This window comes from Anabrus simplex, chromosome 5 (assembly GCF_040414725.1).
Source record: "Anabrus simplex isolate iqAnaSimp1 chromosome 5, ASM4041472v1, whole genome shotgun sequence".
Taxonomy (NCBI): Eukaryota; Metazoa; Arthropoda; class Insecta; order Orthoptera; family Tettigoniidae; genus Anabrus; species Anabrus simplex.
The window spans coordinates 388,885,491-389,029,669 of record NC_090269.1 but is presented as its reverse complement, the minus strand read 5'-3'; the positions used below and the strand labels follow the sequence as shown (position 1 = coordinate 389,029,669).

General features: G+C 41.4%; 1 protein-coding gene across 1 annotated transcript; it reads right to left on the bottom strand.

Annotated features, from left to right (window-relative positions):
• Positions 1-27,194: 27,194 nt before the first annotated feature.
• On the bottom strand, positions 27,195-135,605 carry LOC136874964 (allatotropins). The gene is made up of 3 exons (XM_067148677.2): positions 135,506-135,605; positions 83,593-83,836; positions 27,195-27,831 (listed from the first exon to the last, which is right to left on the bottom strand). The coding sequence occupies exons 2-3, from the start codon at positions 83,814-83,816 to the stop codon at positions 27,699-27,701; spliced, it is 357 nt and encodes a 118-aa protein (XP_067004778.1). The 5' UTR covers positions 83,817-83,836; positions 135,506-135,605; the 3' UTR covers positions 27,195-27,698.
• Positions 135,606-144,179: the final 8,574 nt, after the last annotated feature.

Genomic DNA, 144,179 nt, shown 5'->3' with positions numbered 1-144,179 from the left:
CCGCAGTTATCATGTGGAATGAGGGCATATGGGGCTGTTGATGGTGATTCGCTCATCGGAAGGTGACGTAAAGTCTTGAGTAGACCGCTTGATCCTATTCGACAGAAGCAGGCTATGTGCCGGCACCGATTTCACTCTCCTCCCCTACTATAATATCACGTCATTCATTTCTGCCCATTAACACCTCTGACGAGGCTGACGTCAAGAAGGGCATCCGGTCGTAAAAACTCGCTACAAAGATGCATCTCACTTCATACACGACGCCACACAGAAGTACGACAACGGTTGGGAATAGCGTGTATTTACACATACATACTAGGGTGTGGCAAAGTGTAATTTCCTGTCGATGTTTTATATTTATAGTTCTTGAGCAGGCATCCACGAAACCACCGATCGCACACAGTTGGGGGGGATTGCCAAGTATAAAAAATGAAAAGAGTTTAAAAGCCAAAATAAGACTTTCATACATGTAAATGGTACTTATAATCCTGTGTGGCCATTTCTAGCCAGGTACAGCCGTTGTAAGTACCAGGTGTGTTGGAAACTGCATGTTATTGTAGTGGAGGATAGTACTGTGTACGTTGTAGCACACCGGGAATCGAACCCGGGACGCTCTGAACCGAAGAACTCGACGCTGACCATTCAGCCAAGGAACCGGACTAAATGGAAATGAAGAACACTTTCGGCACCTTCTTGTGGAGTTTCAGATTTATCATAAAACTCCTGCAAACTAGAAAAGTAATTACCGAGTGAGTTGGCCGTGCGGTTAGGGGCACGCAGCTGTGATTGGGAGTTAGTGGGTTCGAACACCACTTTCGGCAGCTCTGAAGATGTTTCTCAATGGTTTCCCGCTTTCACATCAGGGGCTGTACCTTCATTAAGGTCACGGCCACTTCCTTCTTACTCCTAGCCTCTTCCTATCCCATCCTCGCCACAAGACCTATTTGTGTCGGTGCAATTTGTAAGAAAAAGGAAAATTAATTTATCTACTTTTTAGCCTGGTATTGCTCTGTAGTTCTGCGAGATCCAAATACAGGGTATGCCCCACTTCCTCATCTGACACTGACAAAGGCTCAACTAATGAAAGACATCTGAAGTGGGACTGAGCTTTGTAAAGTCAATAAACGTGAGGAAAATTCCTCTTTTAATCTTCAAATACCTTCCCTGTGATTTCGATTATAATGGCTTCCGAGGAACGTTCGTTCAAATTTAAAATGAGAAGCTTGCACAATACATTAATCGTTTCTGCTATGAGGAATGAATAATAAATCGCTCTCCACTCCTGTTTCAAGACTCTTTGCTTCTCCATCTCTTTTCAACACTCGCCATAACTTCATTGCTTCCATCCGGGATACATCGTACAACCTATCGTAAACGCTGAACAACTATGAGGCAATAAGGTAGTTCATCATGAGGTCCAGTAATAGATCTTTAATCAATGTTTACTAAGTAAACAAGGCGTATAGAGACGTCACAAGTAATCGCTGATAAAATCATCCACATAACACGCGTGAGGATACGGGGTTCGGTTGTCATATGTAAACATGGGACAAATTTCAAAAGGCGTTTTTACTAATATTTCAGACTACGTTCAAGAAGTAAGGCGGTTCATACCACTTAAATCTACCGAGCAGGTTATCTTAGTCCATTGCGGCTCAGCTAGTCTCAGTTGCTGGCTCTGCACTCGGGAGACTGGGAGATACGAATACCCGTTGGCCTTCCTTGATTTTTTTTACATGGTTTCCCATTTAAAGTACAGATAAATGGCGTGACGGTAACTTTCTCAAGGCTACAGCGACTTCCTTCCCATTCCTAGTCAGTACATTACACGTACACCGACAAACAACACACTCACACAGTGATATTGCAATGTTGCAATGTATTCAGAACTTTGGCAAACATTACGGAGTGTACAGTAAACAACAGCTAGGCTCAGCCCGGAAAATGAAACTAAATGATATTTACAAATCTTACAAAATATCCCATTTATGCCCAGGTGGGTCGTTTCCGACTCATCAAATTATGCTGTCTTTCTTTAAGCTATCACATTCTTGACACTTGTAAGATAGATTAAGTTAAACATTACATATTTCGTCATACGTTTGGGCGGGAATTTGGTTCATTGTTGACGTTATTCTTCATCTGGAGTCAATAGAAGAAAGATGGATTGTCAGCCCTCTGCACGCGGGTGAAGAATGTAAGTAGAATTGACAACTATTCTCATTGACAGGTTATTCATTGCAGTATTTACTATTTAAAACTTCAATAATATACATACATAATTTGATATCCGCATAAGTTGCTTAGAATTTCTGGTATTTTGAATAGAACCTAGTGTGGGTCGCTAACGACCCGCTGGACAGTTACCCGAGAGCTATCAGCGACTTCCACATTCGCTCAATAACGACCATATATTTAGCTTAAACCTTACGTAATTAGTCTTAGGATCCCTAATTGCTCTGTAATATATTGCAGAGTATAGCAACTAACAGTTGAAGAAATTCAGGATGAGCACGAAGTGGCCGATCCTTCAGATATCCCCGACTCAGGTGTTGATATCTTTAATGGGTTGCATGAAGACGGAGAAGGAGAAACAGATGCTGACTCTGGTGATGAAGATTTTTCAGATCCTGACAGACTAAATCGTGCTCAGCTTCAAGCTCCAGCAGAGTTAATGATGCAGGTACCAATAAACAGTAACTTCAATTCATAACTTCCTTCCGAATTCAGTGATGAACCTGAACCGCTTCCGGAAAATGAACAAGATGAACTCTAAGAACTGCATCCGATTCCAGCCTCAATATATGTAATATTTGAAAATAACACCCTTAACCCCAAAACTGTACCATATGTATATGTGTTAACATTAAGTAATTTTAGAATAGTGGTATCATGTTTATTTAATGGCATTCTTGTTTAATTTTAATTTTAGTAGTGTTTATTCTGTACAGTCGCCATTAAGTAAGGTCTCTAGCAGCTGAAGATCGAAACAGGTCGAAACCGGTACCGTTTTTATGTAAATAATTGACACTATGTAAAATAAAGTATTGATTAGGTGGATCACTCATCCTTCATACTTGTACTTGAACTATCAATACGGACCATGAAACTAATATACACTGACTGACAGTGACGATGCAACACCAAGGAGGAGTGGTTCGAAAGGGATGAAAGTTGGGGAAAAAACAGAGACGGCACGGACGAATAATTGATGTTTATTGCAAACCGATATGCAGGTTACACAATGCGCACAGCATCGACTCAGTAGGATGTAGGACCACCGCGAGCGGCGATGCACGCAGAAACACGTCGAGGCACAGAGTCAATAAGAGTGCGGATGGTGTCCTGAGGGATGGTTCTCCATTCTCTGTCAACCATTTGCCACAGTTGGTCGTCCGTACGAGGCTGGGGCAGAGTTTGCAAACGGCGTCCAATGAGATCCCACACGTGTTCGATTGGTGAGAGATCCGGAGAGTACGCTGGCCACGGAAGCATCTGTACACCTCGTAGAGCCTGTTGGGAGATGCGAGCAGTGTGTGGGCGGGCATTATCCTGCTGAAACAGAGCATTGGGCAGCCCCTGAAGGTACGGGAGTGCCACCGGCCGAGCGGTGGGCATTTAACGTGCCTTGAATACGCACTAGAGGTGACGTGGAATCATACGCAATAGCGCCCCAAACCATGATGCCGCGTTATCTAGCGGTAGGGCGCTCCACAGTTACTGCCGGATTTGACCTTTCTCCACGCCGACGCCACACTCGTCTGCGGTGACTACCACTGACAGAACAGAAGCGTGACTCATCGGAGAACACGACGTTCCGCCATTCCAGCGTGCACGTCTATGCTGTGGAGTCAATGGTAGTCTTCTGAGCGGACGCCGGGAGTGCAGGCCTCCTTCAACCAATCGACGGGAAATTGTTCTGGTCGATATTGGAACAGCCAGGGTGTCTTGCACATGCTGAAGAATGGCGGTTGACGTGGCGTGCGGGGCTGCCACCGCTTGGAGGCGGATGCGCCCATCCTCGCGTGCTGACGTCACTCGGGCTGCGCCTGGACCCCTCGCACGTGCCACATGTCCCTGCGCCAACCATCTTCGCCACAGGCGCTGCACCGTGGACACATCCCTATGGGTATCGGCTGCGATTTGACGAAGCGACCAACCTGCCCTTCTCAGCCCGATCACCATACCCCTCGTAAAGTCGTCTGTCTGCTGGAAATGCCTCCGTTGACGGCGGCCTGGCATTCTTAGCTATACACGTGTCCTGTGGCACACGACAATACGTTCTACAATGACTGTCGGCTGAGAAATCACGGTACGAAGTGGGCCATTCGCCAACGCCGTGTCCCATTTATCGTTCGCTACGTGCGCAGCACAGCGGCGCATTTCACATCATGAGCATACCTCAGTGACGTCAGTCTACCCTGCAATTGGCATAAAGTTCTGACCACTCCTTCTTGGTGTTGCATTTGCTCTGTCAGTCAGTGTATTATAGTATCTAGGTAAAAGAAATTTTACGATCCGATCATACCCTATAGAATTTTTGGGTGCATTTATCGAAGCAGATACAGTTCTTCAAATATTGAAATAGACCGTTGGTTTTGCCTCTTTCCTCATCATACTTTTTCTGAGTGGATATGTACCCTTACCACGAAGAAGAATGTCTCCGTTCCACTGTCAGTTATGGAATCTGAAGTTACGTGTTTTGTGTACTAAATATTATTATAACTAAACAGAACGATGACAATTATTGCTTTTGTGACATTATAAAACTCATTTCTAAAGGTACGTAAACTGTAAGTCTGTAGAAATAAATTGTTGCTAAGGTTGATGTTCAGAATATCGTCTCTCTCTTTTTCCTGAACAAGTGCTTAGGGGGTCGTTAACGACCTATGTGTTTATATGGGTTCTAAACAAGTAAATATGGTTTTGTTAATTTCTGCATGAATAATGGGTCATTCTAAGTGTTTATATATACAAGTTATCAACATCGCAAGAAAAAATAATTTGGGCATAAATGGGTTAAATCGTACTCTGCAAAATAAACATATTGTACCCGATAGCCTTTTAAAAGGGTGCAATAAAACTTATACTTAAGGGCACCCGGAAGGGGCTATGTCTGCCATGTTAAAATGGGCGTTTTTAAGGAACATTTTCTCATAAAGTTATGAACCAAGGAAAATCCTTTTTTGTATACATATTTATTAGACCATCGCACGTAGATAGACGACATCATTTTTAATATATTCTGTTTTCTTGAAAATATACATTTTTAAGTGAACATCAAAATTTTAGGTTCTAAAAGGAGACATTTTGTTCCATAATTCAGAAATTGTACCTTTGATTTTTAAAATCTCGTGTTAAAATACGTAGAATGATTAGTTACATACCACCTACAAGTTTGGTTAATGTGCGTTCAGTGGTATCCGAATAAATGTTCCTTAGATACACAAAAAACTACTTTTTAGGAAACGAGCCTCAAAGTTCCTTATGCATTCCACATTCGTACAGAGGATCATCTGGGTTCTCTTCCATCTCATCTTGTAATCTTCTATTTACACTTCCTTTCTTCTGTCTTCCAAGCTTCACCATATCCCTTTCTGCTGCATCTGCTTTCCTTTTTCTTTATCTATAATTGACATTCGTTTCAGTGTTGTGCTCTAGAGGTACAGGCATACGAAGTCTTTGTAGAACTTCGCTCTTCGAGATATTGCCCCCATTGTATATTGCCACGGCATCATAAACACCAAAGTGGAGTGTTTTTATACTCACAATTTCTCTCTTGGGTACCCGAGTCCAGATCAAATGATTTAAGCATTCGTTAGGGTTTTGGGTTTTACCGAGAAGGCATTTCCGCAGGAGTTTTTCATAGGATAAGTCTTTGAAGACTGGCCTTATGGGTTCCGCGACTGCATATGGGATACTGTGCTTGTGGTTGTGGTCGCAGTTTCCTTCATTTTTGTGGTATTTGCACCACGTGTCCCCCCTTTTGGTAACAAACCATGCTGTGGTTGTTCATTCTGCATCTTTTTTGTAGTCAATTGGGGAACACACATTTGCACACTCACTTGTATCGTTCGGAATAACAACAGTGATTTTCCTCTTTCCCACATTCTTGCGCGCCTTGAAAATCCTATTACTATGTCTACGCATCTTATTCAATGTATAAAACCAAACGAAAAAAAAAACCAGCTGAATACTGTTGTAAAAGAAGCCGCCAAAACAAACAATAAACACATGCAGTTATGTTCTCAATCATTCTGCCGTCCAGGTTGGCCAACAATTGAAAGTTGCACTTTCCTGCAGCTGGGATATCCTCTCGCAGAAAATGACCACGTTCTGAAACATAAAAACCTTCAACAGAGTCTTTGTCACCGCTTACAAATGGAAAGTAATGTTATGTCACATCAGTTCGAGGACATGTCACGCCCGACATCTGGAGCACTCCAGGTAATATAAAAATTAACACCCTTTCAAACGTCGCAGAGGTCTGAAACAAAAAGTATTCGAAAGAAGAAAGTCACAGGTATATAAAACTGCAAAAAAAAATGAAATTTTTTCGATTTCACCCCTTCCGGGTGCCCTTAATTTCTTTCTTCTCGTTCATTCTGTCTATCGATAGCTAATCATTCATTCATTTGATCACTCCTCTGCTCGCACCCTTCCTTTCACTCTACCAGTCTTTCGTTCACTCAGACTTTTCTCACGTACTTCCTTTCACTCTATCAATCATTCGCTCATTCACCCATTCACCCACACACTCATAGACACATGAAGAAATCCATTACATTACATTTTTCTTTATGTGCATTTGAAATTTATGAAGAGGCAAGTTCTTAATATCCCCTGACAGCAAGTTCCATAGCTTTAAGGAAGGTCCATAGAAACCCTTCTGAAAGTCAGGGGTACGGGTGTAAGGCGGACGAAGGGTATCTCCTTTACTTGCCTGAGCTGAGCGATAAACAAGCGATAGACGTTGGAAGGGATCACTGTCTATAAAAGAGGCAAGAGGTATTTCCGGAGAAACCTTATTGGATGAGAGGGGGAGTGACGGTTATTTAGCCTTTCGACGTGGCGCTGTACTCTCTGCAGCCCACTAATGCTCTCCACCGTTGTGGGATGCCAAGCAAGTATACCATACTTCACTACGGGCCAAACCTTGCAAAAGCAAACTGACCTTATTGCTCAAGGACTGAACCCTCTTACATTCCTATATAGAAACTATAACATTTTTGTGGCCTTGCATCTTGCCTCTTCACACTGTATATTCCACTTTAAATTGACACCGATACGCACAATTGGTAGCGTTTACTCCAAGATTTATTAACTAACTCTAATAATTACTTACACAACTACACAGCCACTGTTCAGTCACCGTATGCTAATTGTTCACTCTAGGCTAATTGTTTGCTCTATTGCTTTTAAACTAAAACAATCACACTACTCACTCTTCCACAAATAACATTTTGCAGTCTATATCAGTTCGATATAATTATATTCTTGCTGTAACTATCATAGACACTCAGTTCACAGGCCGCACACAACAGTATCACAATCCTGTACTCTCCGTTCACTCCCAGCAGTCTACTTTCACTGCCCATTCTGATCACAAGATGAACTCTCCCACGCTGCACCAACGCTCACTTCACGGCAGCTGTACTGAGAGCTTCAAAACCTCGACGGCAGACTGAAGGAACATTCAGTACAAGTGCAGAACACTCACGGGGACTTACACACAGAATGCCCCTCAATTCAGGCTGAATTTCAACTCGAACTGTCAATGGCACAGCACTCACTCTCAGTCAGACGAAACTGATTGCACTGCACTCCAGACTCGTCTGGCCCACCTTAAATAGGGAGAACAGTAGTTCCAGAACAGTCCGGGAGCTTGATACGTCCAGAAATATCTCGTCCCCTAATGTTTCGAGGTTTCTGGTGATCTCCAGATGTTTGAAGGGAGACACCAGATGAACGCTGGCACGTCCCATTAAAAGCCCCTCCTTCCCGAAGTGGACACGCCAGCACCGGCCAATTGCTCAACTCTGACGTCGCTCGCTTGTGGGCGGGGGCATATCAACTCACTCCTCTCAGCTCGGAATCAACATGGCGCACATCGTCACAGTATTTTAAAGTGCATATTGTTTCAGTGAATAAATGATGACCACTCAAAAAGAACTAAATATACAACAATACATTACATAACCAGTCAAGCTGATTCTTAGTAATATAGTCAAGAATTACACCAGTGCACAAATATAATCTACAATACAAATCAGTATTTAGATATAACGAAGCACCCATCACATCGAAAGCTAAGCTGAATAGGCGATCACGTATTCAGAATAAAGATCGCTCTACCGTACGTTTAAAGCACGGTGGGCTTTAAATAATATCGCGGTCACAATTTATTCCTGTCACGACATGGTACCAGATAAATTGATTTCGCTATGCATAGTGTGTAATAATGATGTGTAGGAGATGAAGATTTACGATAAAGGAGTAGTGTTACGAAAATGTTACAAATTTTGGTCTGGGAAGACTTGGGAGTAAACAGACGAGGTGCTCGGCTATGTGGTATGTTTCGAGCTGTCACTGGAGAGATGGCGTGGAAAGACATTATCAGAAGGAAAAGCTTGAGCGGTGCTTTTAAAAGTACGAAAGATTATCTTACGAAGGTAAAGTTGGAATTCGAGAGGAAAAATGGAGCAAATATCCATTTATAGGACGAGGAGTAAGGGATTGGAGTACATTATGAAGGGAAATGTTCGATGAAATAATGAAGAATTTACTTTACATATTGCAGATGTTGGAACATTGTTGAGTTCCTCTTCGTGGATCATTACGGTAAGGAACAATTGGAGTTTAATACTTTTCATACAATACATGTGGTCTATTCAGTCATCAAAGAACATGTCTACATAATGGTATACAAAGTGATCAGTTAATCTTTACTCTGGCGCACACGGCGAGTTGTAAGCTCTTTCACCAACGTGATTTTGTACATGAAGTGTACCTCTATGGTACAAAAATCGGATATAATGTGCCATCAGTTTGGAAAGAATGGTAGGACGATATTTTTTGAGAATGTGATTGATTCCGCTGCTTATGACCAAGAAAAAAAAGGCAAAGATCCTAAGTGAACCGAAAATACCTAAATCATTCTATGACCTACAAACTGAAGAAATTTCTGGGCTTAGTGGAAAAAGGAACTTCGAAATAGATATTACAAACTACTACAGTTCTATGCAGTTTGATATGCTGTACTTTATTTTTGTTGTGTTTCAAACTAACAGAAAAGGTAATTAAGATCTAGATTCCTTTAAGTTTAACCATGTTCAGCTTCTAAATATTTACGTGAAAAATGGAAGAAACGAAATATTTACAGAAGAAATGTGGAATGTAAGTCCTCCTAATACTTATCTCAAAGCCTATAAGGAATTTTCAGATTTTAAGCGCGTAACTGATTTAAAGTTGGTTCCTTCTGTTAATCCTCAGGAGTTCATTAATTATTGCCCCATTTATGTTATCTATATGATTAGGGGAAGCAATGTGATAACGGCTCAGAAAACTATTATGAAGCTTTGTGCGACATTTAATGCCAATATTCCTGATAACACACTTGCTTATATAATTGTGTGTGGTGAAAAGTATTTAACCTATAATGTTAAACATGTAACAGTAACAGAAATTTTTAATAATAAATGAATAAAAAGTTGAAATAATTTCTTGAGTTAATTACTGTTTGTTTCCATTTTAAAAATATATTTTGGGTGTAATAATAATAATAATAATAATAATAATAATAATAATAATAATAATAATAATAATAATAATAATAATAATAATAATAATAACTTTGAATATTTCTTTAATATAATGCGCTTATTAATATAAATTTCAATAAACATTGTTTCGTATAGGTAAAAAAAGCACTTCGCTTTGATTTCGGCTACCTCATATAGGTACGAAAAGCACTGCACTATGCTATCAAATACCTAGCTTTCAACTATCTCAGATAGATTAGAAAAGTACTGCACTATTCTATCAAATACAAAGGTTTAAACTACCTCAGATAGGTAAGAAAAGCACTACACTATACTATCAAATACCAAGGTTTAAACTACCTCAGATAGGTTAGAAAAGCACTGCACTGCGCGCCAGAATCCGCGTTTTTTGTACTTACTATGCCCTACGCATCATCCCACCATGTCCGGCTCCATGGCTAAATGGTTAACGTGCTGGCCGTTGGCCACAGGGGTCCCAGGTTCGATTCCCGGCAGGGTCGGGAATTTTAACCTTAATTGGTTGGGTGTATGTGTCGTCTTCATCATCATTTCATTCTCATCACGACGCGCAGGTCGCCTACAGCGGTCAATTCAAAAGACCTGCACCTGGCGAGCCGAACATGTCCTCGAACACTCCCGGCACTGAAAGCCATACGCCATTTCATTTCATCCCACCATGTCTTCAACGTTTATAATGTTTGCGTCACGTGTGAAAACGAGCACACGTCACTATTGCTTTTCTTTAATGCTACATGCCTGACCCTGTAAGTAGTTATCATCCCTGACTGTGCCGGTCTACAATCAACTATGAATGAGGCGCAGTAGGATATAGTTCCACTTAAGAAAATAATTTTGTTTCATTGCCTCGCTAAATATGAAAACCGGGACACATGTTACGTGATCTTTCACGAACCTCTAATTCTGGACGTCACAGGTAAACTATAGAAAATTTAAAAACGACGATTTTGAGGTTTTATCTAATGTGATACTTTTGGTAGCGTATGTTTCACAGAAATGAAGATAAGCTATGTGATACTATCGCAAATGTAAGTAGAAACTAGCGATAAACAATGGTGAGTGGTCATACAAAGGTTCAGCCTTATGCCGTCCAACACACTCTTTATCGTATTGGCTCTAACGATAGTTTACGAAGGTGAGAACAGTGATTTGACCTGCCTTAAAGATAACAACATATGGGCCTTGGCAGCTACTTTCTGCTCTCCTGTAAACTTAGTTAAATATCACTTACGTTAGTTTACCTCTGACGTCCAGAGTTGTTAGCTACCTAGGTCAAATCTCTCTGTCACAATCTACAACTGCATAGGAGGTATCTGAGGTAAAATACTCTGGATATGGTTTGTTAAGAAGGAAGTCATACTTTCCATTGTCGACTCAGTAAGAAAAAAAAAATGTCGTATGGCTTTTAGTGCCGGAATATCCCAGGACGGGTTCGGCTCGCCAGGTGCAGGTCTTTCTATTTGACACCCGTAGGTGACCTGCGCGTCGTGATGACGATGAAATTATGATGAAGACAACACATACACCCAGCCCCCGTGCCATTGAAATTAACCAATTAAGGTTAAAATCCCCGACCCGGCCGGGAATCAAACCCGGGACCCTCTGAACCGAAGGCCAGTACGCTGACCGTTCAGCCAACGAGTCGGACGTCGACTCAGTGAAATGTAATGCAAAAGCTTTTCCGTCTGTCGAAAGCACAAATTCAATATAAATAAAACAATGATGTTGTGTTGTACACGTCAAAACATTTTTTGTTGCTATTTGTTCGGGGCGTCGACCCATGTGCATCTTTTGTCCCTAATGGCACCATATTGTATGAACCTGCGTATAATTGGAATGGCGGTAGTGTGGAATGTTGGGTGTGAAGAAAGGTAAGGACGTCACGAACACCCAGTCCCCAGGCCAGGGATATTAATCATAACAATTAAAAAAATCCTGACCCGGCCGGGAATCGAACCCGGGACAGCTGAGTGACAGGCGGACGCGTTGCCCCCTACACCGCGAGGCCGGACTGCAAACACGTACTATTAAACAAAGAATTTCGTGTTTCGTTCTTGAAAGAATATTATGTCCGCCTCTGTGGTGTAGTGGTAAGTGTGATTAGCTGCCACCCCCGGAGGCCCGGGTTCGATTCCCGGCTCTGCCACGAAATTTGAAAAGGGGTACGAGGGCTGGAACGGGGTCCACTCAGCCTCGGGAGGTCAACTGAGTAGAGGTGTGTTCGATTCCCCCCTCAGCCATCCTGGAAGTGGTTTTCCGTGGCTTCCCACTTCTCCTCCAGGCAAATGCCGGGATGGTACCTAACTTAAGGCCACGGTCGCTTCCTTCCCTCTTCCCTGTCTATCCCTTCTAATCATCCCATCCCCTCACAAGGTCCCTGTTCAGCATAGCAGATGAGGCCGCCTGGGCGAGGTACTGATCATTCTCCCCAGTTGTATCCCCCAACCCAATGTTTCACGCTCCAGTACACTGCCCTTGAGGCGGTAGAGGTGGGATCCCTCGCTGAGTCCGAGGGAAGAACCGACCCTGGATTAAGAAGAAGAAGAAGAAGAATATGATGATGTTCTTTTAGATCGAAACATGTCATTGTTTAATTGCGTGTATTTTTATTCATTGTTTCATATTATGATTTTTACAGGTAAGTTGTATTTATACTGAACTTGTGGATTCAGCAGACTTAAATGCTGTTAAGTTTCAATGGATATGGATTGCATCAACAAATCAATGGGTGATGTTAAAAGTTGAAGGGAATTTTAGACCTAGAGGTAAACGCTTTCTATCGAATAGCAAACGGTCGGATGTGCGAGAACACAAACACTTCACTGTGTACTAACAAAGCTCGTGTATCACCCGCTTTTGATGGCTGGTGCCGCTCTCACCTTGTATAGCCTGGAGCTGAGGGAAAATTTATAATGTATTTGTAACTGGAGACGACGGGAGTAAAGTCTTCGAGGCATTCATGGAACAGAAAAAACTCGTGTTGATGAAAGTGACGCCGTTTTTGTTTCAAGATCTCTTGCCTCGTGACTTCGTTAAGGTTTTGAGCAAGTGTGACAAGTAGACCAGGGATACACACAAAATGAGTCCTCGTAGCCACGGGGTGGTACGGTTTTCAATACGGAGCTACCTCATTTAGCAAGCAGGGTTGCTGAGTGTTGTCATATCAAACTATTGTACAACGGCTCATGACGCTTGTAATGGACGGATGCACGGATGCGGATATCCGCGAAGTTTGTGTCCTGAAGGATGCATTCTGTATGGCAGTGCGAATCATTTTGCTAATCATCATCATCATCATCTGTTTACCCTCCAGGTTCGGTTTTTCCCTCGGACTTAGCGAGGGATCCCACCTCTACCGCCTCAAGGGCAGTGTCCTGGAGCTTCAGACTCTTGGTCGGGGGATACAACTGGGGAGTATGACCAGTACCTCGCCCAGGCGGCCTCACCTGCTATGCTAAACAGGGGCCTTGTGGAGGGATGGGAAGATTGGAAGGGATAGGCAAGGAAGAGGGAAGGAAGCGGCCGTGGCCTTAAGTTAGGTACCATCCCGGCATTCGCCTGGAGGAGAAGTGGGAAACCACGGAAAACCACTTCCAGGATGGCTGAGGTGGGAATCGAACCCACCGCTACTCAGTTGACCTCCCGAGGCTGAGTGGACCCCGTTCCAGCCCTCGTACCACTTTTCAAATTTCGTGGCAGAGCCGGGAATCGAACCCGGACCTCCGGGGGTGGCAGCTAATCACGCTAACCACTACACCACAGAGGCGGACTGGAAATAATTATGTTGAATGATTTTCACTCAGGTTAGCCTTTCATATATTTCATGGTTATTTTTTCCTATAATGAGTCGACCATTGGTATTGGTGCGGGAGAATGGTGATGTATAAAGAGCCTTGAGTCATAAAGCCGTAAATCTGATCCAAGCCTAAATGGCTCCTCCACGCAATTACTGGGAGGAAGGAACATATATTCGCTCGTTGTGTCGCTACTTGTCGCAAGAGGAAATCACTCATAACCCTGTTACTGTAGGGGTGCTGGTGCCAGGTATCAGGTCCATTGTGTTACCTTAACACATCTATCCGTTTCAATACCTTGGGTTTTACCATATCCGCTCATAACGATTCGTGGTGGCGGATGCGGGTGCAGACGAAGCAAGTGCGGATGCAGATAATATCCTGTATACTGTATAGTGTCGACCCCAAGTAGCCTAATTTGGAAAACGCCAAGAAGAATAGGAACAAGTAATGCCAAACTCCTCTGAGGGTCCCCAATCCCAAGTTGGCAGACAACTTCCTCTTTTCATCCAGTTACTAGCTCATTTCCCACTGACGGCTGCATGCGTGTTTAAGGGACCTCGTGTTCCTCTTACAGCCATAAACTAAAGCCAAACCCAATGACGCAACAGCTGCGGTCACGGAAAAATGACGGACATTTGCGATCACTGAGATATACTTGTGGCCACTCGCAGAAATTCCCCAACACTCACAGGAGATTTGCGGTCAAAGCAGCAGGGGGTGGACCTTATTCGTTTAATCTCGGGTCGGTAGATGCAGAGTGACTCTCGGCCCTTAAGTGGCCACGGCTGGTCCGTGGTCCAACAGCTCTGTACTCTGACCGGCCAACCGATCAGAGGAGAGGTGGCCACGGCTCTACCATGGCTCTAAGCCTCAGCATTCGGGAGACGGGACAGGGCTGGACCTCACCACTGGCCCCAACCATCAGCTGTCCCGAGAATGGTTTCCCGTAGTTTTCCATTCTCCTGCACTAAGGTGAATGCAGGGACAGTTCATAGTATAGGCCACGGCCGCCAACCCCCTCACCTTCTCCGCACATCTCCTTCACCGTAACAAATCTCCCGGCCTGAAAGACGGCGTCACCGCCTAAGAGGCTCGCGTCCCCCTTCAGGGGAGGAATGAAAATATTTTAGTAGTAGTAGCAGTCTAATCTCGGGGTATCACCGCTAACCTAGCTGGGATCCTATTCGCTCGCTTCGAAAACATTTTTTTATCTCTCGCAAATTATTTAGAAACACATACCTTTAGCTATCACTCTGCACATTACAATGATTATATGCTACAGGTAGTATAGGGAAGGTCAACATGGAATCGTCACCTGGGTGTGTCTGAAGGATAAGGACAAGTCACATCATGTTTATGGTAACATACAACTCTGCAACTTATAAACAAGGTATACAACATCCCAATGTACAGTATATTGTGTGAAAAGTTGGGATTATATCAGATGACGAGTTTTTGAGTAACAATATCTTAAAATTGACGCATGGTTGTAACACATTTAAAAACAGCTAATTTTTGCATTCCACCTGCGTTAAAAAATATTAATATAATTACAAATACAAAATATAGCGTAAAATGAAACTTAAAATGTAGCGAGGAAACTGATGACGTCATTGTATTTTCTGTATGTCTGTTGGTTATTTAATGAATGACCTCCAAACTCAAGTACATACTTTGGTCGACGGTAAATTATATGTTTTAAAATGCTGATTCCCACCAAACGTTATCCAGAATTTTAATCTGGAACGAGCGAGCAGGAGCTCAGGCAGGTTAGCGGGGATATCCTGAGATTAAGCTAACGTAGCCCACCCCCTGCTGCAGTCACCGCAATTCTCCTGAGACTGCCGGAGAATTTCTGTGAGCGTGTACAAGTTTATCTCAGTAACTGCAAATGTCCGATGACCACGAATATCGGGCAACACCTTGAGGCCTACCTCCTTGTAACCCCCCCCCCCCTCTTCTACCACCATCTTTTACATGACTTCCTTCGTTCCTTCTGAACCCTTAACTACCCAGATCCGGTTTAAAGTGCTTACAATTTTTAAGAACGAATTGTATAATTCAAATATTAATTTTTATTTCAGCTTTTCATTTCATCTGTCAGTCATTAATCATTGCCCCAGGCGACTGCGACAGGCTTGGGCAGCCGGCACCATTCCTATCCTCGCTGCCAGATGGTGGCTCCATTAATTCCATTCCTGACCCTGTCGAATGACTGGAAACATGCTGTGGATTTTCATAATTTCATTTCTAATAGTAATGAACTGACATTTCACTTAGTCATAAAAGAAATTAATAATGTAATGCAAATGCAGACTATATAACGAAGTACACACGTCTATACATTGTGTAATTGAGTGTTACGAAAATATTTCAGACTTTGCGCAGGGAATATTTGGGATTAACGGGGACAAGATTCTCGACTAAGCAGTATATTCTATGCTATCAGTGGAGAGAGAGCTTGGAATGAGATTAGTAAATGAATAAACTAGAGTGGAATTTTCAAAAGAAGGAAATATTGTAATACGGGGATAAAAGTTGGAATTCAAATGGAGTAACTGGTGTGAGTATTCATTCACTGGAAAAGGAATTAGGGATTGGAATAATTTGCCGTCCAGATGTTCCATAAATTCCCAATTTGCTTGGAATTATATAGTCTACCCTTCCAGCCTTTGAAATGTGGCACCGGAAAAAATAAATCCCAGGGTAACTGAATGGGTACTACCCACAGATATATCTTCGAATAATATAACTAACCTTAAATTATTGAGCAGGAAGGATAAGAGAGAATATAAATTTAATAAAAAGATCTGAATGAGAAACTTTTGGCAAAAAACACAAATTCATTAAAATAAAAGAATACACTTTGGCTAAGTAAAAATCCCTACACAAGATTTAAAAAATTTGGACTTACATGGATACGTCACTCATAACCTCCGATCAACTATAACCATGTTGGAATTTAATTCATATGTAAAATTTGTTTAATTCACTCAATTGTTCACTTCAAGTCACTCACTGATATCTTTATTTATTAAAATATTTGTCAGCCTAAGTTATCAAATCAATTTTACTTCCATCGTCAATTATTACCATGAAAAACCAACAATCTTATTAATGAATTCCAAATTCATCCAAACACATCTCACTTGAGTTCTTATTGCATCTCATTATCATTTGACGACATTAATTTAATCAACTAGTTCCTTTTACTAATACATCTCGGTTTTTATTATATTTGATTAACACCATACTTCAAAAAATAATATAATTGACCATTATTACATTAATCACTTTCATCAGTGACCTTTGAAATCAAAAATAAATTCGAAATACATTCCTCTATACATTAACTCATTACTCCGTATCCACTCTCCCTTCTATCCATGAACCATTGAAAAATATAAAGTTCTTTCTGAAAATAAATATTTGAACTAGATAATGAATCCATAAATCATTATACTTTCCAAATTATTAAATTGTTATTTTTTCAAAACATATTTAATTTTTACAATAAGTTCGATCATTGAATCATGAAGCTGTTAGAAATTATAAAATCATCCGAAATGTTTCCTCTGTTAGAAATACTAAATGTTAAAATTATTAACTCATTACATTTGTTAAATCATTCATTAAATCCAAAATTTATTAAATTTAACATCACAAAATCATTCTTTTATATCGGCTTCCTCCTCTCATCTATATACACTTAACACGGAACGCTACCGGGTCGATAACTACCCCTGACACAAATAAATTTAATTTACTATTCTGATTCATCAATTAAAAATATATTTCACACATGCATAATCTATTTTTACTATTTGCTTTACGTCGCACCGACACAGATAGGTCTTATGGCGACGATGGGACAGGAAAGGGCTAGGAATGGGAAGGAAGTATCCGTGGCCTTAATTAAGGCTTGGCATGAAAATGGGAAACCACGGAATACCATCTTCAGGGCTGCCGACAGTGGGGTTCGAACCCACTATCTCCCGAATACTGGATACTAGCCGCACTTAAGCCACTGCAGCTATCGAGCTCGCTAGTTGCAAATCAAAATTTGCGTTGTCAAATGCACAGTAACACAAATCATATGTGCAACAAAACAAAATCAGTCATATTATCAGGAAAATCATGTTCATTGACCTTTTCGGGAATCGAACTTCGACCACCCGGATCGCAACATTACAGTGACCTATAATTTCCTCTCATGTATCTCCACTCCATTATTCCCGTAACTTTCTACCATTTTTAATATTCCATGCCAATGATATAAGCCATTTGGGTTCAATAGGAAAAGATGAGGTAATATCAAGATAGCCGCCTCTGTAGTGTAGTGGTTAGTGCGATTAGCTGCAAACCCCGGAGGCCCGGGATCGATTCCGGGCTCTGCCACGAAATTTGAAAGGTGGAACGAGGGCTGTAACGAGGTACACTCAGCCTCGGGAGGTCAAATGAGTAGAGGGGGGTTCAATTCCTGCCTCATGCAACCTCGATGTGGTTTTCCGTGGTTTCCCAATCCCCCTCCAGGCAAATGCCAGAATGTTACCTAAGATAAGGCCACTGCAGCTCTCTACCTCTTACTTGCCTGTCTCTTCCGACATTCGCATTCCCCACAAGTCCCCTGTTCAGCATAACAGATCAGGCCACCTGGTCGAGGTACTGGTTCTCCATCCCATTTTTATACACAATCCAAAGTTTCACGCTCCAGAGCACTCTCCTTGAGACGGTAAACGGATTAATAAATGAGAAGGAGAAGAAGAAGAATATACTCACAGGGAATCTGGCACCTGAGCGACAGCCCTAAATGCCTGTCAGTGTTAAATGATAAAGAAACCACTTTTTCCTTTGCGAAAATCAAGTGATCATGATATGTTTCCCGGTCATGGCCATGTATTGACAGCTACTAATTTCAGATGGCAACTAGCCATAAGACATAGCGTGCACGGTTGCTAGATAACATTGTCTGACCATCCATCCATCCATACCTTTCATCACAGCTTGTACGGTTGCTATGGTTACACATCTGTCATACATTTTGTCGCGTCATGTTACACAAATGTTCGGATTAACCCCAGCCATAAGTCATATTTGTGTCAAAACGATTAAATAGCGCTTCGAGTTCACAGGAGTAGTGTTTGGTTTATGGGCACTTGCTTGAGCAGATAACGCCCTTTCTATTACCTCTCACGTACAATTATTACTGGTCGTTAGAAGCGCTCCAGAATGCTCGGGTGATTCACTGGATGCTAGGCAATTTTAACGAGCCACCTCCTTAAATACTCGACGTTCCCTGGCGATCAACAACGTGCCCTGCTCAGCCGTAGGTTGTGCTTACGCGTTTCCAGTCAACTATCATGTCACAAACAGTCAACATTTAGACTGTACATATTACTTATCAGGCAATCAATAACTTTCAGGAAAATAAAATATGTCTGTGTGTTAGTTGTAGAGTACCGGCCTCCGGATTCAAATATCGTAAAATCAAGTCCAGTGAATGCAGTCAGATTTTGAAATGAAATAATACGTTCAGCACTCCATGTTCAAGTAAAGTTTCTCATCATCATCATATTCTAAAGGCCAAGCCTTGGTGCCGCAGTCATAGATATCTATCTTGAACCAGTCTTTTCTACTCAGCGTAGGTCTTCCAGTTCATCCTCAGAACCATTTTGTTCCAATAAGAAACTCTGGGTCATCTCTCTTCCTCTTTTCCCAGCAATTATTATTTAAATTATGTTACAAAGGAACTATGCCTTTGCAGGTGAAATGTAGTATTTACAGTGCACTATGTCTTCTGGTATGGGCTAGAATAAATTTGTTACTTTCATTGACTTGTCTCAGTTTCATCCTTGGCTTTGACAATATGAAAGTGACTGAAGTATGAGCAATGCTAGTAATACCATTCCTTATGCAGCCAGTCCCTGTTACGAATGGTATGAAAATATCACTCATAGGCTCGGCTGGTGCGTGCATTTCAGTGGGCTTGGCAGACTGATATGTGAGCAACTTCTGGCTCGGTGAGGAAAGCAACTGGAAACTGCCTCACTCCTCATTTCCCTAGTACGCCCCTTCAGTGATGCCTAGGCCATCTATGACAGCTGTTGGCATAGCTGTGGAGGATCAAACCAGCCTTCGGGCTGAATACCCAACATACATACAAAGGAACTACTCATGCCGCAGAATGTGACCTATAAATTTTATTTTCCGTTTCTCAATTTCAGTTACCGGATTCTGTTTTTCTCCTATCTCTCTAAGGACTTTGGTATTGCTCTTCATTTCAGTCGAACTTATCTTCTGTATTCTTCTCCAGATCGACATTTCAATTGCCCATAGTTTTTCCTTTTCTTGCATACCTAATATCTCGGTTTCGCAACCATAAAGAAGCACGCTCCATAAAGGGACTTTGCAAAGGTCTTGCGAGTTTGAATATCCACATGTTAGTTGGCCAGCAGATGCTTTTTTATTTTGGAAGCCTCTCTTTGCCATTGCTACCCTTTTCGTGGCTTTTCTCTGGTGACACATTTTGTGTTCATGTACCAAAATTAATTAATATTCAGCCATAGATCGTCCAAGAGGGATCCGTTCCTCTGCCGTGTGCCAGACTAAAACGTCACCTAGGTATCCTCTATTTCACTTTGTCTCTATGGCCGAGTACATTCTTCCTCTTCTTCTTCTTCTTCTTCTACTTCTAGCAAACCAACCCTCTTCTATTCAGCTCACATGACCCCATCACTGAAAATGGTTCATACACACAGCTTCATCTACGAAGTTCCTTCCTAACTTAGCTTTCATCTCCTAATTTTAAGTGTCCTTCTACCACTATTCACACTTGTTTGTACTAGCAATCACTCTTACTACCTTCACGTTTATTATTTCCAATTTAATAATAATATATCCTGAGTTCCATCCAGCCTTCACTCGGTCTAGAAACAGACCGACATAAAGAGTGTTCCATCTGAGAGCCCACGTAATATGTGTTACAGAATATAGTAGACTGCAACTACCAACTTACTGCATTAGTTTTTCTGCACCTCGATTCAGTTCCACTTAGTATTCTACCACCCTGGAAGAATACAAATCACCGAGCGAGTTGGCCGTGCGGTTAGGATCACGCAGGTATGAGCTTGCATTTGTGAGATAGTTGCTTCGAACCCCACTGTCTGCAGCGCTGAAGATGGTTTTCTGTGGTTTCCCATTTTCACACCAGGCTGTAACTTAATTATGGCCGCGGCCAATTTCTTCGCACTTCTATCCCTTTCTTATCCCATCGTCACCGTAAGATTTATGTGTGTTGGAGGGACGTAAAAAAAGGAAGAAATAAACCGTTCCAGTTTCATATTTCCTACCTTGCATTAAAACCTCTTAGGTTTCTGATCTTGCTGACATCACTTAATTTTGGATAAACTAATTTTCATATCATATTCGTAGCATATCTTTTCAAGTTCCTAGATATCACATCTTTACACAGTCTTCCCTTCAGACCAAGGAGTCAGTTTGGACTAAACTGCTTACTACATATCCAATCTACTATGACCCCCCTATCATTTTATACCTCTCAGTAAATGATCCTTGATAATATGAACAACAATAGTTAAAAGTTGCCCCTGTAACTACTTTGAAACAAAAGAACCTCATTCCATCACCAGTGGTCTCTGTGGCCTGGTTGTCAGCATAAATGCTACTGATTGCCTGTGGTAGCGTACCCCTGACGCCCGTGTAGCAGCACTTACTCCCTGAACGGTGCGTTCTATTGCATTCAGAACTTTGGGATCAGAGGCTCTTTCTGGATATCAAATAAACATCAGAGGACCTTAATCGGGGAGGTTTGGGGGATCATAGTTCCACCGCCGAGCGCACAAATAAGCCACCTGAAAAAGAAATCACGTTTCCCTTTGCGAAAATCAAATTCTCACAACTATGTCTCCCGTCATGGCCATCTATGAATGGCTGCTGATTTCAGATGGCAACCAGCCATAAGACATAGGCTGCACGGTTGCTATGGTTACACTTCCGTCACACATTTTGTCGCGTTACGTTACACTAATTTTCGGATTAGACATATTTGTATCAATATAAAGGGAGGCCTCTGCAGAAAGTGTCTTGCTTCTTGCACAACACGGGTGGCAGGTGATGTTCCAAAAATGAACAGAAATACTACGCATCCGCGATCTCTTCTTGGGGTACAGTATGCATTAAGATAATGCCATCACAATCGTACACCAGAATCCCTATCATCTTCACATTGCTGGAGTTCTCACGCATTTCTCACTTCAATAGGAACTAACAGTTCAAGCGGTTTCTTATAGTGGACGTTATTCTTCGTAGCACGGCGCGTTGGACGTATGAGTCAATGTTGCTGTGAGATAGGCTGGGTACCACCCTAACGCGTGTATACGTGAGGAGCACTGGCTCCTTTCCTGATGTACATACAACATGATTGCAACTAATAAAGAAACAACCCTCGATCTACACTGGAACAACATTGTAACGTTTCATGCATTTAGTGCTCCATACAACAATGTAATTTGCTTTCTCAGTGAATTTTATTAATATTGTTATTGTTTTTATATCTTTTATCACAAGTTGCTTTACGTCACACCGACACAGATAGGTCTTATGACGACGATGGGATAGGAAAGCGCTAGAATTCGGAAGGGTGCGTCCGTGGCCGTAATTAAGTTACAGACCTAGCATTTACCTGGTGTGAAGATAGAAAACAACGGAAAACCATCTTTAGGGCTGCCGACAGTGGGATTCGAACCCACTATCTCCCGAATGCAAGCTCAGAGCAGCGCACCCCTAACCGCACGGCCACCTGGCTCGGTATACTGAAATTGTAATATTTTGGCTAAATCTGCTGCAGTTAAGTTAATTACACAGCATGGTATGGCTATCTCCGAAAGGATAGGTGGATTGTGTGTAGTCGATACCGGTGCGCCTTTCGTGTTCCTCTGTCGGCCCGTACAAGTGTGGGTTTACACGATTTTCGTGAATTTTAATAGTATTAGGAATTTTGTAAGTTTTGGTTTGTTTTGTTTGGCGTGTTTAGCGTGTACGTGATTAATTGATGTAGCACTCGACCTTATTGTCAGCTGACCAGTAGTCTGAGAGTCCACTGCCAATAACATTGTTACTTCTTGAAAGAAGTAAGTCCTAATAATAATTTTATTATGTATACGTCCCGCTAACTACTTTTCAACGGATTTCGGAGACGCCGAAGTGCCGGAATTTTATTCCGCAGGAGTTCTTTTACGCCCCAGTAAATCTACAGACATGAGGCTGACGTGTTTGAGCACCTTCAAATACCACCGAAATGAGCAGGATAGAACCTGCCATATTGAGTCAGAAGGCAAGTGCCTTAAGCGTCTGAGCCACTCAGCCCATCTTGAAGGAAGTAATAAGGATCCTAGAAATACTCACCTTTAGGAAGCCAGTCTTCCAAACGCAGCACACAGGATAAGTACTGAAGCTTCCTGATGCTACAATCAAAGGTATCCACTGCACAATTGTACCATCAGAGCAGAAGATGATTAGAGGACACAGTAAGTCGATACCGTACAGCGGACTGAATATATTTGATTTTCATATTGTCCTGTTTGATACCAATAACCTTTAGTATTCGTATTTTTAATTTACTTTAATTTCTCTTAATTTCTCTGTTTGTATTTTGTATTTTTGCTTTAAAACTTTTCTCCTTATCAAATACTGGGCATAGTGATGTGTCAAAGTTAGTTCCTTAGTGTGATTTAAACTACTTGTTGTCTCTTAGGGGGTATGTGCAGGGTTTCATAATTTGTAAACTGTCGCGTTACCATCATACCCTAAATAGGCTCTTTCCGATCATCCAATGTTTATTTACAATCATATTTCATTATTTGAGGCTAATAAAAGATTTGAGAAAAGATTTTATGAGGGTGAGAGATTAAGGGAATTCAAGTGTTCTGAAAGATGTGATATACTTACTTTGATGAAGTCCTCACTTCACAGAAAAACAGATATAAATGTTTGATAAAACATTAATTTCATATTTGAGTATGATTCACTGTGTAAACAAGAACAGCTAGTTATATCTATTGAACTCTCTGAGTTTCATCTTTGATTTTAACAACGTGAGACTAGGAAAAGTATGAGTGGATATCGTTGTTGAAGAAACGAAACCTCGTATGTCACAATGCTCTTCTTATCCATTATCTTGCTTAAGACTGGTCACGCCTATCTTCCACATATGCATATGCAGTCCATCAGAACAATTTTGGTTCTGTTCATTTTTCTATGCATTCGTGTAAAGGAATATGAACCTTACCGTATCGTACTGTAGGAATTATGTTTGTTTGACGTATTTGCGCACTGCTACGCTACACTGTGTTTAAAGTTCATTTTTCTTCCCAGTGCGGCATGGGAAAATGAACACACGTTGTTCTAATGGACTTCTTACCGATGAATATATGGGAGGCGTGGCAAGTCTTGAGAAAAATGATGTATAAGAAGAACATTGTGACATGCGAGGTATTGTAATAAAAACTGGAAAATATGGCTTCTTTCTTAACAAAATACGAGGTGTTGTTTGTTCACCGAGGATATGTAGTCAGTTCCGGTGAGTGTGGATGTGAAGTTGTCACCTTATTGAGTCAGATGGTATATGTATTTGCCTATAAATGGCAAAACTGATATCTAAGCTGGTTGAGAAGTATACATCACTCTTCACTATTAATTCTATGATAAATGATTGTGGAATTCTTTAGAATAGGACCAGCACTTGACCTGAACCACTTCGCAGAGTATTCGTAGCTTAATATAGATCATTTTAGGGTCAATGTTGATTTCTACATCTATTTCATACAACATGCTTTTAATAAATTTTCTTAGTTTACGATATAGTGAAACCCTTGAGTTAGGAACTTTACACAATGATTTCTGTAATACGGTAGGTATGAATTTGACAGTATTAATTACACAACACATGAAGATTATCAGTTCTTCACTGAATAGAAATATGGGATGCCTGGCCGAGGCGGTAAAGGTGTGCTCGGTCCACCCTGAAGAACATGGGTTTGATTTCCCGTCAGAAATCGAAAATTTTAAGAAATAAGACTTCTCCTTCCGGAGGTGCACACGGCTCTGGGGTTCACTCAGCCTACACCAAAAATAAGTAGCAAGTTAATTGCCGGGGCTAAAGGCTGCCGGGCCTATAGCTAACCTCTCTATCCCGAGATTACGGATAGTGGAAGCCTCTCCCAGAGCCTTAATGGCCTGTACGGAGATGGCTTTGCTTTGCTTTTACTGAATAGGAATGAGAAAAATGAACTTGTTTTCACAAGTATTGTTACAACAAGAGTAAAAAAGAGAAAAAGAGAGGAAAGAAGAAATCCATAAGAGATCAGTGTGATCAGCATAATTTTCCTACGCTTTGTGCAGATTTTTTACGAAATGTTCTCCTTGAGGTTTCAAAACCATATGAGCCCTAAGCAGCAGTGAAAATATGCCGGCCGCAATGTACCGGTGCTCTTCAGCAGCAATAAATCTGTTCAATAATTGCACCCCAATTATTCCAGTTCCTTGGGTGAATGGTCAGCGCACTTGCCTTCGGTTCAGAGGGTGCCACGTTCTATTCCCGTCTGGGTCGGATATTCTAACTGTGTATGATTAATTCATGCGGGTTAGGGACTGGGCATTTGTGTTTTTATCAACACATTTTCTCTGCATATTCATACATCACACTACTAACCACCGCAGAAACACATTGTAGTGAACACATCCCTCCAAATAGCGTTGTGTCAGGAAGGGCATCCAGCAGTAAAACTGTGTCGGATCTATATTTGAGACATAGTTCGCACCAATGACCCCACTAGTGTAGGAAAAATATTTGAAGAAGAATTGAGGATCACTTACTACGCGGGTCACAAAAAGCATACGTTTCATGTGATCACACAAATAGTAATTAATGGCAGATACGGAGACCTCGGGGATCAGCCCTGGTCAGTTTGGATGGTGTTGGTTCATCGTAGTCTTGTACTTTATCATTATTCTATTCTAACATTTCTTATCATGTAAAATTCCCAACTTCACGACTATCTGGCACGTGGGCCTAATCTATAAGGATTTAATCGATAGAGAATTTAACAAGGAATATGCCCTTAAGAAGATGCTTATTTTTTGCAATAAGTCTGTATATAACTCGTTATTATGGAAGACATACTGGGATTAGAATACTCGTTTCTCTCTTAAAGGTCTTCTCTTGGGTTCTTAACTTCCCTCTGGACTCTTATTTAGAAGGCAATGACAATGTATTTAAGTTGTGCGATTACCTTCTAACTATTATTGTAACATACAACTTGTAATGGAAATATGGGAAAATTTTGGCCGAATTTCTATGTGTCTCTGTAGTAATTATATAACGCCAAATGTATGTCGAGTGCTCAGCTGGAAGCTGGTCTGAACCTCAATAGCTTTGCAATCAGCCTCCATAGGTGGTCCAGGCGTCACTGAAGAAGCATACTAGGGAAGTGAGGAGTGAGGTGGTTTCCCGTTGCTTTCCTCACAGAGCCAGAAGTATGCCAAACCCACTGAAATGCTCGCACCTACCGAGGCCTATGAGCGACATTTTCACACCATTCATAACAGGGATTGGCTGCATAAGGAATTGCATTATTAACATCATTCATACCTCGGTCACTTACAGATCATGAGAGCTAAGGGTGAGAATGAGACAGATCAATGAAAAGAACAAATTTATTGTATCCCACACCAGAAGACACAGTGCTCTGTAAATACTAGGTCTTGCCAGTAAAAAGCAAACTGTAAATGTAAAGGAATAATTTTTAAGTTCCGCAAATTTCGTATTTTTTATGCAATAGTTATTAATTGTCATTTTGGCACTAGCCGTATATAATTTCTATTAGTCAGGTATTTTTTGTCTAGTTTTTATGCACTTCCTTTTAATTCTGTTGTTATCGTGATATTTATTGTTCCAATATAATTAATTTCAATATTTCTATTTCTTGTCTTTGTTCGGTGTGTTTCTGATTTTGTTGTTGTTATTAGGGTGACTTATGTGGAAAGTTAACTTCACTGTCATAGTAATGCAAATAATCTTTGCCACCACGATTCTATCAATTGTAATGTATTTGATAATTTTTTTTTTGCTTGACTTCAAATTCTTCCTCCTTGTCTTTTCTACTATTTATTGGTGATTGGCATTTGATGCGGGTTTCGACCAGTTTGAAGATGGCTGTGGAAGAGTGTCTCACTATTGAGGTGTTTCTGAATTTGTTGTTAGTGCGGTGTGTTGCATGTACTGAAGATAAAGACAAGTGTATTAAGGAGATCAAAAATATCCCGTCCCCGAAACAAAGAAATTAATCATAAGCAGTAAAATCTCCCCGCCCCGTTCGGGCATCAAACCGTGGGTATCTCTAAGTAAAATATCATTCAGCCAAGTAGCTGAAGTAATGAATCACTCCCTAGTTTATCAAAAGAAGTATAATCTGAATTTGGAGAATTCGATGGTATTTGGCATTACAGGGCGTAGTATGAAATGATGTGTAGGAGAAAGGAAAGACACAAAAATAGAACAATTAATGCTTCTATAACATTACATACATTCCACAGTTTATTGTTTCTTTTTGTACAGAACACATAATAAGACAACGTATATCATATGAAGGATAACGGTCGGGCCAGGTCAGGCGGCAGCACGGGGCTGCAGCAGTGACGCGAACTGACCGGGTGGGGCTCTCTCGTAGCTTATGTACAGAAAACAGAGAACAGTCAACACACAAGAAAAATAAGAAAAATATGATCTTATAATAAATAGTGCCATAGATATATCAAGTTTTCCGAACATCAAGTAGACCTACACCAAAGTACGAGATAATTTAGTTAATTAATTTTGTTTTGTTATGTGAACAATGAACGTTACTTTCCCGTAAGAACACCTTATAGCCGGAAACACTTGTTGGAGCGTTATAATGGGTTGTAATAATTGTGACCAGCCTTCTAATTATTCAACCCATTAAATAGAGACAGGTAGGTTTCATTTTGTCCGTTGTCACGTTTTTCTCTCAATAGATCTATGGCGTATTGACGAGAATTCACGTCTTCAATAGAGCGGTCTCAGGAGTTCTTCAGGTGAAAGTTCGCCATCTTGATTCGCATCCACGAACTTGTGTACGATGATCCGGGCCAAGTCAGGGTTGTTCTGCAATTCCTCAACGAACCAGTCCACGGGAAAACTGGAACAGAAACCAAGATCATTGTTAATACCAAATTTCGTTATACATAAATACAAATAAAGACGTAAATATTTCTTCTTTTATTATTCTATTATGTAGATTATGGTGTGGTGGTAGGTAGTTGTGTGGCGGTGAAGCTCCCTCAAACTGTGTAATTTCAGTGTGTTATACCTTGTGTATGCAGCTAGAAAAGTATGTACTTTTAACAATTAGCATTTTACTATCAGACTGATAAATACGTGTGCATCGAAATTCTGAAAGAACAGTAAAATTCCAAATAAAGTGAGTACGGATTGTGTAGGTTAGATGTAAACAAAGAGTAGTGAATGCACTGTTACCAACAGACAATATCAAACTAAGGGAGTACTATCGCCGTTGAACTATCGATTCGCCGTTTCGCAAGTTCTCCGCTATGAATTCATGTGTAAAATGTGGTAAAACTATTGGCAAACGGAATAGCTCACAGAAAATTAAGTGCAGAGCATGTCAGGGTTGGTACCACAGCAAATGTATTGATTTAACAGAACAGGATGTGGACATTATAGAATCGGAGGGGCGGTTATGGAAGTGTAAGACATGTCAGGTTGTAGCCAGTGGTGATAAAGCCCAGGCGCCATCTGTTAGTGATATCTACCAACTACTAGCTGAGTTGAAGAATGAAGTAGCGAAAGTAAAAACAGAGATGAAAAGTGTAAAGACGGAACTAGAGAACGTGAAAATAAAGAACATGGAAACAGAACGGGAACTGGGCAAGAGTTTAGAATTAACTCATGAGAAACTTGACACCGCCGCGGAGCTAATTAAGCAACAATCAAAAGAAATAGCGCTGTGCTTAGAAAACATTGACAAACTGAAAGAGGAGAACCTTCAACTTAAAACGCAGCTTAATAATGTAACATTGCAGCTTGACGATTTAGACCAGTATGGTAGGAGGAATTCCATCGAAAGTCATGGAATTCCTGAAACGAAAACAGAAGACACGCTGGAATTAGTGAAGGTGTTAGGTCGAGCATTGGACATTGAAGTGAATAACGAAATGATCGACACCTGCCACAGATTAAAGAAACAACCCCATCAGTCTTCAGCGGGAATCATTGTGAAGTTTGTGCGGAGAACAGATAAAGAAAACTTTATTCGGAGACGTAAAGTGAAGAGGAATCTGAACGCATCCTAGCTTGGCTTTCCAAGTAATGGAATAACCTACATAAACCAGAACTTAACTCCTTATCGTAAGAAGATTCTTGGACATGCGCGCAGATTGAAGAATGAGAAGAACTACGCGTATTTGTGGGTTGATCCTTCAGGCAACATAAAGCTTCGCAAGCGGGAAGAGGACCAGTACGTGTATAATCTGAAAACACTTGAAGACGTCAGCAGGTTAAACTAAAATGACTTATCTCTCAAACTCATAATGGACTCTAATATAATTTCTATTTATTATCAGAATGTGAGAGGACTCAACACCAAACTAAATGAATTTTGCGTAAATAGTACCGATTCAGAACATGATATATTGTTAATTTCCGAGACATGGTTGAGTAGTGACGTCAGCAATAGTGAACTCTTGGATAATAGGTATAATGTTTATCGTAGAGATAGAATGGGTACCAAGAGGGGAGGAGGGGTACTTATTGCTGTCAATCAGGAGATCATGTCACAGCAACTAGATGTAAAATTTAAGGATATTGAGGCAGTATGTGTTAAAATAGTGTTGCACCATCATACATACTACATTGTATCTGTATACTTTCCACCTGCCAGTGATCTAGAAACATACTTAACATTTTATAATTTATTTGAAACTAATGAAAAACTTCAAAGCCAGGATATCATACTTGTAGGCGATTTCAACCTTCCATTAACAGTTACTTCAGATTATGATATGTTAAATGGTGGAATCGCATACAAGTCCCTAGCTAATTTTATGTCTCTGTATCAATCGAAATCTCTCAATAATGTTTTGAATGTTAATGATAGAACTCTTGATCTCGTTTTAACTAATGTAAGTGGTGTTACTGTGAGTAGAGAGCAATATCCGTTAGTCCCAGAAGATCCTCACCACCCTGCACTAACAATTCTTCTAGAACCAAGAGGTGAACGTGATCGAATAAAGCAAACTCGTACTATAGCGTATGATTTTCAGAAAGCAAATTTTCTTGGTATATATAACATGTTTCGAGAAACGGACTGGTCTGAGTTGGAAAAAATCGAAGATGTAGATGAAGCAGTAGAATATTTTTACGTGAAAGTAAATTCTGTATTTGAAGCCACGGTCCCTAAAAGAGCATTTTTTTGGAGAACTAAATACCCGGTTTGGTTTACTTCGGAAATAATCCATAATATTAAGTTGAAAGAATTGCATAGAAGACGACAAAAAAATTCTGATCATAGTAAACAAATATATAAACAACTCAGGAAATATGTTAAAACCTTAATCAACAAAGCGTACAATCGTTATATCTCTGAAATTCAAAACAACATCACGAAAGATACTAAATCATTCTGGAATTTTATTAAAAATAAGCGAACTCAAAAAGATCCACCCTTACAGAGTATGAAACTTAATAATATAACGCTAGATAATAGTCAATGTATCTCCAATGGTTTTGCAACCTTCTGTAAATCTGTTTACTCTTCTTCTCCACCTTCTTATGCTATTCCTGATACACCGCGATTACTGGTAAACGATTCCCTAGGAGTAGAATTTATAACCACAAGTGAATATAAAGCAGCTATTATGAAATTAAAGTCCAAAAAATCATGTGGCCCTGATGGGATACCTCCCTACATCCTAAAAGCATGTTCTGAAGTGTTACTCATTCCTCTTCTGAGACTGTATAATTTGATACTTAAGAAACAGACATTTCCCAAAGCCTGGAAAATATAGAGAGTTTGTCCAATCTTTAAATCTGGGGACAATAAGATGATTGAGAATTATCGACCTGTCTGTATTTTATGCGCTCCGTGCAAAATCCTAGAACAAATTTTATATTGTCGTATTTTCGCTCATGTAAAGAGGGCTATAAGTGAATATCATCATGGCTTTATGCCTGGTAGATCAACAATAAGCAATCTTGTTAATTTTGCGCAGTATTCTTTTAATGTTCTACATAGGCAGGGAAATGTTGATGTAATTTACTTGGATTTTTCGAAAGCCTTTGACAAAATTGATCACGATATTTTATTGAAAAAGCTCTCTGAATTTGGAATGACTTCGCCAATGCTATCACTGATTTCATCTTACCTTAGAGACAGGCAACAGTATGTAGCATATCGCAATTGTAATTCAGACATTTTTTCTGTCTATTCTGGTGTTCCACAGGGTTCAAACCTGGGTCCGTTGCTGTTTAACTTTTATGTCAACGATCTCCCATCTAAGGTTAAGTTTTCAAACTGCCTTTTATATGCGGATGATGTAAAACTTTACAAAGAAATAAAATGTGATGGAGACATCGACAAACTTCAAAGCGATTTAAATCAATTATACGAATGGAGTATAGAAAATAATTTACATTTCAATATAAAGAAATGTTGCTTCATGAAAATTACACACGGAAAATTCCCTAAAGAACACGTGTACTCTATCAACAACGAATTACTGACGCAGGTTAATTCAATTAATGATCTAGGAGTACGCATCACAAACAATTTGTCGTTTAACTCACACATTTATGACACAATTAATGATGCCTACAAAAGACTGGGCTTCTTAATCCGACACACCAGAGAGCTGAATAATATCCAAGCCCTCACACTTTTGTTCAACACACTTATGAGGTCCAAACTTGAGTACGCGTCGGTAATTTGGTCTCCCATTTACAAATCTTATCAAAACCATGTGGAGAAAGTTCAAAAACGTTTCGTACGTTATCTTTACTTTAAAAAATATAACAGGTTTGTTCCTAGCGGCATAATTCACTATAAAGATCTCCTGAAAGAATTTAACTTCACTTCATTATTAAACAGACGTATAATAAATGATCAAAAATACCTCCATAGAGTTATCAATAATGTGGTAGATAACAGTTACTTTCTACAACAATTCTCGTTCAATACCCGGAAAGGAAGTTTAAGACACAGACATCTCTTGTTTCTTCTGATTTCTAAAACAGTATTTTATAGAAGCTCACCACTGTTCAGAATGTGCACAGTCTAAGGGGAAAATAGCCATAATGGACACGGGACCTTTGATGAAGTGGCTACCAAGTTTATCGTTGCTACCGTTCGCCAAATCAAGCCGCAGCTTGCTATTGAGGAGAAAATTATTAGAACATTAAGAAGAGAGAAAAATGCACAGGAAGAAATCCACCGTCTTCTAGATCGAGAAAACATCGTAGAAGTGAATAATACGAGACAGTACAAACATTGAAAGTACCCCCAACGATAACACGCGACATAAACTACACATCGCCCACAACAACAGCAAATCGCTTTGAAGACTTTGGGAATCCAGAAGAAGATATTACAGCTGTTTACGCGGGAGCGAGACCTAAATAACAGAGTAAATCGAAAGAGGTTAAGTTTAAATTTCGTCTTTTACTGAGAGATTCCTTAGTCAAGAATATGTACCGTTGTCTAAGGGTCCAGGTTAGTCAACGAACACGGATAGTGTACACATACCGGAGAGAAACCGTTACGCTGCGTCGAACGCAATAAAGCTTATACAACCGGGGGCAATCTCCTGCAACGTGCATACTGGACAGAGGCCGTTCCACCGTAAAAAATAAAAATCACAATATGGTGGTCTACAACAAGGAGCATTCTACAAAGACACGCAACTCCTCATACGGGATTAAAGATATTCCAGTGCAGGCAATGCAATAAAACGATTTCCGTAGACTTTCAGCTCCAAACCCTGCTGCCTGTTCATAATGGCGAAAGGCCCTCCCAATGCCAGGATTGTAACAATGCATTTGAAAGAATAATAGATCTAGCTTCCGAAAACACATGACGCCGCATACTAAAGACAGTCCAACCTGCTGTGAAGAATGCAACAAGCCGTCTACAACTAACAGCAAACTCCGAACACAGACTGTTACACATACTGGATCGAGGCCATTCCAGTGCCGGTAATGCAATAAAACGCCTACCCAGCGAGGTAATCTACAACGGCACCCCCTTCTTCATAATGGAGAAACACCATCTCAGTGTCAGGAATACAATTAAACGTTTAGTCAAGCCCGTCTCTCAAGCAACATATCATCACGCATACCGGAGAAAGACCATTCTATTGTAAATAATGCAATAATGCGTTTGAAGTTAAAGGGTAGCCTCCGACAACACGAAGTCGTACATACTGGAGAAAAGCCATGCCCCTGTATGAAATGCAATAAGACGTTTTGTCTACTTAGTAATCTTCGCACCCACTTGCTTCTTCATAAAGGGGAAAGGCTCTCTCAGTGTTAGTATTGCAACAAACTATTCGCTGGGCGAAGTGACCTCCGGCTACACATAACGATAGATACTGGAGAGAAGTCCTTCTACTGGAAAAAGGACAACCTGCACTCTTCGTTTGGTTTTGCATAGGATATGATCTATACTTCACTCAAACCTGGCGGAAGGTAGCCTATACGTAAAACGTGACCCAGTTTTGTGGAGACAATCATAAAGGAAGACATTTATTACTTTAAACTTACATCTTTTCACGGTTTCTTGCTTGTGGAGTACAGTACATCCCTTATCTGAGAGGACTTAAAGTGTATATAGTCTTTATTTTTTTTCGTGTGGTGTAGATTATTGATAGTTGAAAAGTTTAGTGTGGTTAACTTTTATACATGTCGCCTGTTATGTGATTGTCATATATCCTAGTATTCCGCTGCCTCATTCAGTAAATCAAGTCGACAAGGCAGTGATGTTAGAAGATCACGTGGCTCGTTTTATATTCTTTCCTGGATAACAGCGCATAGATAAGAATATTTCAATCGTAGTTATACGGTCACATATACATGTTCGCAATATGGCTAACAATCTTTCCGACGAACAACAATCACATGGTGTACAATGCACGCACTGTGGGAAATATTATCGATCCGATAGGGGCGTAAGCATACACGTTAGCAGAGCTCACCCTGCAGTGCACAGAGATACCCTGGTCAAGAAGCAGAGTAAAATCAGCATTATACGAAATTCTCCAGAGAATCGTCAGTCCAATGAAACCACAACCAATACCGCTACTACTCAAGCTCCGAATATGGACGAGTACAACCGCGATCTGATTGAATGGAAATCAAAGTTTTCTGAAAACCTAACAGACGACCACTTCGACGAGGCCGTTAATGACTTTGTCCAATTCTTAGCTTCAGTACCACATATTCTTCCCGGGCCGAAACACCCCGCCCAGAAATATTACGAACTGAGAAAGAATGGCCAACTAAATTCTACCCAACGTTCGTATAGGACCTCTTCAAACCCTGAAAGATCAACGAAAAGGGGAAGAGAGAAGAGAAGAAGGAAGTACATGTATGAATCCACTCAGTTCTACTATTACAATCAGCGGCGAAAAGCCATACGCAATGTGTTTACAAACGAACAACCAATTTGCAGCCTGAAAGAAGATGTATTGCACGCATTCTTTTCGGACATATTTTCTAGGCCTAACGACCACAAAAGACCAGAATACCCTCAAAAATTCACTGAGAGTGAAATCATGGAGACTAACGACCTATACAATCCGGTCATATCTAAAGAAGACATTATTCAGGCAACACAGAACATCAAGATAGACACCGCAAGCGGTCCTGACCACGTAATCGTCCGAGCTATTAAAAACAGCACGATTTCAGAGATAATCGCAATCATCGCCACTAGAATGCTAACAACAGGGTTAGTACCATCGACTTTCAAGAAAGCCCGTACAATTCTGGTTCACAAAGGAGGCGACGTAAACGATCCCAGTAACTGGCGTCCAATTACTATATGCTCAGTTATTAGACGAGTCATCGAGAGAGTTCTTGACAAACAGCTTCGGAACTACATTGGGTTTCATGACAACCAAAGGGGTTTCACCAATACACCCGGTACTTACATAAATACCTCAATTTTGGAAGCCGCTTTACAGCACACTAGGCAAGAAAAGAACGATGCATGCATTATATTTCTCGACGTTCGCAAAGCTTTTGATAACGTCGGACATGCGCACCTCCAGAGCACACTGGAGTCGGTCGGAGTTCCCGAAAAACTGACGAGACTGATAATTGCTCTACAAGAGGGAAACGTAACACAGATAGAGACACGAAAACAGGGAACAAAACCCATCAAAATTAATCGCGGTGTGCTTCAAGGCTCCCCTTTGTCACCGGCATTATTTAACATCGCTACCAATCATATTGTGGAAGAACTTTCTGAAGCTTCTTTAGCAAGGAATTACGGTTACTCGATTGCAAACGAGGAGCCTAACCTCACTATAATGTGTTTCGCCGACGATACGGTAATATTTGGGAAAAACACTGAATCTGCTGCCGAACTAGCCAGGATCGCCATAGAAAGATTTAAGGAACTCGGCCTGCACATCAGCGCTTCAAAATCAGCTTGTCTTTCTATCAAGAAAGGTCGGCTAACGGAGGAGAATATCATCATTAATGACGACTGTGAAATTAAATCACAGCGCAACGGAAGTGCAATTCGTTACTTAGGTGTGAATTTCATCAATGAAATTAAACTGGATCCACAAGTCGTACTTGAAAAGACGCGAAACAAGATTGACACCCTTGTTAGCTCACCATTGCTGCAATCTGACCAGAAATTTTCAATTTTAAACAGTTCAATATCACCTTCTCTTATTTATCCACTCCAAGTTACTCCCCTAAACAAGATACCTCAATCTTTTCTATCAGATGCGGATAAAATATTAAAGAGCGGAACTAAAGAATTATTACAACTGCCAGCAGACGTTCCGGATCACATGGTATACTCCGAAAGGAAGTATAAAGGCCTCGGTTTGTTTCGCGCGACTTGGGAAGCCAAACTACAGCATATTAACATCTGTAATAAATTATCGCTTGCAAATAACGGCTACATTAATGCAACTAGAAACTTGGAACAAGAGCGTACAATTTGTTTGCAAGATCTAGGCATAGAAATGAATGATCGAGTTATGTCCAAAAATAGCCATCTTCCCAACGTAAGGAAGGTCCGGCAGACACTACGAGACAGAGAAGTTCAGTCATGGACGAAGTTGCCGCACAAAGGAAAGGGCGTCGGACTCTTCCAGGAATACACGCCAGCGAACAAATGGATAAGAGATCACCGAGGCTTATCCTGTGCGGAATGGAGAGAGGCCATCAAGATGACAGCGAACGTGTGCGCCGTTCGCTCCGTGCCAGGAAGGTCCCAGGACAACACCCTCTGTCGGCGTTGCCACAGAGAGCACGAAACCCTTGCCCATGTCCTGGGAGCCTGCCCTCACGGGGAGGTATTGAGAAATTCCCGCCATCATACAATACGACACATGATTGCGACCTCGCTGAGGGATCACGGTTTCACGGTGCACGAAGAGGTCTCTGGCCTAGCTACCGACGGGAGTAACAGACGTATTGACATGATAGCCTTTCAACCAGCTAGCAAGCAAGGACTAATCTTAGATCCCACAATACGCTTCGAGTCGCACGTTGGCCAGGCCGAAGAGGTGGACGCCGAAAAGAAGTCAATTTACCAGCCAACTGTAAACTACTATAAAGATAAATATCACCTAGACAATATTTCCGTCCATGGACTCATGATCGGAGCTCGAGGCACAATCCCTAAATTTCTTGTACAGCTATGGGATTCTCTCGGTCTCAGCCGGACACGACTCCACGACATCGCTATCGCCGCAATACGAGGTTCAGTGACCATACTCCGCAATCATCTATATAACATCTGACGAACCGTATTGCAAATCTATTCCTGAGCCTTTTGGGGAATCTTCTACCTGGCACACTAGCAAAGTCAACAGTAACTTAGAAGACAAAATACTGTGTAGTCGACATACTTTGTCCTTGTGGCAGCCTCCGCATGGGGGAAGTTGTAATAATAATAACGTCACCGTTCAAAAATTTCCTGATCTTGATCTAGACTTTGCTGTTAGATACAATTATTATGCAAAATTATTGAAGAAGGCACACAGTTGAAGTAATGGTCACACTATGCTGGGCACTTTGAGTTCAGCTCACTATTTCTGAAGGTTTACCCTATAGGTGTATATATGTACTATATTTATACTTACTTCTTGGTTAATTTGTGTTTCATTTTTGTGTTTTATTTTATTTAAATTCATATAATTTAATATAGATGAAGAAAATTTAGGGAAAACTGCAAACAAATTATCATTACTAATGTCTATTTGCACTTAAGATTTAATGTGCTGTTCATACCTATTGCTACAACTCATCTCTCACCAAACACATATATTTCATGCGTTACTTTCTATGATTTTCTTTTTGTATGTCAGTTTATTTAACTGGTGTCAGTCTAAGATTGGAGTTATTTCTTTTGTAGATCCTAATTCCTAATTTATTTTATGTTTCTGTTTTTCTAATTTTTAATTCATTTTTAGATATTAAGTATTTTAGGTCATAAGTCCACTTCGAACCTGAAAAAGTCTACTTTTTAAATTAATTTTTAGTCATTACAGTAAGTATATTTAAATTTGAAAAAGTATTAATGTGCTGTAAATTCCGTTTGCTACTCTACTTGTTAATAATGTTGTATATTTTTATTTTTAGATATTAAGTTCTTTCTAACAAGTGTTATTTTTAATAATTAATGCATAATGACTAAGCCACCTGTAATCGGAGAAACATCTCTGTTGGTGGTATGAAATAAATAAATAAATAAATATCATAGATATATCAAAAGCAATGCTCCCTGTAAGAATAGAATAGAATAAAATAGAATAGAATAGTAATCATATATTGCTATCCAAAATATGTTTGATACATGCGTACTTCTCCTTATTACAACATTATACTTATTAACAATTTGGATCTAATTTCTAAATTTTAGTTTTTTTTAAGTTAATTTATTTTGTCCTAGACGTTAACAGAGTCACATAATATAGGACAAACCTGTATCTTACCATCCCTAAGTTGTATTAATGTTTAATTGTCTCATCAGTCTTTATAGAGTTATCGTACACTTACAACATACATTTTGAATGAACTGAATGACTGAAAGAATGACTCAGTGGCCATATGAATTGGTGAGTAAATGTTTTCATGACCTAATTGTGCTCGTGTGCTCCCTGTAATAATAATAATAATAATAATAATAATAATAATAATAATAATAATAATAATAATAATAATAATAATAATAATAATAATAATAATAATAGGTGACTCACGATTGACTAAGAACATACTGTACTTTCGTTATCAACGAAAGGAAACAAAAAAAAATTCCGAGAAAGGCTACAAAGTCAGCTATTTTTTGAAGACAATTATACAAAAATGCAGGTCAGACCATAAAAGTACGGGATGAACCCTCAAGTTACATAAAAACACCGAAAATTTCCCAGATGACCGTCGAACGCGAGGCGTAGGCTACAGTAACAAAGAAGTGTATCCACGAAATACTAACATACCCTGCAGGTAGTTTGATATTTAACCTAATATTTGCTTACTAATGATGCATAATTTAATTGAAAATAACTTCTCCAACCGTTCTAATTTATCTTCTGGAATAGCTGGAGCACCACTAACAAGGGGTGAATGGGGAATTTTAATTTTCATTTAAGAAGCATGTTCCATGTATCATTATGTATTAAAATATTTACATTATATATTATTTTATATATTATATTATATATTTATAATATTATTCATGTTTGTACAATTTGGGAGGAATTTATTGGTAATAATAATAATAATAATAATTGTACCGGGTGGTACACCTCCACGCCGCTAATTTAAAATGTGCGCCTTTTGAAACTCCTCTGCTGGAGGAGGGCTGAACTTTATCTACGCTATTAATTCTCTACCTTCTCAGAAGATGTCACCACGTGGAAAATTTTGAGTTTTTGAACGGTGTCATTTTTGATGTGGTTTTGTTTCACTTGAAGTAAGAAGTGTGAACTTTCTCTTCTAGAGGACACTACTGAAGATCAACATAGTGCAACCTAGTGAGGAGTCAAAGAACTATTTTTTTGGAGAAAATTTAATTTCAAGAGTTTGTTCTTTGTTAAATTTCTTTCTGTCATTGTTTAAGTTGGCAATATTTACCCCTTTCTTCCCCTTGTTATGAATGTAACCAATCCCGAATTTCTTTAATTAATTTCTGACCAATCAGGGGTATCTTCCCCCAACTTGAATCTGTTGCGGGGTCCTATCCAATAAAAACGTTGAGGGAGGGTGTTTTCATTCCCCTAACGCCTAGAACCTTCCGCGAGAGGATATAAACTGCTGATTTTAGGGTCTCCGGGCCACTTCTGTTCGATCTTTCAGTGTATTAAGTACATAGCAGGAGGCGGGAAGCGCCTCTTTCTTCGGCAGCGGTCAACAATAAGGTAATGGCCGATTAATAAATTCATTCTTTTCTTGCTCAGCAGTTTAACTTTCGGGGCGGGTGCGAAGCGTTCTACCATGTAACCTTTTCCTAAAATGTAACTACTCTTTTCCTCTATTCTCTTGTAAAGCTACATACTGGGATAGAGAGTGCTAACCCTCTCGAGCTCCCACTCATATTGTTTTGAGGTGAACTTATTTTTCTCAACCTATTCTTCGATAACGTAAAACAAATTGTTCTTTTCTAAGTCACCTCTGTAGTATGGGATTAGCCCTTGCATCAGTGGCCTAAGAGCCAAAGTAGGTCTTAAAATCAAAGTGTATTAGGAGTGCAAGTTCGCCTCCTCTCAAATTGTTTTAGAGGTCATTTAATTAAACCGCTTTTCATTTAATAGACCTCAGTAGATTGGGTATTTTACCCCTGTGTTTATGTCCGTTGAGGACAACTTGAAGGTGGAGTTTGGTGTGGCCTGGGAGAGGCTTAAATTAAAGAGCGAGTGGCTCTTTTGGAAACGGAGTGTTGTGTGCCTCGAGGAGGCTTTACTGTGTAATTTGGAGCAAGTGCTCCAGGGTTTGATTGGGGTCTTCTGCCCCTTTGTTAAAATTTTGTATATCGAAAAGTTGGGCTAGTTGCTCAAGAATTGTCAACTCAGGGCTCGAAGCCCAAACTCTGTAACCCCTGTAATTGTACATTTCAAATTGTGTTTCGGCTACTAAGTACCTGTTCTTTGTTATTACTTAATCTTGAAAAGAAAATATAACCTTGTTAAATTTTACATTAACTTTGATTCCGTAGTTTGAGACCCATTCACGCCCGCACCTTCTTACACCTCTACCTACCACCAAAATACGGTAACAAGTGGTAGCAGAGCGTGGTTGAATGGGTCTCAATTTAGCCCCTTTTGACGGCTACACATTGTTTTGATCCGAACTCTAACCATTTTCTCAGTTGCTGGAATTTTTTTTGACTTGTTCAAAATTGTTCTGTTATCATGCCAGGCCCTCGCGATGTTCTCCATCTTAATTATTTGCGCAAAGAGGAGTTGATCTATGAATTAACTATCAGAAAAGTGCAATCTGGAGGCACGGTTGCAGTAGACACTAACAAGCTTAGAGAGTCCCTTGATTTGCCCATTTCCATCCCCAATTTGGGAGAGAAAGAAATTGATGACTCTCTTTCCACGATCGTCGAGAATATTACTGGGCTAGCTTCTGTAGTTAGTTTTTTTGATGAAAATGATCCGTCTCCTAATCAAATTAAGCGCGTGCAAGGCAGGCTATATCATTTTTCGAATAGGGTTAACGATCTGTTGTCTCTAAAACTGAATGACGTTCAGAGGAAGGAAGCTAGTACGCTCCTGGAAAATATTTCCGAATTATCTAGTAAGGTCACTCTATTGTTAACTGGGGAAGTTCCTCCCAAATCTGATCAACCCACCATAGTGAATGCAGGTAGTGAGGAAGCGCCTCCCAAGGGAGAAGTTAATAGGATAACCGTTGCTGCTCAAACTATCCCTGCCCCATTGGACAACGAATCTGAACGTCGTGCATCATTGAGTAACATCCGTTCTGAATTAACTTCCTTGCCACTTAAACCTTTACCCACTATGTCACCCGGATTCAGCAGCTTGCCTCATCCATTGGCAATGTTGCTCAGAGGTATATCCAAGTTTTCTGTTAATACCACCAGTGACGTAATTTCATTTTTAAGATTTCTAGTGGAATTTCAGGATCATGCCCTCGTGTTTTCTCTTTCTCCATGTCAAATTTTGCAAATCATCTATCCCTATGCAATTGGCATTCTCTCCGACAAAATAGTAAGAGCCATAGCTGAACAGTCATCCATCGAAGATTTTCATGCACATCTACTTGCAAATTTTATTCCTGCCCGCGCTAGGTCATCTCTGATTCAGAAATACTATTATCGAGTACAGAGGTTGGATGAAAACTTGGCTGATTTCATACAGGACATTAAGTTTTATACTAGGGTGTTTGCCCTTCATTTTCCTGAAGATCAAATTGTACAGGCTATTGTAGAGGGAATTTCACCTCCCTATAGGTCATATTTGTGTTTCGCGGCGTGCCCGCAAACTTTCTCTGAACTTGAAGCATTGGCCGTTTCAGCGGAAGGAGTTAGATACGCCGATTCTTTGCGTGTCGCGAAAGAACCCCCGCCTTCCTTTAGTAACACTCGGCCTCCACCTCGCCGACCAGTCAATCCCCGTAAATGTTATGCTTGCGGGTCGCCTGATCATCTGCGCAACAAGTGTCCACTGATCAAGTCAAGTGGGACGAGGAATGGAGCCGGGTCATCACCAGGCTGTTTTAAGTGTGGGGCCTTCTCACATATCGCCAAGAATTGCCCAAACTCGAATAGCACCCCCTCCTGCTCAACTTCTGGTGCAAATTCCACCTACGCCAATAACAAAAAGTGACTAGTGGCTTCGGCTGAGTCGACTAATCCATCTTCCCGAGACTCAGCCCCTGGTAAACAGGTTGTAAATTCAGAGGACGATCAGCCTTCAAATTCATCTTTTGAATGCCCTAAAGAATGTCTTAGGATTGCGACGGATACCCCCGCACCTGTTCCTTTTCTTAAGATTGAGTTAAATAACGAGCCTATAACAGCTCTCTTAGATTCAGGCAGTGTTTGTTCGATTATTTCGGCCGAATGGTATTCTAAATTGAAAACGGTTTGTAAACTTCCTGACTATGTCTCTTCTCCTGTTCAATACGTTTCGGCTAGTTCATCTCCATTAGAAATTCTAGGTTCCTTACTGGTCAAAATTCGTGTTTTTAAGTTTACATGGAAAGTTAAATTGTTTGTGGCCAAGCAATTGTCTTGCCCCATTATATTGGGAGCGGACTTTATTTCTCACACTGGTCTTGTGCTCGATCTCCAGTCTAGGTCGTGCACATTCAAATTTGCTTCTAATTGTAAAATCCCTCTATTAAAGTGTAATTCTGTGTCATGTTCTTCTATTTCGCCTACCCAGGATGAGATGTTGTTAGACCTTAGACATCTACCTGAGGAGCAGGCTGATAGTATTCGCAAACTGTGTCAGTCGTTTCCCGAGGTGTTCTCTGATACTCTTGGTGTTACTGACCTTATTGAATACAAAATTGAGGTCACGGATTCGATTCCTGTCCGTTTTCCACCTTATAGGCTATCTCCTCCTAAAATGAAGGCTCTGAAAGAAATTATCGATCAGATGTTGAAGGATGGTATTATTAGGCCCTCTAAGTCGGCGTATTCATCGCCTATTTTTCTAGTCCCGAAACCCCAAGGAGGCTTCAGGCCTGTCATTGATTACAGGGCTCTCAATCGGAAGGTGGTGTTGCAATCTGTGCCATTTCCTGACCTTCATTCTTGTTTTTCATGGTTTCGTAAGGCCAAGTTCTTCACCATCTTGGACTTGAATCAGGCCTATAATCAAATTCCCCTTGCCGAAGAGTCTAAACATCTTACAGCGTTTGCTACGGACTGGAATTTATACGAATACAACCGCGTGCCTTTCGGGCTCCGCACCGGAGCAGCTGTACTCACTAGGCTACTAGATAGGGTCTTCTCCGACATCAAATTTGAGTACTTATATCACTACTTGGATGATGTCGTCGTATTTTCAGAGACTTTTGAAGAACATCTAGATCATCTGCGAGAAGTTCTCGATCGCCTTCGTAAGGCTGGGTTAACGGTTAAGTTGTCCAAGGTTGCCTTTGCTAAGCCCTCTATGTCTTTCCTAGGGCATATTGTGTCACCTGATGGCGTAGCAGTCGATCATTCTAGAACACAGGCCATTCGTGATTTTAAACCTCCCAAGGACATTAAAGGTATCGCCAGGTTCATTGGTATGGTGAATTTCTTCAGGAAGTTTATTCCTAACTTCGCTAATAGAGCGGCGCCCTTAAACCTTCTTCGTAGGAAAGGCATCAAATTCGAGTGGGGACCCTCTCAACAAGCCGCTTTTGAAGACCTTAAATTAGCACTTTGTAATGCCCCTGTACTTGCTATGCCTGATTTCTCGAAGAAATTCATCGTCCAAACCGACGCATCGTCGTCAGCAGTAGCTGCAGTCCTTCTTCAAGAGACTGAACTAGGGAGGCGATCCATCGCCTATGCATCTAGGACCTTGTCGGCTCAAGAAGCCAAGTATTCCATCTATGAGCTCGAAGGTTTGGCAGTCTTATTCGCCTTAGAGAAGTTCCGTCTCTATCTGGAACATGTTAAATTCGACCTGGAGACCGATAATCAAGCCTTAAGCTGGGTCTTAGGTAGGCCGCGTCGTACTGGTCGTATAGCCCGTTGGGCCATCCGTATTTCTGCCTTCCAATTCGATGTCAGGCATATCAGAGGTACTGAAAATGTTGTTGCTGATGGACTCCGCCGTATGTTTTCAGACGACGTTGATAACCATGAACCGGTCGACAGTTCATCACCTCCCGAGTCCATGCTATCTGAGGTTAATGCCATCCTAACAGATGCTCCCATGCTTTTTAGGGATATCGAGAAATACCAACGTGAAGATCCGACGCTGGCTCCGATAATGGAAACCCTTTCTTCTGGGGAACATGTCGTCCCTTATGTTCTGAGGAATGGTGTTTTATGTTGCCCTTCGAGGCAGGACAAGATGATGAAAGTTGTCGTTCCAGCTGTTCTGGTGCCTATGATCTTCAAATACTATCATGAGACCCCATTAGGGGGGCATCTTGGAATCTTTAAAACCCGTGAAAAGATTCGTGAAAGGTTCATCTGGAAAGGTATGGACGGTGAAATTCGGGAACTTGTAAAAGCTTGTAAATCTTGTTTGCTCAGTAAACCCACCATGTCCACTAAAGTAGGCCTTTTGTCTTCTCATCAAGCGTCGCGCCCCATGGAACGCCTGTATATTGATTATGTAGGACCCTTCCCCCAGTCGAAGGGAAATGCCAACAAATTCATCCTTGTATGTGTAGATGGTTTTACCAGATTTTCTTGGTTATTTCCGACTAAGCTGGCTACCGCTCAGTCCACCATTACCTGTCTAAATTCTATTTTTGCTTCTTTTGGTCCGTGCCAATATATTGTATCTGATAATGCTAAGGCGTTCACATCAAATCTTTTTCGTAAATTCTGTTTTGACTTGTCCATCTCTCATGTAACCACTTCTGCTTATTACCCTCAACCATCTCTGGCTGAACGGGTTAATCGTAATCTCAGGTCCGCACTTATCGCCTATCATCATCAAGATCCTTCCAGGTGGGACACGTCCCTGCATTGGTTAGCTTTTGCTTTGAATTCGGCGGTTCATGAATCTCTTAAGTTCACTCCAGCTTCCTTGATGTTCAAGTTTGTTCCCAACACGCCGCTCTCTAACCTCTGGTCTCTGAGTGACATTCTACCCGAGACAATAGATCCGGATAATATCAAAGATCTTTGGAAGAAGGCTAAAGCCAATCTTATGGTATCTCATGAAAAGGTTAGGGAAAAGTATGATCGTGGACGGAGACCCTCCCCTTTGAAGGTAGGTGACCAGGTGATGGTCAAGAATTTTGTTCCCGCGGGCAAGCTTGCCCCCAGATTTCATGGGCCTTGTATCATTCTCGATTTTCTTACGCCAGTTACGTTGTTAGTAAGCAATCCAGCCACCGAGAGGATATTTAGGGTTCACCTGTCACAGGTGAAACCGGTGTAAATTTTGTGTCAACTTGCTTCATATAATTTGAAAGGAATATGAGGGTTATATTTTTTTTGAGTTCCACTCTTAAGGCATTCTGCTCCTTCTATTTTATTTTATATGTAAGCATTTCTTGTAAACCTCTCCCGATTGTTAAACTGCCATCCTGTCCTTGTCACGGCCATTACCACGCTCCCGTCTCCTGCTCCACTACACACAGTGGCTGGCTTAGATGAAACGCCATGGATATCTCCACGCCGCTGGCCCCTCAATCTCTCTACATGCCTGTGCCCTCAAAAGATACATGATGGTCCAACACAATTCTGCCGCCTAGTTTTAATGTTTCAGTGCCCCCGCAGCCGCGCGGCGCCGTGCGGCAACTGGGCCCGAGGACGGGCCTCCTCGGCCCCAGCGAGGACGACATGTGCACGGCGAGCCGGAGCTCTCCTCCCGGCCAAGGCTGATGTGCGGCGCACGACCTGCTACTTGCCCGCAGCCTGTATATGTTCCCCGCGGGCGCGGCGTGTTTCAACACCTCTGCTCCCCTCATAGTGCGGGCGAGCGGTATCTCAGGGTACTTGAGGGGTCCGAGCGGCTTCCTTTGGACGCAAGCTGTAACGGCCGGTCTGGCCATCCAACTTAGCCTACATCAACTACATAGACATTCCTGTTCAACCTTAATACCGTTTCATGGGAATTCAACAGCAATATTTGGTGGACATTGCAAAATTTTTCATCACCTTTTAAAAGATCATCTTCAGAAATTCGCCTTCTACAAACATAAATACTTTACGTTACCATTTACAACAAAATTTTGGAACTGAATCAAACCCCATTTAGGATTTTCTCAAATACTTCTGCAATTTATTTTAATATCAACATCTAAACTTGGACTTTGTTTTCAAACAATTTCATGTGTCACCCCTGGTGGAACTTTTGGGGGGGGGGGGAGGTCTGTACCGGGTGGTACACCTCCACGCCGCTAATTTAAAATGTGCGCCTTTTGAAACTCCTCTGCTGGAGGAGGGCTGAACTTTATCTACGCTATTAATTCTCTACCTTCTCAGAAGATGTCACCACGTGGAAAATTTTGAGTTTTTGAACGGTGTCATTTTTGATGTGGTTTTGTTTCACTTGAAGTAAGAAGTGTGAACTTTCTCTTCTAGAGGACACTACTGAAGATCAACAATAGTGCAACCTAGTGAGGAGTCAAAGAACTATTTTTTTGGAGAAAATTTAATTTCAAGAGTTTGTTCTTTGTTAAATTTCTTTCTGTCATTGTTTAAGTTGGCAATATTTACCCCTTTCTTCCCCTTGTTATGAATGTAACCAATCCCGAATTTCTTTAATTAATTTCTGACCAATCAGGGGTATCTTCCCCCAACTTGAATCTGTTGCGGGGTCCTATCCAATAAAAACTTTGAGGGAGGGTGTTTTCATTCCCCTAACGCCTAGAACCTTCCGCGAGAGGATATAAACTGCTGATTTTAGGGTCTCCGGGCCACTTCTGTTCGATCTTTCAGTGTATTAAGTACATAGCAGGAGGCGGGAAGCGCCTCTTTCTTCGGCAGCGGTCAACAATAAGGTAATGGCCGATTAATAAATTCATTCTTTTCTTGCTCAGCAGTTTAACTTTCGGGGCGGGTGCGAAGCGTTCTACCATGTAACCTTTTCCTAAAATGTAACTACTCTTTTCCTCTATTCTCTTGTAAAGCTACATACTGGGATAGAGAGTGCTAACCTTCTCGAGCTCCCACTCATATTGTTTTGAGGTGAACTTATTTTTCTCAACCTATTCTTCGATAACGTAAAACAAATTGTTCTTTTCTAAGTCACCTCTGTAGTATGGGATTAGCCCTTGCATCAGTGGCCTAAGAGCCAAAGTAGGTCTTAAAATCAAAGTGTATTAGGAGTGCAAGTTCGCCTCCTCTCAAATTGTTTTAGAGGTCATTTAATTAAACCGCTTTTCATTTAATAGACCTCAGTAGATTGGGTATTTTACCCCTGTGTTTATGTCCGTTGAGGACAACTTGAAGGTGGAGTTTGGTGTGGCCTGGGAAAGGCTTAAATTAAAGAGCGAGTGGCTCTTTTGGAAACGGAGTGTTGTGTGCCTCGAGGAGGCTTTACTGTGTAATTTGGAGCAAGTGCTCCAGGGTTTGATTGGGGTCTTCTGCCCCTTTGTTAAAATTTTGTATATCGAAAAGTTGGGCTAGTTGCTCAAGAATTGTCAACTCAGGGCTCGAAGCCCAAACTCTGTAACCCCTGTAATTGTACATTTCAAATTGTGTTTCGGCTACTAAGTACCTGTTCTTTGTTATTACTTAATCTTGAAAAGAAAATATAACCTTGTTAAATTTTACATTAACTTTGATTCCGTAGTTTGAGACCCATTCACGCCCGCACCTTCTTACACCTCTACCTACCACCAAAATACGGTAATAATAATAATAATAATAATAATAATAATAATAATAATAATAATAATAATAATAATAATAATAATAATATCTGAATATAATAATGTAAGACGTAGAAAAGCAAGAAACAAAAATCTTAAGGAAAATTATTGGACTAGTCTCTAGAGGGGAAATCTGGATGATAAGAAAATCTCATGAGCTGTACCAACATTCAGAAGAATTTTGGTTTTCTTTAAGTCAATAATACAGCGTTGTTCACTTGGTTTTAAAATCCCGTAAGTCACAGAGTTTTAAACTGATCTATAGGCAAAGTTAATAAGGAATAAAACTTCATATCCTACTTCCACGATGTCTTTATATCTACTAATCCTCAGAGAGAAAAAAGTTTACAAATATTTATGGTTCATTCACCAGTCAGTTTTTTTTGTTTCCCCGCAAGTTTACATTTCGTGACTTACGGAGTTTCAAAAATAACCGATTAATTTAGGAAAAGACGTCTGAAATTTTACTGATATATTCTCAGAATTAATAATCAGAGATTGACGAAAATAATCCGAACCTTGCCCTAAGAATGGAAGTAAAAGGTAATTGGCTGCTCGAAATTGGAAAAAAAGCCTTCAGGAAGTAGGCATCACAGATGGCATTGTATTAGACAGATCTATGTTCAGAAAATTAGTCGACAATCACCGCTTTACACACCACCCAAGCACTACCACAGACAAAACCTGGTGAGATGATCGCAGGAAAAGTCACAGCAAGAAGATAGAAAAATTTGGGGGGAAGAAAAAGGCAAAGACATCATCTCAATAAGTTCAATCGCGCTCATTAGTCGGGCATAACGAGGAAAGAAGAAGAACATCCTTTATAGTATACAATTTGCATGAATAGTATTTTTATTCCTTTTCCTAGCAGTTTAACGTCGCACAAACACATCGAAGCTCTTCGGCGACGTAAGGTTGAGAAAGGGCTCGGATTGGGAAGGAGGTGGCCGTGGCCATAATCGAGGCACAACCCTAGAATTTGACTGGTGTGAAAAATGAGAAATCAAGGAGAAACATTTTCAGGGCTGCTGATGGTGGGATTCGAACCCATGAACACTGAATGCATGAATCGTTTGTGAGTTATCGTCATTTACAGGAATTTACGGGATGGTTTAAATATGTTATGGTGAGAAAGGAACGAGGTAGTGGGCAGTCAGCCGAAAGTGCCTTGGAAAATATTCGCATCGAGTTACGTATATACATCAAGAGGAAAGCAACCATTCTTATCTACAAAGAAATCGAATAAAGTCTATCAACATAAAAACAAAATTTCTCCCGTGCGAATCGGGGGAGAGTTACCGACCTACATATAAACATACATATCCCTTTAGTGGGTAATGCAGTGGTTTAGCAGATGATTTTCCACTCGGAGGCTAAGGCTTCACCACCCGGTTGATAGGTTGGAATGTTCACTTAAAGATTCATGCCGCACAAGGAATGTTATCACATCTTAAACCGTTGGTCAAAACTCTGAATGGAACGTGGCTCCATCAACCCTGGAAATTCTAGGATTCATTCGTAATTCACACTTTTTCTTCCCACCACTGCTGCTGTGATGTAAGGTGACTCGCGCTGCGACCCAGAAACATTTTCTAGGGATTCAAAGTATGAAGAAAACATTATATTACAGTATTACAGAGTTATACACATCAAGAATCGTCGAAAAACTGCAATAACATTTCCTAGTCACATGATAGAATGGTTCAGTAACTGAAACGCTAGTAACTTGAACTTACTTTGAATTCAGAATGTGTAATAAATATTCGTTTGTACTGGCGTTTGCCAATGAGCTCGAAAGAAGAACGAACGGAAAGAAGGCTAATTTTACACGATATTGCTGTGCTATCGATCAGGAAGTGTTCCATTTATTGATATATAATTTAATTTCGCTTCGTGTCATTGATGAAAAGTGACCTGGAAAATGGAAAGCTTTAATAAGGTAGGGTGGATGTGGGTGTGAAGCACGTGATTTGCAAGGTAAATGGGGACAAATTCAGAAGAAAAGAACAGATGAAGACGGCAATGGGCAAGAACGGCTACTTATGTGGGGGAGTACTACTCAGGATGTAGTAGTACAGTAGTAGTAGTAGTAGTAGTAGTAGTAGTAGTAGTAGTAGTAGTAGTAGTAGTAGTAGTAGTAGTAGTAGTAGTTTCAAGGATTTTAATCCTGATGTGAAAGCTGGAATAGAGTTCACTCAGACTCGTGAGACCAAGTAATGAACTGTCTGGTACGGGAGGGAATGGACCCGGTCAACAAAGCCAAGCAATACGTTGAATATATGACACTCCAGTAACTGCAGATCTTCTAGCTAGGAAGAAGTCGCCTTGGCAGGCCAAGGACTTACATAGCCTATGTATCACTAGTAAGTTTTATTGCTTGTTCTTCGTATAATTCTTTGATTTCTTTCTTTCTTTTTATTTGCTAGCTATTTTTATTTGAATATACTTTAATAATAAAACACTGTCTGATTCTTTATCTAATTTAATTTAGAAGAAGCCAGTTAGCGCACACAAACAAACGACATTGTACTTGAAAACGAATGACAATACTTCAGTAAGTAGCCACTATTTACAAAGTCTCTAGTCGTCATAGCAGGTCAGCAGCCTGCTGGTATTTACGCGGAAGAGGCGGCCATTCCGTAATCTTAATTGACATGCCTCTCCTTTCACGTCCCTAGGCATGCACCAGTCTCTGCGCTCAGTACTTCTGTTCCAACGACTCTCCAATACACACTGACCAAAAACTCCTCCTTGTTTGAGGCGAGACAGCTTTTACATACATGGTAATGCAGTGCTATAATCTTCTGTGAGGGTCCGGAGAACGAAAATTCTAGTTTCACCTCCTAGTAAGTCTTCTGAGACACTAGACGGAAGGCGCATTGCAAGAGGAGATAAGTCATATGCTCTCAGACTGGCTAGGAAGTCACCAGTCTGACTCACTCATTACCTTCAGGAAATATCGCGGGGGGCTTTACGTCGCACTGACACAGTTAAATCTTATGGCGACGATGGGATAGGAAAGGCCTAGGAGTTGGAAGGAAGCAGCCGTGGCCTTAAATAAGGTACAGCCCCAGCATTTGCCTACTGTGAAAATGGGAAACCACGGAAAACCATCTTCAGTGCTGTCGACAGTTGGTTTTCCGTGGTTCCCCATTTTCACGCTGGGAAATATCGAAAGAGGCTTCCAGATGGCTGGCCCTCACATGAGAACGTAACCATATTACAACTTAACTGCTTGCAAGGAGCTTTTGGAACCCAGAGTCACTTCCTTTTTCAAGTATTTTCCTTAGAAACTTTCAGATATGTGATCATCAAATATGTCTTTTTTGACGTAGAATACGTGTATAGTTTCGGAATCGTACTCAGGCAGATGAGCATTATAAAACATGAAAAATCAAAATACACCCCGACCGAAAACAGGGTGACCCTTTGATATTTACAAATAATACAAATACTATTAGCACAAAATTAAGTTACGAAATGAAATAAATCTTCCTCTCATTTTCCCACCTCTATTCCCACACCCTGATATGGTTACAGCAGCAAACTGTGTCGGTAAAGTTGTCTTGGCCCTCTTTTACCACCGGATGCCCTTCCCAACACCAACCTTATTTGGAGAGATGTATTCGGTATTGCTTGTTTCTGTGCTGGTTGATAGTGTGGTGTATTACGTACAGAAACAAGCATCCAAAACACCCAGACTGCATATCGGAGGAGTTAACAGGGAGGGGTTAAAATGGCCCACCCTTTCGGAAATCGAAAGCGGGACATTCTGAAACTTAGGCAACAGTGTCGGACATAAATTGTAATCAGTTTAAAGACTAATACAATATAAACTATAATGAATATAATACGTTTTAAAATACCTTTCAGAAACTTACTATTTCCTAAGTGTTATACCTCTCTTGGTCGATACTGTAATTTCTAGATGATTCGTGAAACGATAGTATGGCATATACCATTGTAAAAAGGAAGGGTTTAAGTACCTAGCAACAAGAGATTACCTCCTTACGACGCCATTTGGGGATGCTTCCTTGAGGTGCTAAAATAGGAATCATGCATGATAGCACGTCTTATGACGTGACATTCAAATTGTCCCAGTAAATTATACTGGTATATGGCATCATTTTAGCGGTGACAATTTGAGAAAATTATGGTGCAGTTAGGTGAGAAAAATGATCGAAAACGCAATTGAGGCGACAGACCGGCTCTTCACAATAAAAAAAAAAAAACATATCCACACTCCTACATTGTATGCGCTACACGGCAAAGCATAGAATCATACATATGATTTTGGGTTTAGAAGACGAGAGAGTGAGTAAAGATTCTTTGGTTGTTCCTCTCTTAGTAGCCTCTTAGGAAATACAGGGGTAGAGACAACGAACGCATGATTCGACTCCACCCTCAGGGGAGATAAAGACTTCCGATAAATAGAGAGAAAAACGAGTGTATCGACAAAACAATTGTAAGGCTCGTGAATTGTGAGAAAATCAAAGACATTCTGGATCTTGTAAATTTATTATTATTATTATTATTATTATTATTATTATTATTATTATTATTATTATTATTATTATTATAAGGTCCACGTTACAATTTCAATTCCTCCTTAGTTGTTCTTTCCTTTTGTTCCAGTATTCTTTGTTTCACTGTGCTTCTTTTTCCTGCCTTCAGTCCACTTTGTGCCTGTTTTCTTTTCCTTCCTACCTTGGAATCCTTCCATCTGTAAAACTTTCTTCCTAAAAATCTTACTTTCAAATAATTCTTCTTCTCGTATGTTCTTCCATTCCACGTCTTTCTTGACTTCTTGAATCCAGGTGGTGGTTGATTTCTTTTCCCAAAGGTACTTGAAGATTCGTTTAGTTAGTCTATTGTCATCCATTCTATAAATGTGTCCAAGAAATAGCAATCTCCTTTTTGTTATTGTCTCTGATATGTTTTCTATGTTCTGGTAAATTTCATTGTTACTTCTTAATTGACAAAACTCTGCAATTCTTAGAGGACCTAATATTTTCCTTATAATTCTTCTTTCTAATATTTCTAATTTATTAAGCTTGTAGTTCAGTGCTAGACATTCGCCGGCATACAGGCATTCTGGTTTCACTACTGTATTGTAGTGCTTTATTTTAAGTTTTGTTGATAAGCATTTTTTGTTGTAAGTATTCTTAGTAAGCTCTTTCCTGTATCCTCTACTCTGTAGCAGATTTTTCTAAACCATTTTATTGAATTGTCTCACCCAAATATTTGAATTTCTTTACCTTTTCCATTTGACCACTATCCGTTACTAAAAACTTCGGGGCACTTTTTATATTCGCCAAAAATTGTGTTTTCTCGGCAGAGATTCTCTAGCCTGTCATGTTGGCTGTCTTTATTAATATAATTATTATTTCCTCCTTCATTTCGACCGTCTATGGAACACGTTTGATAATCTTTGCGGTAGCTTTAGCCTTCTCTGTCTTCGCTCTCTGCCAGTATAATTTCATTCTTCCTTCCTTCTATTTCTTTCTTCTGTATTGGATTTCCCTTTTCTCACTGGTGTTTCCTCGGAACTTTTGACGAGTTGTCTAATTCGATTTCTACCCATGATGTAATCTTCCGTAACCCCTATCTCCGTCAAGACCAACCTCACTTCTCGAAACCATTTGAGCTCGGATTTCCTCTTCCCGAAGAATTCAAAGATTCTCTTCGTTTGTCTCTTACTGTCCATCCTCAACAAGTGTCATTTTTATATTATTATTATTATTATTATTATTATTATTATTATTATTATTATTATTATTATTAGCCAGCTATACGGTGTGGAGGTGGCATATCTGTCCCCTCTTCTAAGGCCCTGGGTTCATTTTCCGGTCAGTTCAATGATTTTAATTCTGGACTGAGAAGCTCTTTGTTCAGGGGCGATGGTTACAGAAAGGAAGTGCACAGTGAAGAAGATGGCGCTACTGACCTGGTATACGTAAATGAACACTGGTTGCCATGGTTACAATGATGTCAGAAAGTTGATGACGCTAATTCTAGATAGGCTCTCAGCCCAAAAATATATCCATGTTAAAAGTCCAAAATCATTAGTGTCAAGCTTTAAAAGGTCTACGGAGAACGTCTCATTGTCAAGGCGGCCGAGCGTTCGATTTACTGGAGACTTAGCCGCGCACATCTACTGTCTCAGTGGTGCAGAACTTCAGTGACGAACAAGCCTAAAGTGTCAAGACCAAGAAAATATATATTTAAAAATCCATTCATGTGAAGAAGAATGTAGTTGAGTGGTGGCTAACAATTTCTTATGAACTAGCCGCTCTAAAATATGGGCAATATCTTGATAGATTGGAGTCATCTGGACAGGAGATGCTGTGATTTTGCTTCAAGATATAAAGTGTCAACAATGGAATTCCAAATCCATACTAACTAGATTATTTCCTATGAATCACGTGACCTTGCCGCTTGGGAGTGTGGGTGGGGGTGGGGGGTGAGGCGTTGTGCGTCCTATTGAAGCAAGCAGCCAAGCTGTAGATGCAACCATACCAGAGGGGCATCCGTCGAGACACCAGATAAATGAATGGTTCACCGAAAGGCGGAGCATCCTTGTGGAAATTGCAGGACGGCGTTCTGGATTGATTGATTGATTGATTGATTGATTGATTGATTGATTGATTGATTGATTGATTGATTGATTGATTGATTGATTGATTGATTGATTGATTGATTGATTGATTGATTGATTGATTGATTGATTGATTGATTGATTGATTGATTGATTGATTGATTGATTGATTGATTGATTGATTGATTGATTGATTGATTTATATGAGTTCGTAATAATACTTAACATGGTTGAAGTATGTTGATACTGCTACAGGGTGAAAGAAACGGCAAACTACAACTTTAACTCACGAGGACATTTCTATACATCTATTCTAATGAATAGGTATAAGAAACTAAAGTGCGAGGTAAAGATCTTTATTTTTATATTATGGGACTCTATAGGCATTTCAGTTTTCGAATAATTTTTATTATAGAATTACCCATAAATTGATAATTTTTTTTTGATGATACATCTGAGGGTGGAGTCTAGGTAAAATTTAAGCCTAAACTTCATGAATTAGACACCTAATTATGTCATCCTTATCGTAGAAAATTATAGAAGGAGATAAGTGATGGCTTATGAAGGAACAACTTCCACGAGACCAAAATTTTATAAAATAATTAGCATTGAAAAGGACAGGAGGACAGAGTAAAATTGTGAAAAATTATAGGCAAAAGCTCCTTCCGGCCGGTGAAGGGTACTTTTGATTAACTCAGTTCTAGCCCTTCTGCTTTTAAGGTGCTTTATTTATTTATTTATTTATTTATTTATTTATTTATTTTCTGCAAGCAGTGGAGAACGATTGCTTCGAAATAACTCTATTTCATCATTATTTGAGCTTGTATATTTTATGTACTTCCTAACAAAACTCAACAACTACGGGCTACATGTAATAATAATGGCTTATGGCCTCCCGAGAGACCTGGGGCAGGTCTTTCGAATTGATACCCATACCTGCGTGTCTGTGAGGATAAGGGAAAACTTTTTCAAAGTATCTTATGTGTGTGTTTCAACCCTTGTCCCGCTCCTCTACGGGGTTAGGTATGAAGTGAGTTGAAACTTCGAAGTTAGTTTTTATAACCAAATAACCATTCTGACGTCAACCCCATCAGAGGAAAAATTAGAAGAAATGAATGACGTGATATACAACTATGGCAGTAGACGGAGGAGGGGGTGAAACCCGGTACCAGTATATCGCGTACTCTGTTGAATTACACCAAGGGGTGTGTTCATGGCTTAACATCTCCATCGGACGGACGAATCACCAACAACAGTGTTATATGTCCTCACTCGACATGAACACTGCAGAAAGGTTTGAATTTGAATCGAGGCTATTGACACGCAATGTAGTGATTAGAAATAGTATACGCCACTTCTTCTAAACAGTTAGCCAACACTTTTCTACCAACAGGACTCGAATGAGATATCCACGGTGTCAGATCGTAGAGACATGAAACCTTAATGGTCACGAAGTGTCATGGATTTTTTCGTCGTCTTGAAATCCGACTAGCTCTGCCGGGTTTGAACCTGCTGCCTTGTGACCTGGAGGATGACACTCTCTCACTGATCCGCAGGGGGAGCTAAGTTATGAGATTGTTGACGGGAATTAAGTGCTTTGTTGGCTTTTAATATGTAAACCATGGTATCAGTTTTACATTGTAATGATGTTTCGGGAAACAAAATAGCTATTTCTGAATATCTGACAAGTATTTCTTAAATTTTAGATAAAGTTTTGAACTATGATTAAAGACCAGGACTGATAGGTGATTGGAAGCGGGTAGCTTACTGCTTGGTGTGTGAGGTGTACAATGTATCCTTTGCACTTCTGGAACGTAGGCCTATATAGCCGTGAGTTATTAGAAGAGTGCGCAAAGCAGCGGTCAGTCAGATCACGGCTCACTTTTATTAGCCAGCAGGGTCTCATCGCTGGAGATAAAAGATGATAAAGTTTTATCTCGCTGGACCAAGAAATGCCCACAAATTAAGTTTTTATTTCACGCAAGACAGGTGCGTTATAATTCTGTCCCATTTATCAATCCACACCGCACAGACCTGACCTGGTTTTGCTTATTAGCTCGGCTATGAGACCGTAAGTTCTTGCGAGGAATTCCATTTTTCATTCAGCCATCAATGTCAAGTTCTAATACAGTCTAATACAGCCTCTCAACACTTACCCGCTGCGAATATTTATTTCACAAAAAGAACGCTTCATCGAAAATGCAGCCACACTACGTCTTCACTGGTGGAAAAGTGTGAGTTGAATATATATATAAATATATATAGTTCAGTCTTAAAAATGGTAGGCTGATTGGAATTGGCGTTTTGGGCTGGGTGGCTGCAGCGACCTACAGTAGCTGGGATAAGCTGCAGAAATTTTTGTGCCGAGCCCAAAGGAAATAAAGCTGAATAATATTTGCTTCATATTTAGTGAATGAGCCAGAGCCCATTTCAGCGCCTATGCATTAAATAAATAACTTTAATACAATTAAGTAGCACAGCATCAATTCCTTAATTACATGAGATAAGGTAATCAGCTCTAAACCAATCATATGACGTCACCTTGTGTGTCACACCACACTTATCTCACATCACTCACGTGCGAAGCCCGCACGCACACACATCACGCAGTTTTCATATTTTCTACTACGCACGGTGGTATAATATGAAATGTAAATTAACGCACCCCAATTTTACGTACAACAAGGGACCGCAGAGCGTGTTGACCTACAGTACCTCATAAATCTACGGGTCGGTAGGGTGGATGCAAACTGGAGTGACATTTAACGACAACTATGGCTCCCTCTGTGGACCAGTGGTAGATTGTTGGCCTCCGGACCTCAAAATCGTGGGTTCAGACCTGGCAGGGATAGTCGGACTTTAGAAGGCCGAAGAAATATCCAATAGACACTCCTTGTAGTACGATGTCACCACGTAAACGATTTCTGGAAACACATTTGGTGTTTATCTGAGAAAATAAACTGAAATGAAATGGCGTATGGCTTTTAGTGCCGGAAGTGTCCGAGGACAAGTTTGGCTCGCCAGGTGCAGGTCTTTTGATGTGAAGCCCGTAGGCAACCTGCGCGTCGTGATGAGGATGAAATGATGATGAAAACGACACATACACCCAGCCCCTGTGCCAGCGAAATTAACCAATGATGGTTAAAATTCCCGACCCTGCCGGGAATCGAACCCAGGACCCCTGTGACCAGAGGCCAGCACACTAACCATTTAGCCATGGAGCCGGACAGAAAATTAATTGAAACTAAATCACAGGCTGCCCAAAAGAGAACCGGTATTACTCTATCATCTGACAGCTCTTAACACAGCCCTCCATGCCACCATATCCGGTGCTAAACTTTTCAATATCCAATCCAATATCTGCTCTACTCTGCTTGTCTTATTCGTACCTTCGTCTATCCCTACCGTTCTTACCTTTACACTTCCCCCCAAAACCAACTGAACAAGTCGTGGGTGTCATAAGATGTGTCCTATCATTACATCTCTTGTTCTCGTCAAATTTAGCCAAATCGATCTCCTCTCACTAATTTGATTCATAATATCTTCATTCGGGATTCGATCTATCCATCTCACCTTCAGCATACTTCTGTAACAAAATATTTTAAAAGCTTCTATTCTTTCTTTCTAAGCTATCTATTGTCCATGTTTCACTTCCAACCAATGCTACGCTGCTGACGAAAGTCTTCAAAGATATCTTTCTAATGTCTATATCAAAGTTCGAACTGAGAAAGTTCCTTGGTTTCTTGGTTGTGCTAGTCTGCATTTTATGTCCTTCTTACTTCTGCCATCATTAGTTATTATACTACCCAAGTAACAGAGCTCATCTTCTTGCTGACTTCCTGACGTTCGAAAGCACTACAAACTCAAGATAAAATAACAATATGAGCGGCAAACCTCAGAGTTTTGATTTCCTCGCTTTGGATTCCCTTTCCAAATTCGTATTTGATTTTATTTACTGCCTGATCTATATAAACATTGAAAAAGAAGGGGTGGGAACTGCAGCCTTGCCTCACTCCATTCTAGATTCCTGCTTCCCCTTAAAATCCCTCGATTCTTATCACCACAGACTGATTTTTTTTTTTTTTTTGCTAGTTGTTTTGCGTCGCACCGACACAGATAGGTCTTACGGCGACGATGGAACAGGAAAGGGCTAGGAGTGGGAAGGAAGCGGCCGTGGCCTTAATTAAGGTACAGCCCCAGCATTTGCCTGGTGTGAAAATGGGAAACCACGGAAAACCATTTTCAGGGCTGCCGACAGTGGGGTTCGAACCTACTATCTCTCGAATACTGGATACTGGCCGCACTTAAACGACTGCAGCTATCGAGCTCGGTGACTGATTTTTATACGGATTGTAGACAATTCTTCGTTCTCGGTATCTGGTCCCGATTACCTTCAGAATCTCAAATACCTTACTCCAATCAACATTATCGAATGCTTTTTATAGATCTGCGAGCGCTATATACGTGGGCGTGTCCTTCTTAATTCTATCCTCTATGATCAGACGTAAAGTCAAGATTTACTATTATTATTATTATTATTATTATTATTATTATTATTATTATTATTATTATTATTATTATTATTATTATTATTATTGGTAAATTGACCACTTAGGGTCACGCTACGGTTTCATTTCCTTCACTTTGTGTGGAATTTTCTTTGTGTCCAATAGTCTTTCATTCGTTCGCTGGCCCTCTTCCGTTGTTCATCTGTCGAGACTCTTCCATTCTTCTTCGTCCTTCCTTCGGATTGAAACCCTTCCAATTTTCTTAATGTGTTCCTAAATGTATTTCTGTAGAACATTCGGACCTCTGAGATATTTAACCTTTCCATATACAGTATTTCTAGTAACAATTTTATCCTTGCTCTTCCAAATCGTTTGGACTGTGGAAATAACAAGGCCAAACCCACGACACACGTCAGATTTTGAAATTCCATTCTCTATTTGGCGAATCATTTTAACTTTCCAACGTTAAAAGTTTTCTTTTAGTAGTCATACTGCGTTAAAATGCGTGCACTTAGAGGAAACTTCCAGTCGAACTGACCGCACGCAGGTAGCATTAATACCGCAAGAATTCGGGCGGGATACAGTGGGGTGTGGAATCTGCCATCATTTCCCGAGGTCTATGACAGAAGGGGCCAGTTTGCCATATTTCAACAAAACATTTCTTAAAATATTGTGGTTCTTAGAAAATCTTAATCCAAACGGAGACTGAAAATTACGTTATAAGTGAGGTAGATGCATATAGTTGTGTCGTATTAAGCAATGCGGAAAATACATTTCTTATGAGGGATATATCCGTACCACAGAAAACATGACGTTATACACCAGTTGTCGCTGAAACCGATGTCGTTATAACGAACATCAACTATGTGTACATTGTTTGCAGCTCTCTGTATTCAGTTCATTCTATGAACAGTGTTGATGGGTATGTGTGTGTCTTTAAAGTGAGTTTTGTATTGTGGTTATGGGTTCTAGTGGATGGAAGATGCTTGAAGCTACCCTTCGTAGTTTAGCATCAGTATGAACTGCTCACAAGCCATTTAGCAATAGTTGGTAAGCAGTTTTCGCAAATTAAATAATTTACTATTACCTGTTTTGCAGAAATGTATGAATTATTTCATTTCATACTTGTAAACAACTGACCGCCTCTGTGGTGTAGTGGTTAGCGTGATTAGCTGCCACCCCCGGAGGCCCGGGTTCGATTCCCGGCTCTGCCACGAAATTTGAAAAGTGGTATGAGGGCTGGAACGGAGTCCACTCAGCCTCGGGAGGTCAACTGAGTAGAGATGGGTTCGATTCCCACCTCAGCCATCCTGGAAGTGGTTTTCCGTGGTTTCCCACTTCTCCTCCAGGCGAATGCCGGGACGGTACCTAACATAAGGCCACGGCCGCTTCCTTCCCTCTTCCTTGCCTATCGCTTCCAATCTTCCCATCCCTCCACAAGTCCCCTGTTCAGTATAGCAGGTGAGGCCGCCTGGGCGATGTACTGGTCATTCTCCCCAGTTGTATCCCCGACCAAGAGTCTGAAGCTCCAGGACACTGCCCTTGAGGCGGTAGATGTGGGATCCCCCGCTGTGTCCGAGGGAAAAACCGAACCTGGAGGGTAAACAGATGATGATGATGATGACATGTAAACAACTAATGAACAGCTACTGAATTTTAGGCAGAACGTTTTATTTCGTGCAGGGTGAAGTAGCGGCGATTGGGAATTAAAAGTGTGGCGGCAAAAAAAATATACCGATAACAAAGAGTACCCGGTTTTGTGGGCTATAGCGGGCTGGGGTGTGGTCGGTGGGGAGGGGTTTACGGTACAAAACTGAAGAAAAACTACAGAATGGTAAGATTTTTTATGTTCTCTGAGCGAATTTCGACAGTTGAAAAAATTTACAAATTTTAGTGCGGTAATAATTTTTTAAAATATTTTGATTCAATATTATAAAATAAAAGTTTCACGAGTAAAACAATATTGCACATTTATTATAATTATTTTTACAACTTGCTTTACGTCGCACCGATACAGATAAGTCTTAGGGCGACGATTTATTACAATTAAAAAGAAGTAGGCGTGGTTATGCAGTTAAAATCATTAACTATTTGACTACACACTAAGAAACTAACAGACACTAAAGAGACTGCCAGACTGTCGAATGAGCGCTGTAAGCAGGTGAATCCGACCTTCAAAAACTATACCCCTGCTACAGTTCCTCACAGCAAATGCAAAGTCTCCTCTATTCTCTCTGTGGCGCTCTACAGATCAGTTAGACGGGACAAACGACATTTTTTGCGTATTTCCTCTAACAATTTTCTTAATAATGAACGAAAATAAAGGAAAGCATTAGCTAATAAGACATCAGGGTTTGTACACATTTCTTTGTATAATAATTCCTATAATTCATAAAATGTAATTTTTTCTCCACAAAGTGGCGAGGGGAAGGACGAGTGCCCAGTCTCGCCCCCCTTAATCGCCGCCACTGGCAGGGTGGATTATTTAGTACCTTCAACCAGAAGTGCCCTAACAATCCACGAGTGCTGTTGGCTGCGTGTAGTCTGGTGTTGTTGTGCAGCGATTTAATCCAGGCTTTTGGCACACAATACAGTGAATACACATCATATACCACCACCTCTCTTACTCTGCCGGCGAAAACATTATTATTATTATTATTATTATTATTATTATTATTATTATTATTCTTTCTTCGTTTCGGCCTGCTGTGGACCACGTTATTTCAACCGTTTGCATCCTTGAGCTTTAATTCTTCCCCAGTACTCACGCATTCTCGTTCTGTGAGCCTCCTTCCTTTCATCAGTCCACTTCTTGCCTGTTTTCAACTTTGGCCTTTCTTGGAACCTCTTGTATCCCTGGAGCTTTTTCTGGAGAGGAGCACGTTTCTGGATGTCTTCGAGTGTGATTCCTATTTCTTGAAGGTCTTTTTCAACTTCGATAAACCAGGGTCCCTTGGTTTTCTTGTTAAGAAAGTAGGAAAAGATCCTATTGGTTTGTCTCTGTGTGCTCATGCGTGCTATATGGCCATAAAAATTAATCCTCCTTTTCCGAATCGTGTCCGTTATCCTCTCCATATGTTGGTACAGATCGCTGTTGTGTCCTCTCCTGTACTCACCATTTTCTTTGATTGGTCCAAGAGTCTTTCTCAGGATTTTTCTTTCTTTAGCTTCTAGCTTCTCCATCAGACCTTTTCTGTTCATTGCAAGGCATTCTGCTGCGTACAGTGCTTCCGGGCGTACAACCGAACAATAATGCCTAAGCTTGGCGTTGATGGACACTGATCTTTTGTTGTAGACATTCCTAGACAGCTGATATGCCACCTCCATCTTGTTGATTCTGCACATGATTGCTTCTTTCTCAGAGTTGTTAGGTACTATCCACTCGCCTAAGTACTTAAACTTTTCCACCTGCTTGATTTTTCCCTGTTCCACAATGAGCTCTCTGGGGGCTGGCTTGATGTTGGTTATAAACTCTGTTTTTTGGAAAGAGATTTGGAGGCCAGCTTTTGCTGCTTGGATTCTCAGTTGGTTAATTTGCTTTTCAGCAGTATCTAGGGAATTAGAAAAGATCGCTAGGTCATCTGCAAAAGCTAGGCAGTCTATGATAAGATCATCTTTCTTATATCCTATTCTAAGGCCATTCTCAACCTCTTCCTTGCACATCTCCTTGCGCCATTCCCGAATGATTTTCTCCAGAGCGCAGTTGAAGAGAAGCGGTGATAGTCCATCCCCTTGCCTAACACCCGTCTTGATTTCAAAGACGTTCGAAATTTCTCCCCTGAATTTCACCCTGGACGTAGTGCTGGTTAAGGTCTGTTGAATGATAGCTCTCGTTTTGTTGTCTAAGCCCATTTCCTTCAGAATGCGGAGGAGTGTGTGTCGGTCTATGGAGTCGTAGGCTTTTTGGAAGTCAACAAAAGTAACTACAAAATTCTTATTCCTGGATTTTAGGTACGACAGGACAGACTTAAGGTTCATGATCTGCTCTGCACAAGATCGTCCTTTTCTAAAGCCTCCTTGGTATTCACCCAACTGTGAATCAAGTTGCTCTTCTGCCCGAGTTTGAAGGGCTTTGGAGAGAATTTTGTATGTTACTGCGAGAAGGGAGATGCTGCGATAGTTGTTTACATCTGTTTTTGTCACCTTTCTTATGTAGGGGATGAATCAGGGCTGCTGTCCAATCATTTGGGATCTTCTCTGTTTCCCAGATCTCGCGAATGATCTCAGTTAGTTTATCGATCGCCTTTTCACCTGCAGCCTTCCAGAGTTCAGCAATTATCGCATCTTCTCCAGGTGCTTTGTTGTTCTTTAATGATGTAATTATCTGTTTGATTTCCTCTTTTGTGGGGGGAGAAGAGTCTGGGTTGGGATGTCTGGATTCTTCAAAGGTGAATTCTGATTCTGGTTCTTCGCAGTTAAGAAGAGATTCAAAATATTTAGCCAAGATTTGGCAGTTATCCTTGTCGTTGTAGGCAACTTCTCCATTTTGATCTCGGAAGTGTAGACTTGGTGGGGTGTACTTGGTGAGGTTGTGTTTGAAGGTTCTATAGAAATCCCTAGTATTATTCTTATTGAAGTCCTGCTCGATCTGTGTCAGTTGGTTTTTGTCAAATGTGCGCTTTACTTGGCGGATCACTTTCGCTGCATGTTTTCTAGCCTCCAGAAAGTCTTCATATCTTTCTGGATTCTTCAGGGAATTCCATCTTTGCCAAGCGATTTGTCTTTGTGTTATGGCTTCATCACATTCTTGAGTCCACCACGGATGCTTCTTTGGTTTCTTTAGCAATACTGTCTCCTCAGCCGTTTCAACATTGGCATTTTTGAGTTGTTCCCAATTTTCTGTGTCCAAAGACTGAAGTTTCTGAGTGAATTTTTCGCTGGTTTTCAGCTTTTCTGTATCAAATTTGCTAGTTTTCTTTATCTTAACTCTTTTGGTGTTTCTTGGATGAAGCTTAATTTTGATCTTGGATAGATAGTGGTCTGAGTCAAGGTTAGCACTTCTCAGGACTTTAACATTTTGGATCTCTTGTGTTGCTTTTCGTGCATTGGCAACATGATCTATTTGAAATTCTCCCAAGTGAGGATTTGGTGATATCCATGTCTTTTGTTTTCTTGGTAGATGTTTGAAGGCTGTTGACTTAAGAACAAGATTGAATGCCTTACAAAACTCTATAAGCCTTTCCCCATTTCGGTTGGTTCTTCTGTGGGCTGGATAGTTTCCAACGATATTTTGGAATTTCCTTTCTTTGCCAATCTGGGCATTGAAGTCTCCAAGCAAAATGATTGTGTGTTTGTCAGGAATTTTTGATATAACATCTTCCAGGTCCTCCCAGAATTTGTCTGTTCCTTCTGGGTCTTTCTTGTTTGCCTGGTTAATTGGTGCATGTACGTTCACAAGCGTGTGTACGTTGTTCATACTCCGAAAGCTAAGCATCGAGACCCTGCTGTTAGGAGAGCTGAAATCGGTGACTGAATCAATAATTTTCCTGCTGACAATAAATCCTGTGCCGAGGTGTGGAACAGTTTTCATAACACGTTTGCCAGTTTTCCCTTTGAAGATTCTATAACCTTGTGATTCAAACGCATGTTCATCAGTAAACCTTGACTCTTGAATTGCTGTAATTAGGATTTCATGATGGGAGAGGACATCCGTAAAATGTTTGAGTTTACCAACTTTCAAGAGGGAGTTGGCATTGAAGGTAGCAAAAAAATTTCGTTGTTTGTGGCTGATTTTGTTCCTAGGAGTCTCCGATACCTCCTTGCATGTAGGTGCAGGCTCCCCAGAATCCGAAGGCCTGCTTGCGTCCCTCAAGGCGACGGTGGGTTGGTTACCACCTGGGGTACAATTTCCTGTTGAATTTTCCTCCATGCTTTGCAGTTGAAAACTTGTAGTTTGGGGTCGGTGTAGTTTTACATCGACCAAGTTACTTCCAAGGTTGTAAGCCTTGGAGAGAGCCTGATGTTCGACTCGGGATGGCATTTCCTCCATACCCCATGCTTCGGTTCTCCCGCCGGTACTCGGGTGGCTGATTGCAGTGGTTTCCCACTGGGCGATGGGTGCGCCACGTCCCTACGCCTATATTATTATTATTATTAATATTATTATTATTATTATTATACATACATACATTATCATTATAGACTGTTATGCCTTTCAGCGTTCAGTCTGCAAGACTCAGTGAATTTAATAAACTTCGTCACAATACTCTACTTGCAAATTGGCAGTGGCCTTGTTTGGTTCTATACATCTTATCTTTAAATCGTTAGAAACTGAGTCTATCCATCGTCGTCTTGGTCTCCCTCTACTTCTGTTACCCTCCATAACAAAGTCCATTATTCTCCTAGGTAACCTATCTCTCTCCATTCATGTAACATGACCACAACCGAAGCTGGTTTATGCGTACAAATTCATCCATGAACTTCATTCCTAACTTAACCTTTATCTCCTCGTTCCGAGTACCCTCCTGCCATGGTTCCCACCAGTTTGTACAAGCAATCATTCTCTCTACTTCCAGGTCTGTTACTTCTAACTTATGAATAGGATATACTGAGTCCACCCCGCTTTCGCTCCCGTAAAGCAAAGTTGGTCTGGAAATAACAGACCAATGTAAAGATAGTGTCGTCCGGTAGCTGACCTCCTTCTTACAGAACACCGTTGATCGCAACTGCGAACTCACTGCATTAGCTTTACTACACATTAATTCAATCTCACTTACTATATTACCTTCCTGGGAGAACACACAACCTAAATACTTGAAATTTTCGACGTGTTCTAGCTTTGTATTATCAATCTGACATTCAGGTCTGTTGAATTTCTTAACCACTGACATCAATTTAGTCTTAGAAAGGCTAATTTTCATACCATACTCATTGCACCTATTTTCAAGTTCCAAGATAGGCTATTAGACTGCAGACTTTCGGCACAATCTGCCATTAAGACCAAGTCGTCAGCTAGGCCAGACTGCTTACTACATTTTCACCTAACTGAATCCCTCCCTGCCACTTTATATCTTTCAGCAGGTGATCCATGTAAACTACGAACAGCAACAACGGTGTCTAACCGCTGTAAGTACCCTGAACGAAGAACTCATTCTACCATGAATTCTCACTGAAGTCAACTTGTCAACATAAATGCCTTTGATTGATTTTAATAATCTACACGTAATTTCATAGTCCACAAATATGACGAACATCTTTTCCCTCGGTACCCTGTCATATGCTTTCTCTAGATATACGAAATATAAACACAACTGTCTATTCCTCTCGTAACATTTTTCAGTTACCTGGCGCATACTAAAATTCTGATCCTGACAGCCTCTGTGTGGTCTGAAACCACACTGGTTTTCATCCAACTTCCTCTCAACTACTGATCGCACCCTCCGTTCCAAGATGCCAGGGAATAATTTTCCTGGTATACTAATCATTGAGATACTTCGATATTTGTTGCAATCTTTCCCGTTTCCTTGCTTATGGATAGGTGCAATTACTGCTTTGTCCAATTTGAAGGTACCTTACTAACACTTCATGCTAATCTTACTAGTCTATGAAGCCATTTCATCCTTGCCTTGCCACTATACTTCAGCATTTCATGTCTAATTTCATCTATTCCTGCTGCTTTATGACAATGGAGTTTATTTACCGTTCTTTCCACTTCCTCAAGCGCAATTTCACCAACATCATTTTCCTCCTCCCCGTGAGCTTGGCTGTTCGCAACACCACCAAGAAGATTTCCTTTTTCGTTGAGAAGATGTTCAAAATATTCATTCCACCTGTCCAGCGATTCCCGGGGATTTGTTATGAGTTCACCTGAATTACCCAAAAAACTGTTCATTTCCTTTTTCCCTCCCTTCCTAATATTCTTTATTACTGTCCAGAAAGGTTTTCCTGCTGCCTGACCAAGCATTTCCAAGTAATTACCAAAATCTTCCTACGACACCTTTTTGGATTCAGCAACTATTTGTTTCGTCCTGTTTCCTTCATCTACGTACAATTCTCTGTTTGCATCGGCCCTTGTTTGCAGCCAATTCTGATAAACATCCTTTTTACGTTTACAAGCTGCTCTCACTTCATCATTCCACCAAAATATTCGCTTCTTCCCGTCTTTACACACGGTCGTTCCTAGGCATTCCCTTACTGGTTCTACTATAGCATCCCTGTATGCCACCCATTTTTCTATATTCTTAACCTGCTTACTGTCCATTGTTCGAAACTTCTCACTAATCATACCCATATATTTCTGTCTAATTACATCGTCCCGGAGATTTTCTACGCTTAGTCGTTTGCAGACAGATTTCACGTTCTCTATCCTAGGTCTTGAGATACTTACTTCGCTACAGATCAGATAGTGGTCTGTATCATCGAAAAATACCCAGATAACTCGTATATTCCTAAAAGATTTCCTGTATTCGAAGTCGGTTAAGATAATTATAGTCTATTATGGATCTGGTACCCCTAGCCTGCCATGCGTAGCGGTGAATAGCCTTAAGCTTGAAGAATGTATTCATAACAGCTAAACACGTACTCGCCCAGAAGTCCAGCAAACGCTTCCCATTCCCATTAGCTTCCATATCTTCTCCACATTTACCAATCACCCTTTCGTATCCTTCAGTTCTATTTCCAACTCTCGCATTGAAATCGCCCATTAGCACTATCCTATCCTTGCTGTTGACCCTGACTACGATGTCACTCAATGCTTCATAAAACGTGTCAAATTCTTCCTCATTTGCGCCCTCACACGGTGAATGCACTGAGACGATACTCGTCCTGATTCCTCCAACTAGCAAATCTACCCACATAATTCGCTCATTTACGTGTCTAACATAAACTCCGCTCTTCCCTTTTTAACACCCGTCAAGTACACTTTATAATCTCCTGTCTCTTCCTCGATATCTCCCCTTACCCGAATATCACTTACTCCTAGTTCATGCAGATGCATCGGCTTTGCTGACTCAGCCAGTTCAACTTTCTTCCTACCATAAGCCCCATTAATACTGATAGCTCCCCATCGAATTCCATTTCGTTCGCCAAGTTGTTTCCAAGGTTGCCTCACCTGTCAAATGAGAGTGGGACTCCGTTAATCCCGTTGGTCCGAGGCTTGCTTAAAATGTTCTGAGCTCGGTAAATTCATGACGCAGGTTGCTACCCTACTTACACATAGTCCAAGTGTGAATCTCTCCTCTAACTGGTTAAGGGCCGCTTGAGCACAAGGAAGGCCATGACTCAGAATATGTCTGAGATGCCCACTCCCATTGCCCAGCAACTGGTATCCCGACTCTCAGGACCACTTACTAAGCCACTCAGCCGTTGCCCATTGTTTACGAACCAGGTCGTGACTACAGTGACCCACACCATGAACCATTATTATTATTATTATTATATTCTTGCTCGCCATTTGAGATCACGTTAAGCAACAATCACACATTACTGGAAGGTTTCTTTGCAGCCCAAAATCTGTGTATTCTTTCTCTGCCAGCCTGTCCTATTTCCTCTTTCCACCCCCTTAATGGTTCGTGTTCGTCAAGGGAGTCTTCGAATCTGTCGATCACTGATCTATATTTTGTTCCGTTTAGGATGTCTTTCTGATTTAATCCAGAGTGCTTAAGATCTTTTCTTACCTTCATGAACCATCTGTCGGAGAAGTTAGGTCTACTGTCAAGCGTTCAATGAATCTGTTTTGCCAGCCTCTTATCCTCCATTCTAAACAGATTTCCATAAAACTTGAGTCTTCCTTCATTCATTGACTCGATCTTTCACTTTACATATAATGGCCATCCACGATTTTTAGACTCATATTTTTGCGGAGGGTGTTTGTTACAAATTTTTCGGCTTCTCTTAATGCCAACATTCCTGTCGTTCGTAGGCATATTATTATTATTATCAATATTTTTCATTCATTCAACTCCGCTAATCGATCAACTAGGGACCACGATAAGCTTCATTTTACATTCCGGAATTTGCACATTTTTCACATGATCCACACCGTCTTCATTACCTCACTATGTTTTAATCCCATTTTTTGTCCAGAAATATACCAAAAGTCTTGATGGCTGCTCTGAAAAGTTTCGGTCTTGTGCTTCTTTAAGATCTTTCTTGACATTAACGTACCATAGCATTGCCGTTTCTGGTTGTGAATCAAATATACTAAAGATACGTTTCGTCCATCGAGAGTAGATCATCCGTCCTACATGACCGTGGAAGCGAACGCTGCCTTTACGCATTGTGTCCGTGATTTTCTAATGTAGATGCCATTTTTATAATTTGGGCCAAGTATGATGTGTAGGATCTTTCTTTCCTTCCTCTCTAAATTCGCAAGCAAACATTTCTGGGACAGGATAAGGAATTCAGATGCATACAGCGATACTGGTTTGATGACAGTGTCGTAGTAACGAATGTTTCTGTTCAGAGAAAATCAATTTTTGTTGTATATGTTGCGGGTGGTTTGGAAAGTAACTTCCATTTTCTTGATTCTTGCTGCTATGACCTCTTTGCAAGTCCAATTTGCTGGATCCATTCCCCAAGATATTTAAATTTATTAACACGGTTTATCGTTCCATATTTGGTGTTTAGTAATGTCGTATCATCTTTGATGTTCGACATTATTTCTGTCCTTTGAAAGGAAATTTGTAAACATGTTTGTTCTGCTACTTCCTTCAACACTTTCGTCTGTTGTGTTGCAATTTCGAAATTTTCTGTCATTAGGGCTATATCATCAGCGAACTCTAAGCAATCTATTTCCACTCCGTTTTTCTTTGTCCCAATCCTTACGGGTTTGTAACGGTTTCCTTCTTTTCACATCTTTCACCACGTATTTATTTTCATTTCGTTACAATTTCATTTACGCCGCACCGACACAGTTAGGTCTTACGGCGGCGATGGGAAAGGAAAGGGCTAGAAATGAAAAAGAAGCGACCGTGAGCTTAATTAAGGTTCCAGCATTTGCTGCGCGTGAATAGGGAAAACCTTGTTAAATATCCTCAGAGCTGCCGACTTTCTCCCGAACACAAGCTGATAGCTACGTGTACTTGCTCGGTTATTATTATTATTATTATTATTATTATTGTACCGGGCGGTACACCTCTACACCGTTTATTTAAAAGTTGCGCCAGTTGAAACTCCTCTTCTGGAGGAAGGTTGAACTTTATCTATTCTATTAATTCTCTACTTTCTCAGAAGATGTCACCACGTGGAAAATTTTGAGTTTTTGAACTGTGTCACTTTTGATGTGTTTTTGTTTCGCTTGAAGTAAGAAGTGTGAACTTTCTCTTCTAGAGGACACTACTGAAGATCAACAATAGTGCGACCTAGTGCGGAGTCAAAGAACTATTTTGTTGGAGAAATTTTTATTTCAAGAGTTTGTTCTTTGTTAAATTTCCTTCTGTCATTGTTTAAGTTGGCTGTATACCCCTCTTTTTCCCCTTAGTTTGGATCTAGCCAATCCCGAATTTCTTTAATTAATTTTCCACCAATAATGTGTTTCTTTTTCCTCTATGTAGGGGTTTCTTTTCCCTAGCCAATAAAGATTTTGTGGGAGGGTGTTTTCTTTCCCCTAACGCCTAGAATCTTCCGCGAGAGGATATAAACTGCTGATTTTGGGGTCTCCGGGCCACTTCTGTTCCATCTTTCAGTGTATTAAGTACATAGCAGGAGGCGGGAAGCGCCTCTTTCTTCTTCAGCTGTTCAACACCAGGTAATGGCCTATTAATAACTTCTTTTCTTGCTAGGTCGGCAGTTTAACACTCGCGGCGGGTTCGAAGCATTTCCATCATGTAACCTTTTCCTAAAATGTAATTACTCTTTTCATCTTTTTCTTGTAAAGCTACATATTGGGATAGAGAGTGCTAACCCTCTCGAGCTCCCACTCACATTTGTTTTGAGGTGAACTTATTTTCTCAAACTATTCTTCGTTTATGTAATGTAAAGTGTTCTTCTCTAAGTCACCTCTGTAGTATGGGATTAGCCCTTGCGTTAGTGGCCCAGAGCCAGATTAGGTTTTAAAAACAAGGTGTATTAGGAGTGCAAGTTCGCCTCCTCTCAAATTGTTATTTTAGAGGTCATGTAATCAACCTTCTTTTCATGTAATAGACCTCCGTAGTTTGGGTATTTTACCCCTGTAAATACGTCCTTAGAGGACAGCTTGAAGGTAGAGTTTGGTGTGGCCTTGTGATAGGCTTACAATTTTGAGAGCGGATCGCTCTTTGAAATTTGTTTCTGTATGCCTCGTGCAGGCTTTACGTGTAATGTTTGGAGCCAGTGCTCCTGGGCAGGAATGGAGTTTTCTGCCCCTTGGCTAAAATTTTCTTTGGGAGTAAGGCGGGGCTGATTGCCCAAGTGTTATGAAGTAAGGGCACTGAGCCCGAACCCAGTAATATTGTACCTACATTTTTGCTACTCTGTACCTGTTATGATTGTTATCTCTTGTTTTTGAAAAGAAAATATAACCTAGTTAAATTTTAAAGTAATTTTACCTTGCACGTTAATTTCGTAGCTTGAAACCCATTCACACCCGCACCTTCTTTCACCTCTACCTACCACGGATATATCTCCGTAACAAGTGGTAGCAGAGCGTGGTTGAATGGGTCTCAATTTAGCCCCTTTTGACGGCTAAACATTGCTTTGATTCGAACTCTAACAATTTTCTCAGTTGCTGGAATTTTTTGAGTTTTTCAAAATTGTTCTGTCATCATGCCCGGCCCTCGCGATGTTCTCCTCCTTAACTACTTGCGCAAAGAGGAGTTGATATATGAGTTAACTATCAGAAACGTTCAATCTGGACGCACGGTTGCAATAGATACTAACAAGCTTAGAGAGTCCCTTGATTTGCCCATTTCCATCCCCAATTTGGGAGAGAAAGAAATTGATGACTCTCTTTCCACGATTGTCGAGAATATTACTGGGCTAGCATCGGTAGTCAGCTTTTTTGATGAAAACGATCCATCTCCTAATCAAATTAAGCGTGTGCAAGGCAGGCTGTATCACTTTGCAAATAGAGTTAATGATCTATTGTCTCTAAAGGTGAATGACGTTCAGAGGAAGCAAGCTAATACGCTCCTTGAAACTATTTCTGAATTGTCTAATAAGGTCACTCAATTGCTAACCGGCGAAGCTCCTCCCAAAACTGATCAACCCGCCACGGTGAATGTAGGTAACGAGGAAGAGCCTCCTCAGGGAGAAGTCAATAGGATAACCGTTGCTGCTCAAACTATCTCTGCCCCATCGAACAACGAATCTGAACGCCGTGCGTCATTGAGTAACATCCGCTCTGAATTAACTTCTTTGCCCTTGAAACCTTTAACCACTATGTCACCTGGGTTCAGCAGCTTGCCTCATCCATTGGCAATGTTGCTTAGAGGTATCTCTAAGTTTTCCGTCAACACCACCAGTGACGTAATTTCATTTTTAAGATTTCTAGTGGAATTTCAGGATCATGCCCTTGTGTTTTCTCTTTCCCCATGTCAAATTTTGCAAATTATCTATCCTTATGCTATTGGTGTTCTATCTGACAAAATAGTTAGAGCCATTGCCGAGCAATCTTCTATTGAGGATTTCCATGCCCATTTGCTAGCTAACTTCATCCCGGCTAGGGCCAGGTCCTCCCTTATTCAGAAATACTATTATCGGGTACAGCGCTTGGATGAAAACCTGGCAGACTTCATCCAAGATATTAAGTTTTATACTAGGGTGTTTGCTCTCCACTTCCCTGAGGATCAGATCGTGCAAGCTATTGTCGAAGGGATTTCACCACCCTACAGGTCATATTTGTGTTTCGCGGCGTGCCCGCAAACCTTCTCTGAACTGGAAGCATTAGCCGTCTCTGCGGAAGGAGTTAGGTATGCCGATTCCTTGCGTGTGGCGAAAGAACCCCCGCCTTCCTTTAGTAACACTCGGCCTCCACCTCGCCGACCAGTCAATCCCCGTAAATGTTATGCTTGCGGGTCGCCTGACCATCTGCGGAATAAGTGTCCTCTGATCAAGTCAAGTGGGACAAGGAATGGAGCAGGGTCATCACAAGGCTGTTTTAAGTGTGAGGCCTTCTCACATATCGCCAAGAATTGCCCAAACTCAAATAGCACCCCCTCCTGCTCAACTTCTGGTGCAAATTCCAGCTATGCCAATAATAAAAAGTGACTAGTGGCGTCGGCTGAGCCGACTAATCCATCTTCCCGAGACTCAGCCCCTAGTAAACAGGTTGTAAATGCAGAGAACGACCAGCCTTCAAATTCATCTTTTGAATGCCCTAAAGAGTGTCTTAGGATTGCGGCGGATACCCCCGCACCTGTTCCTTTTCTTAAGATTGAGTTGAATAACGAGCCTATAACAGCTCTCTTAGATTCAGGCAGTGTTTGTTCCATTATTTCGGCTGATTGGTATTCTAAATTGAAATCTGTTTGTAAACTCCCTGACTATGTCTCTTCTCCTGTTCAATACGTTTCGGCTAATTCATCTCCATTAGAAATTCTAGGTTCCTTACTGGTCAAAATTCGTGTTTTTAAGTTTACATGGAAAGTTAAATTGTTTGTGGCCAAGCAATTGTCTTGCCCCATTATATTGGGAGCTGACTTTATTTCTCACACTGGTCTTGTGCTCGATCTCCAGAGTAGGTCGTGCACATTCAAATTTGCGTCCAATTGTAGAATTCCCTTGTTAAAGTGTAATTCTGTATCCTGTTCATCTATTTCGCCTACCCAGGATGAGATGTTGTTAGACCTTAGACATCTACCTGAGGAGCAGGCTGATAGTATTCGCAAACTGTGTCAGTCGTTTCCCGAGGTGTTCTCTGATACTCTTGGTGTTACTGACCTTATTGAATACAAAATTGAGGTTACGGATTCGATTCCTGTCCGTTTTCCACCGTATAGGCTATCTCCACCTAAAATGAAGGCTCTGAAAGAAATCATCGATCAGATGTTGAAGGATGGTATTATTAGGCCCTCTAAGTCAGCGTATTCTTCGCCTATTTTTCTAGTCCCGAAACCCCAAGGAGGCTTCAGGCCTGTCATTGATTACAGGGCTCTCAATCGGAAGGTGGTGTTGCAATCTGTGCCCCTTCCCGACCTTCATTCTTGCTTTTCATGGTTTCGTAAGGCCAAGTTCTTCACCATCTTGGACTTGAATCAGGCCTATAATCAAATTCCCCTTGCCGAAGAGTCTAAACATCTTACAGCGTTTGCCACGGACTGGAACTTATACGAATACAACCGCGTGCCTTTCGGGCTCCCCACGGGGGCAGCTGTGCTCACTAGGCTACTAGATAGGGTCTTCTCCGACATCAAATTTGAGTACTTATATCACTACTTGGATGATGTCGTCGTATTTTCCGAGACTTTTGAAGAACATCTAGATCATCTGCGAGAAGTTCTGAATCGCCTTCGTAAGGCTGGGTTAACTGTCAAGTTGTCCAAGGTTGCCTTTGCTAAGCCCTCTATGTCATTCCTAGGGCATATTGTGTCACCCGATGGGGTAGCTGTCGATCATTCTAGAACACAGGCCATCCGTGATTTTAAACCTCCTAAGGACATCAAAGGTATCGCTAGATTCATTGGTATGGTGAATTTCTTCAGGAAGTTTATTCCTAACTTCGCTAATAGAGCGGCGCCCTTAAACCTTCTTCGTAGGAAAGGCATCAAATTCGAGTGGGGACCTTCTCAACAAGCCGCTTTCGAAGATCTTAAATTAGCACTTTGTAATGCCCCTGTACTTGCTATGCCTGATTTCTCGAAGATATTCATCGTCCAAACGGACGCGTCGTCGTCAGCTGTAGCTGCAGTCCTTCTTCAAGAGACTGAACTAGGGAGGCGTCCCATCGCCTATGCATCTAGGACTCTATCGGTTCAAGAAGCCAAGTATTCCATCTATGAGCTCGAAGGGTTGGCAGTCTTATTCGCCTTAGAAAAGTTCCGTCTCTATCTGGAACATGTCAAATTCGACCTGGAGACAGATAACCAAGCCTTAAGCTGGGTCTTAGGTAGACCGCGTCGTACTGGTCGTATAGCCCGTTGGGCCATCCGTATTTCTGCCTTCCAATTTGACGTCAGGCATATCAGAGGTACCGAAAATGTTGTTGCTGATGGACTCAGCCGTATGTTTTCTAACGACGTCGAGATCCAGGAACCGGTCGACAGTTCATCACCTCCCGAGTCCATACTATCTGGTGTTAATGCCATCCTAACCGATGCTCCCATGCTCTTTAGGGATATCGAGAAATACCAACGTGAAGATCCTACGCTGGCTCCGATAATGGAAACCCTTTCTTCTGGGGAACATGCTGTCCCTTATGTTCTGAGGAATGGTGTTCTATGTTGCCCTTCGAGGCATGATAAGTTGATGAAAGTTGTTGTTCCAGCGGTTCTTGTACCTATGATCTTCAAGTATTATCATGAGACCCCATTAGGAGGGCATCTGGGTATCTTTAAAACTCGTGAAAAGATTCGTGAAATGTTCATCTGGAAAGGTATGGACGGTGAAATTCGGGAACTCGTAAAAGCTTGTAAATCTTGTTTGATCAGTAAACCCACCATGTCCACTAAAGTAGGCCTTTTGTCTTCTCATCAAGCGTCGCGCCCCATGGAACGCCTGTATATTGATTATGTGGGACCCTTCCCCCAGTCAAAGGGCAATGCCAACAAGTTCATCTTTGTGTGTGTAGATGGTTTTACAAGATTTTCCTGGTTATTTCCGACTAAGCTGGCTACCGCTCAGTCAACCATTACTTGCTTAAATTCTATTTTTGCTTCTTTTGGTCTGTGTCAATATATTGTATCTGATAATGCTAAGGCGTTCATCAAATTTATTTCGTAAATTCTGTTTTGACTTGTCCATCTCTCATGTAACTACTTCTGCTTATTACCCTCAACCATCTCTGGCTGAACGGGTTAACCGTAATCTCAGGTCCGCACTTATTGCCTATCATCATGAAGATCCTTCCAGGTGGGACACGTCCCTGCATTGGATAGCTTTTGCTTTGAATTCGGCGGTTCATGAATCTCACAAGTTTACTCCAGCTTCTTTGATGTTCAAGTTTGTTCCCAACTCGCCGCTCTCTAACCTCTGGTCTTTGAATGACATTCTACCCGAGACAATAGATCCGGATAACATTAAAGATCTTTGGAAGAAGGCTAAAGCCAATCTTAAAGTGTCTCATGAAAAGGTTAGGGAAAGGTATGATCGTGGACGGAGACCCACCACTTTGAAGGTAGGTGACCAGGTTATGGTCAAAAATTTTGTTCCCGCGGGCAAGTTTGCCCCCAGATTTCATGGGCCTTGTATCATTCTCGATTTTCTTACGCCGGTTACCTTATTGCTAAGGAATCCAGCCACCGAGAGGATATTTAGAGTTCACCTGTCCCAGGTGAAACCGGTGTAATTTCTGTGTTAACTTGCTTCATATTATTTTGAAAGGATATGAAGGTTATATTTTTTTTTTGAGTTTCACTTTTAAGGCATTCTGCCCCTTCTGTAATATTTTGGTTTTAGATGTAAGCCTTGTGTAAAACCTGCCCCGACCCGTTAAACTGCCATCCTGTTCTTGCCACGGCCATTACCACGCTCCCGTCTCCTGCTTCACCTTACACTGTAGCTTCATAATAGTAAATGCCATGGATATCTACACGCCGCTGGCCCCTCAACCTCTCCACAAGCCTGTACCCTCAAAGAAGATGATAGTCCAACACAATTCTGCCGCCTAGCTTTAATGTTTCAGCGCCCCCGCAGCCGCGCAGCGCCGTGCAGATCTGGGGAGGGGGATGGGCCCCCTCCTCTCCAGCGAAGACGACATGTGCACGGCGAACCGGAGCTCTCCTCCCGGCCAAGGCTGATGTGCGGCGCACGACCTACTACATGCCCGCAGCCTGTATCTGTTCACCGCGGGCGCGGCGGACTTCAACACCTCTGCTCCCCTCATAGTGCGGGCGAGCGGTATCTCAGGGTACTTGAGGGGTCCGAGCGGCCTCCGTTGGACGCAAGCTGCAACGGCCGGTCTGGCCATCCGACTCAATCTACATCAACTACATGGACAGTCACCATAAGCAATAATTACACTTGGGAATTCAACAACAATATTTGGTGGACATTGCAAAACTTTTCTTCACTTTTAAGCATTAAAGGTTTATCTTCAGAAATTCAACTACTACAACAGAAAAACTTTACTGCACCTGCAACAACAAAATTTTGAAATTGCAACCAACCAAATTACTAAAATCTTATAAATGCTTCCGCAATTAATCTTAATATCAACATCAAAACTTGGACCTTATTTTGGAAACAAAGCTTATGTTCTTCTGTGTTACCCCTTGGAGGAACTTTTGGGGGGGGAGGTCTGTACCGGGCGGTACACCTCTACACCGTTTATTTAAAAGTTGCGCCAGTTGAAACTCCTCTTCTGGAGGAAGGTTGAACTTTATCTATTCTATTAATTCTCTACTTTCTCAGAAGATGTCACCACGTGGAAAATTTTGAGTTTTTGAACTGTGTCACTTTTGATGTGTTTTTGTTTCGCTTGAAGTAAGAAGTGTGAACTTTCTCTTCTAGAGGACACTACTGAAGATCAACAATAGTGCGACCTAGTGCGGAGTCAAAGAACTATTTTGTTGGAGAAATTTTTATTTCAAGAGTTTGTTCTTTGTTAAATTTCCTTCTGTCATTGTTTAAGTTGGCTGTATACCCCTATTTTTCCCCTTAGTTTGGATCTAGCCAATCCCGAATTTCTTTAATTAATTTTCCACCAATAATGTGTTTCTTTTTCCTCTATGTAGGGGTTTCTTTTCCCTAGCCAATAAAGATTTTGTGGGAGGGTGTTTTCTTTCCCCTAACGCCTAGAATCTTCCGCGAGAGGATATAAACTGCTGATTTTGGGGTCTCCGGGCCACTTCTGTTCCATCTTTCAGTGTATTAAGTACATAGCAGGAGGCGGGAAGCGCCTCTTTCTTCTTCAGCTGTTCAACACCAGGTAATGGCCTATTAATAACTTCTTTTCTTGCTAGGTCGGCAGTTTAACACTCGCGGCGGGTTCGAAGCATTTCCATCATGTAACCTTTTCCTAAAATGTAATTACTCTTTTCATCTTTTTCTTGTAAAGCTACATATTGGGATAGAGAGTGCTAACCCTCTCGAGCTCCCACTCACATTTGTTTTGAGGTGAACTTATTTTCTCAAACTATTCTTCGTTTATGTAATGTAAAGTGTTCTTCTCTAAGTCACCTCTGTAGTATGGGATTAGCCCTTGCGTTAGTGGCCCAGAGCCAGATTAGGTTTTAAAAACAAGGTGTATTAGGAGTGCAAGTTCGCCTCCTCTCAAATTGTTATTTTAGAGGTCATGTAATCAACCTTCTTTTCATGTAATAGACCTCCGTAGTTTGGGTATTTTACCCCTGTAAATACGTCCTTAGAGGACAGCTTGAAGGTAGAGTTTGGTGTGGCCTTGTGATAGGCTTACAATTTTGAGAGCGGATCGCTCTTTGAAATTTGTTTCTGTATGCCTCGTGCAGGCTTTACGTGTAATGTTTGGAGCCAGTGCTCCTGGGCAGGAATGGAGTTTTCTGCCCCTTGGCTAAAATTTTCTTTGGGAGTAAGGCGGGGCTGATTGCCCAAGTATTATGAAGTAAGGGCACTGAGCCCGAACCCAGTAATATTGTACCTACATTTTTGCTACTCTGTACCTGTTATGATTGTTATCTCTTGTTTTTGAAAAGAAAATATAACCTAGTTAAATTTTAAAGTAATTTTACCTTGCACGTTAATTTCGTAGCTTGAAACCCATTCACACCCGCACCTTCTTTCACCTCTACCTACCACGGATATATCTCCGTAACAATTATTATTATTATTATTATTATTATCATTATTATTATTATTATTATTATTATTATTATTATGCGTGCCATTATTTTATATGGATATATAAAAATACAAAATAATATAATGATATTAATAAGATATCATTATGTAATGATTTATTTTTTAATATCAAAAAATCCGCGTATTAATTGTGTTTGTTCCAGTTTTCCCGTGGACTGGTTCATGAAGAAACTGCAGAACAACTCTGGTGAGAGAAGTCTAGGTCTATTTCTGAGAATTGCTACCTGCAAACGCTCGAGTGTGTCACAGTAATGACTTCCGCAGAGGGAGTTTCACGGAGGCTGCACGACGCAGGAGCTAAATGGTAGGAACCTGAACTTAAAATGCAGGCTTGCTACATTTATAGCGTTCATCCGCCAACGGAGCGACACAACCTGAGAAAAGATTGGGTGATTTATGTATTTCCGAGTTTTACTTTGCGCACCTACTTCAGTGTTGTCCGGGTTCTTGATCATGTCCAGTACATTGAATGACGAATATATGGTTTTCCACTATTCTTAAACTGCACTGCGGTGGAGGCGAAGGAAATCAATAAAATATTGGATTCACACCAACTTAGAACTGCATGTAGATCGCAGGCTATACATAGCAGTAAAAGAACTGAACGCATCTGATTACAAGTTCTTGTCGTCCCTCGTCTCAACTTCCTGGTGCCTGGTCGGTGCCTGACGTAATTCATAACCCAGAATACGACAGCCAAGAGGAGAAGATTCTTTGCTTCAAGCTTGTGGCTTGCACTACATGTAGTTTGTGATGTATATCCTCCACTTCATCAACTGCATGTAATGTCAATTGTGCTGGAAAATATCATCTGCGGTCCAACTGGAAGCGTTCACTGTCTCTCCCCTGACGAGGAAGTCGGACATCTGGACCATCCTCCGCAGATTCCGGACTTGGCACCCAGTGATATCCGTCTCTTAGGATCGACGAAACAGCATCTTGGTGGTAGGCGATACAATGACGATACAGCAGTTCAGCATCGATGTCTTGGAATACCGTTCGAACAAGTGTTTGGACAATGACACTGACTATTTAATTCTTCTTTTGGGTTGAGCCGTGTTGTTGTTTACTATATATTCCGTTCAGTTTGCCGACATTTCGAATACATTGCAGTATTCTTTTTTCAATGCGACTGAAATACCCCTACACGAGGGCACGGTGCAAAAGATGACTTCGCTTGGTTGACCAGAGTGAAGATCCCCACTCCTCGATTTTGAGCAAGAGCGCTGTCTGTCTCTTTCCCCACCCTGTCTCGCTCGCTCCGCCTGTCTCCTTCTTCCTCACTTGCTCCGTAGCGCTCCAAATCCTAGCCGAGTTGAGCCAATCTTAGCCGAGTACCCCAGAGACGAAGCGTTGGTCCGAGCCGAGTGGGACCAATGCACTGTGCACAGGAACTCTGTGCCGCAGTTTTCACGCGTGAGATTTTGGGCGTTTAAGAGGCCCTGCCCCATACGATCAGAGGTGATCAGTCTGCCCGGCCGGAAGAAGAACTAAATAACTGTACACACCGCGGAAACTTCACTTCTAAAAAACAATCAGTTGAATAGTAATGCGTATCAGTGTCTTAATTCCGTTTATCCCTACATCTGCTCGGAAAATTAATTTTGTCCATGTGAGCTCTTCTTACCTGATTTTGACATTAATATGTCTCACGGCTAGGGCCATCCGAAAATTCGTGTAACGTGACGCGACAACAAGTGTGACGGAAGTGAAATCATAGCAAACGTGCAGGCAGTCATGTAAGGATGGGTGGACGGTCAGACAATGTTGCCTAGCAACCGTGTAGGCTATGTCTATGGCTGGTTGCCATCTGAAATTAACAGCCGTTGATGGATGACCATGACAGGGAGAAATATTTATGATCATTTTATTTACGCAAAGGGAAAAGTGATTTCTTTATTTTTCCTTTTTTTTTTTTTTTTTGAGCACCATTGTAGTTTCAAGATCGTGGGTTCTAACAGTTCGATGCCGTAATGATAGGTAGGTAAGGGTGTATTCTGCCCGAAGGCAGGTCCGAACCTCTCCAGAGGTGTGCCTGAGCCGGAGTTTACGTGCGGTAGGGTGGCCAGTTCCTTTCCGCTCCTCCATTCCCTTACCCCCCACCAACAGCGCGTGACAACCCATCCAAATATTGACCACGCCCAATGTTGCTTAACTGCGGAGATCACACGGGATCCGGTGTTTCAACACGGCTACGGCCGTTGGCGCCGTAATGATATCTATCATATTTGAAAGTTTTATCTGTCTGTCTACAGTTTTGTTAGAATTGAATGAACTCAAAACCCACTAACCTGTCTTTCATCAAACTCGCCTCTGCAGAAAGATACAGAATCAACGAACGCGAACGCCTTCAACGATGGACACACGACAGCTAGTTTAGTACGAGGGTATCCCAGAAACTAAAGCACAACTTTTTTTCAACATTTATTTATTTATTTATTTATTTATTTATTTATTTATTTGTTTATTTGCTAATGGCTTTACGTCGCTCCGACACAGATAGATCTTACGGCGACGATGGGATAGGAAAATGCTACGAGTTGGAAGGAAGCGGCCGTAGCCTTAATTAAGATACAGCCTCAGCATTTACCTGGTGTGAAAATGGCAAACCATGGAAAACTACCTTCAGGGTTGTCGACAGTGGGATTCGAACCCACTATCTCCCGGATGCAAGCTCACAGCTGCGCGCCCCTAACCGCACGGCCAACTCGCCCGGTCACTTATTTATTGAACACAATGAAGCTTATAAAAGAGAAAGACTTATGTTTCTTCTACACTCCCTATTTTTCAACGTAATCTCCTTCCCGTCATATGGCCTTTCTCCAGGAGACATAAGGGAGTGTATGCCCTGTCGGTACCACTCCTTGTTCTGTTCATGAAGCCATTTCTTCACTTCGTCATCATGACCTTACCAGCGGAAACAGTTGCTTTGATTTTTTTCTTCTGTGGACAGTCGGGATGGTGGCATTCCATCGATGCAGGTTTGTTTCGGGCTCAGAATGGTGAACCTAGGTTTCATCACCCATCACAATCTGGTATAAGAAGGCTTCCCGTCAGCTTCAAAACTTTGCAGTTTGGGAGTTTTGTTTCCGCCAATCATAAACACTTTTTGCTTAATCAAGAGTACTGATGATTACACCTACACTTCCTTTGCTGATTGACAGCTCCCGCGCCAAGTGCCGAGTCGTTTTGCATCGGTCCCCGCGAATGAGCACATCAGCACGCTGCATCTTGTCCGGTGTGACAGTCGTGGGTTGTCTCCAAGACCGCTGCAAATCTTGGAGCTCTGCCAAACTGCTTAGAGATGGTCTCAACCTCTGTGCCCAGCGACTAACTGCACTTCTGTTGATTGCTAATGCTCCATAAGCTGCACATAAACGTTTGTGAATGTTTCCAACCGTTTCTTGCTCCGGTTGAGAAATTCAATGAATATACGCTGCTTGTAACATGCATCACTTACGGTTGCCATGTTGAACCATTGCTGCAAGTACGCTATCTGCCGGAAGAAGCGGAAACTGCACGCACACACTGAAAACTTCAGAGAATTCATATCTAGGGTTTCGCATTCGTACCATTGTTGGGGGCTGAGAAAAAAATTGTGGTGCATTATTTTCTGGGCCACCCTCTCATAATGATATTAACCTAACGATTAACTGTATTAATCAACTAGTATTGTAAGTAGTGATAAGTTACTAGATCCATAAAATAATTTCAGAGGTGGTATTGAAGCAGCAAGCAAGTTTACTCATTGAACACAAATTCGCTCAGTTCTCATGTTTTTTTTTTTTTAAATTTCCCCCTGTTCCGGTTATGAAGTGTGTTTAAAAATGTTATATGATGATGGGTTCGAAAAGGCATTATTTCCATACTAGAACCGATTTCTTACAACTCTACATTGTACATTAATGATGGGAAATACGCCGGGACAGAACGTACCAGCATACCCGCAGTTTTCATTCATGCGTGCATCAACCGATTCTTCTTCTACGTGTGAGGAATGTGTACTGAAAGTTTCGCCGTACCTGTTTGCTACACTCTCTATACACGTATTCTATCTCAAAGGCAGAAATTTGACACATCAGTGGCTCAAGCTGCGTTAACTCGGAAACGGCTTTTATAGGTGTGTCGTTTTTAATATTATTATTATTATTATTATTATTATTATTATTATTATTATTATTATTATTGAAGAAGGAATTTCGAACTCCAATGAACTGGTATCTAACTGTATATAACAGCTTTAGTAAATTTATTCCGTAGTAAAGTATGCTGCATCCCCTAGTAATTGAAGACCTCCCCTGAATAAGGATGTAACTAAAAACAAAATTAAAAGTGATATCCAGTGGAAATAGGGTATCATCATCACGCCCCTATACTGTGGTGTCATCTTATGTCTTACATTTGAACTTCAAGCTGGTTTACAGCCGTGGTGTAAACAAGGAACACCAGTCAAGATGATCGACAGTGCTTGTGTTGCTTTATTACTAGGTGTAATAGATCATTTGAATAGAGGCCATAGACGAAATTACACCTATAGTTTGAAATATTTTCTTGACATTTACAGATTGTTATCACTTCCAATTCATGCATTAGTTGTAAAACCTTAAGTTAAAACAATAAAATGTTTTTTTTTTTTTTTTTTTTTTTTTTTTTTTGTCGATAGATACAGAGTCGGCCTCGGCCCACAAGTGACCACGGCTGGTCCGTGGTCCAACAGCTCAGCACTCTGACCGGCCAACAGACCAGAGGAGCGGTGGCCACGGCTCTACCATGGCTCTACGCCTCTGCATTCGGCTATCCTGAGAATGGCTTTCCGTGGTTTTCCATTCTCCTGCACTACGGCGAATGCCGGGACAGTTCCTAGTATAAGCCACGGCCGCCAACCTCCTCACCTCCTCCGAGCATCTCCTCCACCGTAACAAATCTCCCGGCCTGAGAGACGGCATAACCTTCTAAGTGGCCCGCCTCCCTCCTTCAGGGGATGAATGAAAACGTTTCGGTAGTGGTAGTAGTGGTAGCAGTATTGTTTTTATAAATTAATTCATTTGTACATTTGCATATAAAATTGGTTTAAGTAGTGTGTACCATGAAATGAACCCCCAAATAATTTTCCTCTCTCCTGAATAATTACTGATTTGTTGGATTATATCCTTATTCAAGGAGGTCTTTTTATAATTTTAGTTCTAAGGGCCGTAATAACCTGCAACAATATTACCTGTCAGGGATCCTTTCTGGAAGCTGTTCAGAAGACGTAGCCGGCGCTGCCAGGAACTCTAGCGCACCGTCCCGTTTGCCAAAACCTCGCGCTGTGGAGAGAGCAACATTCTTGAAACCTCTTATCGTGCGAGCCTTGTTCCTGCTGCCCTGGTAAGAGGACCCTGCAGCGCTGCACACTGCTACGAGGGCGAGGATCAGGAGAAGGCTCGTCAGGCTTCGCATGTTGCTGGTAGGGAGAGAGTCTGCAATAAAGAGCGTTCCTATTAGAAAAAGAATATTCTAAAAATAAATACAGGGTTCTTTATAATTAACGCTTAATACCCATAAAATAAACTTAAATCCTTAAAATACCACTCTGACACGTCAAATTTTATATTTTGATAAGAATAATTGACAAGAAATAAACACAATTTTCAGCCAGTATCGGAGAGAAAGTGGCCTCACAGGCAGCGTTTTAAAATATTGCCTAATTTTTTCTCTAAGGTCATTAATTTCTTTAATTTCATGTAGAAGTTCATATTCTTTACCCAGAGGGTAATTCTTGACTTGAGTATACGATCTTGCGCGAAGAAAACAGTTCTGTTCTCGACTATTTATCTAATCCATTTACCATCCAGGGTAGGTTTTTTTCTCCGGGTTCAAGCGAGGGATCCCACCTTTACCACCTCAAGCGCAGTGTCCTGGACCTGGATCGTGGACCCTGAGACATCGGGGATACACCTGGGTTAGGAGAACCAGTATCTCGCCCAGGCGGCCTCACCTCCTATGCTGAAGAAGGACCTTGTTGGAATGAAAACATTCGAAGGGATAGGCAAGGAAGAGAGGAGGAAGCGTCGGTGGCCGTAAGTACCAATCCGGCATTTACTTGGAGAAGAAGTGGGAAACCACGGCAAAACCACGTTGAGGATGACTGAGGTGGGAATCGAAACCCCTCCACTCAGTTGACCTCCCGATGCTGAGTGGATCACGTTCCAGCTTCCCCTGTGGGTGGGAGCGGTAGAATAACACCCACGGTATCCCCTGCCTGTTGTAAGAGGCGACTAAAAGGGCCCCGGGGGCTCTGAAGCTTGGAGCGTGGGTTGGCGACTACGTGGCCCTTAGCTGACTCCTGGCATTGCTTCCACTTACTTGTGCCAGGCTCCTCACTTTCATCTATCCTATCCAACCTTCTTGTCAACTCTTGTTCTTTTCCGACCCCGACGCTATTAGGTTTGCGAGGGCTAGGGAGTCTTTCATTTTCACGCCCTTCGTGGCCCTTGTCTTCCTTTGGCCGATATCTTCATTTTTCGAAGTGTCGGACCCCTTCCATTCTTTCTCTCTGATTAATGTTATACAGGGGATGGTTTCCCAGCCTTCGTAACACGTTTCAAATATTGTGGTAGAGCCGGGAATAGAATCCAGGCCCCCGGAAATGGCAGATAATCACTAACCACTACACCACAGACGCGGACTTTATTCTTGATACCTGTCTAAATAAAATACGTTTATCAGAACGTGAAAGGATTGAAATCCTGATGATAATAGGAGTTCGTGACAGAAGATGCATATAACAAGATATAGTCTACGTATACTCTTCAGCAACTCATCCAAATCAACAAACAACCTATTTCACAAGTAACCTTCACAAGTAACTTGAGGTCGGGAAGAACTTCCAGAGATTAAGTTATCCATTTGGATGTTCTTCTGACATTTCAGGAGAAACTACATTCTTCTCTCGAACAATTAGAAGCTGCATACGCTGTCTTGAAAGCAACTGCCTGGAGAATATTGCATCGACATAAACGCTGCCTGTATAAAGTTCAGCCCTTGTAGGAGTTGATGGAAGATTGGTACAAAGTTACAGTTATGTGAAACAATGGTTGATCTCTGCGGCAGAAATCCGGACTTCGTATGAAATATGCTATTTGCAAGTCACTTTCCACCTCCATGAACAAGGCTCCTTTGGCTTTCTTTCCGAGAAAGTAGGTAGAGACCTATCTTGCTTATCAATCTCATTGGATCATTCATGCTATGTGACCATAAAATATAATTCCCCTTTTCCGCATCACGTCGGTTATTTCTCCCACGTGGGTGTAGATTTCATGGTTGTGCCGTCGTTTGTATTCGTCAGTTTCGTTTACAAGCCCCAAGATTTTCTAACAATCTTTTTTTCCCGCTTTCTTTCCTGGCTTGTTATTGAGTTCCTTTATTCGACTTTTCTTTTACATTGCAAGGGACTCTGCAGTGTATCAGGCTTCCCGATTCCCACTCCTGCTATCCTCGAAGTGTTTTTCCGTGGTTTCCGACTTCTTCTCCAGGCAAATGCTGGGATTGTACCCAAATTAAGGCCACAGCTGCTTCTTTCCCTCTTCCTTGCCTATCCTTTCCAGTCCTCCCATCTCCCACATGAAGGCCTGCTGGGCGAGGTATTGGTCCTCGATCCCAGTTGTATCCCCGACCAAATGACTCACGCTCCAGTAAACTGCCCTTCAGGCGGTACAGGTGGGATCCCTCGCTGAATCTGGGGGAAAAGACCAAACCTGGACACTAAAGTGATTAAATAATAATAAAATAAAACGAATCTGAAGCCTCATATTCTTCATTAGAGAAAAATACGAATACTCCAGAGAGTAAAATAAACTTCAACCCATCGGTGGAGAAAGGAACTAGGTTCATTTTAGGATCACTTTCAGTTTTATTTTATTTTTTGATATTTTAAACCAGCCAAAGCAAACATTGCTGTAGTGAAGGGTACCATGCCCCTCTCTTATTTATGCGGGAGATATGAGGAAACTTCACTATATGGCAAGGAGAAGGTACTTAAGTTGACAGAGGAACCTGATACTAACAGGCATAGATTTAAAATGAATGCCTTTTATTGACTGATGAAGAGTTATTAATGAGTTCATTGGTCATTTGACTTGTCCGAACCAGTTCCTAAGTTCAGTGATATGAACCTGTAAACAGAACACTTTCGTGATTTACGTACTATTTGATTCGTAATTGTGGTAATTGATTGTCAATTAGTTGTGACTGATTAGGAATATCCTCTAAAGACAAACTCCAATATACTCCAGTATCATTGTTATTTAAGAAATAAAATGAAGAAAGGAACTAAGTCTATTTCTTTCAAAATGACACCTTAGATAAAGTGGTCCAAAACATTCCATTTAACAATGCAAGTGTGAAACGTCGCATTTGCGACGCGTTGTGTTTTTTCTAGGTGCCAACTTCGTAAACGCGAAGTTTTGCGTATTTATTAATTACTTATCATAATTATTTATTACGCCATTAAACTTTATTTACCGGTATTCCCTAATATGACGTGAAGTTAAATGTTTAGGTTTCCAATATTTCTTATAACGGAGACGAGGATAGAGCTATAGGAAGGGTGGTTTAGTTGCAAGATCACGTGTATGGTGACAGCAACTGCGTAGAATTCCGTGGTTTCCCATTTCTCCACCAGGAAAATGCTGAGAATATACTCTGATTAACCCTCCGCCGCTGTGGCGTTCATCTAGAATGATTACAAAAATTACAACATTTCTAGAGGCCTGTAAAGACAGACAAGAAAAGGAAAATATCGACTGATGAAAACGATTAGCGTTCAGCAGATGTTAGAATTGTAACCAGTGCATATATTGTGGCTCCCTCTGTGTCTGTGTTTGGAATGCATTGAGAGAAGTGAACATTTTTTTGATATCCCTATGAAATGTTACATGTTTAAAATATGTTTAAATATGTTAATTTATATTTCCCACAAACGAATAGTGTTACAAAATTGTTGGAAACGTTGGGCTGGAAGTAAGGAGACGAACAGCTCGGCTAAGCGGAATGTTCCGAGCTTTGAGTGGAGATTTAGCTAGTAGACGAATAAGCTTGAGTATAATATTTTAATGTAGGAATGTAATATGAAGATAAAGTTGGAATTCATGGGACAAATCAGGAAAAATACTCGTTTATGGGTAGAGAAATTATGGATTGGAATAACTTGCCAAGGGAGATGTTTGGTAAAATCCAACTTCTCTGAAATCATTTAAGGAAACACTAACCGAGCTGAGTGGATCAGACGGTTGAGGCGCTGGCCTTCTGACCCCAACGTGGCAGGTTCAAACCTGGCTCACTCCGATGGTATTTGAAGGTGCTCAAATACGTCAACCTCTTGTTGTTGTTGTTGTTGTTGTTGTTGTTTCTAGTTGCTTTACGTCGCACCGACACAGATATATCTTGTGGCGACGAGGGGACAGGAAAGGGCTAGGAGTGAGAAGGAAGCGGCCGTGAGCTTAATTAAGGTGTGACAATGGGAAACCACGGAAAAATATTTTCAGGGCTGCCGACAGTGGGGTTCGAACCTACTATCTCCCGAATACTGGATACTGGCCACACATAAGGGACTGCAGCTATCAAGCTCAGCCAACCTCTTGTTGATAGATTTACTGGCACGTAAAAGAACTCCCACGGTATAAAATTCCAGGACCTCAGCGTCTCCAAAAACCGTCAAAATGTAATTAGTAAAAAACAATGTCCATCTCTGTGATGTAGTGGTTAGTGTGATTAGCTGCCACCCCCGGAGGCCGGGGTTCGATTCCCGGCTCTGCCACGAAATTTGAAATGTGGTACTAGGGCTGGAACGGGGTCCACTGAGCCTCGGGAGGTCAACTGAGTAGAGATGGGTTCGATTCCCAACTAAGCCATCCTGGAAGTGATTTTCCGTGGTTTCCCACTTCTCCTCCAGGCAAATGCCTGGATGGTACCTAACTTAAGGCCACGACCGCTCCCTTCGCTCTTCCTTGTCTATCCCTTCCACTCTTCCTATCCCTAATCAAGGCCCCTGTTCAGCATAGCAGGTGAAGCCGCCTGGGCGAGGTAATGGTCATCCTCCCCAGTTGTATCCCCCGACCCATAGTCTGAAGCTCCAGGACACTGCCCTTGATGCGGTAGTGTGGGATCCCTCGCTGAGTCCGAGGGAGAAACCGACCCTGGAGGGTAAGCAGATTAAGAAGAAGAAGAAGTAAAACAATAACATTACTACAGAAAATACTAGATAAACAAACGATAGGAAACCTATCACGTGGATAACAGCCCTAAATGTAGATGAGTGATCGATTGACTGACTGATCAATTTTTAATGCAAAAGATGACATATGAAACTGAAATTCTGCTATTTAAAAAGTCATCAGATGTATCTCACAATATTATTGAATTTAACTATTTAATTTTTTGTCTAGGAATGCAATACACAGTTTTCTTAGTAAAATGGTTTTTGAAGTAATTTTGCGAATTAAAAAACATGCTTGAAAAGCATTGCAAAGTACTCCAGCAATGAGTGTAGTACACTTGGCACCAGCAGGGTTGAAACTGTGGATCACTTTGACGGAGGAAGGCATCAATAAGGAAAACACAACGAAGGCGTAGGGATGCGTTTTCACTGAATTTCTTTCCCTGAAAAGCGAGAAAAATTGACTCACTTCCTTTCTCCACCGACTATGTCTACTATTACGTTATAATTTCATAATAAATAGGACTCGAATTCAGTTCATGAACTCATACACGAATATCTATTCATATTGAATAAACTGTTTATTCTGTTTGCGGTATAATTGGAGACTGCCTAAACTGACGAAGCTTACGAAAGAATTAAGATACAGTGCGATCTGTTTTTACTAGAAATGAACTCACAAAAAATGGAGCACTCAAAGTTAAAAACGATAATATTGACACAATTGATTTAGCTTATTCTATATTATATTGAATAATTAGGAGTGCAATCAAGTACTTTATACTTTTTTTCTTATGTAGACCGTAATGATTATGAATTCCTCATTGTCCGTATAGATGGCTGTTATGGATACTTACGGAATCTCTTAGAACATTTACCACCGGGCGAGTTGGCCGTGCGGTTAGGGGCGCGCAGCTGTGAGCTCACATCCGGAAGATAGTGGGTTCGAACCCCACTGCCGGCAGCTCTGAAGATAGTTTTCCGTGGTTTCCCATTTTCGCACCAGGCAAATGCTGGGGCTGTACCTTAATGAAGTTGGCTAAATTGTTTATGAAAGTCAGCAAACCTCAAGGGTATTGTCCCCCTAGCACCGATCATCAGATTCCAGCCTAGCTGAGTTCGGTGGTATTTGAAGGTCCTGGAATACCACAGGCTCGTTTCGGTAGATTTACTGGCACGTAGAAAAACTCCTGCAAGACAAAAGTTCGGCACCTCGGCGTCTCCAAAAGCCGTTAAAGTAGTTAGAGGGTCGTAAAAGCAGTCACATTAGTATTACCAATAGTCAGACCTATTATTTCAACAGATGTGTATTCATAAGTTTAACACTGAAAGGAATGTGAGTGAAAATTTAGCGAGTGTTCTGAATAAATTGGAAAAATCTTGTTGGAGTCTGTGAAATGAGAATTCTAAAAATTCTTTAAATCTTCAAAACGCTGGAGAATATTATCTGGAGGCGTGCTATTAAATAGAAGAAACTGTGTTATTCTGTTATTAACACTTCCCGGGATTGTAATATATTTGCACCTTCTGTTCTCTGACATCAGCTGTCAATGAGCCACGTACAAAATTCTGGTCTGGTCATCACAGACCAGCAAGAAATCAAAATAATATTAAATCGAGTAATTGTAAGTTTAAGGGTTCCGTATTTCGAAGTTGATCTCATTATGAAACACAGTCAGTAAAATCTCCTCTCTGCATAAATGCCTTGTAACATACACGTATTTTCTAACTGCGTAAAATAATTATTTGAACTTCGTTTAGTTTTCCTTCGTTAGAATGTTTTCTAGCATGAATGTTTGATACCGTCTGGTTTATATAAATGTTATGTTGAAGGTAAATGTTGAATATTGACTTAAGGTCTAATTAGTTGTGTTAATGAGAACCTGTTGGCGATGAAGTTCCATTTTAGATAAATTACCGGGCAACTACTGACATCCACTGCGAAACAAATTTAATTAAACATGAAGAATCACTGCAGCCATAGACCCTGCATTTTATCTACAATACGGAGAAGTAAAATATTATATCTCCATTTCGCAGAATTATTCTCTTTTTCGTGCAAATAAATGTTATGGGACTTAGGGATATTCAAAGTCAGTGGTTGGTGCTCGTATGTGGGAGCAGGGTGATCCTCTCAGAATTCAATTGGATAAGTCAGGGTATGTGATGATCGAAAACAACGTGACCCGGGTATATAAGCGTTAGAGGGCTGGTCATAATTCTATATCTGACAGCGTTGTCATTTAATCAGCTGCTGAAGTTAGCCAATCAGATCACTTTTTGGGCGAATTCAAGTGGGCTTTGCGAGACGGAGTTGCTAAATCTGTATGTGGCTTAAGACGGGAATAAGAGCGCCAGTCGAAAAATGAAACTTTGCCAGTGGAGGGGTTTGAATGCAGATCTCGGAGCTGACAGGATGACGCCAAAGGAACTGCGCTACGATGACACTGGCTGTGTTTGTGTTTGATTTCTCGGCCTCGCTTTCAAGCTGTACCTTAATTAAGGCCACGACCGCTTCCTTTCCACTCCTAGGCTTTTCCTATACCTTCATCGCCATAAGACCTATCTGTGTCGGTGCGACGTAAAACAAGTTGTAAAATTGAAATGAGTACAGTTGCGTATGGATGCTGGAGGAAGGCACTTAAAAAATTTCTTCTTCCTCTTTTTTATCTGTTTACCCTCCAGGATCGGTTTTTCCCTCGTACTCGGTGAGGGATCCCATCTCTACCGCCTCCAGAGCAGTGTCCTAGAGCTTCACACTCTGGGTCGGGGGATACAACTAGGGAGGATGACCAGTACCTCGCCCAGGCGGCCTCACCTGCTATGCTGAAGAGGGGCCTTGGGGGGGGATGGGAAGATTGGAAGGGATAGACAAAGAAGAGGGAAGGAAGCGGCCGTAGCCTTAAGTTAGGTACCATCCCGGCATTTGCCTGGAGAAGAAGTCGGAAACCACGGAAAGCCACTTCTAGGATGGCTCGGGTGGGAACAGAACCCACCTCTACTGAGTTGACCTCCCGAGGCTGAGTGGATCCCGTTTCAGCCCTCGTACCACTTTTCAAATTTGGTGGCAGAGCCGGGAATCGAACCAGGGTCTCCGGCGGTGGCAGATAATCACACTAATCACTACACCACAGAGGCGGACACTTCCAACACTTGCTGTGAGTGATCTCCCAACAAATTATTGTAAGCAGTTTCTTTGCTGACCGAACAATTTAAAACATGTGTGCCCCCCCCCCCCCTCGCAGCCGAATCGCTTGATTTTTTCTTATTTTATGTATGTATGCACCGGCCCCGTGGTGCGGGGTGGCGTGCTTGCCTCTTACCCGGAGGCCCCGGGTTCGATTTCCATCCAGGTCAGGGATTTTAACTTGGACCTGAGGGCTGGTTCGAGGTTCACTCAGCCTACGTGATTAGAATAGAGGAGCTATCTGACCGTGAGATACCGGCTCCGGTCTCGAAAGCCAAGAATAACGGCCGAGAGGATTCGTCGTGCTGACCGCACGACACCTCGTAATCTGCAGGCCCTCGGGCTGAGCAGCGGTCGCTTGGTAGGCTAAGGCCCTTCAGGGGCTGTAGTGCCATGGGGTTTGGTTTTTGGTTTTTTATGTATGTATGCATGTATGTATGTAATCTCCTAATTGAGTATTATTATCTCCGAAAGTAAACAACTTCAAGTACCTTGGCATTACTCTGCAAACAAGTGCCAAATGCTTTACAAAACATGTAGCAGAGAAAGCAATGCAGGCGGTACGGGCGATGCACGAAATCAACTACATCAGATCACTCAGCCTAGAGACGGCGATGGCACTATTTGGAACAAAAATCTTGCCTATACTAACGTATGGGATAGAAATCATATGGCCGTACCTCACAGAAAACAACCTATCCTCTCTAGAAAAAGTAAAAGCTCTATACATAAAAAGAGCGATCGGTGTAACCAAGACTACAAGATCAAGACTCGTCTACCTCCTAGCTCGAGAATCCTTCCTCATTGAAGGCTTCAGAACACACCTGACCCTACCCAAGACCAGAGCATCAGAAAATCTCCTAGCAGCACTCAACAAAAAAAGAGAAGACATTCCTTCAGAATTCTTTGGAACTGGGGCCATGATAGACCGGACATGGACAACATCCAACTTCGAGATGAGGCACGTATTCACAAGACTGGCAGTACATGGTTTCCACCATCTAATTTGTACCAACACCTCATACCATGAGACATGTAAGTGCAAACTATGTGGATACATGTGTGAACGTTACCACGTAGAACTCTGAATCAATAGAACAAAAACTATTAAAGAATATGCAATCCAAGGCGCAAGCGCGCGAGTACAGTATTATTTGTCTCTCTTTCTGTATGGCTATTTGGCTGCAATAAATATATTAATTAATAATTATCTCCGAAAGTTGCACTTGTGTCCTATTATTGATTCATATGCTACGACTCATTAAATTAGTTCAGGTTTATGTGCATCGCTCGGGTGTTTCATCCCGTAATATGAACAAGAACAAGAATAGCTGGACTGAGAATACCCGAAGGTGATGGGTTCGATGTACAGTCTGGTGGTATTTGAATGTGTTCAACTACGACGGCCTCTTGAGGGTGAAATTATTGAAAATTTAAGAAATGAGCTTGAAACTGCACACATGAATCGGCTTCGGTGATGCGATCATGTGAGGTGAATGGAGACGATGGCTTACCGATGATACTAATGGGCTCACCTACAGTATGAACGGTTAGAGAAGTAGAGGGAGGCCAAGGTTATTTAATGTTGAGGGATGTGGAACTGAGACAGAGAACTAGTTGCGAAGAAGGTATTCAGGATATATACATTAATTCACAGATGACTGCATACTGAACGCTGAAAGGTATAACGGTGAATAACGAAGATCTATGTATGATTGTATCCTACTTCTAGTAAATTATGGTATAGGATGATTCTTTATTGGTACTTCTCGCTTATTTAGGGGCGCTAATACGTTCGATATCTATCTCGCCAGGCTGAGTGGCTCAGACGGTTAAGGCGCTGGCCTTCTGACCCCAACTTGGCAGGTTCGATCCTGGCTCAGTCCGGTGGTATTTGAAGGTGCTCAAATACGTCAACCTCGTGTCGGTAGATTTACTGGCACGTAAAAGAACTCCTGCGGGACAACATTCCGGCACCTCGGCGTCTCCGAAAACCGTAAAATAGTAGTTAGTGGGACGTAAAGCAAATAACATTATTCTTATGATATCTATCTATCTATCTATTAACGTTTTCATTCCTCCCCTGAAGGGGGAGGCGGGCCATCTAGTAGGGAACACCTATATCTTGCCAAGAGAGTTTTGGGGGTTAAAGGTGATGTGCTCGATGTGGCAGAAGGTAAATCGATGTGATAGGAGTGGGAGGTTGGATCGTGGGCGTCTTGACTAACGAGCCTTGAGATTATTATTATTTATTTCCCGAAGTCTATACAGAGTTTGCTCCAATTAATAGACCCTACGATATTTGGAATATAAGCCTACTTATAATATTCTTTTGTGCAAGAGCCTGCATCGGCGCATATGACAACCCCCGTCACGGATAACCAATAACCAGGACCAAGCCTCCTATCTCTCCCCGCCACAGATTTCCAGCAGCTGAGGAGAACACGGTATCACTCCATGTCCTTATCTCAACAGGTTACCCAACTCATATACCTGCTATATCAACTAAGAGCACCCATGCAGACACCATAGTCTACTCTCCCAGCTACAGATTACCGCCAGCTGTGGGTGCACCCCTGTCTCTCTCAGTATCTGCGTAATTGTGCATGTAGCTTTTACCGTTTAGCACTACAATCTCCCTCCTTCCTTCCATTACTATAACTACTCCTTTCCTGTAAATTTCGTATACACATATTTCTAACTACAGCTAAGTACTTGCTTACATTACTAGGATTATTCCATTCATTCTCCATCCATCTTATAATGTCATGATCATTTTCTTTCTGACTTCATGACTTGAATGCATGATTTTTTATTTTCAGGTTTAAAAGTTATTTTTAGACTTTCCATAAGGTTTACAGAATGAGAAAAATATTTAAGAAATATCAATCGGAAAATTTTCAAATAGGTAGGTAAGGGTTAGTCTGCCCGAAGGCAGGCCCGAGCCTCCACAGAGGTTTGCCTGAGCCGGAGTTTACGTACGGTAGGGTGCCCAGATCCTTTCCGCTCCTCCATTCCCTTACCCCCCACCAACAGCGCGTGGCAACCTATCCAAATCTTGACCAAGCCCAATGTTGCTTAACTTCGGACATCCCACGGGGTCCGGTGTTTCAACACGGCTACGGCCGTTGGCAAGTTTTTAAATAAACCAACATTATTTAATGTTGCATATATGCTACATCATGAGTAAATATTATGTTTGATACGGTTGCCATTCAAGTAGGAACTACATAAAATATATAAAAATGGGTAACTAAGGTCAAAGATATTCTACAATACATCTTGGAACACATGTGGACATGCATTAGTTCATGAAATGCCCACCAGTGGCATGCAAATCAATTTCTTAGTCTATGTTACATATATGCTACACCATGCAAGAAAGGGGTGTAGCCTCTCCCATCTCATACCATATGCTATTCTAAGGCCACAGTACATCCAGCCTATGGTAAATAAAGTCAAAGGTAATATATAAACATCTTGGAACACATGTGGAACATGCACTGGTTCATGAAATGCCCACCAGAGGCATGCAAATCAGTTTGTAAATGTATGTTTCATATATGCTACCCATGCAACAAAGGGCTAGTAGTTCACTATTATTCAAAAAAAAATCTTCTAATCACTGTAGTTTCTTTACATAATTTCAAGAGATGAAATTCTTCTCTCATTCCCCCACACAACACACATCTTGCATTGTCCTTTTCACTTGTCCATCCCTTACATTTGTGAATTCCCATCATCCAGCACATCAGCCCTCTTCTTTCTCTCCTGTTTACGTTACTTATCCTCACATTCATATCCTAGTTTATCATATTAAATACCGAGAGGGTCGCCTTGCTCCTGCACTCAGACTCCAACAACTGTCTTTGAACATCCTTGACCCCTCATACGATACTCTTCCATAATGTAGCCTTTCCTCTAACCATGTTTATCTCCCAATAATTACCAAATCCCAACCTCACTAAGATACTTTGAACCTTACCAGACCAACAATCTTAGGACATATTGTTCCTCTGGTGTTGGTATGCTCTCTGAGGGAGCAGTACACCCTCTCTTCTTTCGGCCCTTAACGAATAACTCATAACTCTCTTTAAAATTTCCACTTGAATATTCTCATATTAGTCATGCAGCACAATTTGCTGTGCAGAATGGCAGTCCCATTACAATTTTACTAAATTTACTTACTATTGGTTCAGCCTTCAGGGTCCTAATCACTTCCAATCTCTTGGTTTTGCATTCCTTGTTATACAATCCTTCTACCCATCTCATTTGTTCGTTTCTCCTTTCCACTTGTGCTATGTTCTTAAAATGTTTCTGTAACAATTCTACAGCTAAATCCAAATTCTCACTGTCTAATACTACTTCGATACCACTCTTAATAACTTGAAATCTTTCCCTGTTTATAGATGCATTGATTTTATTTTTGGTGTTATCAGACCACTTGCACTTTTAAACTAAAGTACTCTTCACATTTTACCTCATTCCACTAACGTTCTCTTCTATCTTGTGCCTTCTTAATGTAATATAAATTGGGATATGGTGTGAATCTGCCCTATCATTTAATTCTTTCTTTAACATCTCCAATATATCTCCTGAACTCACCAACCAGGTCAATTTTACTCCTGCCCTACGTTGCAATATATTCCAATTTTCCTATTTTATCCCCCCTCCACCATCCATTTCATAGGTTTTCAGGGGAACATAATTCCAAGAGTTTATTACCGTAGATATTCTTCTCTTCATCCTAACTACTTCTACTTCCTCACATTACCCTCGCTCCCCTTATTGTAAGCTGGGGTTAAGTCTCAAATTCTCGCATTCCAGTCACCCATCATTATAATTCCCGCCTCTTCAAACTTATTTCTAATGACATTTATTCCTCCTATTAGACTCTCAAAGAAGTTCCTTTTTTATCTACATTACGTCTTGATATCATTCGGTAATTCTTGTTTTTGGTTATTAATTTCTTCTTTTATTAAGAGTGATATTCCTGCACGGGTTCTATCCCTGGTTCCTCTCTTCTTCTTCATTACATTTCTAACCACGAATCCCTTCCAGACTATATCTCTCCCTTCTGGTAGCCAAGTTTCTAAAAATACGAATATTTAAAACGTTTCAACCATCTCAGTCACTACTTCATTACCCAATTTATTTAAGACCCCTTGTATAGTGACAAACCCTATCCTCCATTCTACTTATTTATTTTTACTCACATCATCCCCATTTCCTACTTTGCTTTTATTACTGTCTGAGAGATGTGAAGTCTTATTCCTTGTGATCCTAGCTTTCTCTACATCTAATGTACACTCTTCAGGAGTTTTAGGCATTTTATCATTCTCTTCCCCCACCTATCAGTCTGCGACTTATATCCCTTTGCCCATATATCTTTTACACTTATTTGTTACTCTTAGCCATTGCGTCTTGCCTTCTTTCTACTATCCCGTTGCTGTTCCCTGGGCGTTGCTCAGTAGGGCTGTCTTCCAGTGCTGTGACATTGGCTTACGCGTGCACCGCTAACCGCTCGTCCCCTATATCCGACCTGCAAGTGGACTTTGCTCCTCTTCCTTCTGCCTTTTCACTCCCAACTACGTCATCACTGACCCCTTGCTCACTTCTGCTCCTGCCTCATACGTCACACTCTGATGATGTTCTTGTTTCGCATTCATTTCCTGTAGATGCATTGCTGACCATGTCCGCCACCAACGACCACCTCCGACGATCAGGCGCTGTCCTTTATGTGGCCTTTACTCCTTGATATCTATCTTTCCCTAGATTAAATGAAATTGCGTATGGCTTTTAATGCCGTGAGTGTCCGAAGACAAGTTCGGCTCGCCAGATGCAGGTCTTTTGGTTTGACGCCCGCACGCGACCTACTCGTCGTGATGAGGACGAAATGATGATGAAGACGACACATAAACCCAGCCCCCGTGCCAGTGAAATTAACCAATTATGGTTAAAATTCCCGACCCTGCCGGGAATCGAACCCGGGGCCCCTGTGAACAAAGGCCAGCACACTAACTATTTAGCCATGGAGCCGGACGCTTTCCCTAGATGTCTGTGTAGAATACTTTGTTCCTTGAGAGTGCAGCTAGCCATGTCCCTTCTCACCCAAATTTTCTCCCCTTTCAGGCTCCTGGTATTGTATATCACTATTTTCGCCATGAGGGTTGATATTAGTTTAACCTTGACCGGCCTCATACCCTTCACTTTCCCTACTCCATATACACCTCGCTTCATTTTGCTTTGTATCATTTTTACTACTTTATATACTATTTCAACCTTACTTTCGTTACCTCCTTCCGGCACACCATAAAGAAGAAAGGCTTTACTTCCTGAGTTCTTGATTAGACCTGTTTTCTGACCAGTTTACTTGGCTAAGTTCCTCCTCCACATCCCTGACTTTGGTCTTCAGTCGATCTACTTCATCCATGTATTGAGCCACTTTCTCTTTTATCACATTCAACTCTTCTTTGACACACTGTTATAGCTCTTTTATTTCCTTACTTATTCGCTTAGATTGCTCTCGAATCAAAGCCCTTGTTTGCTGGTCCTGACATGCCTCTTTGACCTCATCCTTCATCATTTCGAATTCTTCCCAGGCAATTACACCCACTGCCCCAGGCCCCGGATTTAATTCAACGCCGCCAATTTTCAACAAAACTACTATCACTGCTGCTACCATCAAGGTTGCTAATACTGAAAGTTGCTGACTATTCTTGTTCTCTCCTATCATTCTTTTGCATTTCGCTCCTCCATTCCATCTTCCCATAGTTGCCCCATACTGAAAATGAAAACCTACAACCTGTTTTCCAGTCTTTGACCGGGCCAGGGATAAAATACAGGCTATTATTACAATGGGGTCGCCACTCCCAAGGTGATTTATTGATGACTAATAAATAGTATGAAATGATGATGGAGAGTGTTGCTGGAATGAAAGATGACAGGGAAAACCATAGTACCCGGAGAAAATCCTGTCCCGCCTCCGCTTTGTCCAGCACAGATCTCACATGGAGTGACCGGGATTTGAACCACGGTATCCAGCGGTGAGAGGTCGACGCGCTGACGTCTGAGCCACGGAGGCTCCCCTGCTCTATACTAATCTAGTGAATTACGCTTATTCAGGACTCTCACTCAGCGCATCCGCTCACTCCACTGTTTCGATCACGACCAGAGTCTTGAGATGTATACATTGTTGTTTTTAATATATTGTTTTTAATAGTTGCAGTAAACAAAAATGGACATGAATCCTGATAGCTTAGTAGGAAATGAGAATTAAACATAAAATATCTCCTGTGAGGTATTAACCTCATGGTTCTCACTATCGGCTGTGTTGGATAAGAAAACGAAATAGGTGATTTCCACCATTGATAGTCAAATGAGTGACAGGTATATGCGCTAATACATACATAGGTATACTATTTGTTTTTGTTGAATATAACTTCGTCCGCCTCTGTGGTATAGTAGTTAGTGTGATTAGCTGCCACCCCCGGAGGCTCGGGTTCGATTCTCGGCTCTGCCACGGACTGAGCCAGATCGAACCTGCCAAGTTGCGCCTCAACCGTCTGAGCCACTCAGGCCGGCTATTATTTTCTTAAATGATTTCAGAGAGGTTGGAATTGTACCAAACATCTCCCTTGGTAAGTTATTCCAATCCACAATTCCTCTTCATAAACTAATACTTTTCCCGATTTGTCCTCTTGAATTCCAACGTTATCTTACGTTAAAGAACTTCACTCAAGCTTATTCGCATAATAACCATCTCTACACTGACAGCTCGGAACATACCACGTAGTCGAGGTGTTCGTCTCCTTACTTTCATGTTCTCCCAGTGCAAATTTTCCAGTATTTTACTAACACTACTGGTTTGTCGAAAATATTTACGGAACTCATTTAAGAATTGCTTTCTGTGTAAAACATTGATAGTAAAATATATAGAGGGTATACTAGTTTTTTTTCTTAATTAATTTTGTTGTCTTCTACAATTAATATTTGAATACATTTTTCACTACGTTCGATATAAACGTTCAGGAGCTGACGAGCAATGAGGTTTGCATAGCTGGTGTTTTCAGGCGTGTTGAACTGTGCTGAATGCGAAGTCCGGAGTCCGTTATCAAGTCACGAACTTTTCGCTCTGGATATGGCACCAAACTTTGAGCTTTCATTCAGAAGATGACATACATTGTGCCGTAAGCGAAGCGAGGATACCTTATACTTTTGGGTGACAAGCAGAATTCATGACATAGGCGCTACGCTGAAAACAGAGGCCGCGCTGCTTTGAGATGGAAATACTGAGCCGTGGGAGTCACTAGAGAACACCAATCAGCGAGGGGAAAGAAGAAGTCTTGTCAAGAATTCAAACGAATGTAACGGCACAAAGCGCTGAATAAAGCAAAGAAATCGTCAAAGTTTTATGTTGGGTAATTTGATGCAAGGAACTAATCTGCGAGTTGAAAGGAACATGAATATTTAATGTATATTTAACGCTGAAGGCTAAACTTTGGAACTCATGCGGGGCCAGAGAATGTTCTCATCTTTCGATACCATTCAGAGTTTAATGTTTTCGCACACGCTTAAATCTCATGGACTTAGTTTTAAAGTTTAATATCAATTCTGCGGTACGAATAATGCCGTGTACATTTGTTTATACAGGTGTTCTCTCGAGTGGTACACAAAAACACAAGAGCACAGAACAAGCACATTCTTACTACACCATGTCACAAATCCTCAGTATATGACAACTACATCACAGTTACTGCAATTCGTGAATGGAACAATCTGCCGCAAGATGTCAGAGGGATATCAGTGTCCAAGGAATTTAAATGTGCATGCACACAATATCTGATGGAAAGATAGAAAGACCAAGGCAGCAAGACATAATCAACTCCCTACTTCCTCGTCCTTTTTTCTTTTAAATTCTCTTCCCTCCCCCGGCTAATTTATCCTTCCCCTGTACCTTTCTCAATTCACAGTACAAGAATAACTTTTATTTCACAGATAATTCTAATTTGTTTCGTAATTCTCCTTTTCTTTTAACAACTTTAGTGTTTCTGTATTTCTTAATCTGCTTACCCTCCAGGGTTGGTTTTCCCCTCGAACTGAGCGAAGGATCCCACCTCTACCGCCTCAAGGGCAGTGTACTGGAGCGTGAAACACTGGATCGGAGGATACAACTGGGGAGAATGACCAGTACCTCGCCCAGGCGACCTTGATGAACAGAACCTTAGTGGGGGACGGAAAGACTGGAAGGGATAGCCAAGGAAGAGGGAAGGAAGCGGCCGTGGCCTTAAGTTAGGTAACATCCCGGCATTTGCCTGGAGGAGATGTGGAAAACCACGGAAAACCACTTCCAGGATGGCCGAGGTGGGAATCGAACCCACCTCTACGCAGTTGAACTCCCGAGGCTGAGTGGACCCCGTTCCAGCCTTTTTACCACTTCTCAAATTTCGTGGCAGAGCCGGGAATCGAATCCGGACCTCCGGGGATGGCAGCTAATCACACCAACCGCTACACCACAGAGGCGGACGGATCTTCAAAGCTATATTTATTTTCTGTAATATTGTGTTATTTCTGCTTAACATTTATAAATTGTAATGTATAAGTAAAGTAGGTACTATTAGTTATAGTTCAGTAGTTCTATATAGTAATAGTAAATTTATGATAGGTTACTATTTAATTGCCGGCCCCCGCGGTGTAGGGGTAGCGTGCCTGCCTCTTACCCGGAGGCCCCGGGTTCGATTCCCGGCCAGGTCAGGGATTTTTACCTGGACCTGAGGGCTGGTTCGAGGTCTACTCAGCCTACGTGATTAGAATTGAGGAGCTATCTGACGGTGAGATAGCGGCCCCGGTCTAGAAAGCCAAGAATAACGGCCGAGAGGATTCGTCGTGTTGACCACACGACACCTCGTAATCTGCAGGCTTTCGGGCTGAGCAGCGGTCGCTTGGTAGGCCAAGGCCCTTCAAGGGCTGTAGTGCCATGGGGTTTGGTTTGTTTGGTTTACTATTTAATTATTTGTAATTATTTTTAAACCTAATGTTGTTAGTGGTTTAGTGCAAGACAGGGACAACCGTACCTAACTTTGCCAGGATAAATAAATTAACTATCTCAATGGAACTACGAAATGTGTTTTTATAATAAACTATGTAACCTACTTAGAGGTAACTTATAAGTGAGTGGAACCAGAACTTCCTAGCAATGAAAACACCTGCTTCTCCACCACTTGGATGTCGCCCGTTTAGTATCGGTAGCAATGAGTTTTGGCCGCCTCTGTGGTGTAGTGGTTAGTTCGATTATCTGCCACCCCCGGAGGCCCGGGTCCGATTCCCGGCTCTGCCACGAAATTTGAAAAGTGGTACGAGGAGTGGAAGTGGGTCCACTCAGCCTCGCAAGGGCAACTGAGAAGAGGTGGGTTCGATTCCCACCTCAGCCATCCTGGAAGCGGCTTTCCGTGGTTTCCCACTTCTCTTCCAGGCATATGCCGAGATGGTACCTAACTTAAGGCCACGGCCCCTTCCTTCCCTCTTCATTGTCTATCCCTTCCAATTTTCCCATTCCCCCGCAAGACCCCTGTTCAGCATAGCATGTGAGGTTGCCTGGGCGAGGTACTGGTAGTCCTCCCCAGTTGAATTCCCGACACAGAGTCTGAAGCTCCAGGACACTGTCCTTGAGGCGGTAGAGGTGGGATCCCCAGCAGAGTCGGAGGAAAAAAACCGATCCTGGAGGGTAAGCAGATTAATAATAAGAAGAAACAGTTTTAACGTAGAATTACGTTCCTTGACAACGAATACATAGGTAAGGTAAGAGTTATTCTGCCCGAAGGCAGGTCCGAACCTCCGCAGAGGTGTTCCTGAGCCGGAGTTTACGTGCGGTAGGGTGGCCAGTTCCTTTCCGCTCCTCCATTCCCTTACCCCCCACCAACAGCGCGTGGCAACCCATCCAGCTACTGACCACGCCCAATGTTGATTATCTTTGGAGATCTCACGGGATCCGGTGTTTCAACACGGCTACGGCCATTGGCACAACGAATACATGGAAAGAAAAATGTTCAGGTGCTTTAAGAGTTTTGCGTATAACGAGTATATCGCCAAGAGTATTTAACTTAGGATAATGTTTAATGTCTCAATTGGCAGATAAAAGAGAGGCTACCTGTTTAAAAAAAAACTGAAAATCTGAGACGTAGTTTTCATGAAATAGCGCTTCAAAGTAAGGCAACATTTATGCTACATACGTGACGTCACACGCATACTCTGTTATAAGATGGCGTTGTGTTTACTCGAGCGGTCAGTTGGAGTCGTTAACATCGCTTTAATTTGAATGCTGTGCCGAGAAACTATTACAACACATTATGAATTCATTTATCGATCTTACTTTTACTCGTAATAGTACTCCCGAACTCTTAAATTGTGTCTATTATTTCCCAGATCATAGGCCCATACTACACGGAGTTATTATCCACATTACAAGTGCACCACGTTCCATTGAATAAAATGTATTATCCACATAAGCTTTGTCTTTTATTTCTAATCTATTCTTTTGCTAGTGGCTTTACCGACACAGGTAGGTCTTTTGGCGACGATGGGATAGGAAAAGGCTAGGAGTTGGAAGGAAGCGGCCGTGGCCTTAAACAAGGTACAGCCCCAGCATTTGCCTGGTGAAAAATGGGAAACTACGGGAATCCAACTTCAGGGCTGCTGGCAGTGGGATTCCAACCCACTATCTCCCGGATGCAAGCTCACAGCCGCGCGTCCCTAACCGCACGTCCAACTTGCCCGGTGATAAGTAAGTTTCTTTTTGCTATTTGCTTTACGTCGCGCCAACATAGATATGTCTTATGGCGACGATGGGATAGGAAAGGCCTAGGAGTGGGCAGGAAGCGGCCGTGGCCTTAATTAAGTACAGCCCCAGCATTTGCCTGGTGAAATGAAATGAGAATAAAATGATGATGAAGACGGCACATACACCCAGTCCCCATGCCAGCGAAATTAACCAATCATGGTTAAAATTCCTGACCCTGCCGGGAATCGAACCCGCGACAATTATTTGTGAGCCTCTTCATTCAATTACCAGAATCAGAAAACGTAACAGCAACGAATGAGTGACTGGAGAAGAGGATGAAATTAATATTGTAACTGCTGTTTCCGTAGATATTCAAGTTAGTTCGCGTGAAATTGCGCGAGGAACTGGTATGAGTATGTTAGTAGGTTGAGATACTTATGAGAATGTAGTGTTCCCTCTGTTAAAAAAGGGGCCTGTGATCTGATGGTTCACTATTCCACATCACATTTTGATGGTCACTGACGTTCCATCCGACGCAACCAACGGGGTATTGTTTACATATCAATAGTGCATGTTCTACTTGGCCATGTCCGGCCCAATGGCTAAATTGTTAGCGTGCTGGCCTTTGGTCACTGGGGCCCCGGGTTCGATTCCCGGTCGGGTCGGGGATTTTAACCTTCATTGGTTAATTCCAATGCTAGGGGGCTGGGTGTTTGTGCTGTCCCCAACATCCCTGCAACTCACACACCACAATAACATGACGCCCACCCTCATCGGAGGGTCTGCCTTACAAGGGCTGCACTCGGCTAGAAATAGCCACACGAAATTATTATCAGAAACATACAGAATTGTAGCTGGCTAAATGGTCGTTAGGACTGAAAGCCAAAATTTAACAGGAAAAACAAAAAACAAAACAAACGTACTAACAGACCAACTTCCACATGTGTTAGAAGACGTTCCACTGCATGATACTGCAGCTTGTTTTCACCGATTGTTTACAAGTCGTTGGATTGGACCAGGCATGTCAAACAGAGCTCGCAGTAAGACATCGCACTGCCTAGAAATGACCTCCCACACGTGGGGGCAGAACTTGTCCTCTAACAGGCGGGAGGGCGGAGAGTTGAACTGACAAGTTCGCTCACAGCAGGGCAGGGTAAGCCCAAATCTTCGTGCCACGTGACGCAAAAGACGAATGTCAAGAGGAAAAGTTACGCTAGATTTGACCGGAAATGGTCACACTGTTTCCTGAATCGTGAACATGGAGGAGAAGCTCAATGCTTAGTGTGTACAAAGCATGTCGTCTGCAAAAAATGAACGTTAGGCGTCATTTTGAACTGTCAAAGCTTTAAGTATTCTTAAGTGTTGTGTTTAAAAAAATGTAGTTTTTTAAGAGATCACGAAGCTGTAATATCCAAACAACGGTATTTCCAATTATCGGTTTTTAACCAGAAATCCTGTAAATCCTTGGAAGTACCGGTACTTACAGATGTGAACAGCTCTTTTTCACGATGGATATCAAGAAATCTCGATTGCGATCTCGGCTAACAGACAAACATCTCAATGCAGTAATGAAAATAGTGTCTGCCAGCACCATCAAGCCGAACATTGACCAAATTATTGCCTGTAAACGTCAACAGGGCTCAGGAGATCAGTGAACATAAATGGGTGGCAACTAGGCTACATAGTACTTATTTTTCAGGGGACGCTAAACCACGGTTATCAGAGGGTAGACAAGTGCTCACCGGAATGTTTTTAAGTTATTTCAGCACACCTTTGTTTTGTCAACTAGAATACTGTTAATTTACTACTTTATATATCTTGAACATGTCAGAATGTGATTCTTTGTTAATATTTGGTTAATGTGTGTAGTGTTTGTGTAGCTTACAATTCTATTGCCTTTGTTATATCAATAATGGGTTTATTATTATTTTATGTAATTTAACAACTTGCGGTGCCTTATTAATGTTATTGGTGAAAGAGTATTGTCATTTAGAAGTATCACACTTCGTTCGTAATGACGGAATACTGTGTAGCCCCTAATATTTCCCTCGAACTTCTCCGCTCGAGTCAATGTGCCAGCCGAGACCGCACTGGAGTAAGGACACTCTGCACGCAGCTCGGCTGGCGTGCGCTTGACCTTGACATGCCTCGATTGGACGAAGGGGACTTGTACCTTGGCCAGCCCCTTCACCAGATTTGACCCCTTAACATTTTTTTTTTCTCTGGCGAAATCTGATCATCATCATCATAGGTTGTTCAGCCATCCGGCAGGTCCAATCATGGCTGTGACCTTCAAAACTCTCGATCTTGTGCCCTTTTCACTTCTGCGTAATCTTTCTTCCTCCTCATAATGCTGTCTAATTATAAATTTATATCGTCTCCTTCCTCTTCCTCGTTTTATTTTTATCATCCATTGCATTGCTAGTCGTAGTAAAGTATTATGTCTTAGATAATGCCCCATCCATTTTTTCTTCCTTTTCTGAATTACGCTCAGCCTGCTCCTCACTTGTCCCACTCTCTTCAGAAATTCTTCATTTGATATTCTATTTTCCCAGCTTACTCCTTCAATTCATCTCCAAATCCACATCTCAAATGTCAATATTCTTCTCTGTTCTTCCTTCCTTAATGTTCATGTTCAGCGCCATATAGAACTATACTCCATAAGGAACACCTTGCAAGTCTCTTCCACAGATCTTTCTCTAGCGGGACACAAAACAGTTTTTCTCCTTGTTGAAGCTTTCCTTGGCTAAGGCAATTGGAGCTTCTATGTCTGTTATAGAGTGAAGGTCTTCAGTCACAGGGAAATCTCAAAGGCACTGTTTATAAGGACCTATCGACTGCCCCAGATGATATGAAACGATGCATTATTGCTGTCAGTGCTGAAATGTCTGATGAAAAGCTACAATCTTTACACGGCAGACCGGCAGCTTACCATTTTCAAACAATATTGCGTTAACGAACTCATAAGACAGTAGCGTGAAGTTACTCCGCGCTGTGGCTTGAAGCTTTGTTGTTCTAAACTTTTTTAAAATGCTATTTGTTCGGGGCTTCGACCTACAAAGATCTGTTGCCCCTACTTGCACCGCATGTTATGAACCTTCGTGTATTTGCATATTGCGGAAGTGTAAAGTGTTGAAAATCCCCAGGCCAGGGATATTAATAATTTATAATTTAAAACCCTTACCCCGGCCGGGAATTGAACCCGGGACCACAGGGTGACAGGCGGACGCGTTTCCCCCTAAACTGCGGGGCCAGACTTGTTGTACACTTAAGGAGTTACCTTCGTTATGTGAAATTTAAGATACAATGTAGAGACTGTCATGACAGTTAGGAGACGTCCTCACAGACGCGGGCAATTCATCTGAGACTCATCTGAGAAATACTGAGCTCAGAGAGTTTCAGTAGCTACGAGTAGATGTAAAGACTGACCTGTCACCAATGCGCCCCGGCACCATGGCGTTGTTCTTTAATTTACTTCACAAGCCGTTAGTTCCTTCAAGTTTATTATATATCAACATTTTACCTATGCGATATGCTTCGGCAAGCGGCACATTTCCTATCCTCGCCTATGTCAAGGACAAGTTAGGGGCAAATACTTTAAACGAAAGTGTAGATACAGTACATCCTATATATCTATAAAATTAAAGTAAAAAAGATAAAATGTCTGTCTGTTAGGTCATCAGCCCAGAGGCTGGTTGGATCCTCAAATAGCATCACCAAAGGCTATGCAGTTATAGGAAAACCACAAAAACCAATGGCAGTACCAAGATGAGGCGTACTAGGCAAGATGAGGAGTGAGGTAGTTTGCCATTGCTTTCCTCACTGGGCCAGGCAGTGCTATTGGAGCACAACTAACCCTATGAGCAACACCTTTCATGACACTCAAGACACACTGGTTGTGGTCTGAATGTCATTACTCGGCACCACCCATACCCCAGCAGCTTCCATATTGTCACAGCCATGGATGAGACTGGGACTTCAGTGGAAGCTACACTTTGCTCTGGCCTGTGCCAAGAGATGGATGCAAAAGTACTGTATCCATCAAGAAATGACAGCAGGCAGAAAGATAAAATATATTTCTTTAAATGTCTATGCGAAGAATGGGCTCCGACCTCCTCAGCAATGTGAAGGGAAGACTTATACATGGAAGGCCGGATAGTGAAGATGAACATGAGCACGCTGACACAAATAAATGGAAGTAATGCCAGATTCACTATGGATCTCATAGTTGCCATTCCACGCTTCCAAGTTGGGAACCCCTTAATTTAACACCCCTGTCGCCACCCCATAATAACAGGCAGTAGATACTGAGTGTGTGCTGTACCACACATGCCACCCACATAGATTATTCTTCAAAGTTATTTAATTTTCTTTTTCATATTTCAAAATTATTTTTCAAATTTTAATGGCTTGCTCTTCACAGTATGAAGATACAGATGAATGCTAATTTGAATGATGATATTTACAGCTCCCTGGAGAGTAAACGTAACTTAAAATAAATGGTTATTGAATTTAAATGAATTATTCTATAATTTATCAGAATTTGTTTAGCCATTGCTATAATATGACTGTTCATCGACGGATTTCTTTCTTTTGTGTTGTACATCCACACTGCTTTCATCTCAATGAGGAGCCATTTTTAATTTTATAAATGGTTTTCGTTTCACAGAGTAAAGAGACTTGGGTACATTATCAAGATTATTAGAATTATGACACATCATGTTGGATAGTGCAAGTTGAGATTCTTGAAGACAGTCCAAAGAAAACATTAACAAAATTTCAGTCTTGAGAACGTCAGTATTAATAAATGTGAGATTTAATTTCTCTTCAAATGTCAGAGATTTATTAGATGCAACGGAGTGACACAAGTTCTCCCTTTCTTACAAATCTGTGATTATTTAAGTGACGTCAAACGTTAATTACTGATATCCTCAACACAGAAATTATTAACTTATACATTACAAACATTACCAGCGGGGGACCTTAGAGGACCGTAAAGAAAAATGAAATTTAGCTTCACTCATACAAGTTATCTGAAATTTGTATGCATTAAGCCGATCAAACGGAATTATTTCATGACTGGGGATTTCATTATATTAAACATGAGATTCTCAAAAAATGTCTGCCGGCACCGTTTCAAGAAAATTGCCATTGTGTCACGCTTGAACATAATTACTTTGCAACGATAGAAGAATAACTAATTAAAACAATAACAAAAATCGTAACTTCAGTGGAGGTCATGCAAATACAGAATAACGTTTAAAAATTTATAAAATATCTTTCGTTTTATATTAGAAAAAATTTTCTTTATCATTACAAACGAAAGGGCCTCCAGGGTCCATGCACTATAAATTAATACGAATTGTTTAATAATAGATGTATTTAATACATTATTACAGCAGTTCTTGTTGCTCCAATTCTCCTACAAGTGTGTTTCAATCTGTTTTGTTATGATTCCGAGGAATATGGTTTCGGCATCAGAAAATAATCAATGGGATTCTAAAACACCCCTTGGTATTGCTAGGGTTAATAATGATGTGAAAATATCGTCCGACTGAGGTGGAATTTCATACCGTTATGTCTTACGGTAGTGTAGGTGTTGTAGCGAAGATGGGATAGGAAAGGGCTAAGAGTGAAGATGAAATTACCGTGGCCTTACGAAAGGTACAGTCCCAGCAGTAACGTGATGTGAATATGGGATATCATGGAAATTCATATTCAGGGCTGCCGACATAAAGGTCCGATTTCCATTTTCCAAATGAGTGATCTCATTTGGTTTTCATGCTGTTTTAGAAATAAATCAATAAAAAATAAATGAATAAAAAATAAGCAAAGAAATAAATGGGTAAATTAGAACGAAAATATAAATTAAACAGCCAGGTTCATATTTATGATGGAAATACAGTAGTAATTATATTATCGCAATGTACAGGCCATATATAATCAACAGAGAATGGCTTATGTTTCTTGATAAGTCAGCCTTCAAACTGGTTTATCTCTTCACCGAGAGAAAATTATAATCCAGGATTCAGCGGGATATGCATCTTGGACATCAGGATGGAAGTAAAGCAGCAAACCACTATTTGGTGACATAAATGTCGTGTTTAACCGACGGAATTATTTAAAAACTCAGCCATAGTCGCCCTATAGAGAACCGTTTTTCTTCCTTCAGGTTGAGTAAGACGGAATGCCCAAATTGATACGCAGGCAGCCTAAATAGAACAAATCCTTTCACTTATGGACAAATGTGCCTTACACGACATCTACATAAATGAAAAGAAAAACATTATTAATCTCCGTAATCAAAGTCCGTTGCAAGGAGCAGTAGATATTATTATTATTATTATTATTATTATTATTATTATTATTATTATTATTATTATTATTATTATTATTATTATTATTATTATTATTATTATTTACATTGATAATTGAACATAAAACTGTGGCAAGCGTTCTTTACAATAGCATAGAAACAAATTTAAATTAAAATTTCATAACTACAAAAACTACAACAAACTGTTATATGAACGTCTGTCAAAACCAGAAGTTGTACAGTGAAACCTGTTTAAAACGAAACCTGTACATAGCGGATCTAAATTATAAGGAGAAAATGGCTGCGTTGAGTCACGTAGCTATCATCTTGCAGCCAGCAGGTACTGGGTTCGAACCCTACTGTCGACAGCTCTGATGGTGGTTTTCAGTGGTTTCCTATTTTTACACCAGGGGCTTTAATTAGGGCAACGCTCGCTTCCTCCTCACTCCTTTTTTCCTTGCTATTTGCTTTACGTCGCACAGACACAGATAGGTCTTATAGCGACGATGGGGGCAGGACAGGCCTGGGAATGGGAAGGAAGCGGCCATAATTAAGGTACAGCCCCAGCATTTGCCTGGTGTGAAAATGCGTAACCACGGAAAACAATTTCAGAGCTGCCGACAGTGGGATTCGAACCCACTATCTCCGGAAACGAGCTGACAACTGCGCGCCCCTATCTGCACGGCCAACTCGCCAGGTCCTTCTCACTGCTAGCCCTTTCCTATCCCACTGACGCCATAAGTTCTATGTGTGTCTGTGCGATGTAAAAAAAAATGTCCTGATTGGAGTAAAGTAACTAGAAAAAATCTCAGATTGCTGAGTACAATCCCACTACAAAATACTCAACGGAAACCTCAGAGTAGCTGAAAAGAATTGTGATACCATGAGATTCCGTTGCGAACAGGTCTCACTGTATTATAGTCAAAGAGAAGCAAGGAACAATGATACAGGAAAGAAAGAAAGAAAGAAAGAAAGAAAGAAAATTGAGAACTATTGACTGTACGAGTAGTGTAACGTAATAATTTCAATCAATCACACAGGAATTCAAACACAATACATAAAACATTTCATTACAAGTAGTCTGTCCGCCTCTGTGGTGTAGTGGTTAGCGTGATTAGCTGCCACCCCCGGAGGTCCGGGTTCGATTCCCGGCTCTGCCACGAAATTTGAAAAGTGGTACGAGGGCTGGAACGGGGTCCACTCAGCCTCGGGAGGTCAACTGAGTAGAGGTGGGTTCGATTCTCACCTCAGCCATCTTGGAAGTGGTTGTCCGTGGTTTCCCCACTTCTCCTCCAGGCAAATGCCGGGATGGTACCTAACTTAAAGTCACGACCGCTTCCTTTCCCTCTTCCTTGCCTGTCCCATCCAATCTTCCCATCCCTCCACTAGGCCCCTGTTCAGCATACTGGTCATTCTCCCCAGTTGTATCCCCGACCAAAATCTGAAGCTCCAGGACACTGCCCTTGAGGCGGTAGAGGTGGGATCCCTCGCTGAGTCCGAGGGAGAAACAGGTAAACAGGGTAAACAGATTAAGAAGAAGAAGACAAGTAGTCTTCTTTCTTTCTTTCTTTCTTTCTTTCTTTCTTCCTTTCCTCCTCCTGCTTCTTCTTGCTCTTTCTCTTGGCCTTTGTCCCATTTCACTTCGGGTCAACTGTCCTATTATGAATTCGTCAGTTCCTCCCTTCCCATGTTATTGATCATAACGATAATAATATTAATGCCATTTTTTTACGTCCCACTAACTATTTTTAACGGTTTTCGGAGACGCTGAGGTGCCGGAATTTAATCGCACATGCCAGTAAATCTATCGATACGAGGCTGACGTATTTGAGGACTTTTAAATAACACTGTACTCAGCCAGGATCGAATCTGTTAGGTTGGGTTCAAGAGGCCAGAACCTCAACCGTCTGAGCCACTCAGCCCGGCTCTGAATATTGTTAGATTTAGTTCAGCTTTGGGCAGATCTTTGTTCATAAAGGATATCTATGTTTGACGTGGCCTTCTTCGAACTCTTGGTTGAGTTCTGATTTCCATTATTGTTCGAATCATTAGGTCTTCTGTGCTTCCCATAACATGGCCGTGCTACCTTCGCCTGCTCTTGGAAAATTTGCCAGCTGTGGATCTGACTTTGAAAATGCCACGTATGTGGTCGTTTCTCACTTTGTTCAAGCATGTAGCAACATGTAGCTCATCCCCGTAATGCTTCTTTACAGGCCGAGATTATGCACCGCACAATGTAGCCGGTCTTTTTGTTGTTTTATACACTTTACCAATTGTTCTTTCAAGAATTCTCATGTCGCATAATAGGGCGGAGAGCTCACTCTATTTCGTCCATCCAAGTTTTTGCGTTGTTTGACGTCTGTTTCAATGGTTCACTCTTTGAATATGGCAGATCTGATATATCTACAGCAAATTCTTCGGTTTGACTGTGTAAAGTTTCCTGTAGGTATTTTTTTTCCTTTTTTACAATCGCATTTAGTCGCACCGACACGGACTGGTCTTTTGCCGACCATAGGAAAAGAAAGGCATAGGAGTGGGAAAGAAGCTGCCTTGGCCTTAATTAAGGTACAGCCCCAGCATTTGCTTGGTGTGAAAGTGGGAAATCACTATAAAACATCTTCAGGGCTGCCACAGTGGGGCTCGAATCCACTATCTCCCGGATGCAAGCTCAAAGCTGAGCGCCCCTAACCAGATGGCTAATTCACCCGGTAGGTGTATGTTACTTTGGTTAGGAGTGTTGTTATAGTTTCAACGAAAGTATTCAGTTTTCTGCCTGCTGATTTTCAGACGATGCTTATAAAGCCAAAATCCTCTGCAGAAACGTATAATATTCGCATTTGACATCAATGTCATATGCAGTGTATTAAAATGACTGTAACATAATAACTACAACTCAATCTCATAAGAATTCACACAACACTTAAATAAATTTTAATTCATTAACACTTCAATATGCAGTTGATTGAGCAATTCAGTGTCTTTCTGTACTAAATATTTTTACAAGATCACTTTAAAATGTACACTGAAGTATCACAGTACTGAATTCTTTTCTTGATATGCAACAACCGAACGGATCAATGAAACCTGAATTGGGGTTGATATTAACAGTATATGCACAGAATGCGAAGAGGTTTGGTCAACCCTCGCAGACAATGAGAATCACGGAGGAGTTAATATCGCTCAGCCCGCCGCGACTACCTGTTGACAAGCTTCCCCTCTCTTCCGCTCGCTCCGACACTTCCTAAAGGGGATGGTGGAGACATCCTGCATTGCCAGCTTGAGGGAAAATTTTCATGGGCGAAGGAAAAATGGACTAGCCCTGGAATCGTGGAAAAAATTAAGAATGTCTTACAAACGAGAACATTCTGAAATCGTTGTGCCCTAGATAGAACAAAATGTAATATTATACCATTTGTTCATTTCCTTATAGGCCTACGTATGAACTGGTGTCTTAAAATGAGAGCAAAATTTCCGTGTAGTATAGTATTTTTTTCCCATATCCTGTTTTTGCTCAAACGCTGAAACTTTCCAAGAGTGTTTGACCAGGTCACACAATACTCGGTTGTTATAACTAAATCTAATTTTTCTTTCTTCTTCTTGGCCTTTTACACAGTTTCTGGTATCGGTTCTTGGTGTGTATTTGGCTCTGTTTTACTGACGCCAACCATATGTGAAGGGGTGTATTCACTATTCGGTGTTTTTGTGTTGCTCTGTAGTGTGATATGTTGTATGTAAATTTTGTGTAATTCAACGAACACTTAGTACTCACCCCCCGGAGCTAGATGAGTAAACCAGACGATGTTATAATCACCGACTGGGACTCGGCCGAGAATCGAATCCGGGTCCCTCTGAACCGAACGCCAATTTGTTCACCATTCAGCCAAAAATATTTCAATGCACGTGTATTACTTATCAATAATATCTTAAATTAATGACTAAGTGGTACGCCTATTGGCATAATTAATGCTAAATATGGGCGATAAAGAATATCTTATAACGGAAAGAATTTCACATTTGAGGACTGTCTGTTCAAACGGTGCTCTTTACAACTTCGGAAAGTTGTAGAAAAAATGCAAGAAACGTAAAATAATAGGCACATTTAAAGTACCCATGATCGCGTTTGGTTCAACGTTTAAGGAATTACATCTTCATGGTCTAGATTGCTCAATGCAATCGATGATATTCTTCTTCTTCTTTATCTGTTTACCCTTCAAAGTCTGTTTTTCCCTCAGACTCAGTGAGGGATCCCACCTCCACCGCCTCAAGTGCAGTGTCCTGGATCTTCAGACTCTGGGTAGGGGATACAACTGGGGAGGATGACCAGTATCTCTCCCGGGCGGCCTTAGCTGCTATGTTGAACAGTGGCCTTGCGGGGGGATGGGAAGATTGGAAAGTATAGACAAGGAAAGGGAAGGAATTGGCCGTGACCTTAAGTTAGGTACCATCCCGGTATTTGCCTGGAGTAGAAGTGGACAACCAGGTAAAACCACTTCCAGAATGACTGAAGTGGGAATGGAACCCATCTCTACTCAGTTGACCTCCCGAGGCTCAGTGGACCCCGTTCCAGCCCTAGTACCATTTTTCAAATTTCGTTGCAGAGCCGGGAATCGAACCCGCGCCTCCGGGGGTGGCAGCTAATCACACTACCCACTACACCACAGAGGTGGGCATCGCTGATATTCAACTACAACAATGCATGTAGACGAAATACTGATTTATTTTTTGGATGTGGAAATAACACCTTTGGAACATACACTCCACATTTTTAATTTTAGTTTTAATAATGCAACATGCCAGTCAGTTTGGTTATTATGTCATGTATCCACGCGCCTACTGGTGTACTCTGCCAGAGCAGTAATTGGTAGTGTCAAAATAAGAGTGAAGTGTTCGTGAATATGTAGATAATAAAAATTTAAAAGGCTGGCCTAAAAAGAAATGTTAGGAATCGGGGAGGTGGAAGAACTAATATACATATTAAAGAAATTACTGTTATTATTAAGATTTCAACGGTGTTCTTCGTATAACAACTACTTTATTTTAATAAATTTTAGCAGTGTGAATCTTGGTCTGGTATTCAAAATTGTAAATAGCAGAATTAATGGGGTAAAGTGGTAGATGAGGGAAATTTTAGTAATGGTATGGGAATTTCATTCCTAAATACACTGGCGGAAAATATCTCAACACCAAGAAGACATTAGTTTAGAGGAATGCAATTTAGGCTAAGAAATCGTCTAGCTAACATTTTTATTTGATTGAAGTTTCCGGGCCACAGGTTCAAATACGCGCGAGAATACTGGTGGTACATTAATAAGCGCTGTCGTCAGCACGATTTTGAATGCAAGCATGGAAACGTCCATGCATTGTGTCGTACGGGTGGCGTATGTCATTTTATGGAATGGAGTTCCACGCCTGTTGCCACTTGGTCAGTCAAACAGCAACGGGTATTGCTGGTATTGGAAGACGCTGGATATGTCACTCCATAATGTTCCATAGGTGCTCAGGTTTGGTGTTCTCACAGGCCGAGGCAACTAGTCGACGCTCTGTAGAGCACTTTGGATGACAGAAGTGGTATACGACGAGCGTAATTCTGTTGGAAAGCATCCTCTTGAAAACTGGGATTGAACGGCAGCATAACTGGTTCTATCACCGCTGACAAGGTTCTTGGGATAAGGACGAGAGTGCTCCTGCTGTCAAAGGAAATCGCTCCCCAGCCCATAACTCCTCGTGTAAGTTCAGTGTATGGACACGACAGACAGCTTGGTTACAAGCGCTCACCTGACCTTCTCATTAACCTCCAGCCATCACTGGGACCAGGACAGAAACGGCTCTCATCTGAGAACACAACAGATTTTCACTCCGTCCGACTCGTTGGCTGAACGGTCAGCGTACTGGCCCTTGTTTCAGAGGGTCCCGGGTTCGATTCCCGGCCGGGTCGGGGATTTTAACCTTAATTGGTTAATCCCTACGGCACGGCGGCTGGGTGTATGTGTTGTCTTCATCATCATTTCATCCTCATCACGACGCGCAGGTCGCCTACGGGAGTCAAATAGAAAGACCTGCACCTGGCGAGCCGAATCCGTCCTGGGATATCCCGGCACTGAAAGCCATACGACATTTCATCTTCACTCCGCCCTCCAGAGAGCTCTAGCTTGACACAACTGAAGTCGCAATTGGCACTGATTCAGTGCTAGTGGCATGAGCGCTACAGGACGTATGGCTCGGAACTGTACCTCAAGTAATCGAATTTTTCCAGTTCGCTTTGTCACTCTGGTGTGAAGCTCTAATGTCTGCTGAAGGCCCACCACAACCATGCAGCGAATACAGCGGTCTTCTCTTATAGCGTAGTGACCCATGTGTGCCCGGCCCCGGTTACCTTGAGACTGTGCTTTCCCGTGACCATTGCAGACAACACCGATGCATTGTGGATACATCCCTTCCAAGTCTTTCGACAATATGGCGGTTAGAACATCCACCATCTCGAAGCCTTATTATGCGATCTTGTTCAAACTCAGTGAGCTGCTTATACTGCCTTCTTCGTCTCCTTAAAGGCATGTTTGACTCACACCTACATCACAACGTCAACACCGGACGATGACTAACGTTTACGAAGTGTACAACGCGTATTTTTGCTAGTTGCCTTATGTCGCACCGACACAGATAGGTCTTTTGGCGACGATGAGACAGGGAAGGGCTAGGAGTGGGAAGGAAGCGGCCATGGCCTTAATTACGGTTCAGCCCCAGCATTTGCCTGGTGTGAAAATAGGAAACGACGGAAAACCATCTTCAGAGCTGCCGACAGTGGGGTTCGAACCTACTATCTCCCGAATACTGGATACCGGCCCCACTTAATCGACTGCAGCTATCGAGCTCGATCAACGCGTACTTAAAACATACTTGCTTTGCAAGGTGATAGTAGCGCAACTAACATCATTCTTCGACGACCAGCGTAACAATCTGAATAGGCGTCATCTTTTTCTAGCACAATTCCTTCTTGGTGTCGGGATTTCATTTTCCGCCACCATATCTGGCAATACTGGCTCTCGCTTATAAAAATTACATGAAGTTGCCCTTGCTTCCTGAAAAGCATTACTCGCTTAAGATTTTAATTTACAAAAGTAAACAGTTTCATCTAATTTGATAAAACAAACAGCTGCACTTCGGGGCGGTGCACACTATGAGTGCGAAGCAGACTCCAGAGAAATCAACACGGATTTAATTTGCATTGCACATTTGCAAAGACCTTTCAGCTAGCGGCGTGGCAGAGCTGAATCAAGACGACGTATGATGCATTCTACCTACATAGAGTTGAACTTTACTCCAATAAGATAAATAAAATCATGCGCAGGGCCCATGTCCGAGGCACGGCTTTAGGTCCTTGGGGCGTAAAATAGGTCACGTAGGCCCTGAGTGGGTGTTGGAAATAAGCTCCCTAGTCTAGTGGAGGGGCTGCCTCCTGTCTGCGGAACACAGTATTTTTCTATAGGTGTCATTTCCCTTATCACTTAATGACCCCTTTTTATAACAAGGTAGTATTTTCTTCCTTATTCAACCCCAAGAAGAAGGACTGCCTCCCCCGCCAGCTTCGCTGTACAAAACGACTTTTCTGCCATTGCTGCAGTCGAGATTTCCACTAGAGCCACGTTAGTCCTCACTTTTTACGGTTCCTGTAGGGACTTCAGCGGTCATGGGGCACACGAAGTCCCCACTGTGAACAGCAAGCACGCCTTGCGCTATGCATAGCATTTGACGCTATACGCGACACACTATGCGAAGCGCGCTCGGTGTGCACGCGGCCATAGGTATGATTCACACAATTCCAACTATCACTCGAACTGTCACCAATCATTTTAGCGACCCTGAAAACTGTGAATTCAAGACTAATCTCTGTCATTTTGGATATTTTCTTTTTCACCCCTTTTCAACCCTCATGCCGATGTAGGCTGAACAGTGATTAAGGCGGCATCCAGAGTGTGACAGTTCATCTCAGAGACCCTGAAATATATGGATAACGAGACTAATATTGGTTGTTTTCCAATATTTTTATTTTTACACTCCCTCCCATAGGGGAGTCTTATCCCTATAGTCCTTTTTCAGATAATAATTCATACATGTACTAAGTTTGGTTGATTGATAGTGATGCTTTAACATACACACATACATCCACAATCTCCACCATTTTGGACATTCCCTTCCACCTCTTCTACATCTTCATTCCGATGGTGTCTCAGCATTGAACTGAACGGCATTCAGCGACCACGGAAACTATGGATTCGACACTAATATCGTTTTCACTACTAGACAGAATCACAATTGAACTTATGAAATTGATGTACAGGCCACCTAGATGGCACAACTTAAGAAGGTCTGCAACTCGGTAGCTGTGTCATACTATATTATTATTATTATGTCCGGCTCCATGGCTAAATGGTTAGCGTGCTGGCCTTTGGTCACAGGGGTCTCGGGTTCGATTCCCGGCAGTGTCGGGAATTTTAACCATCATTGGTTAATTTCACTGGCATAGGGGCTGGGTGTATGTGTCGTCAACACAATCATTTCGTCCTCATTACGGCGCGCAGGTCGCCTACGGGTGTCAAATCGAAAGACCTGCAGCTGGTGAGCCGAACATGTCTTCGGACACTCCCGGTACTGAAAGCCATACGCCATTTCATTTAATTATTATTAAGTCATGAGTCCAGAGTCCACACCCTGAATAATATAAATAATAAGTCAAATAATTCACGTATTTGTGTTCTCCTTTGAAGATACTTCTGTTAGTGGAAGAGTAAGTCCCTGTTATATAAAGCCAAAAGGCTAACTGACTCACTCACTGATATTAAAGTTTACCCGCTTCCAGACGAGCTAGAAATTTGAAGTTCGGCAATCTGATAGCTATAAGGCTCTAACAGAAGGAAAAATTCCCAAACGTTCAAATAAAATTGCCGACACAAAGTTCGGGTGCGCTACAAAATTGAAATTTGGTAAATTGTAGCCGTTACTCTGTAATCGACGGAGACATTCCAAGAAGTTTCAATGTTTAACATTTTACCTCCAAAAATATCGAAATATTGAGGCAATTTTCATGCGGTGTAGACCTTCGTTTCGATGTATTTTGTGCCCAAACGGTAATTCCTGTCAAAAATGGATAGCACTTTCGGTCATTAGAATGAAGACATCTACAATTTTAGTCCTGTGACTTTTTGTCGTATCTCGACTTCTTCTACCTTAGATAGAGCTTCATTTTCCGATTTTGGGGCAATTTTGTTTCTTTTCCAAATATTATTTCACTGCTTGAAACACTTATACCACAGGTAGGATAATAAAATTCGCCAGGCCCCTTGTCATGTCCATTGGTCATACGTAAACTGACTTTCATTATTCTAGCTGCCATGAAGGTACGGGAAAACGGAAGGAATATATTGAGCACTACTTAAATTCCGGCCTCAACACTCTACACTTCCTCCATTTCAATTACACGCAGGTTCATATCATATGGTGCAAGTAGGGGCAAAAGATTTCTATACGTCGACTCCCCGAACAAATAGCATTAAAAAATTCGGCCTAATCTGAGTTTCTAAAGCAATTTAAGGTGTAGCTGATGCGGTACGTCAAAACGTCAAAGAACCAAAATCACACATCGTTTTGTGGTCGAAACGCCTGCCAAGGTTCAAGACTGTAGCTGTCTGAAAAGCTGGCGAAATAATTTCTCAACTTGTGAAAAATGTACGAAATTTGACTTATATTGACCTTTGTTTCGAGGTATTTTGTGCCTAAACGGTAAATAAGAGCACTTTCAGTCATTAGAATGAAGACATCTAGAACTTTCGTCCTGTGACTTTTTGTCTATCTCAACTTCTTCTACCTTACATAGAGCTTCATTTTCCGATTTTGGGACTATGCCGTACATAGCCGAGATACGAGAAAATTTCTTAGGGTCAAAAATATAGTCCACCAAAAGCGCCGTCTGATGTCACAATCTATTTATCGATACGACGTACCGTTCCGTCACAGTAAATTTTCAAATGAAGGTCCGCACTTACAAACGTGCACATCTCCAACCCAGAAGTGAAACTTCCGAGGTGTGTAGATTTATTTAGTTCTTTTTCCGTGTTGAACCGTGGTGTTGATTTCTGTACATTCCGTACAGCTTGCGACGTTTCGAATATATTGCAGTATTCTTTATCAAGGCGACTGAAATAACCCTGCTCCCGAGGTTCAACCAGGAAAACGAACTAAATATATCCAACCCATATCTATTAAAATCCACAGCCTGTTTCGACCGGGTCAGGAATGGAATGAATGAAGCCCCTATATAGCGGGGATGATAGGATTTGTGCCGGCTGCCGAAGCCTGTCGCACTCCTCTGGGGCAATGATTAATGAATGACAGATGGAATGATATTGGAGAGTGTTTCTGGAATTAATTATGACAGGGAAAACCGGAGTACCCGGAGAAAAACATGTCCCGCCTCTGCTGTGTCCAGCACAAATCTCACATGGAGTGACCGGGTTTAGAACCACGGAACCCAGCGGTGAGAGGCCGCTGCGGTGTCGTCTGAGCCACGGAGGCTAACCCATATTTATATTATATAACATTTTACGGCTGACTGACTGATATTAAGGATTGATCACTTCCAGGTGAGGTAGAAACTTGAAATTTGGCAAAGTGAAATATATTAGTCTGTAACCTATGGAAAAGTTCCAACAAGCTCATTTTTAAAATTTTTACTCCCCTTCCCCCGAACTAAATTGCGTACGCTGTGTTGCAGTGCGCTAGAAAATTAAAACTTTGATTTGCAACCGACGGAGAAATTCCAAATAGTTCCAGTGTTTAACATTTTACCCCCCCAAAATTATCGAAATATGGAGGCAAGTTTCAGGACCGTGTAGAACATCGTTTCGAGGTGTTTTATGTCTAAATGGTAAGTCGTCCCGCCAAATGGACAAGACATTCGGAACCCATCATGAAGAAATCTATAATTTTGGTCCCGTAATTTTTAGTCGTATCTTGATCCCTTATGCCTTAGAGCTGCATTTTCTGACTTTACGTCCATTTTGTACATTTTCTATAAATAAATTTACTGTTTTGCACGCGTATGAGACTGATAGAAGAATGAAATTCGGCAGGCTCATTGGAACGTCCGTGGATCGTATGTTAGCAAAATGTACTTCACCGCAGCGGCCTCTCACCGCTGGGTTCCGTGGTTCAAAACCCGGTCACTCCATGTGAGATTCTAGCTGCCTTGTAAGAATGGAAAAACGAAAGGAATATGTGGACACTGTACACAAATTTCAGCCTAATGTACGATTCTAAACTAACCTACGATGTACCCGACGCAGATACGACAAAACATCAAAGAACCACAATGTAGATCATTTAACCATGATACGCCTGCCAGGATTCAAGACTATAGCTGTCCATTAGGCGAGGAAACTAATTTCTCATCTTGTGAAAAACGTACGTAATTTGCAGGAAGGTCGAAACATTTACCTCTATCTTTGCATAAATCGGGACTGTACGAGGAAATATTGTTTTTGTTGTTGTTGTTGTTTGAGTCATCAGCCCAAAGACTGGTTTGATGCAGTTCTCATGCCACTCTATCCTGTGCTAACCTTTTCATTTCTACGTAACTATTGCATCCTACATCTGCTCTAATCTGCTTGTCATATTCATGTCTTGGTCTGCCCCTACCGTTCTTACCACTTACACTTCCTTCAAAAACCAAGTTAACAAGTCCTGGGTGTCTTAAGATGTGTCCTATCATTCTATCTCTTCTTCTCGTCAAATTTAGCCAAATCGATCTCCTCTCACCAATTCGATTCAGTATCTCTTCATTCGTGATTCGATTTATCCATCTCACCTACAGCACTCTTCTGTAACACCACTATGGGGCTAAATATGTAGGCAAATAAATGGACCGTCTTGTGGTGGAATCCATTTCTCGGTACGACGTACCGTTTCTACACGGTAATTTTCCAAATGATCAATTCTAATGTAGAGGAATTAGGGGTTTCGGTCGGAGCGCTCAACGAGCAGAAGCGAGTCGAGAATATGATATCGCACACAATGGTATCTTCAAAGTATTCTATGCGCTACTATCGTGTGTTGACTGTATTGCACGCTTAACAAGTCCCACCTCCCTATACAAAACACTGAGTTGCTTTTGTGAAAGCCGGTAGAGCAGCCATACGTTGTAAAGCCAGTTATTTGTGACGCTGTCGCCTTCACCGCAGGTGTAAAGCGAGCATTATGTTGCTTCCCGCACAAACCTCCACAAAGACCTACTTAGTTCACGAGGTAGAAGGGCTATTAGTGGGCAGTGCTCTCTGCTACCAGATTCCTTGGTTCAGGCTTCAATGACCTAGACAAATGAACGGCCAAGGGCAACAGTCAGGCTTCTCATTGCACCTCACTATAGTTTCCATCGTCACCACATTGTTGTGTATAGTGTTCTGTCGATCAAATTTTTTAATATTGTAAACATTTCTTAGCAGAGAAAGTAGGTTTCCCTATACTTCGAAAAACGTAAAATTAAACAATTTCCTCAATTGTGCCGAAAGTTGAAGGGTTAAAGGTCCCGAAAAAGTTTCGAATTTTGAGTCTTAGGTATCTCTATCAAACTACAAAAGCAAATTTCGAAAATCACTTCCAGGCTAAATGCAGTTCCGGAAAACAACCTAAAATCACTTGTTTTCTTTACTCTTCTTCCTCTTTATTCAAATCTTAGCAAAATTAACTCATTTGCATAATTCATTCTGAAATGTGTTCCTTGGTTCAATGACCTCAGGCGCTTTTTGATTTTTTGAGTAATGTCTACATCGAATGTAGTTATAAGGGCTTAAGTGAAACTCTGCACTGACTCACATTAACGCTCGTAGTGGTGCTTAAGTTAAACAATGCTTTGACTCACATTAGCGCTCGTAGTTGTGCTTAAGTTAAACAATGCTTTGACTCACACTAGCACTCGTAGTTGTGCTTAAGTGAAACAATGCTTTGACTCACATTAACGCTCGTAGTGGTGCTTAAGTGAAACTCTGCACTGATTCACATTAGCGCTCGTAGTGGTGCTTAAGTGAAACTCTGCACTGACTCACATTAGCGCTCGAAGTGGTGCTTAATTGAAACTCTGCACTGACTCACATTAGCGCTCGAAGTGGTGCTTAAGTGAAACTCTGCACTGATTCACATTAGCACTCGTAGTGGTGCTTAAGTGAAACTGTGCACTGACTCACATTAGCGCTCGAAGTGGTGCTTAAGTGAAACTCTGCACTGACTCACATTAGCGCTCGAAGTGATGCTTAAGTGAAACTCTGCACTGAGTGACATTAGCGCTCGTAGTGGGGCTTAAATGAAACTCTGCACTGACTCACATTAGCGCTCGAAGTGGTGCTTAAATGAAACAGTGCACTGACCCACATTAGTGCTCGTAATGGTAGAAAAAACAAAGTGCTAATCTGATCGGCCGGATAACGATTAAGAAAAGAATTGTGATTTTTAGGAATAAATAAAGAATATATTCCCATACATTATTATATTTCATTTACCTAAAATTTGTGGTTTATATCCCTAGGTTATTTCCAACACTGAGTTGCTTGGCTGAAGGGACTTACTTGTGAATACGTCTATAACATTATTCCAGTACTAGATTCAATCTCGGGAAGGCGAACGACACGTTTTCAGACAAGTTTTGAAACGTTTGCATTTAAACAGTGGAATACCATTCAGCCAAACTGAGAAAAATCTTGGAGTGACAATGAACGAAACTTAAGATTAGTGAAAAATATATATTAAAGATGTTGGCGAATATACTTGTCCGGCGCCTCATTCTCTCAAGGAAGCAGAAGTATTTAGCCAACTAATGTTAGAGCCGAACTCATACAATCTCTAGTGCTCCCCATCCTCGAACACTGTGACGTCATTCTTGTAGACTCAAGAAAGGATCAGACATAGACACTTCAGCGAGCACCTGATTGTTGCCTTAGATTCATTTACAATCTGAGTTATGATTTACTTGTCACCCGATACTATCACGTTATTTCATGGCTGAAACCTACAGTAATAAACGAAGAACGTACCACATACCGACTTCTCAATGAAGGCGGAACACTGTACATTTCACACCAGGTAAAGTATATTTCCTCCTTTCGCAACAGTAATACCCGCTCTTGTTCCTTCCTTTATATTCCTATTTCCGATCCTCTATGTATAAACATTCTTTTGTTGTGACGAGTTTCAGACTTTTAGACTTCCCTGCATGTCAGTGTCAGAGATACTACTTTATTACCTAAATTGCCATGTACAAGGCCTACACGTTTAACCCGGCCTGGATAGAGTTGAGCAGAAAACTATGGTAAATATTCGTTTATAAATCGAGGAATTGATAATAATAATAATAATAATAATAATAATAATAATAATTTCGTGTGCCTATTTCTAGCCGAGTGCAGCCCTTATAAGGCAGACCCTCCGATGAGGGTGGGCAGCATCTGCCATGTATAGGTAACTGCGTGTTATTGTGGTGGAGGATAGTGTTATGTGTGGTGTGTGAGTTGCAGGGATGTTGGGGACAGCACAAACACCCAGCCCCCCGGACCATTGGAATTAACAATGAAAAAATCCCCGACCCAGCCGGGAATCGAACCCGGCACTCTCTGAACCGAAGGCCAGTACGCTGAAAATTCAGCTAACGAGTCGGACGGGGAATTGATTATTGGAATGCATTACCTGCAATTGTCTTAGAGCCTTTTCCCCAACATGTAAGGTGCTTCAAGAATAGACTCCAGCATTTTGTAAATTGTGTGCAAATTTCTATGTGATGGTGTCATATTTTAACACAACGCTCAACTCACTGTAAATTGTAGTATTAATACATCTGAATTATTTAAGGTGTATGTGCATTTGTACAGGAAGGTGCTGCATTTACAATACTAAGATAATTGTTGTCCACCTCTGTGGTATAGTGGTTAGCGTGATTAGCTGCCACCCCCGGAGGTCCGGGTTCGATTCCCGGCTCTGCCACGAAATTTGAAAAGTGGTACGAGGGCTGGAACGGGGTCGACGCAGCCTCGGGAGGTCAACTGAGTAGAGGTGGGTTCAATTCCCTCCTCAGCCATCCTGGAAGTGGTTTTACGTGGTTTCCCACTTCTCCTCCAGGCAAATGCCGGGATGGTACCTAACTTAAGGCCACGGCCGCTTCCTTCCCTCTTCCTTGCCTATCCCTTCCAATCTTCCCATCCCTGCACAAGGCCCCTGTTCAGCATAGCAGGTGAGGCCGGCTGGGCGAGGTATTGGTCACTCTCCCCAGTTGTATCCCCGACCCAAAGTCTGAAGCTCCAGGACACTGCCCTTGAGGCGGTAGAGGTGGGATCCCTCGCTGAGTCCGAGGGAAAAACCGAACCTGGAGGATAAACAGATTAAGAAGAAGAATAAGAATAAGATAATTGTTAGTAATCAGAACGCTCAATCTGCTGAAAGTCATAGAGAAAAATTTTGAAATTGAATTTGAGTTTGTTTGAATTTTTATATGACGGTGTTGTAATGTTAAGCTAGCAGTAAGCTCAACCTATAACTTAGTATTGTAAGAGCCCTAGTGTCAAGCACTGGAAGTATTTAAGTTGTGTAAGAATTTGTATAGGGGCTGCCTGGCCGAGGCGGTAAAGTCGTGCTCGGTTCGCCCGGAAGGACGTGGGTTCGAATCCCCGTCAGGAAGTCGTAAAATTTATTAAACGAGATTTTCACTTCCGGAGGTGCATATGGCCCTGAGGTTTAGTCAGCCTACACCAAAAATGAGTACCGGGTTAATTCCTGGGGGCAAAGGCGGCCGGTCGTAGAGCTATCCACTCTACCCCATCATGTGCCGAGGTTAACAATGGTGGAAGCCTTTACCTTCCACTCCTCCAAGGGCCTTCATGGCCTGTACGAAGATGACTTTGCTATGCTATGAGAATTTGTATATGATGTTGCTGCATTTTTAATGTTAAACTAGTAGTATTTCTTGTAATATTTTCTTTCCATGGAATTGCTTGTTGCACTCCTGTTGTGGTTGTTCTGAGGTAATTATGTTTTAATTTTATTATCACACTAGTGTGAGTGGTCATTAATAATATTAATAATTATTAATAATAATAATAATAATAATAATAATAATAATAATAATAATAATTTAAGGCAGCACATCAAGACTACCTGCTGAATGCAGACGATTAATTTGTATAACCGGATGAGTGAATGACTGAGTTACAAAAGTGTTATTGTGCATATTATTTACTATATATGATTGTGTACACTAAGCTCTTTCCCTATTGGTGTTTTACTATAATGGTTAAGTGTAGGGGTGACCTGCTCAGGGATATTTACCTTATCTGAGAGCTAGTTCGAGGTCCACTCAGCCTACGTGATTACAATTGAGGAGCTGTCTGCGTCCCCGGTCTAGAAAGCCAAGAATGATGGTCGAGAGGATTTGTCTTGCAGTCCACACGAGACCTCGTAATCTGCAGGCCTTTGGGCTGAGCTGCAGTCGACCTTGTAGGCCATGGAACTTCATGGCTGTTGCACCATGGGGTTTGGTTTAGGTTAAGTGTCAGATAGGGCCATGAGCCCATACTTCACCACCTAAATTATTATTCCAATGAAATAGTCCGCCTCTGTGGTGTAGTGGTTAGTGTGATTAGCTGCCACCTCCGGACGACCGGGTTTGATTCCCGGCTCTGCCACGAAATTTGAAAAGTGGTACGAGAGCTGGAACGGGGTCCAGTCAGCCTCGGGATGTCAACTGAGTAGAGGTGTGTTCGATTCCCACCTCAGCCATCCTGGAACTGGTTTTCCGTGGTTTCCCACTTCTCCTCCAGGCAAATGCCGGCATGGTACCTAACTTAAGGCCTTCCTTCTTCCTTGTCTATCCCTTACAATCTTCCCATTCCCCCGCAAGGCCCCTGTTCAGCATAGCAGGTGAGGCCGCCTGAGCGAGGTACTGGTCATTCTCCCCAGTTGTATCCCCTAACCCAGAGTCTGAAGCTTCAGGACACTGCCCTTGAGGTGGTAGAGGTGGGATCCCTCGCTGAGTCCGAGAGAAAAACCGAACCTGGAGGGTAAACAGATTAAGTAAGTAAGTAAGTAAGTAAGTAAGTAAGTAAGTAAGTAAGTAAGTAAGTAAGTAAGTAAATAAGTAAGTAAGTAAGTAAGTATTCCAATGAAATAAATGATAATCGACGGAGGAAGAATCATTGTATCGTCATTTTCAGTTAGAGCGCATGATTTCATCTAGTGACACAGGGAAGGAGCAGGGGTTATTCAGGGTTCGAACCTCCGTCCCTTATGAACATTTTATAGAAAATGAAATAAATGGAAACTGACAATGAACAGTAAACATTCAGAGACATCATTGTAGAACAAACAGATCTGTTGAATCTATTTTCTATGACGCCTCGAACGTTGGATTTTGGATTGTAACTGAACATACTATTAGATGTAAAACTGTTGATCTTCATCGTATTGTTCTTTATTTTAATATACGATTTTGTAGTGCACTGTAATATGAATATCAACATCATTCTCTTGGGCCAATGTTGTTATAATGACAAGTGTCGCATGCGCGCATCGGACACGCACAAGCATGTTCATTGTGTTCTGTTATCATGTTCGACTCGTTGGCTGAACGGTCAGCGTAATGGCCTTTGGTTCAGAGGGTCCCGGGTTCGATTCCCGACCGGGTCGGGGATTTTAACCTTAATTGGTTACACGGGGGGTTGGTGTATGTGTTGTCTTCATCATCATTTCATCCTCATCACGACGCACAGGTCGCCTACAGGAGTCAAATAGAAAGACCTGCACCTGGCGAGCCGAACCCTTCCTGGGATATCCCGGCACTTTTCATTAATCATTTGTAACTACAAACCCCTTCCTCCACCCTATCGGCGTATCCTGGCTACGCTACTGGGATGGAGGTATTTGAAGCTTGAATTGACGAGTTACTCGGGAGCTGAGGCAGTGTAACTCGTAATCAGCAGTCGGCGAGCTAAATGGAAAAAATGCCAGTGAAATTGACTGAAGAGAGTAAATTCAAAATGTCGCGGTAAATGAAATGAAATGTCGGGAGTGTCCGAAGACATGTTCGGCTCGCCAGGTGCAGGTCTTTCGAGTTGACTCCCGTAGGCGACCTGCGCGTCGTGATGAGGATGAAATGATGATGAAAACGACACATACACCCAGCCCGCGTGCCATTGGAATTAACCAATTAATGTTAAAATCCCCGGCCTTGCCGGGAATCGAACACGGGACCCCTGTGACCAGAGGCCAGCACGCTAACCATTTAGCCATGGGGCCGAACACCTAACATATTCTTACCTGGTGACAGTACCCTTGCATATTTGCACTACAATAAAATAATAATAATAATAATAATAATAATAATAATAATAATAATAAGAAGAAGAAGAAGAAGAAGAACAACAACAAGAAGAACAAGAGCCGGGATGAGTGGCTCAGACCGTTGAGGCACTGACCTTGTGAAGCCAATTTGGTCGGTTCGATCATGGCTCAGTCTGGTGGTATTTGGAGATATTCAAATATGTCAGCCTCGTGTCGGTAGATTTACTGGCATGTAACGGAACTCCTGCGGGACACAATTCTGGCACCTCGGCATCTTCGAAGACCATCATGTGTAGTTAGTAGGACGTAACAAAATTATAATAATAATTATTTAATACTATTAATAATAATAACAATAAATAATAATAATATTAATAATAATAATAGTCCGCCTCTGTGGTGTAGTAGTTAACGTGATAAGCTGCAACGCCCGGAGACCCGGGTTTGATTCACCGCTCTGCCGCGAAATTTGAAAAGGGGTACGAGGGCTGGAAGGGGGTCCACTCAGCCTAGGGAGGTCAACAGAGTAGAGGAGGGTTTGATTCCCAGCTCAGCCATCCTCAAAGTGGTTTTCCGTGGTTTCCTACGTCTTCTTCAAGCAAATGCCGGGATGGTACTTAAGTTAAGGCCACGGTCACTTCCTTCCCTCTTCCTTGCCTATCCCTTCCAATCTTCCCATTCTTCCACCCAATCCCCTCACAAGGCCCCTGTTCAGCATAGCAAGTGAGGCCGCCTGGGCGAGGTACTGGTCCTCCTCCCCAGTTTTCATCCTCCGAATCCGACCCAAAGTCTCACGCTCCAGGACACTGCCTTTGAGGTGGTAGAGGTGGGATCCCTCCCTGAGTCCGAGTCAATAACATCCCTGGTGGGTAAACGGATTACGGAATAATAAAATAATAATAATAATAATAATAATAATAATAATAATAATGATAATGGCCTATTGCCTCCGTAGAGGATTTGGCGTGCCATCTCCCGGGGTTCGAACACAAAACTGTCAACTTCTACAGCAAGCGACCCTATGACTTCGGAGTACCAAAAATTATGGCACTGGGCTCTATGTAATAAAGGTACGAGTGTGAGAGTGTAAATGATTTTATGAACCAAAGAATAAGTTAATAATTAAGGGATGGACAGTATACATTCGGTACCTTAAATAAAAGCGTATTTTGTGTTAGGGACTTAAGGTTTCATGCGATTGAGAAATGACGTAACGAAACATTGAACTAGTCACGTACGTCCTGTGGACTCAGTGGAGCAAACAAGAGCATGGATTAGGCCAGTTGTAACCCTCCATGACGTGTCGAGAGAACGCTGGTTTGGATTGGCTCTCTGGTATCTATGTAGAATATTCCATAGAATTGAATAAGAGGAAAATTTCGATGAGCTTCGGGAGCTAGGGTGTGGCGCAGAGGTTACGTACCAAAATCGTGCCGCTAGCAACCGAATGGTCCTCCTCCCCGGTTTGCATCCCCCGAATCCGACCAATCAGTCAATCAATCAGTTAGTCACCTCTGATCTTATTTAGAGCGATCGCCGAAGTAGCAGATTGCCTATAGGCTGTTTACCTTGTCTTTCCTTAAATAATTTCAGAGAATTTGGAAATGTATCGAGCATTTTCGTTGGTAAATTAGTCTAATTCCTAACTCTTTTTCCCTATAAACGAATATTTGCCCCAATTTGTCCTCTTGAATTCCAACTTCATGTTCATATTTAAAAGCATCACTCAGGCTTATTCGTCTACTATTATTATTCCGTCCGCCTCCGTAGCGTAACGGTTAGTGTTATTAGGGGCCCGGGTTCGATTCCTTGTACTGCCAGAAATTTAAGAATGGCAGGCGGGCTGGTATGTGGTTGAAATGGTACATGCAGCTCCACTGGGGGTGTGCCTGGAAAGAGCTGCACCACCTCGGTATGAGGACCCGAGTTTTGTCCGACTCGTTGGCTGAATGGTCAGCGTACTGGCCTTCGGTTCAGATTGTCCCGGGTTCGATTCCCGGCCGGGTCGGGGATTTTAACCTTCATTGGTAAATTGCAATGGCCCGGGGGCTGGGTGTTTGTTCTGTCCTCAACATCCCTGCAACTCACACACCACACATAACACTATCCTCCATCATAATAACACGCAGTTACCTACACATGGCAGATGTCGCCCACCCTCATCGTAGGGTCTGCCTTACAAGGGCTGCACTCGGCTAGTAATAGCCATACAAAATTATTATTATTATTATTATTATTATTATTATTGTTATTATTATTATTATTGTTATTATTATTATTATTATTCCACGGCATTCTCCACTAACAGTTCGGAACATACCGCTTATTCGAACAGCTCCTTTCCTTTCTCCCAAGTCTTAGCGTAACGGTATAAGGTACAGACCTACAAATTACAGCATTGTGATTCTCCCTCCAAGATCTCTTGTGATAATTTGGTTCATCAAATACCTTCCATCCCGTTTATCCTGGAATGTGCTTTGATTATGTCACACGACCTCACGAAACTTTAAAGAACCTGAATAAATGCTACCATTTCTTACGATTACCTTGAACGTTTTCAAGTTTTGCTTCTTTAGCGCATGACGTTTAGTGCCGGAGTTGTCCGAGGGCATGTTCGGTTCGCCAGATCTGTAGCTGCTTTTCCCAGCACACCCCTCGGGAGTGAGCTACATGTACTACTTTGTGAGGATGTTGTCTGTGGATTTAGGTATAATTGTAGGGCTAAGAATGGGAATGAATTGGTCTAGGCCATGAGAAAGGTACCATCTCGGCATTTGGCTGAAGATGAAAATGGGAAACCACGGAAAACCATTTTTGAGGATGGCCGACGAAGGATTTGAACCCAGCCGTCTCCCGCAGTAGCCTTAACGCACTGAGATAACCTGTTTGGTACTTTCTCCCAGACATAGAAACATAGCTTCATATACAGGTATGTTATAGGATAAAACGTAAACGCATCACCATATTTCGTGTCGTAAAAACTGCCCCAGGAGTAAATTAGGTGCAGTAGCTGCTTATAAGAGTGGTTCAAGTGACATTGCGCATAGTGCTGGTACATTACCGTAAATTCTTCAACAGCAACTTAGGAAGATGCTGTTCTGTCATTCCTGTTTCCAGAAAACCCAAGGACTGATCCTGATGATCCCTAAGAACCTGTATTTATAGATAAGGTAAATGAAAAAATATAATATTCGTTAAAATATAACTGAAAGTTTGTTATTCTAGTATTCAGAATTGCTTCTGTGTACATGTTCCCCACCGGGATGAGTGGCTCAGGCGGTTGAGGCGCTGGCCTTCGGGACCCAACTTTTCAGGATCAATCATGGCTCAGTCCTGTGGTATCTGAAAAGGCTCAAATACGTCAGCCTCGTGTCGGTAGATTTACTGGCACGTACAAAGAACTCCAGAGAGACTAAATTCCGGCATATCGGCGTCTCCGAAGACCGCAGTGTAGTTAGTGGGACGTAAAAACAAATAATATTTTTTATGTACATTTTATTCCACATTTTGAGAGTTTTGACCTTAAACCATCTCTTGCATTATTTATGACCCATGCATGTTTTCTCTGCGGAAGGAATATCTCTGTTTATCGCATTCCAAATTATACATTTCACTGATATAGACTAGATTTCAACGACGAGTTCTTGAGTTGGTTTTAGATATTACCTTTGTGGGTGATGAAATGCAAACATGTTTTATATAAACTTTCCTCATAGAATTGTACTCATTAATTATTATTTATAAATTTTTTACGGAATCGTTGGGATTGTTCTTCGTACGGACTTAAATAGGATGTATTTCACGACGAAAAATTCAGTGCTCATGATAAAATGTTGTGCACGGTTTGCGGTCATAGTAGTTCACTATTTGAATAGAATTTGAACAGAATAAAGAACAATTTCATTCCCTATGCGGTAAACAGTGTTGTAAATTTTTCGCCTATTTTCTAACCGTTTCTGGTTCTGATTTAGCTTACCTTATCTTGGATGATTTCATAGCTTATTAAAATAAAAAATAGGGTAGAACACCGGTCGAAATATATATGAAATATATAAAATCTCATTTCGACACCGATACATCTTCATTTATGTGGAACTATGGGATGGGAGTTTTCTATTCTACAAAACCCTAAGACGACTGGACAAGAAACCGAGGTTTCGAAGAGCTCGGCATGATGGGCTGCGTAAATGTTAAAATGTGTGGATGTAGGAGGAGAATATTTCCAACATCTCCTGTCATGAGGGACGAGCTGATTTTCTTAATTCCTAACTACTCATTTTAATTCTTATTTTCTTAATTTTAATTGTTATGTCATGTCCACCTCTGTGGTGTAGTGGTTAGTGTGATTAGCTGCCACCCCCGGAGGCCCGGTTCGATTCCTGGCTCTGCCACGGAATTTGAAAAGTGGTACGAGGACTGAAACGGGGTCCACTCAGCCTTGGGAGGTCAAATGAGTAGAGGTGAGTTCGATTTCCACCTCAGCCATCCTGGAAGTGGTTTTCCGTGGTTTCCCAATTCTCCTCCAGGGAAATACCGGGATGGTAACTAACTTAAGGCCACGGCCGCTTCCTTCCCTGGTCCTTGTCTATCACTTCCAACCTTCCCATCCCCCCACCAAGGCCCCTGTTCAGCATAGCAGGTGAGGCAGCCTGAGCGAGGTACTGGTCATCCTCCCCAGTTGTATCCCCCGACCCAATGTCTCAAGCACCAGGACACTGCCTTTGGCGCGGTAGAGGTGGGTTCCCTCGCTCAGTCCGAGGGAAAAACCAACCCTGGAGGGTAAACAGAATAAGAAAGAAAAAATCTCATGTCATTCAAGGATAAAAGAGAGCAAAGTGCTGTCCTCGTTGTGATGCTGCTTAGCGGGGAGTGATGAGTTAACGGGAGGCAGATAAGCTGGACACACCTGCCTGCCTGCCAACCTATGAGAGAAACCCACTATACAATTATTATTATTATTATTATTATTATTATTATTATTATTATTATTATTATTATTATTATTATTATTATTATTATATAATCAAGCGATTTTGCTTCACGGTTTGTGTCACGTAATTGTAAGCTTATATACGAGAGATAGCTGTTTCAAACCCCTCCGTTTTCCATGTTTTCCAATTTTTAAACTAAATACCAGGGACGTACTATAATTAAGGGCACGGTCTGTTTCGGTCGAGTTCTAGCCAACTATTTCCCACCTCATCGTCGTCATAAGACCTGTCTGGGGCCGTATAACGTAAAACAAATAGAAGAAACTACTATTATTTTCATATAGAATAATTATCCACTTCGCAGTAAGACTCGAATAATGCTTCTATTTTCCCGGCTATGTTCCCAAAAATCTGGGGTCTACAATAATGCGAATCAAGCTTTGTTTTACTGCGGGATCTCCTTCCCGACGACAACCGTATATTGAGGTACGTATTCACTACTCTATGTTTTTCTGGTGGTTAATTGCGTGGTGAGTTGTGTAATAAATAAAAGCTATAGGAATTAACCGAACATGTTCAAAATCACCTGTCCTCCTTGGAATCGAACCCGCAACTCTATGAACCGAAGACTAACACGCTTAACATTCAACCAATGGTCCGGAGAAGAACTAGAACTAGAATTAGAACAGAAGAACTAGACTGCAGTCTCACTTGGGGTTAAGACTGAGAATTTGACAGTAGCGGAGTTATCGGACGAAAGTTTACAGCAACTGGGTAATAGGATAAAGATTAATGTTTCAAAACTTATCTACAGGGATCAGGTCTTAAGAAGATTATTAGAAAAAAAATTATATTAAGTAATATTCAAGTCTAAAAGCTAGATTTTTCCCAACCTTTAAGTTAAGTTACAAGTAAAGTATTAGAGAATGATTGCAGTGATTTCTCTGGTCTAGGCTACATTACTGACTTGTTGTTATTGCTGTTGTTGTTTGAGTCGTCAGTCCATAGACTGGTTTGATGCAGCTCGCGATGCCAGCCTATCCTGTGGTAACCTTTACGTTTCTACGTAACTGATGCATCCTATATCTGCTCTAAACATCTTGTCATATTCATACCTCGGTCTACCCCTACCGTTCTTACTGCTTACACTTCCCTCAAAAACAAAATGAACAAGTCCTGGGTATTTGAAGATGTGTCCTATCATTGTATCTCTAGTCTCGTCAAATTTAGGCTAATCGATGTCCTCTCATCAATTTGATTCATTATCTCTTCATTCGTGATTTGATCTGTCCTTCTCCCCTTGATCATTCTTCTGCAACACCACATTTCAAAAGCTTCTATTTTCTTTCTTTCTGAGCTAGTTATCGCCCATCTTTCACTTCCGTACAATGCAACGCTCCAGAAACCTCTTTCTAATTCCTATATCAATGTTCGAAGTGAACAGATTTATTTTCTTAAGAAATCTCTTCCATTCTTGAGCTATTCTGCATTTTACGTCCTCCTTACGTATGCCATCGTTATTTATTTTAGTACCTAAGTAACAATACACATCTACATTCGTTAGGACTTCATTTCCTAATCTAATATAAAAATAATCACCTGCCTTCGTTCAACTGCACACCATTACTTTTATTTTGGACTTATTTGTCTTGTAATCCTTATTTAAGACTCCATCTAAACTATTCAGCAACTTCTCCAGATCTTCGGGAGTCTCAGATAAAATAACAATATCATCGGAAAATCTCAGGGATTTGATTTCCTCTCCTTGGATTGTGATTCCCTTTGCAAATTCCTCTTTGATTACCTTACTGCCTCTTCTGTACAAACATTGAAAAGGACTTGCCTCATTTACAGATTAAATTTCAAAATTACGCACACCACGTGGCTATCTCTTTCCTTGTTGCTTTAGGTATAGTGCATGATTTTTCGTGCTGTGTTTTGCCCGGCAGTTTAAACATTTTCATAAAATTGATGTGAAACTCCCGAGGCACAGACATCGTAATTAACTTTATAATGGATTTCATAGTTAATTTAGTAGACCACCGTAGGTATCAACGTTATGGGAATATTGTACAATGCAAGGCTGTTACGGATAACATACAGTAGGCAGCATATCGCGCTAACGAATGAGGATATCGCAATCTTTCTGCGATTTCATTTACTTTTCCTAGTTAATTACTTATGTTTTAACACGTCGCTTCTTATCGAGTAAGGAACAAGTTCCTCTCAATTTGTTTACGAGTTTTCGTACGGTCTCTCTACAGTATGTGGAGGGCGTACAACTGGAAATTTTGTTACAAATCGCCTGACGACTTTCCTGCAAGACTCTCTTTTCACACAATGATAGTACATTCTCTTACCTCTACCGTGTACACGTGTGGAGGCATTATACGAATTATATCCCGAAGTAACACCTCACAACTTGGAACGACAGTTCAACACATAAAACACGTTCCAAGCACGGACCTAAACTGCTAATCTGCCGTCACCGAGAGAACCGAACCTGATGTAAACAAAGAATATTGTGTATCCGTATGTAACCATCCGCGGTCTGAATGCTGATTGGAGAATCACTGGGATATCCACCGAGCACGTGGGTTGTCTTGGAACGGTCGTTACTTCGCTTGATTGCGGCGATTACATCAGAGTTAGCTCTACAGAGATTGTTGCCGGATACCACTGATGTCATCATGTAGCTGACATGCAATTGTGATGAGGATTACGAGACAAGTTATACTCGAAATAATCAACAATCGAATGGCAAATGATATCTGGATATTTACCGTATCAGAAAACAAAGGTAGATTTAAATTTATGGCCGAAACGTAAATACGTAATCAATCAATCATAACAGCACATGTAAGTAACACTTCACACGTTTAATACTTCAATAAAATAAAATTCTAGAGGGGCACTTATAGCATAGAAAAGGCAGCATTAAAACAATAAAAGAGTGCAGTACTTAACCTCATCAGAATCTAATAAAGGACGAACTCCTTCCAAGTCGGCGCTTCTTCGATTTTCCACGTGTTGTTACCAATCCTTGGTGCAGTCGTTCGCTGCGCGCGGAATGAATACTCCTCTCCGAAACACCAGTAAACTTGGATTTCAACTTCGCAATATCCTTTAAAGCTAAAGCCGGGTACTTGTCACAAAATTTATGAAACACATTGAATACAATTGTCTTCTCGCCAGTTTTCAAAGGTTTCCCTTTGCGATGCTTAACGAACTCAACTCGGTTATCCAAACTGCACAAGAACAAGTAATGTGTCACTCAGTCGCTGTATCTGCTTGCTTTCCAAGCTCACAGCTTAAGAAATGACACGTCAGTCATGAGAGCATTCGTCCCTGGCGCTCTTCAATTAGAAATGCTTGTTCATATTAAATAACAATGAATACACATTGTTTATTGTATATTTTTCTGACTTAAATTATTTGAGGAATTATATTTCGAACATTTTGCGTGTAGGATCGCTTTAGCCATGATGTGGCTAACGCACTATTTTCATGTCTCCGCGGCAGCACTAACCAATACACGTTAACTCAAGCATGTACTCATGTTTACACGACGACTGGTTCTTTGGGTGAACTCTGCATAACAAGCAGCGGCCATTCCCGTACTGTCGCTGTGCTCTGTAACGGGGAGTGATGAGTCAAAGGAAGGCAGATAAGCTCGGAGCGCCTGCCAGCAAACTGGTGAGAGAAACTCACTGTTTCTGTCCAACCCTTGTCCCGTTCTTCTACGGAGTCAGGTATAAGCTGAGATGAATCTTCGCAGCGAGTTTTATTTTTTTATTTTTTTTATTGCTAGTTGCTTTACGTCGCACCGACACAGATAGGTCTTATGGCGACGATGGGACAGGGAAGGGCTAGGAGCGGGAAGGAAGCGGCCGTGGCCTTAATTAAGGTACAGGTACAGGTGTGAAAATGGGAAACCACGGAAAACCATTTTCAGGGCTGTCGACAGTGGGGTTCGAACCTACTTTCTCCCGAATACTGGATACTGGCCGCACTTAAGCGACTGCTGCTATCGAGGTCGATCGCAGCGAGTTTCTATGACCGGATGCCCTTCCTGACGTCAACCTCATCAGGAGAGTATTCCTCTCCAGAAGAATCATCGAGGATACCAGATATTCCAAAGCCAAAGTTGAAAACAGGCAAGAAGTCGACTGATGAATGAAAGGAAGCTCACAGAAAGTGAATGCGGTAATACTGGTGAATAATTAAAGTTCAAGGATGCAAAACTAACGTAGTTCACAGCAGGTCGAATTTAATATTATTTGTAGTTTCGTCGACTTCAAGAAAGCGTACGATTCGGTCGATCGACAGTCTCTCTTTAACATCTTAGAAGAACAAGGGCTTGACCCAAAGACATTAAGACTCGTCAAGGAAACACTCACGGATACAAAGTCAAAAGTTAAATTCATGGGTGAAGTATCGGAGCCCTTTGCCATTAAGACCGGCGTGCGACAGGGTGACGGACTGTCACCACTGCTTTTCAATCTTGTTCTAGACAAAGTCATTCGGGAATGGGAGAAGGAATTAAAAGTTCAGAAGCACTGGAAACCCATTCAACTTGGCCGAAAGAACGATGACATTAAGGTCAGTTGTTTAGCTTTCGCAGACGACCTAGCGATACTAACAGACAGTGAAATTTCAGCAATCAAACAGATTGAAATCCTCAAGGAATGCGCTGAGAAAACTGGACTTAAAATCTCATTCGAGAAGACCAAATTTATTTGCACTAAATTCGACATTCAGGAATTACAAACAAAATATGGACACATCAAACGAGTTTCATACTTTAAATATCTCGGTGAGATCCTTGAACCAACAGGGTTAGAAAAGGAGGCACAGAAAGTTCGATTACAAAAACTCAAAAGAGCATATTGGAGAACCCGTGACATCTACAACAAGAAGTGCATGTCCATACTGAACCCGAGTGACTTAGGCCCATAATCAATCATGATTTGATCGGTAAAATAATATGAGACATTTATTGAAATACAGAGGAGTGTATTTGAAAATATTTCGTTTATGTAATGTTGAAATCAGAGCGAAGGAAGGACGACAGACTGGAGCCTGACGGATTAGCTCAACCCGACAACTTTTAGCTACTTCACAGCAGGGAATATCATTAGTTGGCGTACAAGGAAATACAGAGTCCACAAATAAGTCTTGGTCAGAAAGAGGAAGGGGGAGAGTCATACAAAGAAAACCCACCACATGAGTAAGACCTTGGGATATTTTTGGTAGGACGGAAATTCCATGACCTCATGGAAAATTACAGCGGCTGAGTGTACGTTCGCTAGCCTAAGTTCGAGCAGGTGGAGATTTAAATCACGTGACCGCTTGCCGGCCAATAGTAAAAATTTGATGGGAGACTCAGTGATACCATCTTAAGGAATGATGGATGAGATATTTTCGTAACTACAAAAGTATTCAGTAATAAATTAATATGAGTACGCGGATGGATGTAATGAATTTATTAGGGGTCACGCATGGAAAAATAATCAATACTTATTGGCAAATTAATTAAATTGAAGGCTGGATTTCTTGGAAACCGGACAGCTTGAATCTCATTGGCTGAAAGAAGACCACGTTGTCAGGGACGCTTACAAAGGCGCGAAATGTGAGGAGCTAAATCCACCCATATCTCCTAAATCTGTGATCACCAGGAGTTCATATTTTATCCAGCAGATATGCTAGCGGAGTGGATTAATTTGAGGTAAATTTTAACTTCCAATTCGGAGTGCAAGTACCGATATTAAAAATCCACCCCCTCCCTAAGGGGCATGACGTCAACGAATCCGCGGGAAAAAGGCTTCATCCATATATACGGGGCGGAGATCATCGCCAGACACTTGTCTTGAATCGTTGGAGCTGAATTGACGGTCGCCAGCACACGTGAATTGAATATCGGGAGCCGAACTGTTGGTCGCCGGTAACTTAGAATTCTACGGACGTACAGTCATTTAATGGCGCGAGCATCCGCCAGTGTTTGTAAAGTGTGATCGCGCTCAAGCAACATGTTAAATCTGGAAATAGTTAACGTAGGATAGTGTTTGTTATTTATGAATAATCAGTGACGTAAAGTAATTACCCTGCAAGAGAGTAGTATAAAATATATCACCATAAGTACGTACATAATAGACTGTGTGACGAACAGTACTTTAAGGAAGTAGTAGCCTGTACTTAGCTATACCGAACCGATGTAATGAACACGTCAAGAATGCCGTATAAATCGGGCGTATCGCGACGGGCGAAATAGTTGACACCTCGTCGTACGTGTCCAGGTCCATTGTGCGGTAGGTGGACGAAGATTAAATAGTGTAAATATATTAAATTCTTGGGTCTAGGATAGAAATTTGTTGTATCCAAATTAAAGTATACAGTGTTAACGTAGTAAATGGTGAAGGTTTGTGGTAATCAAGATATGAGTATAAAATAATAATGTGCCAGGAAATCTTTTGTGAAACTACGCCATCAAGGATGGAGGAGTAAAACGCAGAGAGGGGCTGGATGAAGCCTCTCGTCTGCAAAGCTGCAATGGAATACCGATAACTAAGATGAGTACTAAATTGTAAAATATATTTGGGAAATGTTATCGTGATGGGAAAAATGGGAATAATTTGATTATACTTGGTTACCTTCTGTAACAAGATGGGTCGCTTAACGACCCATCCTAAATTTGTAGCACGGACAGTAGTAAATCATAATAATGTAAATAATCGGGTCTTTTATGTATTCATTTGTTGGAGATGTAAATTTGTATATATAGTGTAGTACGTTAAGTCATGCATGCATTCATATTTTCTTTGTAGTCGATAATTTTCTTTACATTTGATTTTGATTATGCTAGTTAAAGAAGACCCGATATGTGCTTTTATGTTTTGTCATTTTAACGAGCCATTTAATGACATGGAAGGAAAATCCAGCTTCGCCATACCAAGAGTGTTTTGTTGAAATTAATATGGTCATATTTTCAAAGTGAAGTTGTTAAATTTGTGAGATGCGATTAATATAATATTTCCAAGTAAATCATATCTGGAGTGTTTAGTGCCAGAATAAATTGAATTTGTAAAAGGGGTTATGCGTTAAACATAATAAGAGTGGACTACCGTAGTACAGGCGAAAATATTATTTTTTTAAAATAATAATAATAATAAATAAATAATATAACTATTTTTTTAAAGAAGATATTTTTTTTTAATATGATTTGGAGATAATAATAATTTATGTGATCAAGTGTTGAGTTTATTGGGAAACATTTAATGACGGGAGGTCGTTTTAATTTGGAATTAAAGTGCGTGATAACTTAATTTGATCGATTAATAATATTGAAATGTAGATCGGTGTTAATAATCCGTACATGTTAATGAACGTGTGGTTTAAATTACGGTCCAATTTTTTTTTTACGTATAAATGTCGCGTTTTGAAGTTGCGATTCATTAGCCGGAACATGTAGTGCTAATATTACGAGACCATGATTGTCAAATTTTGGTAAATATAATTTCAAGATGTTACGATTATTTGTGGAGAATGAACTAAGGCATAGATCCAAATGAGATAGAATATGTGAAAGAATCTGCAGTCAGATAATAAAAGGTCGTACGATGTCCGAAATGAATAAATAAGTCAGTTGATAATTCTGTGAGGAATAAATAAATGAATCGAGGAATATTGAGATAGAGAGGAAAATAAATTCCGTACGAGAGACACTTAGGATATTGATATGAGTGTAAAATGTACGGGCAGTGTCACAGAGAAATACTGAGTTACGCAGCGGGTAGAATTCGAACCCGTGACAGCATGTACGAAATAAATAGACTGCACAGTTATTCGTTGAGATACAACGGATCTAAGGATAATGAGAGTTCAGATTCCACAGAAATGGTCGTATATTGTATTCATTGTAATAACGAGTGAGGACAATCATGATGTCGTGATAATAATAATAATAATAAATATTGCAGATAAAGGATTGGACCGCCTTAATTAATTGAGCGTTGATAACGATGTTAAACGGGAATCTAATTGAGAATATGCAACCGATAATAATAACAATGTAAGGACGATGTTAAATCACCGCGGTCGGATTAATAATAATTGTCATAATAATAACTGTAATGAGGTCGTTGGTTGATCAGTGAAATGTTTGTAATTGCACCGATATCTTAATATATATGATTTGGCGGAAGTGACCGGTTCATTAATGATAATAACCTTTTTAAGTGACGTGAATAATAATAATATCTTGGGTCACCTATTCATTAATAATAATAATAACCACGAGAGGGATATAATAATAATAACAGTAATAACCATTTGTGTTTGCATCCCGCATAAATATGACGATATTAATCAACGTGACAGTGCCAGGAACCGTTGAGGAATAATAATAATAATAATAATAATAATAATAATAATAATAATAATAATAATAATAATTTCGAGGATGATAATATCGTGAATTAAATTATTTGGTGACGATATCCCTCTATTCGTATGTTTGAATAATGAGAGTGATAATATTAGAGTCATTTGGTATCTCTTTAGTGTACGGTTTCCGTACGGGACGATGTTACAGTCATACTTGCGTGTTTGTTTACTTCGCTCGCGATGCGAGGGGGGGCCATGGCCACGGTATTTCCCACCGCTTCTCGTTATCTCATCTGTGTCAGTAGTCTACTGAGGCTAACTGGTGACAATTCAGATCACATGTAAATAAAATGTAAATGCTAATTCATTGGTATGGCATCAGCTGGATATCGTAAGATAGGAACTGTCCGTGGAATCCAGTTTTCGCACTTCACGAGAAACATTACCCAGTCCGAGTACCGGTCTCGGAAAAATGTATATAGCCGGAGTACATCATCTTAGTTAAATCGGGAAGCCGACCGTAACAGGGGTTATGCTCGGGCTCCCGATAGAAGGAAGCTATATCCTTGAGTAACGGTTCGATTCAAATGGAATCGATCCGTAAATTATACCTCCAAAATGTCATTTTATTTCAGAAGCAACGCAGCAAGATATCGATACCACTTGCGGTATGGCAAGTGATTTATATATGTAACATGTGTGTAAATTCAAATATTGTTGCCACGTGTATCAAAGTTTTATACGTCAAATGGCGTAATAAACCGCTCCTTCTGGCAAATTATTTCAAAGGAAACCACTCTCATAATCTTTTTATTGTAGTTAGATGATGCCCTTTTTAAAGTAACAGTCACTTCCTAGTCCTATCATGGAGTCCTTAAATTCAAGTTACAATCGAGCCTTCCCCCTTTTAATTTTAAGTTGCTCCGTTCATCCCCGTGTTCTATTATGCCGTTATATTTATATTTAATGAATTAAATAATGAACCGACACCCCTGAGATAAATGCTAGTCTGGGACTCGGGAGGTGGACGGGTGCAAAATGGCTGGCCCAAAGTGGGGCTTTAAGAACGGCAAAGTGTTGCTTTAAGAACGGCAGAGAGGCCAATTTTATTGCTAATCAATTGTAAAATTTTTATATTTTTATACTTTTTTTTCAAAATTTTATATTTTTAAATTTTTGATTTTTATTAATTGATGACCGCATCACGGTCAAGTGTGTGTTCACTTGTAACGTAGTATCATGCTAGAGTAAGGTTAGTTTCGAACGGAGCTAGATTTGACTAGTGTATTATTATAATCCATTGCTAATCTCTTCAAGTTTGGCAATGATTCAAAATTCAATAAGCTCGAAGATTTGATGTTTCTCTTTTTCCCATATGGAATTTAATATTTTTTTTTGTTATTCAGGACTCCATTTAAATGTCATTGGACATGAGATGAATATTATAAACAGTTGTTTAGGAAGGCTTGAAATGGTAAAAATATTACTGAGCACCAGTTCAAGTTGTTATTTAAAAAGAGGTTGAGATGGTATAAATTTAAAATTAACGTATTTCAGGGCAGGAGATTTCCAACTTCGTCGTTGTTTTTAATGTTGTTGTTGTTGTTATATTGGAGCGGTTTATTGTGAAATCTTAGGCGCAAGCCAGCATTCAAGTTGAATGACCTGCAAATGTAAACAAGTTTTATAGTCAAAATTTTTTTTTGTTAAATGAAAGTTAGTGTAGGGGTATAATGTCATAGGATAGGGCCTAGACCCAATAGCGTATTCCTTCGTGTGCAGCAGGGCGAGAGGCCGATCGGCCCTTTTGCTTTCTCAAGAAAAGTTATAATGTCTGACGACGGTGGGGAGCGATCCCAGGACATGGTGGTAGAAGGACAGGGAGAGATGAAAGCTCTCACGTTAGAGGACTTAATACGAAATTTAACTCTGAAGATAGACCAATTACAGACTAATAGTGTTTCGGTAGAGAATAAAATAGATCAAGTACAGGCTAATAGTGTTTCATTAGAAAACAAAATAGATCAAGTACAGGCCGATAGTGTTTCTGATAGACAGGAAATTATTCAACAAATGAAGGTTAATAGTGTTTCATTAGAGAACAAAATAGACCAGGTACAGGCTGCGTGCGAAGTTAATAAAACAGAACTCAAGGCACAAATAGATGCAGTTCAGGCCGCGAGCGTAGCGATGGGACAGGAACTTAGGGACAAATTAACTCAAGTCCAGGAAGCATGTCACTTCGCGAAGGATGAATTAAAAGTGCACATGGATGCGTACATTACCATCGTTAATGAAAAGGTTGACCGCGTTAGAGATGAGGCTCAAATGGAACGCGCAGAAATTAAGGAAAAATTGAACGCTAGTGTCAAGGAACTCGCCGCTCTACGATTAACTGACAGAAAAGACATAGAATCACACATAGAGGAAATTCGGGATGAGTGTAGGAAGGAGAATGACATCGTCCGGGGACAAGTAGAAGAAAAATGCGCGCAGATAGCTGGCACCTTGGACAAGCATGACAAGGGCATGAACGAGTTACGTGGGGAAGCCGCACGTACACTTGTCATCGTAGCAGGACTGAAAAACAAAGTCGAAGAACTAACTATAAATTTAGAAGACCGTAGCCAGAGAATAACCAAGTGCGAAGAC

Coding starts and splice junctions, on each gene's coding strand:
- LOC136874964 (XM_067148677.2), bottom strand. CDS start 83,816: ATGCGAAGCCTGACGAGCCTTCTCCTGATCCTCGCCCTCGTAGCAGTG. Junction 27,832..83,592: donor CCAGAAAGGATCCCTGACAG/GTAATATTGTTG, acceptor TTTCTGTTCCAG/TTTTCCCGTGGACTGGTTCG.